This window comes from Homarus americanus, unplaced genomic scaffold (assembly GCF_018991925.1).
Source record: "Homarus americanus isolate GMGI-L3 unplaced genomic scaffold, GMGI_Hamer_2.0 scaffold54443, whole genome shotgun sequence".
Taxonomy (NCBI): domain Eukaryota; kingdom Metazoa; phylum Arthropoda; class Malacostraca; order Decapoda; family Nephropidae; genus Homarus; species Homarus americanus.
Window position 1 is genome coordinate 5884926 of NW_024750852.1, and position 144179 is coordinate 6029104.

The 144179-nt window shown below is 38.7% G+C and overlaps 6 protein-coding genes and 2 non-coding genes across 9 annotated transcripts in view; 5 read left to right on the forward strand and 3 right to left on the reverse strand.

Annotated features, from left to right (window-relative positions):
- The first annotated feature begins 12536 nt into the window (after nucleotides 1-12536).
- Nucleotides 12537-24582, forward strand: LOC121854433 (kynurenine/alpha-aminoadipate aminotransferase, mitochondrial-like). Its single transcript, XM_042349105.1, has 9 exons — nucleotides 12537-12655; nucleotides 12829-13018; nucleotides 16254-16361; nucleotides 17157-17300; nucleotides 18472-18744; nucleotides 18895-19021; nucleotides 19781-19830; nucleotides 21002-21160; nucleotides 24322-24582. The coding sequence occupies exons 1-9, from the start codon at nucleotides 12537-12539 to the stop codon at nucleotides 24394-24396; spliced, it is 1245 nt and encodes a 414-aa protein (XP_042205039.1). The 3' UTR covers nucleotides 24397-24582.
- A 3425-nt stretch (nucleotides 24583-28007) lies between these two features.
- LOC121854319 (33 kDa inner dynein arm light chain, axonemal-like) lies at nucleotides 28008-34104 on the reverse strand. Its single transcript, XM_042348916.1, has 7 exons — nucleotides 33997-34104; nucleotides 33814-33859; nucleotides 32405-32575; nucleotides 31677-31829; nucleotides 30510-30655; nucleotides 29478-29675; nucleotides 28008-29050 (listed from the first exon to the last, which is right to left on the reverse strand). Exons 1-7 carry the CDS (start codon nucleotides 34081-34083, stop codon nucleotides 29003-29005), a joined length of 849 nt encoding a protein of 282 aa, XP_042204850.1. The 5' UTR covers nucleotides 34084-34104; the 3' UTR covers nucleotides 28008-29002.
- Nucleotides 34105-34314: 210 nt separating this feature from the next.
- LOC121854247 (ER membrane protein complex subunit 2-like) lies at nucleotides 34315-51837 on the forward strand. Its single transcript, XM_042348779.1, has 8 exons — nucleotides 34315-34373; nucleotides 37806-37919; nucleotides 38324-38474; nucleotides 40559-40702; nucleotides 41224-41380; nucleotides 45336-45431; nucleotides 45612-45709; nucleotides 49125-51837. The coding sequence occupies exons 1-8, from the start codon at nucleotides 34346-34348 to the stop codon at nucleotides 49207-49209; spliced, it is 873 nt and encodes a 290-aa protein (XP_042204713.1). The 5' UTR covers nucleotides 34315-34345; the 3' UTR covers nucleotides 49210-51837.
- A 2911-nt stretch (nucleotides 51838-54748) lies between these two features.
- LOC121854343 (protein SGT1 homolog) lies at nucleotides 54749-65717 on the reverse strand. The gene is made up of 4 exons (XM_042348950.1): nucleotides 65661-65717; nucleotides 56295-56342; nucleotides 55899-56119; nucleotides 54749-55390 (listed from the first exon to the last, which is right to left on the reverse strand). The coding sequence occupies exons 1-4, from the start codon at nucleotides 65670-65672 to the stop codon at nucleotides 54895-54897; spliced, it is 777 nt and encodes a 258-aa protein (XP_042204884.1). The 5' UTR covers nucleotides 65673-65717; the 3' UTR covers nucleotides 54749-54894.
- Nucleotides 65718-81262: 15545 nt separating this feature from the next.
- On the forward strand, nucleotides 81263-81335 carry Trnam-cau. The gene has a single exon. It is a non-coding gene; the product is annotated as a tRNA-Met (tRNA).
- Nucleotides 81336-115568: 34233 nt separating this feature from the next.
- On the reverse strand, nucleotides 115569-115641 carry Trnam-cau. Its single transcript has one exon. It is a non-coding gene; the product is annotated as a tRNA-Met (tRNA).
- Nucleotides 115642-119135: 3494 nt separating this feature from the next.
- On the forward strand, nucleotides 119136-131595 carry LOC121854274 (stomatin-like protein 2, mitochondrial). The gene is made up of 8 exons (XM_042348824.1): nucleotides 119136-119339; nucleotides 121151-121240; nucleotides 122249-122396; nucleotides 123711-123831; nucleotides 124616-124743; nucleotides 127750-127859; nucleotides 129828-129960; nucleotides 131132-131595. Exons 1-8 carry the CDS (start codon nucleotides 119289-119291, stop codon nucleotides 131377-131379), a joined length of 1029 nt encoding a protein of 342 aa, XP_042204758.1. The 5' UTR covers nucleotides 119136-119288; the 3' UTR covers nucleotides 131380-131595.
- A 3629-nt stretch (nucleotides 131596-135224) lies between these two features.
- Nucleotides 135225-144179, forward strand: part of LOC121854356 (mannose-1-phosphate guanyltransferase alpha-A-like) — a 19514-nt gene continuing 10559 nt past the window's right edge. For both annotated transcript variants that reach the window (XM_042348975.1, XM_042348974.1), the window contains exons 1-4: nucleotides 135225-135334; nucleotides 139451-139649; nucleotides 140193-140422; nucleotides 144054-144179. The exon at nucleotides 144054-144179 is cut by the window's right edge and continues 25 nt beyond it. In XM_042348975.1, coding sequence (XP_042204909.1) covers nucleotides 135292-135334; nucleotides 139451-139649; nucleotides 140193-140422; nucleotides 144054-144179 — 598 coding nt within the window. In that variant the 5' untranslated portion in view covers nucleotides 135225-135291. The remainder of the gene's footprint in view (nucleotides 135335-139450; nucleotides 139650-140192; nucleotides 140423-144053) is intronic.

The window sequence follows — 144179 nt, forward strand, 5'->3', positions numbered from 1 at the left end:
TTTATACAAAAGTATACTTTATTAATCAGAACAAAGTGCCAATGAATCATAAAGGAATTTTCTTTCTAACTGTGGCCTGCAGACTCAATAACTTTTTTATTCCATAAATTAAGGTCACGTGCAGGACTTGGATACAACAGCTTAATATAACATTAAATTCATATTGAATTTTTGCTGGAAATTTATATATTTATCTGTGGTGATGTTACTGTATATGGCATAATTGTTCTCTGTAACTGAAAGAGGAATACTTCAAGTTTCATTTATTAATGTGTATTTGAATAGTGGGAACAAGTGTTACAGAAACCCACAAAACCAGGTAGATTTTTTTTAACTGTTACCCAGACACTTAAAATTGAGTACGGTCGTGAGATCTGTGTTTTTTAACACTTAATAAGTTGTTACCAATGTCTTAAAAATGCAAAAGATTTCCTTCATTGTAGCGTGATCTGATTAGTTAGAGCAATAATACATTAACGTTCATCAACCAATGCATATCCTAGATTTACTCTCTTAACCTGATGTAATGTCCATTGAAATACTTATATTTGATATTGTATTTCATCTCTTAGGATTTTTAGAGCAGAACATCAAGTTTGATTACAGTGTACCAACTTCTTGTATATCTATATCATATCCATAATTTCTTTGGTCATTATATCAAATGAGAATTGTAAGTAGGACCTTCACTGTTGAAATGCACACCAGTAGTGTATTGTAATGTTGTAGGATAAACTTTGAATTCACTGCCAAACTCACAACAACACAAAGTAATTAGGAAAAAATCTGAATGATCAGCATGCTAGGCGAATGCATTCCCAAGAGTTGCTCTGTCGAGGTTGTTGGTTCTTATGGCTCTGCTCATGCGCAATTTATTCATATTTATGAAATAAGGATTATTCTAACATGGGACATTCATATTAAGAACTTTTCCAAGGAGTCTATTATCCCAAATAGGGAACTTTCAATGTATTAGTATTTGATAGAAGTCCGTCGAGACACCATACGAAAATGTCATGATGCATTAACGTTGTGTCTTGAGCTGCTTCGTGCAAAGCCCAGTAGGTCAACTTACTGATCATACTATGCATTTTTGTGTTTCTAAAATGTTATACCCCTCATCCTTTTAATGTCAGTTCCCCATTTTTTAGTGTAGACTATTAGATAAGACTAGAGAATGTGTCGCCCTACGCAGTTTCTGATTGATGGAAGTGTGACGTGATCGGTGATTCTGAGCATCGAATAAAACTTCAGCGAGTCTCATTTTTATCTAGTTTATATAAGGAAAATGAGTCGTCTTTGAAAATAAGCCGAGGCTCACAATTACTGTATTCCTCACATTTATTTGCCCATACATTACTCTTGTGCTCTTAGTTCAAATCCCCGAGGATAGGAGGATATTTCTGCATCACTATAATGACTATATTCTGGAGGCATTGGAAACTAAGGGCTCGTAAGCTTCAAGTCTTGGGGGAGAAAATTAAGTATGTAAAATGTGTGGCAGGATAAAAGCAAATTTTCTGGGAAATTGAGTCAATTATAATTTTAGTGAAGGCTCAAAAACAAAAAATCATGTCACACATTTCCTTACGTTTTCTCAGAGTAATGTTAATATTGTGTGTTCAATAGTTGCCTGTTGAAAAAGCTTGAAGGTAATGATGAGCCTTTTTATCCTTTCCAGTGGGCACGTTTTTATATCCAGTTAGTAGGATGTTTGTACTTTACTTGTGTTAGAAAGCTATAGATACACTTTAAAAAGATATGTAAGACTTATTGATAATGACATTTTTTTTATTGAAAAGTAATTCTTACTTTGTTGTTGAATGATCATTATCATAATTCAGTATGAGGAATAGCAAGGATCTGGATTATGATTCTTTTCTTTGCCTGTGTGCTAGTCAAATGTTAACACTGTTATATACTTAACAAATAAGCTGCATGTAGGTAAACTGGGTAATGTAAAGTGCAGGCATATTCTCATTATAACTATATTGGAATGAATTTACAAAGTGGCAGTTGTTTACACTTAGGATCCTGAGCGGACAGATCACAAAAACTTCTTACCTAACAACCTTCAAGAACTGCTGTTTTTAATTAATTATTATGGTCCCATTATATTATTTTCATGAAATTTTTCTAATTCTACTCTTGCTATTCTCTCATCCAGTCCTGTGTTGTGATGATCAGCTATTGTACATGTGTGTGTGTGTGTCTGTCATTTCCCAGTTTTGCGACCGTTCCAGACCACTGCTCGGGGTCCTTGTATTTGTTATTGTGATAGAGATGCGTGTGTATCCATTGACTACAGAGGATCATGTTGTTACAATATGTGATTTAGATTGATAATGCTTGAGTTTTATCTGAAGATAGTCCTATGTTGTGTGAGTGAAGCCCTGTTATTTATTCTGTATAGGAGTTCAGAACTCTTTTCGTAGCAGGGGTGGATATCTGTAAATTACAAATATTGTCTTAACTGGCACATTAAGTGCTGATATTCTTCCGGCACTACATAAATACAGCAGGGTTAATAAATGCGAGTCTCATAGTTTGCAACAAGTGTCAGCAGTTTCTGAACTAATGTCATGACACATTGTATTTTACAATCCTAAAAGATTCTATTCACTGATGGTACCACTTTTAATTCATTCTTTTGTATCTGCAGGTAGCACAAACACTCCTCCTTTTGTTGGTTCATTATAGACACTGTACATGCCAGGAAAATTGTTTAGGTTTTTTAGTAACCATTCTTTTAGCAGCCAAAAGTATGTGTACAAAGCACATTTTAAGATATACACTGCTATTTGTAATATCTAGGAAAAGCTGCTCTGTAGTGCATCACAGTCCTAAGTTGCAGCTGTGAGAGAAACCATAAGTATTTTCTTGGAATGTATAGTATGAAGTCTCATTATTTGTTGTTTCATAAACTACCATAACCCCCAGCACTAGTTTGGGATGGCGACTCTACTCTGCGATTCAAGTCTTTACCATGTACATTCCAAGCTTACAAGTTACAAAGTGAATATAGTTGATAAGCAATATGATTTCTTTCCTTTCCCTTTGGTTCTTTTCCAATACAATATAAACCAGATTGTGGCTATGAATATTCAAGAAAGAAAATGGTTTACATGGTGAAAAAAAGAGGATTAAAGAATCAATGTACAGTACTTTACAGTGGAATCATAATTCATGCTAATAGTTGCGAATTCGTATTCGGGGACAAGTTGTTAGAGCTTCCAATAACTTGATGACATAAACCATTGACTCTTCAGGCTTCTATGCCCTTGACTCTTCAGGCTTCTATGCCCTTGACTCTTCAGGCTTCTATGCCCTTAACTCATGAGACATAAAGGCAAGCATGAACTTAGCATGCTTCCCTGTTGGGCACTGTAAACGCTTCTGCGCGTCACCTTACACAAGGATGTAGGGGAGTGCCCAATAAATAATAATAATAAAAAAATAATAAATTAATTCATGCTAATGGAGTGATGCATGTGGCTTGTAATTAGGGGGTCTTTAGCTTACATGGAAAAGTCAACCATTAACAAAATGAGTATAGCAGCAGTAACTATTGACATAGTTACCTTTCCAAACTCTACAAATCCCATTACATTTAAAAGAAAAGAATCTAACATGGATGTCGCTATTACAAGAAGGAAGGTAAGCTAGCCAAGGCAAGCATCTTGAAAGAAATTACTATTCACTCTGTGATATTCTTAATTATTGAAAATGGGCCCACCACCATTGCATCAGATCACTTGACACCATTCTTGTTAGATGTCTCTTGCAGAACTCCTTTTGTTGGTTAATGGGGACAAAACTAAACATACATATCAGTGAATGAAGTGACTTTTTGAGGGAATATTTTTAGCAGTTGCTATACAATCAATTTTATTAATGGGGTTTGGATGGAGCTTCTGCAACCTACACTGTAGCACCAGAAATAAAGACAGAGAAGATATTGGAAACATAAATGTGTTGTCTAATGGTAGACCCTGCTGCCATATGGCATCACAAAAATTTTGACCAAGTCCCAGGTTGCTGATCTGACTTTCTGCCTCATTTACACACAATTGCAGGGTTTCAATTGTTTCTTTTGCTATTGACAACACAACATACATACTGTACAGTAAAGCCTCGAATAATGACGGTAATGTGTCCTCCAATATTGCAGTGGACGGTGAATCATCGCACCGCGAATCATTAATTACCATTAAAGTAAAGCGATAATAATGAGATGCGTTCCCAAGTGTGACCTTTTCATATCTTTTGTGTGTGGCTTTTTACCCTCTTCCGCCCAAAACAATACACTTACCGTAATGAAAATTGCATACTATATTCTTCAAATAATGTTTCTGAATACACCTTATACAATATAAATGAATAATAATATGGTCACACAAGAGGATACGGGATTCCATTGTTTTCGATTGTTTTTACAGCCGGGAGTCCGGGACAATGGTTCTACACGAGAAAATGAAGAAAATAAGACCCTGGTTGTAGCTGTAATAAAATTAATGTAAAAAAATAATATATATGTTTTAAGTAATGTTATTTAATGTTAATAAATGTAACAATACAAGTAACTAACCACTAATGGTAAAGAAAAAAAGATGGATTGGGAACGCCAACATACGTGCGCATTTAAGGATACTGCGTCATTTATCTTTTTAAGAATACTGTATGTACAAAAGATTGATTATTGTTTAGTACTGAATATGTATTTGATTGGATTAATCTTTATATGTGCAAAATGAATACAATACAATTCATTAATAATACATAGAATATTAAAACACACACGGGGAGACAAGACGGCATTGTTTTCGTGAGTGACGATAGTTCTACATTAGAAACTGAAGAAAATAAGACCCTGGTTGTAGCTAAGGTGAACTTAATGTAAAATATTTAATACCTGTATGTATGTATGTTTAAGTAATGTTATTAATGTTAATAAATGGAACACTGGAAGTAGCTAACCACTAATGGTAAATAAATAAAGCAAGATGATTGGGAACGCCAACGTATGCACAATAAGTGCGTACATGTGAAAACATATCGTCATTTCTCTACATATGAATATGAAAGCAACACTTATTTACTGTTATGAATGTAAAACAAAAATTCTACCCACCAATGGTGGTAAAGTCTAAAACATAGGGACAGCCAATGAATATTGTACGAGTTTTCACTCAGATGACGAAATCATCAGGTTCAACTCTGGCTGAAGCTGTAGCTTTTCATAAAGTTGTTGCTGAAACTAAAGTTGTTGTTGAAGCTGCTTATGATGCTGAATTTGATGGTGTAGCTGAAGTTGATGGTTTAGACCTTCGAGTAATAAAGCTGTCGAAAGAACCGTGCACAGGTCATTTGTGTTTATTTAAAATTTAATGCTTTGTTCTGTTAATGGATCCACTTCAGAAAATATGTTCATTGCTTGCTCCATATAATATCCACAGACCTCTCACCTTTTTCATATCATTTTAACGCGTCTAGTTTCTCGGCTAAGCTTTTACACTTTCTGTTAGATTTTGAAACAACACTACCATCACTTGCTCTCTTGCTCTTGTTGAATAGGGATCCAAAAATGCTATAAGAAACCTGAGAAAGTTTTTCTCCTTTTCCTGTTTAGATGCTTGAAAACAAAGGGCCCGCCAGCTGCGATTGTTTGTACTAGTGATGCTGGCGTCACCACTAACAAGCCCGGCAGCCTCCGTGTGCAAGGCGTTATTTTTTTTTAATTTTGTCGTAAATACGAAGAAAATAATGGCGTAAATTGAATTGGGTCCTAAATTAACCAGGATCTTAGATATGAATCTTCGTTAGTTAAACCTTCATTATCGGAGGCTTTACTGTATACCGTTTCTCACTCTTGATTTAATTATTTTTTGTTTATGGTTCTTTATTAATATTAGTAGCAGTAGTAGAATTTTATTAAAAAAATGTAATATAATTTGTATTTTATAAATCATATTATTGTTATTATATTTTCACCCCCCAGGCCCTGATGTTGGTCAGTGACCTGTGATCGGGTGGGCTAGTCCCCATAAAAAAAAAGGCTAGGCAGTTGCAGGCGCTCTAATCTCTCTGAGTAGCTGAGGTACTGTAATGCAGGCACCAGTCTGGTGGCCCTCCTTTGAGGACATTTTCAGTCAATTGACAGTCTCTAGCATATCTCGGGTACCAGACGGGATAACAGAACTTCAGACGGGGAAACACCTCACTCTTGAAGATCATTACGAGGAATATCTGAGCGACATTAGTTACTTGATTCATCTTTGTCTCACAATGGCCCGAGAATTCCAGTTCATTGTCAACATACACATCCAGTTTCATCGCCTCGTTGGGACATATGATACACCCCCTTACTGTTGGTACAACCTAGGTGCATCCTCATACACTTTATGACATTGAATCTTTGCAGCCATTTCTTTACCATTCTATAAGCTCACAGAGATCTTTCTGTAGCTCTTCACAATCTATTTGGTTCTTAATTTCCCTAAATAACTTGAAATTGTCCACAAATATTTGTATGGAGGAGTGTATAGCTTCTGGCATGTCATTAATGAAACAAACAAACAACAACTGGCCCAATACACTGCCCTGTGGTATCCCGCTTGTCACGGCTACACATGATAATTTCATGCCATTAATCACCACACACTGCTTGCGATCATGAAGAGCGTCTCTTATCAACGTTAGGACATTTCCCTGAATCCTGTACCCTTCTGGTTTAATTCTCAACCTACCATAGGGTAAGCTGTTGAAAGCATTGGCAAAATCTAGGTATATGTTGTCAATATCATCGCCCTGTTCCAGAATTTGAGTCCAAATACAGTCTCTACTCGACTTACGACATATTCAACTTACAACAACCCTGACATACGACAGCCATGGTCGTATAAAATATTTTATCACATTACGTATTTTCGAGTCCCGACGTTAGTGATCGCCCTGTGTACTGACAATTTTTTTTTGTAATTCCCTTTAAAATGGCTGGAAAACGTAAAAGTGAGAGATCTCATGGTGCTGAGAAGAAAAAGAGACACCCATTTTAGAATTTCTATGTATTATTTTCACCTTTTCGACTTACAACCAATAAGACTTACGACCTGGTCGTCGGGAGAGACTGTATCCAGTACCTTGAGTAATTGAATTAAGCAGGCTCATCCTGGCATAAAGCTGTGTTGGCAGCCCTTTACAAGGTTGTTTCGTTGTACAGTAGATGTTTCATCATGGCATCTCTTGTAATGCTCTAGAACTTTACACTTTACTGTATACTGTTAAGGCTCACTGGTCTATAATTATTTGTGGAGTGATGATTGCCCTTCTTGCATATAGTACTCACATAAGCCAGTTCATGCCCAGTACTTGCCAAAAGTGCGTAACAAAGACGTGACCGACCGCGCAAGTGGCTAACGAGCCGATCAGTGGTAGAGGATAAAAGTAAAAGTAAAGTAACTAATTCCAGCTTGAAAATCATGCACACTAATACAGACACATTCCTTGATAAGAGAGCAGAGTTTGAAACTTTACTCAAAAGTACATTAAACCAATATAGTAGATGTTGTAGAACTGTTGTACAAAACCAGGAGAAGCGAATCAGAGGAATGTGAGTTCAATAAAGACGGATCTGACTCATTTGCGAACCCTTCTCAAGAAACTTTGCAAGATGGGTGTGGTTATCTAGGTTAAGTAAGACCTTAGAGCCAGCCAGGTGAGGATATTTTTGAAGAATCAAAGTGCCAAACCTTGCTAGTGCTTGGTGGTGGAGGTCACTGAGGGATAGTATAAACATCTCAAAAGGACACTCAGTCAAATGTACAAACCTGGAGCTGGCGCCCACCCACCTCACAAGGGGTCACAGCCGAATATCGAAGAAGCCACACGTTCAGAAAATAGTGAGGGCAAACTTTTTCAGAATGAGAGTTGTGAACTCTTGGAACAAACTGCCAGAGAGTGTTGTGGCGGCACCGAGTGTGAGCTAATTCAAGGCCAGACTTGACCAAAACTGGAGCAGGTTCTGATATATTCAGGAGCCAGTTCATGCCAATACTGTACTTGCCAACAGTGTGTAACAGAGATGTGACCAACCGCCCAAGCAACTAACGAGCCGATCAATGGCGAAGAGGATAAAAATAAAAGTAAAGTAAAAAATACCGAAGCAAGTACGGATACATTCTAGAGCCAGTATATGCCCAGCCAATCAATATTTTGTTTCATTTCACTTGAAATGTTTGCTATTTGCATTTATTTTATCGGATATATATATATATATATATATATATATATATATATATATATATATATATATATATATATATATATATATATATATATATATATATATATATATATATATATATATATATATATATATATATTAGCATTATGTTAAAAATTGCTTTATGTTGACAATCAAATTTGTTACCTAATGTCAACATTAAGTGATGATATTTTTAAATACAGTATGTTGTTCTAACCTAACCAATAAACTTTTAACTAATAATTGCTTGCTTTATGATTGATAAAGGTTATGTGATTAATTATTTTTATGCATAATGTGGAGAACTGCCAAATACTTCAACATTATGCAGCATTTCATCATTAGCCAAAAGACAGGCATTTAATGTCAACCTCATAAATGCTGTCTTAATATCACCATTATCACCATTGTTCCCAAGATTAGGCAAGTCAAATTTCTAATGTAGACATTAACCAATTCCTCGCCTAATGTCAACATTAGGCAATTTCCACATTATGTGTACCATTTATAAGTAATTATTAAATATTAATATAAATACATTATATAAATGCTCATGTCAAACTTTGTATTTATGTTATTAATGTAATCAGTACATACTATTTTTCTAGGTGTGTTTTATTATTTTGTTGCTCTTTCTCTCTTCACGCACATAATAATATACTGCAGTTAATATGGAAGTGTGTGTGTGTGTGTGAGGCAAATACATTAAATGCATGATGTATACACCTGGTGCAATAAGTTTTCACAGCGAGAATTAAAAAATCTCCCTGTCAGCACTGTCACTGTCAGTTGCGATCCTGGGCAGTGGCAATCAGGGTGTGAAAATTCTGCATTGCTGCTCAGTGCTCGCTCTATCAACCAGAACCTTGCCAGAGAAATGAATCTTACAGTAGAGTTTTCTTGTTATATTGATACGTGTAGCACTGAAGAAGCTTAACCTGGCACGTCACATGGTGTTCAGGTACAGTACATTACAGTGTTCATATATCACATACTGTTCAGGGACAGTGTCACACGGTGTTCATACATCACATACTGTTCTTGTATGTTACACGGTTTCATAAACGTCACACGATGTTCAATTAAATCAAAGCCAAACAAACCCATCTTACCTGGTAGAGCCCTGCTGCCATATGGCATCACAAAATTGTGACTGTCCCAAGTTACTGATCTGACTGCCTCATATACTGTACACACAATTACAGGGTCGCAAATTTCAATTGTTTCTTCTACTTTGACAACACAACATTCATAATTGTATCTTTTCTCACTACAGGTTGACAACCCTTTATCCGAAATTCCAAAAACCGAAGCTCTGAAAACCGAAAGTTTTTTTGTGGAGCATCTTTTTTTTTTTTTTTTTTTTTTTCTGTATTAGCCCACCCGGGCACAGGTTACTGACCCACATCGGGGCCTGGGGGGTGAAAATGTAATAGTAATAGTAATAATAATTATAATAATAACAATAATGATACTACAGTAATAATAATAATTATTCACAGTAAATAAAATTTTTAATAAAAAATACACAAAAATAAAATAAGAATGATAACAATAATAATAATAACAATAATACTGTAATAATAAAATAATAGTAATAACAATAATACTGTAATAATAAAATAATAATAATAATAATTATAAAGAAATACAAGAATGAAAAAAAAGATCAAAAGTGAGAAACACGACCTAGACCTATGAATTATTATTATTAGTATTATTTTTATTACAATTATAATTATTATTATATTTTAGCCCCCACTCCCCAATGTGGGTCAGTGACCTGTGCCCGGGTGGGCTGATCCTGTAAAAAAAAAAACCTAACCATTCTAAGGATTTCGGATAAGGGATTGTCAACCTGTATTGATCTTTCTTTTATTTTTTATTTTTTTTATGGTCCTATATTATTATTATTATTATTATTATTATTATTATTATTATTATTATTATTATTATTATTATTATTATTATTATTATTATTATTATTATATTTTCGCCTCCAGGCCCTGATGTGGGTCATTGACATGTGCCCTGGTGGGCTCATTCCGTGGAAAAAAAATCGTTACATTTTAACTGCTGTACCCGTTCTGTAACCCACAATGTACTGTGTACATTATTTATTTTCTGACCTTGATTTTTCAGATCCCGTGGACAAGTCCGGCAAACTGCAATGATGTTTCATTAAAGTCTTGTGTTGAAATAATTTGTCTCTTTAATAAGGAAGGAGACGTTTATTTTCTGAGTTTGGTCTGATTTATTCGTACAAACAATAAACAATTAATCACTACTCCTTCAAGTATGGGTTAGTTGATTAGAAACTTGACTGGCTTGTATTTTTTTTTAATAGGTGAATTTTCAAGCCAGTGTAAGGTCCCATATTATACTGTAGTGGATTTCTCCCCTACAAACGCTGTTTGTCGCTGCATAGCCGACCCCGCGAATTCCACAGTGTGTGCCTCGTGGTCTAGGTCAACCAGCGCCGCCATACATCACGGAGTGGGGGTCAACTATCTACCCACGCCTACCTCCGCTATAAAAGACCTGACCTCGTGGTGACCTGTCTCTTTCTACCTACACCAACCAGCCAGCAACATCCCCTCCTCCTCCTCGCTCCCGCCGGCGAGCGTGGCGACCCACAAGCTGTCCTCCTCTGAGCACCCTCACCAACCAGCTCTCTCTACATCACGCTTGTAACCATGCTGCCTTCCCAGCACCAAGCTGCATTGTACATCCAATACAACATGTATACATGAGAGCACAGCGTGATTTTTGAGTCCGAACACAAACCCATACCCCACAATACCTCCCCTTTAAACTGTATCCTTGGATGCGCAGACATAGAAAGACACAACAACAGAGTGACTAGGGATGTGTAAACCGAATACTTTGAAAGAACCGAGTATTTCGGTGCTGATTACTCTTCAGACCGAGTACTAATTGATTGCCTTTTGTATCCGGCTTGTTTGTGTCATAATTTGTTTGTTTCGCATGTTGTGTGCATCACAGACCTACATTTTGATGTAAAATTTGAATTTTTTATTAATACATTCTCATGTTATCAAAATAGTTTTAAAATAGATGAGAATTCCATTTGTTGGAGCTCTGAAGTAGGCTACTGAATATTTCATACTTTTTAAAATCATGAAGCAAATGGTACAGGTGAAGTTCACAGTAACAGCTGATTAATAGCTTTTAAAGGTTCGTAAATGAGTCATATACAGCAATACTGAACTCACGTTCCTCTGGGTCGACGGCACCGAGTGTGAGCTCTTTCAAGACAAGACTTGACCAACACTGGAGCAACACTGGAGCGGGTTCAGGTACATTCAGGAGCCGGTGCATGCCCAGTACTTACCAACAGTGCGTGACAGAGACGTGACCGATCGCCCGGGCGGCTAGCGAGCCGATCTTTTGGTGAAGATAAATGAAAAGGAAATGTAATCAGAGACGTGACCGATCGCCCAAGCGGCTAACAAGCCGATCAGTGACGAAGAGGATAAAAGTAAAAGTGGTCAAACTGTGTTGGAAATTCAATAGATGGCGCCACTGTTCAACTGCACATTTTATGCTGTATGTGTTAGGGCAGCCACTATCCTATTCTCCATATGTAGACTTTGTACTTGACCAGCTGTGTGTATCCCGATATTGTGATGTCATTGTCATTATTGTATGTTTTATTTTGTTTTTATCCTTGACACAGGTGATGTGTAAATTAAATTTATTCGGCAGGTATTAAGAACAAAACCCACGAGAAAATCTTCCTGGGTTTGCTTCTCTTTGTATGACAACGACGCACACTGTTGACGTGAGGTGAGCTACAATGGACTACTCAAAATTCATCTCTGAAAGTTCACTCCGGCGTCACCCCACTGTCCTTGGGTGTATTAGTAAGTGAGGCGAGGTGTTTGCGTGCGTGTGTGTATGTGCACTTGAATGCACGCGCGCGCGAGTGTGTGTGTGTGTGTGTTACAATATAGGCAGTATTTACTTTTGTTATATCATATTTGAAATAATATTTGACACCAACTTTGTTCTTTACTATTTTAGATAAACACACACATGTACACACACACATACACACACATATACTGACTATTAGGATATGCTGGGTTAATTTTCATACAAGAAAATCTCATCACGACGAAGCTCAAGTTAACAGATCAGGGAGAACAGACACCAATTTCACCACGCACAGCCAGAACAGTAACTGGAGACTGTTTCAGGGAAATGTATGGAAACCATATCCCCGGATACGCTGTTGCTGGCGTCCGGGATGCCCAACCCCTCCACCTTCCCCGTCCTAGAGGCCACCTTCACCCTCAAAGAATCGCATAGGATCAACATTACCCCTCAGCTTATGGCTCAGGCGCTGCAGTACTCACTGAGTAGTGGGTAAGTTTGAGAGAGTGAGGCATTGGTTACCTCAACTGATATACACTTTGTGGAATTGTCATTTTATCATAGTCTACAGTTAATCCGCCAGTAACACCGTTTGTCGTATATATAAAATTTTGACCAATATATTTCATGGTCCCCCTGTAATCTGGACCTATGTTTAATCTTAGGTTCCCTCCCTTCGTGGCTCAACTAGAGGAGTTGACGGAGAAGATCCACGCGCCGCCTGATGTGTGTGAGAGGCAGGTGGTGGTGACGGTGGGGTCGGAACACGGCCTCTCCATGGCATGTGGCATGCTCATCAACCCTGGCGACGCCGTCTTGTTTCAGGAACCTACATATCCTGGTCTGCTGGCCCTGGTGAATCTCTCTCTCTTTCTGTATATTTGTCTCTGCCTGTCATCCTACCTTCCTTTGATGGTCTCTCTCTCTCTCTCTCTCTCTCTCTCTCTCTCTCTCTCTCTCTCTCTCTCTCTCCCCTCCTTGTCATTACAATGAACTATGGCAAAATGGCTCCCAGTTGTATCACAAACTTGTCTAAAAATTTAATTGATCCATTAATTCAGGTGAATTTCTTGTGCATGATTATGTTCATTGTTCCAAAATTGGCATGGCAGTAATATATTTTGGTTCATTAATACACTAGAACAGTCTACTGTACACACACACACTACTTTGCTGTCACTCGGAATCGAGTATGACGATCATCCAGTTAAAATTAAATGATATGAGTTATTAAGGATGTCACCTTCGTTGGTGAGTTCTGAGGTGACTAGAGAGGCCGATTCGGGACTGGCAGGGTCGTTCACAGATGTTGCACATGTGGAGGGCTACATCTATTGCGGGAGGGGCGGCGGCAGCGTCTTTCCGGCGTTGGCGATTGTCTGCCTCGGTTTGCAGTCGGGCTAACTAAAAAGTACTGACACCTTCTCGTATGGTCGATTTGACACTTTTTCAGGTTTGTCTTAAGACTATCCTTAAACCTTTTCAGTTGCCCGCCAGCATTACGTTTACTATTCGTTAGGTGACTGTAAAGTAACTGCTTTGGCAGTCTACTGTCGTCCATGCTGGTAATATGGCCAGTCAATGTAGTTGTTCATGGGTAATGGTAGCCTCGATGCTACTACAGTTGGTGTCAGCGAGAATACTGGCATGTGTTCTCTTGTCTTCCCAGCGAACTCAGAGGATGTATGTAACGTAGACTATGTTGGTGAAAGTTTTCGAGTGCCTTGAAATACCTCCTATATGTGACCCATGTCTCGCTGTCATATAGCAGGGTGGGGAGGACAACTGCACAATATATGTGCAACTTTGTAAATAATTTAATCTCCCTACACCTGAAGACACAGTTACGGAGTCTGCCAAAGGCTTGAGATGCACATCTGATCTAATGTTGAATCCCTTCATCGATATGCACGGCGATGGACAGGCGGGAGCCGAGATACTGAAAGTGGGTAGCATTAGAGAGGGTAGTAACGTTGGTGGCCGGTAATTTGACTCCGGTAATTTGACTCCCGGTAATTTGACTCCTGGTAATTTAACTCCCAGTCACTTTCACTCCCGGTAATTTCACCAACATTTAAAATATTGTGTTTATCTATTAAGACAATTATTAATGACGCAGGTTACGAGCTATTGCTCGTAAAAAGTCAAAGTTGTTCTCTGAATTAAAAACATTTATATAAAAACATCTATAAAAACGTTAGGTTAGGTTAGGTGCCATCTTCTGGATTTTTTAAATTCTAAAATTTAAGTGCTTGCTTAAACTAGATTTCAAAACTACTTAAATTAAATCCTTAATTTTTAACTAATTAAATCAAACTATATTTATGTTAAATTTCTTACCATTACTATTATAATTATTTATTGAAACAGGAGTGGATTATCCAACCTCTGGCAGCTACTGCAACCAGCCGTTCAGCACTTATAGAACACTAAAACATTTTAATTCTTGATTTTTTTAAGAAGTGTTTTAAATATTTTTTTTATAAATGTTTTTAATAAATGATTTAAATAATTTTTTTTAATGTTGGTGAAATTACCGGGAGTGAAATTGATTGGGAGTTAAATTACCGGAAGTAAAATTACCGGGGGTCAAATAACCGGAGTGAAATTACCGGGAGTGAAATTACCTAGAACCAGTAACGTTAAGCTGGATGGATGGTGGAGGTGTGACTGAACCAGGGGCAGGCTGAAAGAGAATCTGAGTCTTATGTACATTCACCCCAAGGCCGAAGTGTGCATACGCATCTGCGTAGGTGTTCAGGATCTCCTGTAGGTCGCATTCAGTGTGAATGACAAGGGTGAGGTCGTCTGCATACTGATGTGCAGTAATGGAAGCTGCCGACACTTTTGTACCTGCCTGGAGTCGTCTTATGCTGAAAAGACCCTTCATCTGGTACTCGATGTCCACCCCGCCGGCTAAATTGGCACTGGCACGAGTAAGGAAGGCAGCCAAGAAAATGGAAAAGAGAGTTGGTGCCATCACACATCTTTGTTTTACCCTCGTTTGGATGGGGAAGAACTCAGACTGGGTGCCATTGTGCAGGACACTGCCGTTCATGCCATCGTGGAGTTGCCTCACAATGGTGATGAATTTTGGTGGGCAGCCAAAACGGCTGAGGGTCCGCCAGAGGGCTTTCCTGTTGACAGAGTTGAAGGCCTTGGTTAGGTCAATAAAGGCCATGTACAGGTCACGACGCTGTTCTCTGCACTTTTTCTGTATCTGGCGGGCAGCAAAGATCATGTTAGTGGTGCCATGTGGTTTGTCTAAAGCCACATTGAGCTTCTGCAATCAGACATCTCCAAGTTGACGCAAAGCAAGGGTGTTCTCTTACCAATTCAAATGCATGAACACCCTGTGCGGAATTTAGGAATGCCTGAGTTTCTCCAGTAATATGACATAGAAAACGGAGGACTCAGATCTCCTGGAGCGGTTAGAGAACGAATGTTTCAACTGGGAGACTCAAAAGGTTTACAGGTTTTGTGGGCGTGGAGCGTAATATGAATTATTAGGTTTTAACAGACCAGCCATGTCATTATGACCATGACACGGTTGCCCAGTCAGGTTGGTTCTTTAGGCAGGCTATGTTTAGGGCACCTTTTCTAGCCCTCTCCCCATGTAGGCTGAGCAGAGTGGCTCCTCGAATGGGATGCTCAGTCGCACAGTCAGGGCCGGATTGCACTGCTGCCTATATCCCAGTGCAAATACGACCATTTTATCTGTGCCGCCCATGTGCAGAGTTGTGACTAAAGACTCCTGGCAGTCATCTCTGCCTGTCCCCGTCGCCACTCGTCCGTCGTCATACGACTTTTTGGGATAAAGGGGTTTTGATGATGAGGAGTATGATGAGCTGGATGATGTCTGCGCGTGAGTTGATTTATGTGGTGAGGCAGGAGCGCAGGCTGCAACCACACATCTTAGCTCTCCCTTTCCCTAAACCAGTGGTGCAAGTGTTGCAACGAGTGGGGAGAGGGAGATTTGCAATGGACTGCCGATAGCACACACACACACACACACACAGACACACACAGTATAGTGCCAATTTCGAACCCTTAGATGACCCATTCTGACACAAACTTGCCCTGCCAACAGCTAGACAATGTACAAGCTCATCTCATCCCTATAAGGTCTGACAGCCAGGGCGTGATTCCCTCCCTCCTCCGAGTTGCCTTGGACCAGTGTACTGACCGACGGGCCAAGGTGAGGCTGTGTGTGTGTGTGTGTGTAATAATAATAATAATGATAATAATAATAATAATAATAATAATAATAATAATAATAATAATAATAATAATAATAATAATAATAATAATAATAATAATAATAATAATAATTAACGGTTTATTGAAAAAGTTCAGCAAATTGAAGGCAAACTTTTTCGGAGTGAGAGTTGTGAACTCTTGGAACAATCTACCAGAAAGTGTTGCGACGGCACCGAGTGTGAGCTCTTTCAAGACCAGACTTGACCAACACTGGAGCAGGTTCAGGTACATTCAGGAGACGGTACACGCTCAGTACTTGCCAACAGTGCGTAACAGAGACGTGACCGATCGCCCAAGCGGCTAACGAGCCGATCAGTGGTGAAGAGGATAAAAGTAAAAGTAAAAAAGAAAATATAGAGGGTGATAATAAATGATTACCCTAAAAACAGTATGCTAGCATGCTTTAATTAGGGTAATAATTTATAGACACCCTGTACATTAGACGAAAATGACTTATTTCATATAAGGACATGGGGTAGTCGGGTCGTTTAACAAAAGCTTTCATTACTAAAAGGCGAAGGAACATGAATTGAACATACACATTATAGTTTACTGTTGATGGCCGGGGCTGGTCTCTTGCCCTACTGTGTGAGGTCACGTAGGTCACGTGGTGCAGTAACTTGACCGTCGATGTTGACATGAAAGACCTCCGGGGTGTTGTGGTGGTGGTGTGTGCGTGTGTGTGTGTGTGACCACTACCTGTGGGTGACATGGTTAATGCATTGTGTTGCAGTTTATCTACGTGAACCCGAGTGGCAGTAATCCAACAGGGGTGTTGATGAGGGAGGCCAGGCGAAGGGAGATATACAGCATTGCCAGCGAGTACGACCTTCTGATCCTTGAGGATGACCCCTACCACTATATACAGTTTATGGAGGTTAGTTAATATCTTGAACGACCAGATTATCCACGAGAACGACCATTACTAGAATTTTCATTCAGTTTATGATGGCTATTTTGTCAGAAACAATCCTTTCTACTTCATATAAATAAGAGAATTCAGTTTATCAAGAACGATTTAATCATCCTAGAGACCGAGCTTACCTACATCATGAGAGAATCCATAGATCAATTCACGGGGAGTCACACTTCGTAAAATACTCCAACTATTGAATAAAGTTTCACCTAAGAATTATATAATTTACTGAGTGACGGAGGTTTGTGTTTCCATGTGTGGGTGCCTTTACATTCGGGGTGCCTCCATGTGTGGGTGCTTAGTATGTGGGTGACCGTGTGGGTACCTCTACGTGTGAGTGTCTCTACGCGTTGGTGCCTTGTGTGTGGGTGTCTCCGACACAGGATGCCAAATCCACTGAACATTGCCCGTTAAATTATCTGTAAAAGAGAGAATGTGAAGCAGCATTGTGGCGAAGTAAGAAGTCAACTATATATCCCTGCCCGCAACTTGTTAGTGCGAACTTAACCCTCCAAATTGTACTTTAAGTGAAATTGAAAAATAAAAATAACTGGAAAATTATAAATTTGCACGAAAACTCTGTAAAGTATTTTCTTTTTTGATTGTTCTATCTTTCTATATTACAATCAATATAGAGTTCCATGGTTGTACTCTACTGAATCTTAACCCAAACCTTACCAAATCTTACCAGACGAAACCTTTACCTAGATCTTAAGACCATAATTTTAACCTAAACCTAAACCTTAGCTTTAATCGTAACTTTAACCTTAATCTTAACTTTAACCACGTTCTTGCTGTTGGAAAAGTCCAACATGAAAAATTTCGCTCTCTGGTTGTATTGTTGTTTCCACAATGCATTGCTGTCATTTTTCTCGCTCGGTGAGTGAATTCGTTGTTTGAGCCTAACAGATACACACAAGCAGATAAACAAAAATACTTCCAGTCTTGTTAGGTTTGGTTATATAGGTCAGTTAGGCGAGTACAGGCATGATTGGCAACCAATTTGAACCAAGAGGTAAACCACCTGTTGGTAGACCGAAGACAAAATGGTAAGATGAAATCTAGAGGATTGTCAAGAACCTAGCCTAACCTGACCAAAGACTTGGTTTACAGCTGTATTAAACTCACACAGGAAAATTCAGTATCAGTCAGGTCAAGAGAGGCGGGTCTTAGGATGACAAACCGCAGATTAAAATATAGACATCATGAACCACAACTCCTGCAGGAGGTGCCGCCCAGTTTTCTCAGCTTGGACACGGAGGGTCGGGTGCTGCGCTTCGACTCCTTCTCTAAGACTGTGGCTCCCGGCCTGCGGGTTGGCTATGTTACCGTACCCAAACCAATCGGTGAAAAGCTCGTCCTTGACATTTTGGACAATATCCTGCATGCATCTGTCCTCCCTCAGGTATGTGTGTGCAGTGCTCCTTTCTTAAAGAGAAGTGATCGTCTTCCCTTATCCTTGTCAGGCGCTTCTGATTTAATTGATATTGTAAAATATATCTACTTAAAGGGAGAGAGAGAGACCTTGTTGACCTCTTCATTTCCTTTCCCTCAGGTGATATTGCGTGAGGTGCTGAAGACGTGGGGTCACGAAGGGTACCTGCAACACATGAGGGCGGTGTGCGAGTTGTACCGGAGACAACGAGACATTATGGTGGAAGCGGTTGACAGACACCTTAATAGTAGGTTTCACTCAGCTCACTCATGACTCACCTTTGCTGTACTGTAACTTACTCATCATGCACTTATGACAACCTATGACACTCACAACTAAGTGGTGAAATGTGGACAGTACTCACAACCACACTCACATTAATCGCAACACTCACAACCACACTTCTGTCACTCACACCAACAACACACTATACAACATGCAACACTACACAATACACACACTTCACAACACACACCAACAACACACACAACGGAACACACAGACACACACACACCACAATATACAACTAAAGTTTCAGAGGGCCTTATGAAGGAGGTCAACTAAGATCACTCTATGTCCCAGTTAATAGCTACAGGATCTACGGTATATGGACTTTATCACGGTTAGGCAAACTGGATCTCTACCACCTGCTTCATTAACTCATTCTTTTCACACCCTTTGTAGAAGAATAGCCACACAGAATGCAGCTGATGTGATTGCTCTTTAAGCTTGATGTCAATCAGAAAAAAATACTACAAATTTTCCAATAAAGAATCATATACTGTATGGTGCATTTATCGAACATCTAATCAATAGATATAAGTCAATTTTATAAACTTGTTTAATGAAAATTTAACAGAAAAGTTTATCATTCTTTGTGTTACCTATACTGTAGTAGAATTTTTTCTCATATACTGATTTAAATCCGTGATTATTTTAGAAACTCATTTTATTTAAGTTAACCAACCCTGACGTAAGCTAACCTAACCACCACCCTCATCTGCAGACCTGTGTGAGTGGACGGTGCCAGACGGAGGATTCTACATCTGGCTCAAGGTACAGTAGGCACCTACGAGTTCGTCATCATTCATTTTTTAAGTATATTAAATTAACTCACTGCAGCTTGTTAATCAGTATAAACATGAGAGTTATGATCGTTGGAATAAAAAAACTTAAATTAGGCCAATCAATACTCTAGTTAATTTTTTTATTAATTAACATAAAAGATTTATTTATGTTAATCTGATGAAAAACAGTCATACGAAAATTCGGTATCAATAAGATTGTGAGAAGAAGGTGAATCAAGCAATTAAACTATTAGGTCTTATAAGAAGGTGCTTCCTCGTCTGGAGTACCGTCTGGTCCCCGAGATATGCTAGAGACTGCCAGTTGATTAAAAATGTCCAAAGGAGGGCCACCAGACTGGTGCCTGCACTTCGGCATCTCAGTTATCCAGAGAGATTAGAGCCTGCAAATGCCTAGCTTATACTACAGACGGGCAAGGGGTGACCTAATTAAGGTGCATAAACATCTCAGTCGAGCGTGCATACCTGGAGCTGGCGGAGGCACGCCCCACAATGGGTCACAGCTCAAGGTTGAATAAGCCGCAAGTCCAGAAAACTGTGAGGGCAAAGTTTTTCGGAGTGAGAATTGTGAACTCTTGGGACAATCTGCCAGAGAGATTTGTGACGGCACTGAGTGTGAGCCCATTCAAGGCCAGACTTGACGAACATTGGAGCAGGTTCAGGTACATTCAGGAGCCAGTTCATGTCCAGTCCTTGCTAACAGTGCGTAACAGAGACGTGACCGACAGCCCAAGCGGCTAACAAGCCGATCAGTGGTGAAGAGGATAAAAGTGAAAAAATAAAATAAAATAAAGATAAAACTGAAAATATGCATATTTATAGTTATTATCAGGTAGTGTGAGTAGAAGCATGATTAAATAATAGTTTCGTGAGGACTTCAGCCAAGGTTAAGGTTTAACAGGTCTAGTTGCACTGAGTCATTCTTTTATAATATAAGTCCAATATTTTGTATACAGGCACACACACTTTTTACTTTTACTTTTATCCTCTTCGCCACTAATCAGCTCGTTAGCCACTTGGGCGATCGGTCACGTCTGTTAGGCAACATTTTTATACGCAATTAATGCGTTCAGGTGTAGCAGAAGCAGGTGAGTAGTTGGTTGATTAATGACACATCCAAGTGAGTCGCAACACTTCTACAGGTTCTGGGGGTGAAAGATACGAAGACATTGGCGATGAAACGAGGACTAGAGAAAGGGGTGCTGGTGGTGCCTGGGGCGGGCTTCCTGGCGGATGGGAACCAGCCGTCTCCATACATCAGACTCGCCTATTCTGTGATCAACCCTGATAACATGGATAAAGTAAGAGAGAGGGAGAAGGAGATTTAGATGTAAAGACAATGAAGAGAAATTTAAATCAAGCAACAAAGCTAGTACTGTAGGTCTTATAAGAAGGTCGTTCAGATATCTGGAGTGATTATTCACAAACACGGGGTTGCGACCCCAAAAGATACATCATAGGGGGTCGCATAGAGCTCATGGGGTCGCTGGGCTCCCTTATACCTCATGGGGTCGTTGGAGTCATCTGGGTCCTGCAGCGGTCACTAGATTTTTTTTTTTTTATTCTAGGTGTCATTGGGTGCTGTCTCGTTAAGTCGGGACCATAAATTATGGTCAAGGGATTAATGCAGTTACTCTCCTTTTATCAGGTCAGACCAGTCCAGGTAAGGTTTGTCTTGATGACAGTTTTTGCAACAGAAGTTCCACACTCCTACCTTTGAACTGTTCTCAGCTCATTTCACTCTACTTCCCACGGATGCAGACATAAAATGGTAGCAGTTCTCAAGGATAGATTCACTGAGTTGCTTACCGAGTCTTTTGTTTCTGTTCAAGACGGATGTAAACAACGTAGCTCTTTTGTGCTGGAAATGGTAGAATTACAGGCTGACAATGAGGCAAGGGTGAATTTTAACATCTACGATGACAGAAAGTTTGGATTACTTTATCAAAAAGACACTCAGCAGTTAAAAATCGAGCCATCAAAGTTTTGGTACAATTTGGAACCACCTATGTCTGTGGGGCAACCTTCTCGTCAATGGTGTTTCTAACAAAAATATTACCATAACCAAACCATATATATTTTCAGATCATTTGATCACGTCACTATGTTCCTAAATTATCTAAATTCGAAGCATGGCAACATCATATTTACTTGTGAATTAGAAAAGGACGATATTCTACCATTCCTTGATATTAATAGCCACCGTCTTCATAATAGTTTCAAGACAGACCTTATACAGAAAACCAACATTCAAAGGTTTGAGTACAAAATTTTCATCATTCATTCCTCTTAATTACAAACGAAATCTAGGGCGTACTCTTACCGACAGAGCCTTTAATATATGTTCGAGCTATTTCCACCTGGACATTAAACTGAAATATATAAGGAACTACTATTTAACAATGGTGTCCCTAAGAGATTTATAGATACTCATATAGGCAAAACCCTTAATAGGATTTTTGGTCACACACAGCCTCAAATCCACACCGCTCCTAAACATTCTATATGTTTCACCATCCTGTACACAGGCCCACTCAGTTTCACCATTAGAACCAAACTTAAGATGCTTCTCAATGAATTCTATCCACAAATTTCTCTTACACTAGTCTTTAAAACCCAGAGTTCAATTAAAAATTAATTTAAAACTAAAGACACCATACCCACACACCTGCAATCCTCAGTTGTTTATCAATTTACGTGTGCGAGCTGTAGGGCAGCATATATAGGTAAAACAAAAAGACTTGATAACTCGCATCCATGAACACTTGGGCAGTTACGTCCGAAAAGGCCAGTTAATCACACAACCACCACATTCAGCTATCGGTAACCACGCCCACCAACATGACCAGTTGACCACCCGTTTTCGCAGTCTGATTTCTCAGTTCTTGGCAGGAGCAACTGTGAGACGGACCTCCTCATTATGGAAGCCTTGCATCAGTATAAAGTAAAGCCATCCATTTGTGATATGGCTTCCTGTGAAGTGTTGTGTTTTTCCCACTAAGGCTTGACTCAAGGAATACCCCCTGTATGTTTTAGGTTTTTCTGATTTTAGTTTTGTACGTAGGTCTCCCATCATTTTATTGGTTTTAAATTATAATGCTCTTTAAAAAAAATGCGGAAGGTAAATTCTAGAAGCGTTTCGTTTTTATTGTATATTACCTGTAATTTTTAAAACTTTGTGTCTGTTTTCTAGGCCCTGTTGATAGAAAATTATTTTCCGAAACGTTAGTAATTAAAGAAACCCAACCTAGTCAAGATGTTTGTGTTTTGCCTGGTTCTCTTAAAGAGTGAGGTGCTTCCCCGTCTAGAGTGCTGTTACCCCGTCTGGTCCTCGAGATATGCTTGAGACAGTCAGTTGAATAAAAATGTTCAAAGGAGGGCCACCAGACTGGTGCCTGTACTACGGCACCTCAGTTACCCGGAGAGATTAGAGCGCCTGCAACTGCCTAGCTTATACTATAGGCGGGTAAGGGATGACTTAATTGAAGTTTATAAACTTCTCGGAAGATACTACTCAGTCGAGTGTCCATACATGGAGCTGGCGGAAGCCTGCTCCACTAGAGGTTCAAGGTTGAAGAAACCACAAGTCCAAAATTGTGAGACAATTTTTTGGGAGTGAGAGTTATACACTCTTCGATTATTCTGCCAGAGACTCTGTTGTGACAGCACCAAGTGTGAACGTTTATAAGACCAGAATTGACCAACACTGGCGCAAGTGCAGATACATCATGGAGTCAGTACATGTCCAGTGCTTGCTATCAGTGCGTAATAGAGAAATAACCAACCGCCCAAGTGGTTAACGACCCAACCACTGGCGAAGAGGGTAAAAGTAAAAGTAAAAAAAAGAGAGGGTGACAAAGAGCCAGGAAGGAGGGAAACAGAAAGGGTTAACAGATATAGTGGGAGATGAGGTGTGGGGTGAAAGATAACAAATAATGATATCAAGTTATGACAATATTAATATTAGTATTACTGTATTATTGTTATTATTATTATTATTTTTATTATTATTATTATTATTATTATTATTATTATTATTATTATTATTATTATTATTATTATACATAATTATTGTTAGTTACTATTAGTAGCAGTAGATTTGTTATTGTTATTATAACTGTTATTAATATTACTGTATTATTATTTTTATTATTATTATTCCTATTATTATTGTATTTATTTAATAATAATCTTACTACAGTATTAATATTATTAATAATCATTATTATTATTAATTAATAATATTTTCATTATAATTACTATTAATATCATCAAGAATCATTATTATCAGTTATATTATTATTATTAATTACTATTACTGTACTTTCATTATTTACACATTACTGTCAATAACATTATAATCATTGCGACTCTTATTGTTGTTACCAGTACTTCTATTACAGTACTATCATTTTCCATCAAATTTCAAAGGTGTGAACTCGTGTCAAATTTATTTCCGCAGGCTATCAAACTCTTGGCTGAGGCGATCAGGGAAGAACAAGAGGAGTACAGATCTTGTAAGACATCAAGCACTTAAATCAGAAGAAAACCTATTATGTAAGTGCAGTTGTTACTGTCCATATATTTCAAGAATTCTATCCACATTACCTGTTCTGTATAAGAAAATCAGTTATTCCATCTGCAGTCATGTTGTGTTGCCTCTCTGTAACAAAGCGTGTCGTCATTTGGGTTCAAATTTTACAAGGGTAATTACAACGAGATAAGGGAGTAGATGAAGGGTATTCACTGGCCTGACTCAGAGATACAAAAACGCAAACACTACACTGAATATCATAGCCAGTAAAGTGAACTATTTGATTGACAAATATATACCCAAGACCAAACCCACTGTCTCCAGGAATACAAGGAGACTGTTACACATGAACCATGTGGCGGTCGACAAAGTTAAGAAAAAATCTCAGAAATTCAAGAGGTGGGTTACGACAAATGATTATGTAACGAGAGAAACTTCGTGTAGAAATATAGGTAGAATTTATAGTAGGAGGATTGTAAAGAGAAGAAAGTTGGTAGCGTGGCCGATTAGTTATTTAACCGTTAATATATTCTTAGGGGAAATTTTCTAAACAACACTTCTAAGTACAGTTATTTATTAGTTAACTGAATGGAATGAACACCTTAATCTCATTTTCATTACTGTAGGGTGGGTCAACTTACGTGAGTGTACACCTGCGCATCCAGTTACTACTATTTCTGTTGTTCTTCTCTGGGTTGTATGCTTTGGTCTGATAAACAATCATTACAAATTGCAGGACAGGAAGATATATGCCAGATCCAGGAACCAAGCAAAGTGCAGAAGGGCTGAGAAAGAATTGCAGAGGCCTATTGGAAACGAGGTCAAGTCAAACCCAAAGTCTTTTTACCGTTACACAAAATATAAATTAAAAAACAAGTGAGTGTATCGGATCTGAGGCTTAAAGATGGTAGTTACGCATACTCAGAAGAGGATAAAATTAAAGTATTATGTAAATTAATCCTCTAAATCATTAGTGTGTATTCCATAATTTCTACATTTTAAACTGACATCATCACTAGACTAAAAGTGATGTATTTTTTATCACTCCTTTTATAAGTCTAAGTCCCAGCAAACAAGATGTAGAATATCAAATTGTATATGCAGATGATGATGGAGTGTACAGTACACTGATGTTCGGGATGTGTAAATTTTCCAAGAGAATCTGTAAACAAGAATGGTGAGCCAGACCTTGAAGCATCCCATCAGCTGGACACTATTATGTATACCAGTCTACCAAACAAGGCTTCGCATCTTTACTGGGGGGTCTCGAAGAAGGCACTTTAAATGACCAGGGAGAAGGGTGTTGAAACTAATTGTATATACGCCTGTGAGTGACTAGCATCACGAAAAAACGGGTGGAAAAGCAAGGGTAAATTGGTATCCCCAAAAATACTGTACATAAAATACTATAAATTTCCCTAGGCAAGGACATGCAATTTTGAGACAGGAGTGAACGGGCTATGTTCCGTAAGAATATGCAAGTTATTCCAAGCATTCACAAAGGCGTGTACACTCCCCGATAATTCAGAATAGGCTGCAATAAGGTTAGGGTTTATTGTTTAATTCTTAAGTTAGTAAAATGCATTATTCAAGAGGAGACAGGTTTTTTGCTGAATAAAACCATGTTTTATAAAATCCTCAACAACTTTACATATTTGGACGAGCTATTTTGCGACGAAGTGAGCGTGGCTTGAATTGCTTATAGAATACATGACTACTGTATAGTCTTTTGTCAGTTTCTTGTTAGGGTGAATATATCGATTTCAATGTTTGTTGAAACAGTACATGATTTATGATATATGCAGTGGTTATGATCACTTAGTGGCAGTTTTACAAGTTACTGATATCACCATTATGCAGTAGATGATAAAGGGCAAAGGTCGCCAATAATTAAGATAAGAATATGTTATGGTTAGGTTAGGCTATAGTCTCAATGTTGTATAACTGAGCGTGTGGTTCATTCTCCGTGAAACGGAATTGTGTTGATCACCCGGGTTTACTCGTGTTGGAGGTGGCGACGTAAACTTTGGCTTACCGGTGGAGACGAAGGCAGACGGAGGCCGACGGAGATCAGCACGGGCAGAGCAATCATTCTCTACGAGCAGCTGAACGACCAGGTGATTCCCTTACTACATGCTAACCATTCTCTACCCTCCTAGCCCCACTACAGGTGTACTGAAACACCTACGGACATACAAGTAGGCCAGAGTTTTCAGCTTAATTAACCGGGTGACATTATTCCGTAGTGTTTTATGGTTAGGTTAGGTTTACACTTGGAAACTGCCACAATGTTATACTGTACACATTACAACTTCTGGGATAAGCTACTGTATTTAGTGATGCATAATTAAATTATTTAACTATATGTACTACCATTATTAAGTAAGCAGCAAGCTTAATCTTCTTTAATGGCAAAATGTGTATTTTTCAAACATATAAATTAAATTCTATTAACATTACAAATGTATATTTTAATGAAATTGTTATAAAACCTTAAGTATTTATAACATAAACTTGAAGAACATTGTTCATGTATAATTTTTCAAATGGAAAAACTGAAGTTCAAAAAAATTATGCACAGAGTACTAAAAAGTAAACTTTAGCCATACGGTAACTCTTTGCATATGGCAAAATATTAAACCTCAAATCTGTGCAGAATATAAGACAAAGAAACACTTTCACTGTACTTTACACCGCACAATCAACAAAGACTCACTCAACCCCTTAGGAAGCAAGGAAGCCTACAAAGAAATATTTCTTGAACACTGTTGTTAATGTTATCAAGTCAAATCATAACAACATGTAACGATGGGTGTAGTTATTTTTTTTGTTTAACAAATTTATTGGCAGAGCATGTAGTACAGTTTGCCTATTCTGAGTAATTCAGTCAGGTCTTGACACTGAGGGTGGTATCACTTCTCACTGTCACGCAGGACAGAGGTTCACACACAAAGAAATACATAAATGTATATAGGTCAGATTCATATGGGTAATGTCACTGTTCACTGCCATGCAGGACAGAGGTTCGTACACAAAGAGTTGCATCATATTCATTGACATTACATATACATATATGTAAACACACACACACACATATACATACATATACGTATATACATACACATATACACGTACATGCACATATACATGCACACACGCACGCATACATACATATACGTCGGTCAGATTCATGTGGGTAATGTCACTTTCCACTGCCATACAGGACAGAGGTTCGTACACAAAGAATGCATCATATTCATTGACACTATATATAGGTCAAATTCATGTGGGTAATGCCACTGTTCACTGCCACGCAGGACAGAGGTTCGTACACAAAGAAGGAAATACATCACATTCACCAGCAGCATATATGGGTCAGTGGATCACATACATTGGAGTCATATTCTAATTGAAGACTAATCAGTGTGGGCTAGCAAATTTGGGATAAACAGCAAGAATGTCCTCAAGCACACCTGATTCAATGAAGTAATTACATAGTTCAAGATACAATAAGTCAGGTGGCCTGAAGTCTTTGACAGTGTCACATTCAATAATATAGTGTTCAAGTGTATGCTTTAAAGGTTTATCACAAAGTTTACATGCTGAGTGTTCCGGTATGGGTACAGCGTTACTAACTTGCCAGATGTGTCTGTATCCTCACCTAATTCTGGCCACGACTACATCACATTGTCTGGTTCTGTCCTTATGTTAGACATTGCCCACCTCTCGAGTAAATGTTTTCATAAAATCTCTGTGTTTTCCTCTATTTTTATTTATTTTTTATTTTGTGTATTTATTTATTTATTTATTTTTTGTGGAGGGGGGGGGGCAATGAATTTTAACCCGCTTAGGCGAGGATCGAAGAGAGCAGTGCCAACTCCATTCAAAGCAACCATGAGCTAGTCATCATGAACTGTCTCTGCCACGGAAGTCCAATACCTGGAGACGATCAGATTATGATGAGTGACATCCCGCCTTGTCATCCTAGCAAGGAACCAGTACTGTACATGCCCAATACTTGCCAACAGTGCGTAACAGAGACGTGACCAACAGTCCAAGCGGCTAACGAGCCGATCAGTGGCGAAGAGGATAACAGTAAAAAAAAAGTTCCATGGGCATTCATAAAACGGGAAGTTCATACAATAAAGCGTACAATATCTTTGGGGATATCTGGAAATATGAGCATGCACCTTACTACTTCTATTTGGAAAGTCCGGCACAAACATGGAAGCCAGCATGTCGTCAACATGAACGAACGGTGAACCATAATATGATTAACAGAATAAACTCTTTGGCTGTGAAATTTATTACTATCTGTAACTTATCTGTTTTAACTGTTATGAAAACTCCACTTGTGTGTCTCGAGTTCAATCCTCGGTCAGAGACACGTGTGAGAAAGGCGTTAGCTAGTGTGACCCAACTAAACATGGTAGATTTTTCCGGGAATTCCGCTTGCATGTACAGTAATAACGTTTCATGTACTAACACTGGACAATAAAGGTCATAACAAAGTGACAAAGAATAGACCAACCGCCCGAACGGCTAGTATGCTGATAAGTAATGAAATGATAAATAAATACCTGGAATAATATAACAAAATTATGACAGTTTACTTCTTGGGTTGAGTTGCCTGCTTAATGATGCCTTCTAGTTTCTTCTGTAAATACCAAAAAATAGACAATATTAGTTACCGTCGTTACATTGTGCGGACGTAAAACTGATCATTCATGCAAGATTTGCCACCATTGAGGATACAGTATTCAAGAGAATGCGACGCAGGCGCGAACGCAATTCCAAAAGATTTCCCTTAATGTTTTGAGCAATGGTAAGATCATTGGAATAAGTGTATTACCTCCCATGGTCAATATTTTGAAAGTGACAACATTCATTTGGATGTATGTACAAGTTCAGGCATGTTTGCTAAAAATCAGTCTCATTATTTTATAGTCACAACTTCATAGTCGGTTCAGGAAACCCACAAGCACCTAAACACACACACACACACACACACACATCACTTAAGTATTACTTCTCATGAGGACTGAGCACGAAATGATTCACCTTAACAAACCAAAGATCTTTACCTTAAGTATCTCTATCCGCGACTGATGCACCGTCTTGGTTTCCTCATGCTTATCTGCTTCCGCCTTCCTGGCCTCCTGAGCTTCTGTCTGCAGTTGATCTATCTCCTGACGGAGTGTTGCCGCCCGTGCCTCCATATCCCCGACCTGCGTGCGCAGCTCGTCACAGCGGGCACCCACCTTCACCTTGTGCTCCTCCGCCTGTGAGAAATTAAAATGTCATTAGTTGGCATCATTTTACATCAATTGGATTCGGTTTCAGATTCTCAAAACTTTGAATGATAATTTTCTTTCCTTAAGAAGAAATACACAAATGCAACCAGTTAGAGTAGTCGCAGGGTAATTTGGAAGCCATATTGGGTATCAGTTTTGTACTGTACATTAAGGTGCCAGCTAGATGAGTAGGCCTACTTACATCTCCAGCTATGGGGATATTTTAACGTACAATCCTTTGAATATCAAGGTTCTACAGTCTTTCTGGTCCGAACAAAGATTATTTTTTGCTAAACCTAAAAAGCAAAACGTCGTGTAAGGCGCTCCGCTCCCTTAAGCCACAGCACAAAGACGATGGTCAAAATAGGACTAAGGCTTGACTTGACCATAACTATAGATACAGTTTTTTTACGACGCTACACGAAATAAGAGTTTATCATTGTGAATATCTGAGGCCAAAAACCAACTATATCAGCGATGACGTTTGAGTAGAAATGTATGATATCCGATAAAACGTGTTTCAGTAAAAGAGCACACTTGATAAATGATGTTCTTGATGTCATGTTAAAACTAATTATAATCTACTGTATATACTGTAGAAGTTAACATGAATAATAATTTATTGTAAGTATGAATTAACAGGAAACATAATTTATAGCGTATACGAGTTAACATGAATTTTATTTTATTGTAAATACGAGTTAACAAAAATCCTAATTGACTATATTTTGTAGGAGTTAACACGAATCAGAATATACTGCAAATATTTTGAAGACGAGCCTCTCTTTCGAGGAATATGAACCTGAAGGAATTGGTACAGACCATGAGGGCCTTTCTGACGCCGTAGGCACAGGAGGAGGTGTACAGGCGCTGGTAGGCGTCAAGTGTCTCCCTGATCTCGTCCCTTACCCGGTAGAGCAGCAGCCCACGCTCAGCACAGTTGATAGTCACTTGTCGTATCAGCTCGTCTGTACACAACATGACCCATTGTCAATACAGCGTTTTTGAAAGACTCGTCCTAGAAGGAATATATTAACACGAATAAACACAATCGAGTTTATTTTTCATTCATTAAACAAATGAAAATATTCGATCTTGATACAGTATTGGCATAGAAAAGTATTAATGAGGTGTTTTAAGGTTCGAAGGTTAGGTTAGGTTAGCCTCAAAGTCGCCATGTAAATTACATAAAATTATTCCATCAACCAAGACTGACAGTGAGACGTAGTAAGATTCAATTCGTCCCACGCAGCACGGGGGCTAGTTTATTGGGCACCATCTTAGATCCTGTGTAAGGCTAAGCACAGAAGCATTACAGTCCCCGAAAGGAAATCAGCAGAGTTCATGCTTGCATTCTTAGATTTAGATGATGGGTTGGCGAGAGTACCTGAGTGGCCATTATTATTGCTGAAGTAGGACAAATGTGTAAAGAGAGGATTCCCTGAACAGTTCATAAGTTTGCGGCAAGGTGGCTTTCTTGAGCTCGGTGGGTCATAGGTTACAGCCGCCATGTGAATCAGAAGTGGATGTACACAGAAGTTAGTGCACGTGTGCGTGTGTGTGTGTTGTGACAACACCTAAACTCTACCTACATTACATGAGTGATTTTTCAATAATTACAAGATAAATCTACACTACGTATACAGTATCTACACTATGTAATCTGTACAATACAATTATTAAACCACCACATTCACTATCTACAATTTATAGTCAATACACTGTACATGTAATGTCTAATGAAATAATTTTTGGTGGGATTTTTTCCGGTAAAACTGTCTGTACAGGGATTTTGTTGAGTAGAATTTTGTCCACCAAAATTGTTTGGGTGGAATTTTGTCTTCCCACACAGTAAACACGTTTGTAAGATTAAAGGTTAGTGTTTTGAGCAGGCGAAGGTAGAAGATCCGAGGGTTGGTTAATATGAGAGAGAGAGAGAGAGAGAGAGAGAGAGAGAGAGAGAGAGAGAGAGAGAGAGAGAGCACTCACCAAAGCACTGGGTGTACAGCTGGCGGCGGACGGGACAGATACCGGTTTCGAAGGCTGCTTGCTCCTGAAGGCGAAGGTCCAGCTGTTCCTGAAGCTGCTGTACGTCCACTGAGGTTGCCGGGGTCGTCGACACAGACTGCACCCATAGCTGACCTGAAACATGTAAATCACAAATGAAAATAGTCCGAGGTTAATCGTACGGATAAAACTCGTCCCATTGTCTCTTGCAATGGCTTGAGAAATAGAATTCGTCACGTTAAGTTTCTCGAGAACTGTTCAATTCTTGGTCATTGCGAAAGACAGTGACAAGAGTTGTCCGTACCCCTCGGTCAATAAAAAATAATTCTCTCAAAGACTAATAAGTTATATTATCTACACCATAACAGGGAATGAATAAACGTATCTTGCTAAAGGGTTGAGTTAGTGTTATTACGATGCCGTCATTTTACCAGTATCTCTGTACTGTTGTTTACCGATGCTCAGAGTGAGCCAATTGGAAAATGTAACGCGAGGATCTTTGAGAACTTGCTTAACGATAACCTACAATACATGTTATCTCTGAAGATGTGTGAAAATACCCATTTCTTGTTTTCCTTCTACAATAAATGGCGCTATAAGTACTTAAATAGTCTAAGATAATAATATTACATCTCTTTTCACAATATAATCAATGTGTGTACAGTATACTCTTCAACAAAAGTACAATAATGGTTACTATCATGACTCACCTTCCTCCTCCCACTCCCTGGGAGGGAGGATCAAGTTGAGGATCTCCTCTGTCTCCTTCTTACGTAGCTCATGTAGGGGCGGGAGAACGAGTCTGGTGGCCGGGGTTGTGCCCAAGGGTCCTCCGGTGGGCAGGGGGCCGCTCAGACCTGGGGCGCTAGTGCTGCTCACCTCTATATTAGATGATACACAACTGTATTACAAAACTGTAAACTGTAATGAATGATACATAACAATAGTCTGTAATACATAACTATTGTGCAATTGTCATGGTCACAATTGTATGGTTAATATAATCAACGATTAATTATTCATATTATGCTCCACCGTCCACAAAACATGTGTGAAACTCGTCAGTTACCCCTAAGAGGAAACTTCTTTTTCTCTAGCTCGATAAGCTATCGTTTTCTATTAAAAGTCCTGACGTCATAGGTAATGCTCTGATAAAATGTCCGGTATTCAACTTAATTTTAAATAAACTATCTTTATTGTATGTTGGGGGGTATCATTCATCTGCAGTATTCACCTCTGTTTCTTCTCCATACCTTGATACCATTAAATATAAATATACCCACGTGCCCCAGCCCTCGCCACGTTGCTACCACCCTGTTGCTGTCACCTTAGTTGAATGATTAATGTTACAGTATGTTCTGATAGACAAACCTGGGTGTAACATAACAAGGGGTTCCCAGGTAAGCCCTAGGTCAGGAAATAACTAGGTCAGGATATAACTGGGTCAGAGAACAGTAACAGAACAGAAAATAATGAAAACAAGTATACAAAAAGAATAACTAAGAAATAGATAACAGAAGGAATTAACACAAAGAAAAATATATAAGAAAAAATAACAGAGGTAAACTCATCCTGTATAAAATGGTGTCCAGAGGTGTAAAATCATAAAAATATGCGCCCCCTACACAATGAGTAATAATACATAACTGTAGTTTGTAATACATCATTGTAGTGTGTATTACAGAACTGTAGACTGTAATGGATGACTCGTAACTATCCTAGAAGGCAGGATACATATGTAACTAGTGTGTAAAGGGATGCATATGTAACTATAAACTGTAAGAGAAGATACATAGGTAGTCGGTAAGTACTACTTACTAATATACTGTACTATATAGCTAACTTTAGCCACAACTTGCAGATTCCTTAGTAAATTCAATGTCATTTTTACTTGCTCTCCCACCGAATTTGCAATCGATGTATTAAAATAAATGTTTAAAAGAGAATCCCGAAAAAAACGTTTAATGCTAGCGTAAAAGGCACACTTACCAAAATTATCACTTGCAAACGACATAAGAATGAAAGTTGGTTCACCCTTTGAATAAAAGAATATCCGAGATTTTGGATAACTTATTACTGAAGTCTCAAAAAAATGTTCATCGAAGGAATCACAACCCACCTGATGCGTCAGTAGGGATGCCATCTTTCATTGTCAAGTGAGGTACCTGTAAATAATAAAATATTGCTATAATATAATGTTTGATTTCACGATCAGTCTTACTGTTATTCTCTTCCCTGCTGATCGGTTCATTAACCACTTGGGTGTTTTGTGTGTCAGATACAAAACAGTCAGGAAACTTACTTGATCTTTTTCATTTTTCTTTTTCGTTGTGACAAGAACAGGTGTGTCATACTTCACAAGGGAATTAACTTTATTATTATCTGTCATAGCTCACGAGGAGGAGACACTGTTAATAGGTTGTTTACAAGCGTTGCCATGGAGACACGCTCCAGTTGTATATCTTTAATATTTAATCTTTTGTCTTTTATATTACCAGAACTTTATATAAACACGATACAATATATTGTTTGTGATTATAAATTTAGTTTAATATAATATTTAAGTTAAATTTTAGAAGGTATTTTATCCTATTATGAGTAATATATTTAAAAGATGAGAGACCTTGAAGCAGAAGGCAAACTCAGCAAAGATGGCGGCCATTGACTTGGACTGGGAAGGTAGAGTATATTTTGTATGATACCGTTGAGTCTCATTCATTTAAGGGATTCTGTATGATGAAGTGTGATTTTAAAGATATAGGCACAGTATGTGTTTCATTATTACAATGTATAAACTTACGGTAATCGAGAAATGTTTGTGTGTTTTAGGCCGTCATCACACGGCATCGTCAGCTGTTTATGACAAGCAGACTAAATTTTGTGTCAATTTGTCTTAATATTGATAACTCCTGAAATATGTTAACTTAACAGTATTTCAGATGGTTGTAATCCAGGAAGTTATTCTATTATGGTAAATAGTAAAATTTTAAGAATCAACAATGACGAAGCAATATCATTAACTACATGTTATTAGTATTATGATGCCAAATTAACAGTATTTTGTGAATTATTGGGCGTATAGGATGACATGACTAAACAAAATATACTGCTTAGGAACAGTAAGGGTAATACTTGGGCAGATGGCTAACACCAGGAGTAGTTGTTCGATTTCGTTTATTTTTTCCACAGTTCTTTGGATGATTGAAAGTAACAGATAGTTAAAATTATTGTTTCGGTCATCTAGCCTAACCCAGCCTAACCTAACCCAACCTAACCTAACCTAACCCTAACCTAACCTAACCCTAACCTAACCTAACCCAACCTAACCTAACCTAACCCAACCTAACCTAACCTAACCCTAACCTAACTGGTAAAAATCAGTCACAGCACTGCTTCTCAACCAAACCTACTGCGTGGACTCAGGGATGACCGAAATGTTAATAATACCTGGAGGTAAAATAGCAGTTTCGGCTGATATTCCTAGTAGGTTAGAAATTGGTTTATCCTGTGTATCTTGGTGTGATTTAATCGAATTTGACCTTTATTTCTGGGGTAAAATACCCTTTTTAGAGTTATTCACCCCCCCATCCTCCAAGGAATGGAAAAACTTTAAAATTCATTTTGATGTTATTATTCTTTGCCCCCTGGTTGAAATGGGGTTAGAAATACTCTAAATGATGAGAGCTAAAGGTTTGGCGTGGTTAAAACAATCAGCTGTGTATTGGCCGAAACTGCAATAATACCTACTTGGAAATGATACTGTTTAATGTTTTATTTTAAATATAAGTATTTATGGTATTTTAGTTTTGGCCATGTGGTTGATGTTAGGTACAGTTCCTGGGTTCTGTGGCTAGGTTAGGTTAGGTTAGGGTATTTTTTTATTTTCAGTCATCTGGGAGAATCATAAGAATTTAACAATTGGAATTTGTAGTTTAGACAATTCTAAAACACTTTTCTTCTGTGTCGTTTCCCATGCAAACAACTTACATATGCCGGGGGGTGGAGGGAGCTCCCCAGTTAGTAGGTGATGTCAGGTCAGGTCATTTGCAAGGGAAATGTCATAGACGAAAAGTGTCTTAGAATTGCCTAAGCTATCAGAAAATCATATTTTGGATATCTAAATACTGTATAGGGATGACAAACAAAAATTTTACCGTATTTATATATTTTTTGTTTTTTTTTATCTGCAATCATAAATCACCAATTGTGGGCAGGTTAAGAAAGATGATGGATATTGCGGGGTAAAACACGGTGAAAACTGATCATATGACACTAAAATTATGCATCTATGCTGAAAAATCTGTCGTGCCGGCGCATGTTGTCGTGTGCTCTTTGTTTGTTTAAGCTCAAACTGAGCATACTCTTGCGTTCAGAAAAAAAGATGTAAAATTACACCATGCCACCATGCCGTGGTTTTAGCAAGTAATTTCCCTCATTGTTCATACCCTGCCCATTACAGGTGATTTATGATCGTAGATAGAGAAAAGGGAAAACCTGAAAAAACTAATTAAAATAGAAAGTTCTCATATCAATTTTATTAATTTATATCATCCACAGTATAACTGGAAAATATGAACAAAATTTATAAACGATTAATGGGTCTAGCTGTCTCTTCCACCTTACTAAACAAAAATATGATTTAAATGTAATTTCTCTACATTAAATAAATTCTCCATATAACAGACCTCTTTCTCCATATACATACTGTACTGTAATCTGTTAGATGGGGGTTTCACATCTAATGGACCCTTGATATTCTGGACTTTCCTCTCCAAGTATTCTGTTAAATAGAGATTTCACTGTATTCACAATTTTCTTGAGGTTAGAAGTTGTCTGGAAAAAAAAAACTTTGAAATAGCTCAGTGGTTTACCTGTGCAACTGTCCTAAAATATTACCATGATAAAACCATCCCAGTCGTCAACATGGTTGTGGAGCAATATTGTCCCTTTATGCAATGGTCATTTTTAACAGTGTTTAGTGTGATACAGTATGTATTTATCAAAAATTGTGATAGAGAATAATTTGTGATTCCTAGTACAGGGTATTGTACAATGTACTGTACAGTATTTTCTCATCATAAGTCATACACACAGAAAAAGCATAGTAATTACTGCTCCAGTGAATGGACAATGAAAATGTCAAAGCAAAATTATTTTGGGAAATATCTAGTACTGTACAGGTACAGTGAACTTTTCTTCATTTTTACAAGAAACTAATAATATGAAGTGTCCCTCATCACTGTACAGTATTCTAAACAAGGGGTATAATGTTGGGTGTGGAATCATGCACTTACATGTACAGTACTGTATTTAGAAAGGGGAAAATTAACCAAATAAGTACTACTGTAAACTCAACCCAACATGAACTTAAAACTACTGTATTTTTATTAATTTAGGTAAGGTTAGGATGGTTCAAATTGTATACCATTAATATATGACTGCTCTTGAGAGTTTCCAATATTCTTCATATTGAGGATGGAGTGAGTGAGTGAGCGAGCTGGTGATGACCAGTATGTGTCCATCAAACCAAACAAAATTCTCACTTAAGATCATTCTATCCTGCCCCCTAACTAATCCTAATATAATATGTAATAAGATTATTATTATCAATACATTACTGTATTGTATATTATTAAAGTAATGTGTAGGCATTCATCTTTATTAAGGTAAGGAAGGTTTTCAGATATATTGCACCTTCAGTAATATTACAATATTACTTTACCATTTAGTGAAACTTTATCGATTTATATTTCTTCTGCTAATATGTCTGTATACATTAATTGAATGTGTTCATAGAGTGTATTGTTTAGATAAATTAAAAAGAAAAGGATTACTTATACATACAGTATTTCAGTGTTGGGAACTTACAAGATGAGGTTTATAATGCAGTGAACTTTTCTATTAACTCCTTGAGCATCCTTGGATGATTTAATCTGCCAAATACTGCTTATGTTTGTACTGTACAGGTACGGTAGTACAATACAGCACTGTACAGTACCTGAAAAATAATAATAAACAAGAAAGGTTTATAGTACTGTTCTTATGCATCTATATTTCTGACAGGAATGTTTGAATTAACATTACCTGTATCTTGTTTTATCAATGTTGCAGAAGTTCGAGACCAGTTACGAACATGGCGAGAGGACAACACGCGACACAGTGAAGAGGTCGTAGACATGTGGGAGTACTGCCTGAGACATTATAAACACAAACTAGGAGATGAACGTATGTAACTATTTATAATTTTATGTGGATGATTGTCTTATCTATATACAGGTACTCATGTATAAACCGATCTCATTACATAATGTATATAGTTCGACCCCGGATAGTTTTATGCAAAAAAGCCAGAGTTTTTCAAATACAATCCCTTCTATTATTTAACTATTTTTTCATAATGACTATAAGGTCCTTTTGGAGTAAAGATTATTGAAACATAAGATATAATTATGAAAGAAAAACTAAAAACCAGTTTTACAGGGGTATCTTATGTTAGATTAGGAATGTTCATGTAAAATAATATATTATTGTTTGAAATACCATCAGTATTTTTACCAAACACAGTTACTATACAGTACTTTATTGTGTTGTAAGCATGCATTATCATCTCAGTAAAATACTGTTAACAGGTTGGATGGTGGAGGAACAGGTTGTTATAGCTGGCTTGGATTGTTACCGTCTAGATGTAGCAGAGCCCAGTTTAGTGTCTCTAAGCGAACAATTTACGGGATCTTTAAGAGTGCGCAAACTGAAAGCCATGAGGTTGGAAGCTCTTGAGAGGTAAGAGATCTTATATAATTTTTTTATTTATTAAAATATTAAGAATTACTGTAGTATGCTTGAAATGCATTTATATCTTTTCAGAACTTGTGAAAGTACAGTATTGATAATAAGCTATTAAGCTTATAGACTATAAAGCTTATAATCTATAAAATTTATAGTCTATAAAGTGTATGGGTTATGTAAATAAAGCAGCACACATGTACAGTTCCGTTCAGAAGTTCATTATACCCGCGGTGGAGGGCACATAGCTCGTTGCTCCCTACCTGGATGGTAGGTCACTATGCTGAATCTCCCACCAATACACAGTGGAACTGACAATGGAGCAGTTTGATTTGAATGAAGACTCATCACAATGATGGGAAGGATATTAATATGAATACTAGCTAACGTTACTGGATTATTAAGATGTGTTAATATATACTGGTTACGAGAAGAAAACCATAGTTATAGGAGTATCCATTCCAATATCAGAATACAATGGGAAAATTGGTTTTGAATGAGCACTATAAGAAGTAGTTGAACAGAGCTCATAGTATATCAAGTTTTCAATGTGTTCATTAATTGAAGTCTTTCTTATAATTCTCTCTCTCTCCTTTTCTCGATTTCTATTTATCTATTTCTCCATAGGAACCCCAATAGACAACTGCATGTACAGTAATAATTAACCTTTTGAAGCTGCACTTGTTATTTAAATACAGTCCATACAGTAGTCTAAAAGTGATATGCATTGTTTTTCTTTCCTTTAAACTGTCCTCTTGTACTGTATATATATTTATATATTCTGTATCAATCCATTGGTGTCTTTAGCTAAAGTTATAAGCAATATTTTTTCCATGTGAGATACTGAAATCAAGTACAGTATGTGGCACCATAAACGTTCTGCTTATGAGGGGTGAGGGAACGAGGAGTCAGCAAAGCTCCACCTACCTGCACGCAGGAAGACCTCCTTTTCTATAGACCTTGATAACAACTTATAGGCATGAGAAAAATGACCTACTCGACTTACGTCCACCCGCACTTACGACCTGCCTCAGTCGTACCAAAATTTGGTCAAATTACGTATTTTCGAGTCCCAAAGTCAGTACACAGACAAAATTTTCATCTGTAATTCACTTTAAAATGGCTGGCAAGCTTAAAAGTGAGTGTTTTGTGGTGCTGAGAAGAAAAAGAGACCCCCATTTTAGATTTTCTATGTATTATTTAAGCATTTCCGACTTAAGACCATTTCGACTTACGACCTGGATATCGGTCCCTAACCCCGTCGTAAGTCGGGGAGCAGCTGTATATATTGAATACAAATAATGGGAATACATATTAGTAATCAAACCTTTTAAATATATTGAATCATAATCCCTATCACCCGTTAATTATTCCTTACAGCAGGAAAGGCACAAACAAAAAGGTTAGTTTGGGTTGGTGTCCACCATGCAACACTCAATAGGTCATGAATGATACTACCCACAATAGCCTGAACAGATTATAAACATATATTTTCTTCCTCTACATATTGTGTACAGTAGTATATATAATTTGCAATCTGTGAATTAATGGTTACCAATATCTGTTTAGCAATAATAAAACACTAACATTTTAGATGGACAAATGAATTCTATTTTCCACATTATCATTTAATACCTCATCCAGTCTCCCCATTCTCAATAACTGCATGCAACCTATTTGGATTGAAGTCACACAGTCACGAATAAACTTATGCCTATGCCTGCAGAGTTCCCACTGGGTGTGGACATGGTTCAGGAGTTGACTGGCTGGTCCTCTTATCTTCTGGTTCCAGGAAGGGTGCGACAGGTTATGCACCCTCCACTGCCAGTGTATGATGAACTTCTGAACGAAACTGTACTTAACATTCTTTAAAAAAAATCTTATATTTTCTTCATTGTAAAAGTTGTGTTAATTGTGGTATGTTAACCACCCTGTCCTCAAAACTTATAACTATTCTCATGGCTTTAATACAGGCAGGATGTTTTTATTTAAAACGGCAAGGTTAGAAAATATTGATACCATATCGGCTAATATTGCACATTCTCAGGTTATTTTAACATTTCAATATATTTTGTGTGCAGATTTGATGAGGCTATCGATGTGTATGACAGCATTATTCGCCTGGACGAAACAAATTCAACAGCAAGGAAGCGGAAAGTTGCTGTATTACGGGGTCAAGGAAGGATTGCTGATGCTATCAAAGAGCTCACTGAATATCTTAAAATGTAAGGTTTTTATTCTTGCATCTGTATCTGATTTTAATTATAAAAAGAACAACTTTCACTTTAAAGATGATAGATTTAAACAGGTGTTTTAATTACTTTTTATTAATTATGCTAGTATTTTGTAGCCACTTTGTACAGTAATGGCAGTTATTATTTTTTTATGTAAATGCTTGTATAAAAATGATAAATTTTTAAGAGAAATTAATTTTTGTTTAAACATTGTAATCATTTGCTTGGTAGTTTATGGAGACTGTCCAGCCCTCAAGTTGTGAAGTGTGTATATATATATACACACATACAGTATATCGTTTCTCACTTTTGATCTTTTTTTCTCCCCCTGATGTGGGCTAATACCCGTTAAAAAAAATGAGTGCTGTATATCTACATTCAATTACTTTGGCTTTTCAGGATCTGAATAGAAACAAAATCATGTAGAAGAGATTGGGATATTTCATCAACGAATTACAAATGTGTTCCCCAGCTGGGTGAATACTTATTTATTTATTATTTTTCTTTGTCAGTTTCATGTCTGATGGTGAGGCATGGCAGGAGTTGTGTGATCTGTACTTAAAGGAAGGTGACTATGCTAAAGCTGCCTTCTGTATGGAAGAATTAATACTGACAAATCCTCACAATCACCTCTTCTATACCAGATATGCAGAAATCAAGTACACACAGGTAAGATAAAATATTGAAATCTGTTGATCTTTTGCTCTTAGTACAGTACAGGTGTACCCCAATAAATATAGGGACCTAGAAAAGTTGTTGGTTTGCGAACTGACGGTTATCAAAGCAATTAATCCCATAAAGGCATAACAAATTCAGGGGGTTGATGACTGACCACCACCCCAAACACTCCCATCTACTCTTGACATATATCTGTCATGCACACTGGCAAGCAAGAAAATATATCAGACATATGAATCGATCATAATAATCAATAATTACTGTACAGTAAATACTGTATGGAACCTGTGTTGAACCATTGAGTTGGCATTCCTCCTCGAGGCTGGAGGAACACGTTGATTGCTCCCCCCCCCACCCTCCCACCCCCCAAAAAAATCCAGAGTACTGTATATCTGTCCTTAGTAGCCTTAAAGCCAGACACTGTTTTCACCTCACTGGAAAAGTTCTGGGGCAACAACCCCAAAAAAAGTAAATATGTGTAGCCACACACAGACACAAAACACACAGTACTCTGGTTACAGTTCTCAAGGAGGGAGACACTTACCAGCAGCTCCATGTACTTAGCTTTGTCTTTAAGGATGGTAGAGATGGTTGAGAGTGGAAAGTTTATATCTCTACCAATCTTTGCTGGTCCATCACCACTCTTATTATGCCTTATCACATCAAGCTTGATGGTTAGGCTCACAGCCTTATGCACCCTCTTAGGGGCAGCACTAGAGGCATTATCACAGGCATTTAGGCATAATTGCCTAACACACGAAGTTGGAAATAATGAAAAAACACGAAGTCGGAGACAAAGGGGTATAAGGTAGTGTAGAACACAATTGCAGAGCCCTTCTTGGCAAGAATTCACACCATGCCACCAACCACCAAATTTAAAACACTTGTGCAGATCCTCCTCCCCCATTATCGGATCAGTGGGGTACTCAACAAAACTTGCGGGGTATTTCCCCTATATGTAATCATCGCTTATGCAAATTGGCTGTTATTGGGATGTCGGTTTTCAGGGTACACCTGTATTGGCTTAGTACAAAATTTTGAAAAAGTATGACTTCTAAAGTTATTATAGCTAGTGGTTGTGCAGTATAATATACCTCTCATTAACTAATGACTGGGATATTACCCCCTTGTTTACAGGGTCCCCTCTAAGCTGAATTAAATCACCCGGCTAATAACATGGAAGTAGAATTTCCATTATTATTAGTTTTAATATCATGTCAGTATAAGAAAATCAATAATATTGATTAGCTGTTCAGAGTTATATTGAAAAAGTTTATTTTAACTGGGATCATAAAAAATGCAAGGTTTTTACAATATATTTATGTATATTGTTTTGATCTAGAAAAACAGTAAGGGTTGAATGTCATACTAGACAGGAAGCACATAAGGAGGCTTAGATTTCAAGTTCCCCCATCAGATAATTAGAACAAAGATTATAACAGGTTATTTTTTCCTTTGAGAGTATTGTTCAAATGAAAAGTTGGGGACCAAGTGGCTTCCATAAGATGTATAATTATGTATACCTTAGCCAATGCTGTCTTGAACGTGTGTCCAAGGAAAGAATGTAATGAACCATGTTCCTTATGTCACTTTGGTCTTATTAGTTTCTGTAAATACCTGTATACCTGTACTAACTTTTTGATTTCTAACATTTGCAGTGTTATTAAGTCTACAAATATCCTTTCAGTGTGTCATCATTCTCCTGCAGTCACCTTATAATTTATTCCTCAAACTCATGTGATAAAATAATTCGTATCATTCATAAAATAGATTATTTCGTAAAGCAAATTTTCTCTTGAGAGATACTTAACTATACCAGTCTAGTACTTGCTAGAGTGAGCAAGCTTGGCAACATAGTGAAGCTGAGGATCAAATTCACTTACCCCAAGTTATAAATTATATGTAATGCCCAGCACCATAATTAAATTAGGTTGTTCTGATTCAGAAAAAAGTATTTCAACTAAAGAAGCTTAAAAATCAAATTAGAGCTACATACAAAATTAGCATATCCAATATTGATACATCATGCTATACCACACTTCCTAATGATCCTATTACTTACACAAAGGGGAATGGTGAGCCATGCTTATTACTGTGTTTATTACATGGCTTAGAAGTACATAATACTCGTCTCTTTTTTAGTGTGAATTATGCCCACTTCCCAACCACATGTAACTTTCACAACTTTGTATGAAAACAGAGGTACACACTGTGATCCTAGTTCCTGAGCCATATTTTTTTACATGCACAGTATATGTTCAGGGTTATATGAATGCATATTGAAATTGTAAACTCATTGCCATTTTTTTTTTTTTCATTTGTTCTCTCTCTGTCTGCTCCATAACTAATGATTCCTATCTACCTCTTCCTTTTCCCTGGCAAGTACACCAATTCCTAAAACATTTCCATCACTAGAAAGATATTTTTGTTATCAATTTGTGAATTTCAGTTGTTTATATTTCCATTATAAGCTCTTTTTTTTTATCTCTCCATCTTTCCACGAAAGGGAAGGGATCTAAGAGTAGGTGGAATAAGTACAGTACTTGTAGGAACCAGTATATCTTAAAAGTTTTCTTGATTTACATGGTTGTATGTAGACTTTCCTCTGTATGGTAATTCAGTTACATATTAAATCATATTGAAAAGTAGATAAGTAGGAACCTTATTTTTAGACTTAAAAATTTGGATTACTGTATTTTGGTACGCATTTGTAGATAATTTTTGTCAAAGTACAGCATGCCCTCCAAATTCGCAGGGGTTAGGTTCTCAAAATGGCCGCAAATCGCCAAATCCACGAATAACATTTGCTGACCAGGTGGGGGGGGTTACATTTTTACTTGTGTACAAATAAATGTACATTCCCTTTATGTGTTTAGCCATAGGACAATTATTTTTTTTACCTGTATTGTATATATGTGTGTGTGTGTATATAGACACACACATACAAACAAATAATCCTCTCACAAATAATTAGAAACATATGTATTAAAAATGTTGAGTCTACCCTCAAGTCCACAGGGGGCTTCTTATAGTACTGTTTTAGTCCGAACATTCAGTTTCTATTGTTTGAGTTAGTATGTATACCTGTACAGTAAACCCTTGTTATTCGCAGGAGTTAGGTTTGAAGGAATGGCGCAAATACATAAAACCGCAAATAGCAACTTATATTATCTTAGTGCACTACTGTATACCTATCCCAAATGACCGACCAGCTGCGGCACCACTCATCCCCTCTTTTGACTTATCTAATAATTCAACTTTCTTTGTCAGGGTAATCACTGACTTCTGCCTTTTACGTTTCAATCCACTAGCATCACTAGGCAGTCTTTTAGGGGCCATTTCACATACTTCACTAAAGTTTTGAGCGCAACACCAGAGATGCTGTGTCGCAGGCAATGGTCGAGCGCAAACTAGGGAGAGGAGACACTGCGGGAGAGTCTCGTAAGCAAGTACCATCTGTTTACTGCAAATACCCCTGTAGTGCTCATATCGTAGAGCACAAATATGTTGACATTAAAGACGAAAAAAAATTAATATACAGAATGTAATTTTTCTTGTTTCATTGTTAAGAATCATGATTGGTTATATCATGGATATCAGGGAGTGTCTTTACTATCCACCAGTTTATATTATTAGGGATGGAACTTTATCCATCCGGTTTTCCCTGTACTGTACTGTATACTCTTAACTAATATTGTTGTATTTCCTCATTTGCCTTTACTGTATTTTTGTGTATTCCATCCTGTTGCATTTTTTTTTAATTTTCTTCATTATAAGTAATTGTATCACTGTTCATCTGCTTTTCCTCTTAAGCGATTGAATTTAAAAGCAATGCTCAAATAATTTTGAATTTTTTGGTGGTCTAAGAAATTATATCACTTGTTTGCTCTTCATAAAATTAAGATAGAGGGTTTCACTTTCTATATAAATCTTTTATTCGTTTCAGGGAAACCTCGATAATATGGAAATTGCTCGAAGCTATTTCTGTCAGGCAGCCAAGCTGAACCCAGGCAATGTGCGAGCCCTTTATGGCCTCTTCCTAGTAAGTGCATTGTCATATTTGTAAAGCATACTTTAAGAGAAAATAATTGCAGGATTTACTGTATTTCTTTTTTCAACAATGAAAAAAAAATTCTTGATTTTATTGTAATGTATTAATATAGGATTCTAATGGTGTCAAGATGTTATGGTATTGCCTAACGGTTACTTTTTTTATGAACAGAGCTGTACCCAAGTCTCATCATCATCAAAATGCAGTGCACAGAAGAAGAAAGAGACTCAGCAGCTAGCTGCATGGGCTCTCAAGGAAATAGCTGATAGGTGAGTTTCTTCTGTTCCTATAAAGTACAGTACAGTATATGATTGACTTAAGCTGTGGTCACAGGAGCTCTTTTATGGGCAATTTCTTGCCGAGTTTTTAGGAAGAATTTTTCTGGACGATTGTGATCATCAATTTCTTGATGATTTTGAGCTAGATTCCCGGGTCAAAACACGGCTAATACTATATTAATGACAAAATATATTTATCAAGTATTTACATACAGTACCTGTATTTATAACATAGGTTGATAACGTTGTGTTTAAAATGCACAAACAGTTTTTTTTAAGTCACATTCAGTTTATAATTCGGGTGCAGATTTGACGTTTTTGTTTACAGAACACAAGCGCGGCTGCTGTTCACAGTCCACACTCATGTAGTCCTCCCTACTGTAGCTATGATAGTTCAACCAGTCTCTAATAAATACTTTCAACCCTCCGCCTTGCCAATTACTTACGAGTCCACAATTGTTTTTCTTCAATTTCTCTTGTTTCTTTTTAATAACAACAGGAATGCCATTGATATATGCTACGCCGTCTGCATTGTTGTTGTTATGTTCCATCTCCCATTTCCTCGCATGATGGAGTTCACTTGTTTTTTTCTTGCTGTAGAAACTGGAGCAAGAACTCCCCATGTGACCACGTTTGGAAGAAATTGCTCATAACTTCTTGCTTCAAATTAATTGCTCATAAAAGTACTCATTTGATCATGGCTTTACATTCATGGAAGTGGTAGAAGAAGGAAATTGAATGTATAATGGAAGGTATGAGTAACTGTGAGAGAGATTTTACAGTACATGTACAGTGAACCCTCGAAGATTCGGACCCGGTAAATCCGGGTTTCGGAAGATTCTGACAAAATTTGGGGGTTCCGAGGGCTAAGAAGCATTTCCAAAGCAGAGCAAAGATCATCTTTGACCCATGTAACTAAGATGTCAGCGCGCGGGACATATGTGCCCGAGATGAGAAACATAAACAGAGTTGTCAATTGTTGTTTGTGGGAATATTATTTTTTTCACTAGTATTGGTACAATATTTCTAATTATGTTATCGTAGGTAAATGCACAGTTTATATAACTTGTTTATCACTGTGCTCATCACCGTTTTCAAATTAGACCACAAGATATGTACAGTATTTCTCTCATACGTATTTCGATCGTACGCTTAGCAACAGGTGCGAGTAAGGGGAGTGAGTGACCGTTAGTTGTGCATTGCCTGCTCTTCACTCCCTGCTATATTTCACTGAATTTATTGTTATTATTAGTGTTTACTGATATAATAGTGCTTAATAGTGATTAATCATGGCATTGTAGTCAGGTTAGACTCGTCACTGTAACTGCCAAGCTGTGAGGTTAGTTTTTTTTTTAACATGCATTTTTGGATAGATATACGTATCTTGCTTCATTTATTTTTACTCAGTTACATGCACATACCACCCTACATACATATTGTGAAAAGGGTAAAAGAAATAATTGTCCTAAGGGCAAACACGTAAAGGGAATATACATTTCTTTGCACACAAGTTATTGGGCTCAGCGAGGGAGGGGAGGAAGGTGCAGAGTGTTAGGGGGTGGGGAATGTTGCTAGGGAATCGGCATCCCAGCTGGTGTCTGTTGCTATGAGGAAGCAGGGAGTGTATGCAAATGACGACTGTGTTAAGCTTTCATTTGGCTCTTATTTACTGATTTGGCAATGCAATATTTTTTTTTGTAACTTATTTATTGGTACTGTAATATTTTTATTTATTTATCACATTTCCTGATACTGTATATATTATTTTAAGAAAACTATGGCTACAGGAGGAATATACACTCAAAAGTGTATTTTTTGTGTTTTTTATATATCATTATTTACCGTTTTTATACATTTAGTACATTCGCTGGAAGATACGGACAATCGCCTTTTACAGACAGGTGGACCCCCCTTTAGTCTGGATCTTCGAGGATTCACTATATTTGGATGATTATATGGAAAGGTGCAGTTAATATGTGATATTGAGTTCTTGACTTTATGGTACCAAGACCCGAGGTAATTTAACTTGCATGTTGAAATTATCACATCATATTTGAGGAGCATACGACCAGTGTGGACAAAGTGCCAGAAAAAGAAGATGGAAACCTCTGATGCTTTCTTATCTGTGATCTGCCACCCGCCATCCTCACCACCAGTCCCACAATTAGGTCTGTATTCACAGTCATCATGCCCAAAGATGAGCCCCAACCATCGGGAACGTGCTTCGGACACTACAATGGTTGGGATCCCAATCCTACAGGCAGGGCTACGAACATTTCCAAATTGGCTGGGTGGCCCACTGTTGCTGCAACCCAGGTGTTGAGTACCTGAATAATATTTCCCTAAAAAAAAAAATCATAAAACCAAGCAAACATAAAAGTGTAAAGAGAATATCTATGGGATACAGAAATTATTATTCTCCGGTGTTTGTGAGGTTTGTTTTGAAGGTCATATTTCACCAGGAGTTGGCCACACTGGAATGGCCAGCGGTTGGTGTGCCATGAGTCAGCTGTCGCAAAACAGCATGGGAAATATGGATGGCCATGAATGTAGCATACCGCTGTTTTTTAAACAGCGCAGTGCTCTAGTTAGCTTCATTCAAGAGAAGGGAAAAATTATATAAGACAAAGCATCTGACTCCAGGAGCTGTGCACGGCTAAATGCTCATGGTCGGCTTGTATTATTTAACACTTTTAAATAACTGACAATCTTTGAATATATATGGAAACAAGATTTTCTGTCACCAGCAAACTCATTACTATCAGTTTTGAATATATTCTATCTCAATACACTGTATATGAAAATTTGGAGGGTGAAAACATTTTTATATTCATCGGGACTACCTTAGGGCTGGTACCTTCTCCCAATGAAGTGTTCCAACGATCCTTATGGGAAACCTGATCTACCAGGGCAGCTTTTGGGGCTGTAGGAGTCGCTGAATTACCACACATGATGGTGAATCTGATCGGTCGAGTGGTGTGACGACTGTGAATATGGCCCGTAATGAATATATAGCAAAATTAACCGTATTACCACTTCCATTTTGAGTAACGGAGTCTCTCGTGATATAGAAGTGCTTAGGCTATCCTTTTGTGAATAAATCCTGATTTTGACCACAGTGCCGCTTTGTCCAATCTGGCTGTACACGCCTCATTTCTAATTATGTATGCCTAACAAATACACATTTTAGTAGGTATAGACATAATTGGGTAATATCTGTTTGACCTTCATAATAGTGTAAGTCACATAGTAATGACTGATTAGTTTTTCACTGCTGAGGTTAGAACTTGAAATATTTGAGAAATTGTGCATATGATAACTTTTTTATTCTAATTTAACAAGACCTGCATCATTATACTACAATAAGATGAATGGCCTCAACCCATAACATATTTTTTTCTAATAGGTACTCAAAATGCAGAACTAAGGCAATGGATGGATCAAAAATACTGGAAACTTTTGGAGCTTTGAGCTTAACAGATAAAGCATGATAGTTGTCCTTAGTCAGAATCATATATATCTTGTTCTTTTGTATTGTAATAAATTTTGAAATGAAATATAATGTTGTGTATTACCTAGAACAATTTTTGTCCCATTTTATACTTCCTTATTCACAGAATGGAAAACTGCTATTTTCTGTGTTTGAGAGTTGTTGTGTTTTATGGCCACAACAAATGCATTCCTTTGTATAACAGAACTGTGCATTCTTATAGGTTTAGGGTCATAGAAAATTTATACAATTTATAAGGAAATACCACATTGACATAACTACCTGATTATTACCAAAAGAAAGTGCCATTTTTTTTTTAATTATTTTATTGAGCATTTATCTTTTTGGATGTCAGTTATGTCTGGAGTCATTTGTATGTGATCTGTTTGTGGTGTTTGATGTAGTAGCATAACAATGTTAACCAACAGCTGGTCTTTCTTTAACAATGATAAAATACCTGTACATTATAAGCTTATATTAATATATGCAGACAATTAGAAGAAAGATTAGACATTGAACTTAATTTTTCAAGACATTCCAAATTGCAGTTCCCAATCATGTGGATTGGTATTATTGTATTATTAAAATTTATAGGTGTAGAACCGTTTCTCCGAAGCGATCCAAAAACCGGCTGTGATCTGGAACATATTGCTGTATTTAAAATGAGCGCCAAAAGTAATTCCTGGGCCGAGAGGGAATATTTCTAACCATTCCCCATCTGTGAGCTATATTTTATGTTATGGTTATTTTTCAACTTCATATTTCGGGTAGACACTAAATTATTTTTTTTTACCCGGTTATATGCACACAATCCTACACACGGAAAGTGAAAAAAAAATATTATGAGGTATAAAGATTTATGTAGTTATGGATTTCCACTGTGAAGCCGTGTGGAGATCATAGGGTCTACTGGGAATCGCTTTTGCTGAGGCAAGTATTGGGTGATTGTGACGCAGTATACATTAACTTGTATAATTTTTGCTCTTTTTATGCTCATTATTACTGTACTATTTATATGCTTTCGTTATTGCTGTTTATATGCCTACAATTTTAAGTTATAATGTTTCAAGTATGCTGGATAAATGGTCCCATACCTGTATGTGAATACTAGGCCAAACTTAGATTAGGAAAACAATTCTTCATGAGTAAGTACAGCACATGCAATACAAAGTACAGTACTGTACCTGTATATACTGTACAGTGAGTCATATGTTATGTCCAATGGAGCTTTTATGCTGTTAATGTTATGTTTTACCTGAGATAATTAACTCCATGTGGCATAAACTGTTGGAAAAATGGAACCATGCAATGATTTAGCTGTGGCTTCTAATTCCAGCAGCGTATAGGAGCACAAGTTTCACTTTTTCTGGGGGATTATACCTCTTGGGATCAGCCACATCTAGTAATTATCTAAAAGTAAACATAAAAATTCCTACTGGATATGCATAAAAATTCCTACTGGATATGCTTATGACTTGCCATATATATATATAAACTTATTCATGAAAGGATTAGATATATTCTCATTATTATGTGGGTTTAACGATTTCTATACAGTATAATATGTTTTGACAAAGTTGGCTGTTCTTGGAATATTGCATTTATATCCTACTACATCTAAGAATCATGTGATAAAAGACACACTGTAGTACATTTGATTTGGCACTTACTGAAAAGATAAGAATCAGACACCAAGGCATTACATTTTTAGAAGCCCTAAGCCATTGTGTTTTAACCTCTCTATGAGCAAGTGTCTTATTGCTTTAATTCTTAACCTCTATGTTGTCATCTACTGCAAACAGAATCTCTCAATATCTTTTTGTTACCATAAACATGCTCATCTACCTAAGTTACTATTAATTACTCACTTCTCTCTCCTTTAGTCACTTCATATTACTGTAATTATTTAGTTTAACTTGTGACTAAAATATTCAAGGCGTTTAAATTCCTACTGAAGTATGTTTACTTCAAAAAACAGCAAAGATGCTGTACAGTAACTTGCAAGTTCTGATATCCACAACTTTATTTATTCCAAGGAAAAATTATCTACCTTATACACAGCTTCTCAGTTGACACCATACTCCATTGAACCTCTGTGACATCTTCCAAGCTTCCATTGTAATAAAAGTTAGCATTTATTGTACAGGTTGTGTTATAACTTGAGTTAATGATAGCTGTATCAATGTAGCTTTGTTGTATATCTATAACTTATCAGGAAAATCTGTACATAAATTTTACTGGGATTGCTTATTAATTCTGTTTAGAAAACTAGTCATTAATTTTTTTACAGGAAAAATTAACAGTTTTCAAATGGATTATGAATGATAGTGCAAACACTATTTTTATCATAGATGAAAAAGTATATTTGAATATAAATTTATGTGTATGGCAATAACTAAATAGCCTTTCAAAGGCATTTGTAATACCTTTTGGATTGAAGCCTTTTTTTATAATAATGATAATGAACACCTAATTGCTAATAATACACTGGACTATGTGGACCAGTCAGTTGTCAATGGATTAATTGAATAGATCAGTTGTTAGTAAGATAATATACAGTTCCCCAAATTTAGTCTCCTGTGAGGCCTATCTTCATGTTGGAGTTTTGTATTAAATATATACATCCATATTTTACTTGAATTTTTTCCCTAATTTGTGATATTGAGGGATTTTCTAAGTTTATTATGCTACTTTGAATCAAGTTAATCAAGAACAAAATAGGGGTCCATGGCAAGAGAAACTTGCTGGCATTATCAGGAAGAAGTACTAGTACTTCAAAACCTGACTTGAATATCTTATCTTGGAACATAAGAAAGTCAACATAAACTCTAAATCTACTAGAACTGACATCAGCATTCTGAGCGGTAATTTTTTGCACATTCTTCCAATTTATCTTTAAAAGAAAGGGCTCTACTGGAAATATCCTTCCAATTGGCTTTGTCAACTATCCTTGATCAAATTGCCGAAATATAAATTATTACAGTACAGTTTTCAATTGCGCAATTAAATTACAGACAGATAACATATACTGTAGTACATTATAAACAACCAAAACACACATCTTTATTGTGTAGCAACTTGCAGTCTTAAAAAGGGAAAATATTAAGTTCTTTTTGTAATTCTAGGATGATATACTAATCAAAATTACACGATTGACATTTGTCTAACGAAAAAAGGGACAATTTCTTGTCAAATTTTTATCGCAACTAGCAAAATTAACACAATCGGTACTACAGTGCCAGTCTTTTTGCTTATCTTCACATATTTTATGGAGTGGAGCTTTAATCTCTTCACTACGAGACATCACTTATATTTTATTTGGCTAATGCCAGACGATTTTATTCAGCACAGAGGTACCCCTAGTACCCAAGGGGTACTATCTCCACTAACTGCTTTACTACTGGACATCATTTACATTTTATTTGGCTAATGCCAGACAATTTTATTCAGCACAGAGGGAACCCTTAGTATCCAAGAGATTAAAAATGGAATGAAGTCTTTCAACTCTACCACTACCACTGAGATGATAGGGTGTGCTGAACAGTGGCTTAACTCTTAGGAGTTGTGAAGTTTTCTCATTCACTGAGACATGACCTGTGTGACTGTTAGAAAGAATCTCCTTTGAAATGCCAACCCTGAAAACAATAAGAATAAATACTTCATCAACAGATTCAATTATCTCTCCAAGGGCAAAGCATTTGGAAATCCTGTGGCAAAATCTATCAGCATTAAGATCTTAGTACTGTACCTGTGACCTTCAGATGATACAGGAAATAGGGGACCAACTAAATCCACAGCAACCCCTGAGAAAGGCTCAGTTTAGAAGCAATTATCATAGTAATAATAAAGATTAATATTTTTATTATTAAGTCAACAATTAGAATTACCTTATATCACAGTGTAAACTGGGCTTTAGGCTGAGCAGATTCGTACAGAGTCTGCACCCCCCACCCCCACCTCCCCAACAGCGACAGCCATGAGGCGTAGGAAATCAGTGGCTAAAGTGTCACCAGGAAGTCTGTTGGTGTGCAATTACTGCAGGGCGACGTCGGATGTATATTGTGCGGGTCTGGGCAATTCAGCGTTTAGGACGATACTTAATGTGGTAAAGCATGAAGGCTGTTGCTGGTATTGCCCTGACTGCATAATCAAAGTAAAATATATATATATATATATATATATATATATATATATATATATATATATATATATATATATATATATATATATATATATATATATATATATATATATATATATATATATATATATATATAAAATTGAGGACTGTGGTTGCCAACCATCAGATATGGGGACGTCACAGCCCATCACGAATGCTTAGACATGCATCTTTATATCAATGTTGTATTCTATTTAATGTATTGTTGTAGGTTTGATGGTAGCACGATACACTATACTGTATTTGTTCATCCATACATTGGTGCTGCTATTATTCATTCTATACCCCCTGTACTGTATATATTATTGTTTAAAACTAAAATATGTTATTCACCAACTCAATTCGATTAAGAATAGTCAGGTACTCCTCGACTTACAACCTACTCGACATACGACAACCCAAACATACGACTGCCGAGGTCGTATAAAATATTTTTCAAATTACGTATTTTCTAGTACCGACGTTAGTGATCGCGCTGTGTAGGTTGTACAGTACTGACAAAATTTTCGTTTGTAATTCCCTTTAAAATGGCTGGCAAGTGTAAAAGTGAGAGTTCTCGTAGTGCTGAGAAGAAAAAGAGACACCCATTTTAGAATTTTTATGTATTATTTTCGCCTTTTCGACTTACGACCTGGTCGTTGGGACGGAACCCTGTCGTAAGTCGAGGAGAGACTCTGCTGTACTTGGGCTGACAGTGATAAATTAGGATCTACGATTAGGAAAAATACCAATTTGTTATAATTTAAAATGTTTTATTTCTGTAAGTGTAACATGAAAGAGTCAGTCAGATTATCAAAATAGTAATACTGAATATTTTTATCTGCATATATTTATGTATATATCAGACTTTCAAGACATATGCCAGCATACATAATACATAACAGATCTATATATATATATATATATATATATATATATATATATATATATATATATATATATATATATATATATATATATATATATATATATATATATATATATATATATATATATATATATATATATATATATATATATATATATATATATATATATATATATATATATATATATATATATATATATATATATATATATATATATACGAATAATCATACACGTACAGTATTTCGAATCTTAGTTATAAGGATATAAGTTAATATCAGAAATCTTCACTCAGGACCCAGAACACCACCTGGACAGACCATGAACTTAGGAATCAAGTGTCACCCGTCACTACTCCACCCGCCTTAAAAAATCAAGACATTTCCGTAATATCGTTATTGTCAGAAAATTCAGATAAGCCAGATAAATTAATTTGATGATCTGGAACTCTACTGCAATCCTAATCATCATGGCTGATTCTTGTATTTCCTTATTGTACAAAAAAAAAAAGTGTAGTGCCGGAATCCCTTGACTGGATTCTTGTTAACCTAGTGGATGAAAGTGACAGGTTGAGGACTCTCTGGTTGTGTCCTTGTCGTCGAACAAATTCTTGACGCGTCCGAACTGCCTTGGAGTGTCTTAGTCGTCGTAACGGATGAAGTATGTGACAGGTTCGGCTCCGTGAGTGCTCATACTGAAGAAGTAGCCATTACCCCCAGGCCAATTGAGTCCTGAAGGTAGGGTCTTGAGGGATGAGGCTGAGGATGTCTTCCTGTTGCTGGAGATGCTGTTGAACTTGGGGGTGATGGTGGTCTTGGTGGTGAAGGGGTTGTTGGCGGTGATACTGTTGGACAGTGGTTGGACGAAAGCATTGTTGTTGGGGCCTCCGAAGCGGTTGTTGGTGGAGCTACCGAAGCGGTTGTTGGTGGAGCTACCGAAGCGGTTGGTGGTGGAGCTACCGAAGCGGTTGTTAGAAGTGGAGCTCCTAAAAGGGCTTGGGGTTGGGTTAGGTGTTGGAGTGAAAAAACTGTGAGGAGCGATGGTGGGTCTAGAGGTGCTGAAACGATTGGTGCTGGGGAACCTGTTGACGAAGCCATTGTTGGTGGAGCCTGTTGATCTGAATCTGTTGTTTCTCCTGGAAGCAAAAAGCTAAGGATGTTACACCACTCACAATGAATGACTCGCTAAGAATACCCGAAGGTAATCACTTTGGTATTATAAATATTTAATTGATTCAATAATGCATAATTTCGAAATTTATAATGAGAAATATAACACATAAAATGCTGAACTTTGAAATATATCGACTAAGAAGCTAATTGGCACATGTATCAAACTGCATTACAGGTGAGTTGTGATTTCTTATAGTTTGTTGTTTATTGATTTAACTTCAAGTCAGTGTTGGATATAAATAACATAAATAAACCTGTGTTAAACATTTTCTCACAAATTATAGAATAATGCAATGGGCGTACTGGGCGCTCATGAAACCTATGCCAGACGTATGCCAACAAACCTCTATGGCAGCATGCAGAAAAATTAAAGTTAAAAGCCTATGGATGATACGTCGGCAGAACGTTTGCTCGCCTTCTGCCAGCAGTGATGCTCCTCTATATGGTGGGAGTATTAGTGTTCTGTTATACCTGTTATTGATAAATCTGTTGTTCCTGAAGGTGTTGCCTGTGACTGCTCCAGAGGCTCTCAGGCGGGTCAGCGCTGCACGGGCCTCGGCGCGATCATCAGCATCGTCGTCGTAGAGGTCTTCGTACAGGTCCTCCAAAGAGTCATGGTCATCGTCGAGGTAGTCATCAAAGTCATCATCGAAGCGGAGAAAGGCGGCACGGCGGCTGGAGGGGAACCTTGCCTGGTGGAGGGTGCAGGGTAGGTGGTTAGGTTCTCTATCTCTTTATCTTACTTTCCTACTCCCTGACATTTATCCTTTTCCCCCTTTGTTCTTTTTCCCCTTTGTCATGACTTCCTCCCTTCCTTAGGATTCTTCTTCCACTCTCAGTAAGAGAACAGGTCGTGGCCACACTCACCTGATTGAACTGTGCCGCTGCCACCACTATCAGCGCTGAGAACACCAACTGCGGAAGATGAAAGAGAATGATGAATGTTGATATGGTGTTTATAAATTTTTATGTAAGAAATGATTGCGTGTGAAACTTATATTATCTCTTATTGTGTATAAACCACGACCCGATGAATGCCACCACCCCTCATCACCACCAGGACCTCCGTCACCATCTCCACAACTGACAAGATTTAATCAGTGGAAGTATCGAGATCCACCATTAATAGTGATGAAATTCGGCATTTTATCACTGCCCATAGACCTGATCCTCAAAGATTCGTACATTAAATTTTCTTCCTGACTTGTGGTTCAAGTAAACTAAAACAGAGAGGTAACGGGTAAAATGGTTTCAAAGTTGCTCCGAGACTCTATTATATCTATCAGTTTTTGTACAGCCAGCTGAGGGGGATAATTTATATTACAATGTACAAAACTTTGAGAATCCAAGGCTCTGGTCCCTTAACTTTCACTGTCCTTTGTTCTTCCTCCACTGTCTCTCGCTCTCTCTCTCACTTGACCAAACATTCTAGTCATATTGCCTTTCTTAACTATTTGCATCACGTTCTTTTGACACAAACGAGTGCCATAGTCATCACCACAATAAGTAGGTCATGGTAGCTGTCTTTACCCAGGATACTTTCCTTGGCTACATTCCTCCTGGTCTTCATAACAATGCTGGGAGTCTTTGGTTCTACGAGGGTGAGAATCTCCCTTGGTTCTCTAGCCACATATCTTTGGAGGCTCGGAGTTCCATCTCTTTCTGTATGTCTCCCTCTCTCTTTGATAGCTTAGTTGTTAATGATTTTGTTAATATATAAACACTGGAAGAATGTCCAAGCTACACAAGTTGTTTTAGCTGAATTCAAATATGAGTTTTAACAATGAATTTGCTTAAGAAACAAAATCTTCTAATATAGTTCTTCACTTTTCCTTCTGGCCCTCCCTTCAATTCCCCCCCTCCTCTGTTTTTTTCTTAATTTTTATCTTCGTTTACCTCTCCCCTTCCATCTGCCACTCCCCACTCCTCCTTATCATACCGTACCTCACTTCCCTCCTTTTCTATTATCTTCCTCCTTTCCTTTTCACTCAAAGGGTAAATCCAACCAGCCTGAGTATCTCACTCCCACTCTCCTTACCTCCCTACTTCCCTCCCACTTGGTCAAATCAGCTTACTGTTTACTTTTGTTTGTATGCCTGTAGTGTTTGAGTACATAGTATACTTCTACTGTGTATGTACACTCTCACCAAAAACTTCTCGGACGTTATAAGCACTATGCAATCTGAAAAATTAAACGAAGAATTTGAAACCATTCCGAGGTGACGCCCCATTCTGCTCATTCTCACATCCATCATGTCCAGGTGTTCGAGATGTTTTTGTTGAGTGTATATTGTCTTTAGTAATGCTTACTAATCACCGTCTGTCCGTCTCTTCCTCCTTCTCTTCCGTTCCCGCCCCCCTCCTTTTCATCTTTACCCGTTTATCACCTTCTGTCCGTGTGTCCGTCTCTTCTTTCCGTCCCCTCCTTCTCCTTTCCATTTTTACCCTTTTATCATGATGCTCTCTAATTACCTTCTGTCCGCCCCTTTTCCTCCTCCTGCAGTCGTAATTCCTAGTCAGGTGAACCAGACCGAAGAACCTTGGGAGGGTTTGGAGGATCCGTTGAGGAAGGTCATATCCTCACCATTCATGAAGAAAGATAGAGAAGATACAAACAAGGAAGGAAGGTACAAGGTAAATAAAAGAAAGGAAGATAAGAAGAAGGAAGACAGATACGTAGAAGAAAGATACGAAGAAGGAAGATGCGAAGAAGAAAATACAAAGAAAGGAAGTTATACGGAAGGAAGATACAAACAAGGAAGCTATAAGGAAGGAAGATTGTACAAGGAAGGCAGAGCACCACCTCTCCACCACCCACATACCATAATACTCTAATAGAGAAGACAAGTTCTGGTAAGAGCGGCTCTATCAAGTGGAACTTGTGGATCTGAAAGCTGGAAAGAGAACCAGACACCAGCTGAGGCACAGATCTGAGGCCTGGGTGAATATCAAAACCAGTTACATAAAGTTCCAGGCATATGAATCAAGAACAAACCGCTGCTGGATAACAATGTATCTGTGTTAAAAATTTACATATTTGGATGAGCTCAGACCAGCTGGATCCATAAATAAATCCAGGTAGCTTGATATTTTAGGAGTCTGGATCAAGTTCTGGCTCCCTGGATCTAAAATTTACAGTACTGGGAGAATATGTAGCGTGAGTGTATAGATCAAGGCACGTAGATCAAATTCTGGCTCCTCTTGGATCCAAATATTCATCTCTAGATAAATATAATGCATCATGTCCTGGCAAACTGGATCACAGTGACTGATACTGGACAGAACATTCAATCATCTACTTAGAGGACCAGGTAGGTGGATCAGGACCTGGCCAAGGATAGCGAGTGTCATCACCTCTGGATGTACCGGCAGGGAAAGCCAGTCTGACCAGGTATACGTCTGTGAACTTTACTGATTGGAGGACAGAGCCGAGGTGGAAGGTGGAACTGAGAATCACTGTGGAAGGATTAGAGGAGACATAGGACACAAAAAGATCCCAAATATTCAGAAAAACAAGTCAGGTAATAAATGTGGAAGAATAGTAAGCGAGAATCGGTGTGAAAAGAGAGAGGAAAAGAAGGGGAAGAAGGAGAGGATGGGACATAACCAGACTGGCGGGTCATAACACTATAAATTGCTCAACACCTGCTCCTTCAGGCGACCCACAACACCAGCGGGAGAATTAATTAACTAACTACTTGTATGTCTGGCAGAATGGTCCCCTGTTTATTTCACCTTATGATTAACCAGCCCAATTTTAACCTAACTAACAGGTAACTTAACCTAGCTTAACCTTGCATAAAATAATTCCATCTAACCTAAATCTCCAGGTAGCGCCATCACAACTTATGACTATTTCTTTGATTTTACTTTTTTGTGTGGCATGAGAGTTGATCATTGCTAACGCCAAATATTGTGTGTGTGTGTGTGTGTGTGTGTGTGTGTGTGTGTGTGTGTGTTGGAAATGCAAGGGTTATGTTGAAGTAATTTGGCTTAATCGAGCGAGACGATGGGGAGTGGAAAGACAAACAGAAAGACAAAGAGAACGGAAAAGAGGAGACAAAGATAGAAAGAAAAACGCGCCCAGACACACACTATGTGGGAGTGGAAATGGGGAAGAGGAACACACAAGAAGACACTTAGAGAAAAACAGACACACACAGAACCAAATACAGATACGGACACATACACCAATAATCATGGGAACTAAACGGTACTGAGAGAGACACAAAAAACAGAGAATAATAATCGCGGGAACAAAACAGGTTTAGTAAGTCAGTGGTAGCGTCTCTTCGCCTCCTTCTTATACATAATGGTAGTAATCAGCGTAAATTGTTGTGTTGCGTGAGTGGAGTTTCAGGGGATCTGGGAGACAAAGAAAGAAAATGGTCATTAAACCTCCCGAATAACATAAATAACTCGATCTGATAAACCCACTCAAGGCTCTGCAGGTTAACACTCTTAAAGTATTTCAGAATGATATTAAACTCTTCCTGTTTTTCCTCTTCTTCCTTGTTTCTTTCATCCACTAATCTTCTTTCTCCGATAGGTATACGAAGGTACACTGACTCAGATTGCATCACCTGAAGAATCTCCACCCCAACTTATTTCCACCTAAGCATTAACCACCCTAACGCTAGCCTAACCTAACGTTAACCTAACCTATCCTTAAGCTTGAAAGAAAATGGACTAACAGAGGATCATAACCCACTTAGATACGATCACAACTTCCTATCAGACCTTCAGCGGCTCGCCAACCCACTGAGAGGGGGGGAGAGATTGAGTCATGGAAACTATACAGAAGACAAGGAGGAAGAATGGCTGGTGTGTCCTTGAGAACGACCCACCGAGGGGATGACGGATGAGGAGGTGGTGGTGGATGAAAAGGAGGAGGTAGATGAAGAGAAGGAGTAGGTAGTGGATGGGGAGGAGGAGGAGGTGATGGTGGATGATAAGGAGAAATAAAAGAGAAAAAGGATATAGGTGTGGAGGTGGAAAAGGAAGACGAAAAAAGATGAATATGATCAAGTTCTAAAAGAGGTAGAGAAGGAGGAGAAGGAAGTGGTGTAGAATAAGAGGAAGTCGCCACCATCCCTCTAATTTTGGAGTTACCTCGAGGTGGAATCGTTCTCATGGGTACAGTGGGCGGGTAATTTTGAACCCAATTTAGATTTTGACGATGTAGACGGATTTAGATGGATTTAGGCGGATATAAATTAATTCAAGCAGATTTAGGCGGATTCAAGCTGATCTAAGCGGATTCGAATGGGTTTAGACGGATCTAAAGTATTTAAAAAGTGCCTCTGGGAAGAACAGCTACACGTACTAACACCTTCACACACTCACACAAGTCCATGTCCCAACACAATTATATATACCAGAGTAATTTGATATAAAGCGTGCACACACACACACACGTCCAAGTGTTTCCATGGATCTTATGAAGATTAGGACCCCGCTTATTTCATCTAGTGACTTAACACCCTAACGCTAAATCAGGGTTTGGTCAGGTTATCATTTGGGTGTTTAATCTTTAGGTGAAATAAGCTGCTGTTCTTAATCCTCATGAGAGCCGTTTTGGTATTACCTCGCTTGTTTTAACTACAAATATTGCTAGATAAATAGATATTTATTATGTAAATCGTCATAATATAAGTTTACAAATAGTTCTTCATGGACATAGACTGTGCAGGTATACAACCAATGTAAATGTACTGTGCGTAGATAGAAAAAACTTATAAATGATAGACAAACAACTTAATATCTTGAAGTGGTTAGGAAGATGTAGGGCGTTCATTGTTGGTGTAGAAGCTGGATGGAGGATGAACAGCAGCGGCAGCGGCAGCAGCATGTTGAAGAAAAACTAGTGAAGATGGCAGAGCTTAAATGTCAGGGATGAGTCAAGGTGTGTGTAGGGGGGATGGAAGGTGAGGAGAGGGTCAAGGATGTGGGGAGATTAGTGGTTATTCTCCTAATCCCCCTTCTCCAGTTACTGTAACGATGGAGGAGGAGAAGGGGTGGAGAGAAGCTTGTTAGTGGGGTTCTCTCCTCTCCTCTCCCTGCAACCGTGGAGAAGTGAGAGGGAAAGGAGGAGAGAGGGGGAGAGTTTAGCTCATCAGGCGGAGGAGGAGGGTATGATGCAACAGTCATGTGGAAGAGGGAGGTGTGGTGATGATGAAGAATCTGACAGAAACATTATATACTGCACAACTTCTGATATAAAGTGAAATTGTGTTGTAAATTCGCTGATTATAGTTTGTGTGTGTGTGTGCGTGAATTGTTGTACACACCTGTACACACGAACATCGTGACGGGTATACAGTTAGTCGTGCATACATACATATGCAAACAAAATACTAAAATATATACACACATGCATTCACAGGGGCACGTAGATATCCGACTGCGGGCTGTGTGCACAAATACCCACTAACACCCATATGAGCAAATACAGAGATACTCAAACACACATAACAAATGAAGACAAGAGCACGTCCTGCGTAAGTATCCTAACGGTGCAAGACCCTCCCCGCCCCCAGCATTGTCTCTCACAAGATTTTTTTCTCTGTTTTCGATACAAGACGTCACGACCTAGATTCTCCCTACGTTAAATTTATCCCCTATATAGCCTCAGTGTACTGTCGACGCCATTTTAAGGAACGTTTCGTTGCTGAAGTGAGTCGGAGAAGTGCACTCTTGCACCTCCAGTTGTATAGGGGAACGTCACCTTACTAACCAATATGGATCTGGTCTCAGGGTCATTTAGAAACAGGAGGCGACGTGAAAGACGGAAGTCCATACACACGCGAGAACTCTGCAGCGTCTGGCGTTAACTGCCACCAGGCAAAAAAAAAAATCGTAATGAGCCAACGCCTGGCGAACATTCACCCGTCGTGCGGTCATGGTAGACTGGGAACCTGAACGACTTTGAGTTACGGAGTTGGACACACGCAAACGTACACACAGACTCAAACGTATTCACCACATGCACAAACGTACACACATACACAAGGACGCTGCCTACCGTATAAGCAAGGCCAGATTTCAACATGTGTGGAGTTCTCGGATAATAATACATTTTATGGGAGTTATGAGTCAATTACAACGAAATAACACATTATGAAGCAGTCTTGAGGTTAGCAGTTAAGGTGAAATTATATTAATTTAACGTTGCGATTAGTGCCAAGGTTGAAGAGCAAGTGAAGTGATTAGAATTGATGTTTGTATCGAATGATTTTACCGATTGGTGCTAAAAATGAAACGAAATTTGAATGATTGGATATGATTTTCTTACGATTATTACCAAGGTTAATTCATAGTTGTAAAGATTGGAATGTGAAGATACGAGTTTTCTTGCAGTGCGATTGGTGCTCACAAAAAATGATTCGTAACCAACTTCTGCGATTGGAACAGAGTCCAGTTTTATGTCGTAAGATTTTTTCGACCTTGGGGATTATTAGTGAATATTAATTTTGTTTTGGATTATTTTCTCTGTCTCTCTTACTTTCCTACCTTTATTTCATTTTGAATTATTCTCTCTCCCTTATTTTACACAACTTTGAGAAGTCTTTGTTTTCCTTGAGTAATATAACGATGAATTGACTGATGGTGTTCGAGTTTCCTCATAAAGTAACATTCTTATATATATTGTTTATTATACTAAGGACAGTGTGGATACAGCACACTGTATACTAAGCCTCCGGGTACACAAGGAGGCAGCATGGCCGGTGTTGCACTCGACTGCATTCAGTTCCCCAAGTTATAAACTTAAGGAACCGAACCACTGACCCCTGGAACAGGAGGCGAGCGCTGTATCCACTCGACCGCCGCTTCTACTGGCATTACTTATTGTAAAAAAAGACTGACAAATGAAACCGTATGTTTTACCATAAATACTTTAATTTCCAGGGAGTTCTAGCAGTACAAATAAAAAAACTTATCCCTGTGTTACAGAACAATCTGTTGCGACCATCCCTACAATGTTACTTAAAAAAACAAAAACAAACAAACAGAATTTGACCTTACAACTGATATATTTATTTCCACGTATTGTTCAGTTAATGTATAGTTCTGACACAGCAGAACGCGACACCGCACATAATTACTGGTTGATAATGTTGCTGGGAGTCTGTATTATATGTGAAGGTGTATAATTATCACGCTCCTTTGTCTCACAATTACACTGGATGTACAAAGAAAGACTGAACTTTATGGTAGGACTTATTTAAAAAGCGGAGATTAACATTAGTCATGGCAACGGCATGATTAGAGGTGATTACACTCCCTTTCTCCTCTCCCTTCCCCCCTCTCCACCCGCTCACGGTGTTTATTTCATAGTGGTCAAGTAAGGCAAGCCCAAAGAGGTGAAAAGTTGACCCTGTAATGGAGGTCAGTTTAGTAACAATAGATTATATCCACAATGAACTGAGAGAGAGGGAGAAGAGTGTTGAAATGTTCGTTCAAAATATCGAAGAGTTGTGGAGGTTGCTTTAAAATGTGTGTGCGTGTGTGTGGGAGGGGGAGGAGAATATCTTTTGTAATAAAGATACAAAAATAATGATACATTCAGAATACATGGAGGTTAATGTACCAGTAAACAGTGGTGAATGGAGAACACGTGGTGGATGAGTGAGAGCAGTGTGTGAAAGAAGAGGAAATAAAAGTTGGGAAAATGAAGTAAAGGATGATTATAGATGTAGAATAAAAAAGGAGAAGGTAGTGTTACAATAATTAGTGAAGTATGGAGAGAATATTAAAGAAAGATGAGGATAAATTGGAGGAAATAAGTAACAAACTAGAATAGTGATGTTTAAGAGAGTTAATGTTAACGAAGAAAACTGAGAGATGTGTTAAATGTTCAAGTAAATAATGAAGACTGGAACTTAACCTAATCTAAGCTTATCGAACTTCACCTCACCAAGGCTTTAATAAATACAAAATAAAAGAAGGGATATTAGTTACAATATTAATAAAGGGAAATTATTTGAGGAATGTTAATGAAAATCATAAGGACTGTAGGATTCCAGAAGAGAGAGAGAGAGAGATGGGATAAAACTTATAAGGTGAAAGAAGTAGATGAAGGACTTGATAAAGAAAAGGTATAAATGTATAGAAAAAACGACATAGGAAGAGCCCTTTAACACGACAAATCAGTCCCAGTGGATCACTAGCGTGATGGATTAGTCCCAAGGGACCATTAGCGTGATGGATTAGTCCCAAGGGACCATTAGCGTGATGGATTAGTCCCAAGGGACCATTAGCGTGATGGATTAGTCCCAAGGGATCATTAGCGTGATGGATCAGTCCCAAGGGACCATTAGCGTGATGGATTAGTCCCAAGGGATCATTAGCGTGATGGATCAGTCCCAAGGGACCATTAGCGTGATGGATTAGTCCCAAGGGATCATTAGCGTGATGGATCAGTCCCAAGGAACCATTAGCGTGATGGATCAATGGGATCTTAGTGGGATGGACCACCCGTCAACTTTACAAGTATAGAATTAAACCAACCTGACAGCCCCAAGAAATGTCCACCACTAGGGTAATAGTGGTTGTTATGTCCATAGATGCCATTTCGCTTAAAGGAATACTTGAATGTTTGATGTAAAATATAGAAAAAAATCCGGAATTTAATTGTTATACCACAAGCTTTTGACTTAAAGGCTCTTACGTTAATATTAGTTTCCCAAAACCTGGAGATGAGAACACATAACTGACTCACTTCGGGTGCACTAAAATGATCGTCAAAATGAGGTTAAATTGGCAAAAATATCACCATAACAAGATGTTGTCTTTCATCTCCAGGTAGAGGACATCTTTGTGACTGGATCTCGTTTTCTTTGCGAAGGTATTACTGTGAGTCAAGGCGATGACATACAAGTAAAAGAGCTGCTGCGAATCATTCAGCTATAATGATCTCTTCGTAAGGTGCTGGTAATTAGTATGCAGTATGTGCATATATGCATAATCTAAGGAGTTATCTTGGCACCAGCAGAGTGCCGGGGTAGAAAGGTGAACACTGTCACGGCAACTAAGATGTCAAAATGTCCAGTTCCGTAGATAAGGAAGCCTTGTGGGTTAATGGAACATATTTTTCACATAACTATTATGAAAATTTCTAGCCTTATCACCGACTTTACAAGAAATACTGTACATACACTATAAGTTTCCACCACGCGACACTACTAACACACGAACACAGGGTGGCAGAGAGCACCACACAGCGACACCCACCAGGAGCTTCATGATGTTGCTGTCTTGGAGAAGTATTGTCACACAGGTCTCGAGGAAACCCACCGCCACTTTATACCCTCTTCCTTCCCGAGGCTGCTGGCGCCTCATTGGTCCTCTGCCCGTCCCGCTAGCTTCTCCCTGCACGCCATTGGCTGCTTCAAAGTTAACTGGTTTTTGTAGCGCCCAGCAGGATCTTCCCTCGCTTCTGCCCAGTACCGTCTTGGTCACGGGGATACGTCATCAACTGGAAGCCCTTTTTATTATATATTTACCTCACTGTGACAATTATGATGACCCAATAGATAAAAACTGCAATAATAAATTAAAGATAAGAGATGGGGAGTACACGAACCCACACCTAACTTGTCGCAGGTCGGGGTAGAGCAAGAGGAAGATTACTTACTATCCTATACCCACCAACACCTGAGGCAGATGAGCAGTGACGGTCACTCGCTAGACTCCTCTCACGCCCCCTCGTCCCTGGTTTACCCCTACCCCATCCCTATTTTATTACTCCCTTAACCCTTACCCATTCATCTAGGCCCACCACTCCCCCCCACCCCCTCTCCCCTCCATCTACCTGTTAGCCACAAGCGGGCACGGAGGTCAGGTGGTCGTGGTTATGCAATATACAGTGTGGTTACCATAGTGTGGTGGTTGTGGTTATGGTTGTTGTAGTGGTGGTTACGAAAGTGATGGTGATTGGAGTTGTTGCGGGGATGGTGGGGGGTTGTAGGAATTTGGGTGGCTATAGTGGTTATACACAGATACTAAACACACACAGACAAAGAAACACACACACACACACACATGGCAGACGGAAGCATAACTTGTACGTAATTGCCTGTACTGGGTTTAAACGAAGGCCTCATTCTTCACGTGAACATTCTCGCTGGCAGACAAACATAAAACTAACCTACTCCTTTAACGGCGTGAGGTGAACGTAAGGACGAGGATAAGTATTTCATTAACTCTAGAATTGCATTAACCACCGCTGAGTATATTGTGGGAGCGATACGAAGCCTAATGTGATATGACCTTGATAAATCTCTAACCTAACCTATCCTAACCTAATCTGGCATGACAGTAGGAGTATCTTAATAGACAGAAGGAGTATCTTAATAGACAGTAGGAGTATCTTAATAGACAGTAGGAGTATCTTAATAGACAGTAGGAGTATCTTAGAGGAAATCACTTTGAGTTAAGAGGGCGTTTCCCTAGTTCTTTTTGCCTGGTGTAATTAAGGTTTCAGAGAAGGGGCGGGAAAAGGGGGGTGGGGGAGGGGAGAAGAGGATGATGATTGGGAGACAATAGTGGAGATGGGTGGGGCGACTGTGTGGTGGGGAGGACAAGGTGGGGAGGAAGTATAGTTGGAGGTTGGGGAGAGGAGAGTGAGAAAGAAAGATGCTGAGAGAAGGAGAAAGAAATGGAATGAGACGAATGTGATAGTGAAGAGGAAGGGGAGATAAAAAAAGTGGAAGGTAGATGGGAGGAACAAAACAACGGGTGAGTGTCAGTGGAAGAGAAGGAATGGGAAATGGGAGGTGAGGAGAAGTGTTAGGAGGGGGAAGTATTAAGAGAAGGAGTGAGAGGACGGGAGAGTATGAGTGGAAGGGGTGGGAAGGGAAGGAGTGGAGGTGGAAGAGAGGAGAGAATGTTGGAAGGAGACCAAAAGTTTGTGATCTGTCTGACTTATGGTTGAACTTTCTTAATGGTCAGTTAGCGTGATTACAAACAGGAAAAATAAGGACAAGTCGTGGTTACAGGCAGGAAAATAAGGATACGTCGTGGTTACAGGCAGGAAAATAAGGAGAACAAGTCGTAGTTACAGGCAGAAAAATAAAGAGACCAAGCCGTGGTTACAGGCAGAAAATTTATACAATTGCCAGCCGTCATGATGACTTGGTGTTACAGGTACGATTTAGTGCATTATAAACCACGAAAAGGTGGAGAGAGGGAAAAAGAAAAGCCAGAATGAAAAAAAAAAGAGACGGGAAACAGGTGTATCAGCACTATTTTCCACTGTCACCTGAACCATTGAACGTACAATTATCATCCCAAATCACCTAGAAACTTTCACGAGTCAATTTTAAAGTAAAGATATTCATGCTAGAGGAAACTAAAATCCCCTCTGAGAAATATATTGACATCACGGTAACAACAATGGTAGTGAAAGTTGGACCTTTGTATGAATGACTTTCCCCAGCATGTGGGTGGAACTAGGTCCATGCAGCTGGTCCGTAGACTGTGAAAGTAAGCGTATTTGTGCTTACTTATATAAAAAGCTTCTCCGATATTCCTGTCATTTTTCCTCTTAATATAAACTGAAAAGATACACCTGGATACGGTAGAACTTCAATATTGTTTTGGTATTACTAGTGGATCGATATCCTAATGGCGTGCATGTGTTATGGTGAGCCAGTTTGATAAATTTGTTCTCACCACTCCAGTTACGAGGCAAATTAAACTCAGGGATTTTTAGATTTCTGGATTTGATCCTCTCCGAAGATGCGTCAAATCACAAGAAAATTTATGTAACAGTTTATATTCGTTTTCAAAAAATATACACAGTGGTTTATATATTTTCGTAGAGATCGCGTGAATGTTTGTATACAGCAGCAACATTATCCTCACTCGGTGGTGTGCGAGGTCAACAAGTGAGGACAATGTTGCTATTGTAATACAACCATTCACGTTATATTTTTCTGAGACATCCTGTAGTGACGAACACATTGCTCAGCGCCACGGTTGAACACCACCTTATCACTATGGTATGAACCAGAGCAATTCTGTAAGACTCCATTGTTAAGCTGCACACCTGTTTTGCTCACTTACACTGGTCGAAATTCCGAATAACAAGTTCCTAATGAAACGTCACTTCCTTTTTTGCTGTTAAGTCATGGAGTGTTATGTTCTAAGCGTGACATTGTTGGTTGTGAAAGGTGTTGGAAGATGACGGACCAACAATCACTAGGAAACATTGAAGTTGTTCGATCTTACCAATATTAATTTTCAGTTGTAAAGACGCTACTGTATATCTAATGCTCGGTCCAAGTTTATATAGTAGGTTAAATGTTAAGTTAAGATCACGCCAGGTAAGGTTATGTTAATGTTATGTTAGGTCAAGGTTATGTTGGGTTAATTTTCTTAGGTTAATATTATGTTAGGTCAATGCTTCTTCAGGTTAATATTACGTTTGGTTCATGTTAGGTTGTGTTAAGGATGATCGGCTAAGATTATAATTGGTTAATATTTTTGTAGTTTTATCATTAATAACCTCTTAAACGACCCAACACAGAACACTTCCATACATCTGCCGTTCTCCCACAAACTTCCCACAAGTAACATATCAAAGGCAATTTCAGGTAAGGTTAGGTTAGGTTAATGTTATGATTGGTTAAGGTTGTGTTAGGTTAATATTGTGTTAGGCTATCGTTACTTAACTTACTTTAGGTTAATATTAGGCATGGCCGTCCGTTGGGGGGGGGGGGGCAATTGCCGGTCATTTTCTAAAGTCAGAAAAGCAGGTGCAGTATGTGAGGCCTTATAAATATTACAAATAGTTTTTATCGGTATATAAATAATTTACTGATACAAACATTTAAATGGGAAGACAGGAATGTGGAAGTAAAAGTATAGGCTACATTACAAAACATCTTGCTCTCAATACGAAGAAACTGAATATTACCTAACATGAAAAGACAAAATTCTATCCAATAAAAGGAATCGACAACTGTAATTGAGGAAGAGCAGCAGTGTATAATTTAAAAGGGAAGTGAGTGAAAATCTTGAGCTCATAGTATAGAAAAATGATAAGTATAAAATATATAAAAGATAACACATATAAAAGATACAAAGAAGTCATAGATAAAATTAACAATGCAGCCAAAATAAAAGAGTAATGCAAAGCAGCGAATAAAAATACAAGATAAAAAAGACATAAAAAATATAACAGCGAAAAGTATAAGAGAAAATAATCACAAAATGAAAGGGAATAATTAAAATCATAAAAAATAAGATAGAAATGCGAAGCGAAAAAAAAACCCCACTGAATACACGAAATTATGCAAGTATACAATATTTAGAAATGTCACAAGGAAACAGAAATAAAAAAACGTGTGTGTGTGTGTGTGTGTAAAACGGCAAATGACGTCATCAAGGACACTTAAAAAAAGGGAACCAGGAAATGTGGAGCCGATGACGTATTCCCGCGTCTCTTGTCAAGTATACAGTAAAATGAATCATGATTATAAGTATTCAGTGATGACTTGTCAACAACAGTACTGCTTGGCTGGTGTAGCATAGTGTAGGGTAGTATGTAGTTAGTATAATGTAGTATAGTGCGGACTGTGTAGTTAGTGTTTTGTGTAGTGTAGTGTGTAGTTAATATAGAGGAGCATGTGTAGTAGGTGTGGTGTTTAGATAGTGTAGTGTTTAGTTAGTGTAGTGTGTAGTGTAGAGTATAGTTGAATCGGCTGCTTGTGCAATTAATCAGGCCGTTCACATATATTTATTATTTGGGTTTAAGTAACGAAACCCAAACGGTAGTTCCTTGTTTTATTATGAAAGGGTTGTATATATATATATATATATATATATTTCCTGAGTGTAGATCGACCGTAAGTCTCACTGTATAGGAGTGAATGAGAAAGGGACGGCGTTTATGTATTATAAACGTTAGGTCACGTCCTTACGATATAAGTTGTTGTGAGCGACTCGTGAGTAGTGACCCATCGAGGGAGAACGGTATGGGTACGTCGTTCCCCCTCGAGGGAAGACGGAGCCATCCACTGCGGCTCTCAAATAACGTCTTCCTCTAGTCAAGGACATCAAACTACTGCTCGCTTCAGGTGGCCAGAGAGACGGCTACTTATTCCTTTACTCAGCATAGTATGACGCAGCTTCCCGTGGGCACACCTTATCACGTGCATTGAACATGTCACCTCATAGCCAGTGGAAAGTTACAGGGTGGTGAATCTGAATATAATATCAGATGTATTGATCCATTTATATAATATGTTCTGTTGATGAGACAGGGGCCCATTACATAGTTAGTGTAGTGTTCTTTTCCCAGGGTTGGCTAACGGCGCTCAAACATTTATGGCAACAAACACCAATCAACATACTCTAACCTAATATAGCTTAACCTACAGTCTTTTCTCTGTAAATAAATCATAACAACATTACTTCCTGGTGTTACGTCATTTTAAGCACAACTCCAAATTTTAAAGTTGTATTTATAAAATCCATATATAGTACCCCTCGGAAAATTCAATGAAAGAATGTATTAAGTTCTATTGCTCCAAACTAGATTTTTTTACGTAATACTCCTGAAAAACTTGGGTGGAACGGACGTACGGACGGATAAGTGCGAAGAAAGGTATTAACTAAATAAGTCTATTTTTAATTGTTGTTCATGGAGTTAGAGCATGTCGTGTTTAATGAAGCACAATAGTATATTATAACAAAAATGAATGATAGTGCTTATACAGTGAAGCCTCGCGACTGTAAACATTACAACCTCGTAATCTGAGAAACCGTGAACATCCTCCTAAAAATGAAAGGGAAAAAAATCTACTGTAAAGTACTGAGAAATTCCCTGAGCGATCACTGAGGTGCACCACTGGTCACTGGTGCGGGTGTTTTGTTTACATTTTGTAGTGTCAAGGAGGCTTTTTACGGCCTTATGAGTCTTTCTAGTGCTGAGGATAAATAATGAAGAACACTGTACTAGCTAATAATACCCGAGGATATATTTGTCAACATGCCTGTGTAGCTGAAATTTGAGAAAACGAATATGTTTGCCTACCAAATTTGATACAGGTTTATTGGAAACATATGAACCACATAGAGCTGTTGTTTGGGGGTAGTTCTTCCGTTATAAACTTTTAAAAGAAGAAGTCCTTGAATATACTGGTAAGTAGGATATCCTTTTACTATCTCAGCTGTGTTTTTTTTTTCAGAACAAATTAAGATGTATTTAGGGTAAGGTTCGTGTTAACATCCCCGTCAGTTTCTGTAGAAGGAGTTAATGTTTTGCTATTTAGACTTTATATATAGGTTACGTTACCTTTCAACATTCTTGGATAGTCATTGTTTTGAGGGTAATGTCGAAAGTTGAATTATTTACCGTAAATACTCCTCCGAAAATCTACCAATTCCCTCGTGTCGTGTTTGTTTACAACCGACCCACTCAGTCCAAGCATAACTCACGTCCACTAAAAACGTAAAATTACACCATGACGCTTCAACAAAGTTGCTTTCATTGGTACTAAATATTAAAATCAGTACTTTCTATTTAAAATGGCAAGGGGTCCGGGGAGCGAAGCCCCGTCTAGGAAGTTGGGTAAGGTTAGGTAGATTTCTTTGTTTGGTTAGTTCAATGTCTGACATTTTCTCGTAGTGGGGATTTTCCAAAGAAAATGAAGGTCAAATTTAAACAAAGCACACCAAAATACAATAGAAAAATATATTTCTCTGTTAAAAACGAGAGGGATGTTACAACGAATCTTTACCTGTCGAGTGAATATAACACTCGTTTCCTGCCCTAAGGGTCGCTGGTTCCCCCTCAGAACACCCGTAGTTCAACCAGCTGTTAATGACTACCCTTTTCATCGTGTTACTTGTATTTCCTCTTCTTTTCTCTCTCTACTCCATTTGGATAGTTGACCTACGAAAACGACGTGTTATCAATTTAATTCTCTCGGTGTTGGAGCGTAGAATTAAACCTGGCCATTCACACAGGGAGACTCACGACACACGAAAAATGACCTAAATTTATAACAGTTGAGAAATAACTGAAATAAAATAGAAGATGAACTCCTTTAAGTTCACCTATGAAATATATACACGATTTCTCTCATGCACACGTAAGGCTTAATGATAGCAAGATAGTACATATCTTTAATTTGATTTTACTCCACTTACAACCCGCCAAAATCATTGCAATGTCAACCACAAAGTACTCAACCAAACTCTCTTTGAATACTGACTATATACTGTATATGTAAGCTTAGGAAAGACACATTAAGACGTTTGAGAAAATTATATGTCATTTACGTTCATAAATTGACTTTTATGTGTAATAAAGTAATGAATGTAAAGTTTACATTAACTGACCTTTAGGCGCAGGGAAGGGGGAGGGTTAGGAGTAAAGGCTTAATAACATGTATTAAGAAGAGAAATATTGACAGCTTTAGATATTAACTTTATGTGTGTGAACCGCCCAATAAGGTCAGTATGTTACAGTATGTGTTAGGTAAAGTGTCACGTGAAAGTTGTCATGTTTGTTGAAAAGTACTGTAATAAATAACGAGGATGGAGAGTGTGTGTGTTTGTGTGTGCAAGTGTTTGTGTGATTTTGTATGTGTGTGTGTGCGCGCGCGTAGTGTATTTCTGTGTGTTTGTGTGTGTGTGTGTGTGTGTACACAGGTGAGGATGGAATGTGCACCTCGTCGCCGCCTCAACCCTGACATTTCCCAACGCAAACGTGAACCTCCTCCAGCCTAATATGGGCGAGGGTGTACGGTAGGGGGGTTAAAGAGGTGTACCACGAGGGGGTGGTGTGAAGGTGGTGGTGTACCACGAGGGGCGGTGTGAAGGTGTACCACGGGGGGGGGTGTGAAGGTGTACCACGAGGGGGTGGTGTGAAGGTGTACCACGAGGGGGTGGTGTGAAGGTGTACCACGAGGGGGGGTTAAAGAGATGTACCACGAGTGTTGTAAAGGTTGTGATATTGGAAAGGATTTGGCGAAAAGGATTCTCGTGGGAGTAGGAGGAGAGGAAGGAGGCAGAAAGGTGGTGTAGGATTCTTCATTTAAATGTCCTTGGCTAAGTTTTCGATAAGTAATACATGGACCGGGACGTGGTGGGTATCCTTGAGGAACTGGATCACCGAGAAGATTGATAAAGAGTGAAAGAAGACCACCTTGTAGGACCTCTCAAAGATGTTAAAAGGACAAGTGATCCTCTCATAGAACTTACTTGATGTTCAATGAGGATTTGGGATGTTATTTTGTCTTTCAGGTATCCTATATGAGAACACCTGAGCTTTGAAGGGAGCACTTTAGGATAGTAAGGGGTCATAGCAGGACTGGTTAATTAGTACAGTATATGGTACTGGATGGTGTTCTGGGGAAGGGATGATAGGGGAAGCCTCGTAGGATTCACCAGTAAAAAAAGGATCTCATGCCGGCACTGGGAGTAATAATGTGTCCTTACCTGACTGCGTATCATCTGTACCCATCTTGGCTACAGTTATGACTGGTGATAGATGTAGTGAAAAAAAATCTGCACCTTTATGGTGTTATACAATATGACACAAGGGACCAGAATGCTGAACAACACTCATGAGTTATGTATTCCTGTTCATTTGTCTGTGTTAATACGTGATATACACTGCATCATATTGGTTACCAAACGAACATGACCTCAGTCAGTGATCGTTGCGAAGGCCATCAGATCCTGGGGTGCAGAGTATTTTTGGTTGACTGTACAAACTCTTACTTCATGATGACGTGATGACCAAGATGTTAAATTATAATTATTATTTATTATTATTTTTATTGTTGTTGTTTTATACAGTAAGATTAGTTTAATTATTATTATAAGTAGTAGTTTTATTGTTGTTAATATTATTATGATTGTTGTACCTCGTATTAGTGAATGTTACTGAATATCGGTTGTAGATTTATGTACAGTACATCATGATGCTCACCTGGTCCCGGATTTAACCTCAGATTGACCCTGGCTGACCTTTAATGACCCTGGAGTGTGATCCTCATGCTCTCCCTGACTCCTAACCATTCCAGTGTAGGAATCATGACGGGTTTCTAATTATGTTTTATAAACCTGTGTTGTCTGTGTAGTATCTGCCATAAACCTGTGTTGTCTGGGAAGTATTAGCTGGTAGTTCGTCATATTAAGAGATTTTATCTTAACTCCTAGTGCAGTAATGTACAAAATTTCCCTTAGTGTATTTATTTGTTGTATTATATTATGCAAATTCCCACAAGGTCATATTTCAGCCTCAATACACTGTTATGTTAAATAAGGGCATTTGTCTTGCACCTTTGAGCTAGTGTGTGTTGACAGGTTCCCCTATACAACTCACCGTGAACGCCTGAGTAATAAGCTAATAATGTGGTTTCTCTTAAGACACGAACAGAGTTACGGCTCCTTCTTGAAGAAATTGAGGAAATTATAGAGGTAATCTACTGTGAGGAGATGAATATTAGAAAAATGAGTAGTAGATAAATAAACAAGTAAAACAATGAATTGAAAGTCAATAAATAAATTAGTACCGGGTAAAAAAATAGTCATGATAGATTAATCCCAAGAAAAATATTAAAACGAAGTTCACTTGTTCAAAAACTTATATTTAGAGATTTAAGGAAAAGTTTTTATAAAAGATGACACTCGAGGACCAGCCTTCGTGCTGGGTGATGCTCTCAGCTTCAACATTAATGTCCGTTCAGGATTTTATGGTCAACCAGTTTTCCTTACTCCGGGTCGCTGCCACCATTACTGTTGTAGTTTTGGAATAACTGCTCGGGTTGCCAACCGTATGGTAATTATCTATTCCTTTAATAGATGTCATTTTTCATCATTGGAACAGCTGTTTGAGGGAGTGTGGATGCAACACACTATATACAAAGCCTTCGGTGCACGAGGAGGCAGTGTGGGCCGATACTGTACTCGACTACCTTCACTCCTCCAACTGTAATATTAGGTGCCCATTTATTGCTGGGTGGGCTGGATATGCCCTATAGGCACAAACAAGCAACTCTTAGGGCAGGAGGTGGGTACTGTATCCACTCGATCACCGCATCCGTATGATGATTATTTTTTGCCCCTGTGTTACGGTTATTACTTGCTTAAGATGATATACGTAATACATATCTTATGGTTGTAGTGATCGGGCTGATGAAAAAGAACTTAATTTACACAATGTACAGCAGCATAATTATATCGTCAGCACACGCGCCATGAACAGCATTACGCCAACACGTACAGTACACAGCCTCTCCCACTCGTCTCTGCTAAGCCGTGATACATCGCCCAGTTTTGAGATTTTTAATATTTTTATTGTGCTGCTGATAATGAAAATGTTTACATTGGTGAACAAGGATTTATTTAAGAGGGAGAAGTCATTTGGATGGTTCTCTTGGGGGTGTTGTGCTGTGAGGAGGGGGGAAGGGGTAGGAGGGTGGTGGGGGAGGAGTGGTAGCAGTGGCAGAATAAATAAAGATAAACAAACCAGTACAGCTATACACGTTACATTGGCACCAGATTCTCAAAGGTTCATACGACAAATAGTTCCTGTAAGTTGATTTTAAGAACCTAAGCACAAATACCTGGAAAATGGCAAAGGAGTGACACCAGGCTCTACCTTAATATTTACCTTCACTCGGCTCCAATTTGGAAATAGAATTAACTTACAATATCTTTTGTATAAGATTATTTTTCTCTCTCACGATAAGCGCTTGTGTACTGTATAGTTAAGGTAGCCTCAGTGTAATTTTCACATTATTAACCTGTACCTTTACATATGTGTTTTATGTTAATCATATTGTTACATCTTCATTTGTGAGGAATATTATGAATAGTTTATTCCACAAGATGTACATTAGTTGCAGCAGTTAGTCAATCAAGGTCCAGTTATCAGTATGACTATGTATAGTCCTGTATACACATTACACCGTAAGTACACCATAGTGGGGTCAACAGTAGGTATAAGTTACTTCGGTGTGTCGTCTTATTAGTGGTTCCTTAACTGAATAATATTTCAAACTTAATATTATCGTTTTCCTCTGTCTTGAATCTCGTAACTCGAGGAGACAAGTTTAATAAATAGGTAAAATGACCTGGTTCTTGGATTGGTATTTCTTCCGCGTTACAGTCGCTCACCCTTTCTTTCTCCCTTACTCTCACTAGTTCTTTTTTCTCTTTCACTTTATCTATTAGTTATACACTATTCACGGCTTCATAGTTTGGAGTAAACACAAATTTTACACTTTATATCGTAACCATTATTATCTGAAAATTAAAAATGCAATGTATCTATTTATCACAGTTATGGAGTTTCTGAACAGCTGAACACTAAGTTACAATGTTCCCAGTTTGTCTCGCCTCTTGTGTAATGTTAATAGTGAAAGTGAAAGTGGTTCTCGTAAACCTGACAGCCCGTTAGGGGCAGTGCAGATACAGCACACGGTAGACTTAACCATTTTTCGGTACACAAGGCGAGAGCGTGGACGGCACTGCACTTGATCACCTTCACTTTTCGTAAGTGCCAAGTGTAGGACCCTATTTATAATTGGGTGAACTGGGTGCCCGAAGGGCAGGAGGCGAATCACTGGACCACCGGACCCCAAATTATATTAATGACCCTGTACAAGTATCACTTAACTGAATCATAAGGTATAGATGCTGTCAAGATTACCCCGACACTAGGCAAAGATCTGTCATTTACTTGAGTCACGTATGTGTACAGCTGGTGGAGCCTCAAGGTGTCAGATATACCAAAGGTGTCGAGGAAATTTTTTCCTCATCTGTACATATTAAGTTATGAACAATTACAGGAGTGAGCTTCTTGGTCTAACGAGGCGTAAACCTCTCATAAGGGTCGACCTTGGGTCAGTGTGTTATTCCAGGTCAAGATTCTTAAAGAATCGCTCGTTAAACTTACCCTCCTTGAAAAAGGTGAAAGTGTATGCCATAGGCATGAAGGTCCGTTAGGGACAATGTAAATACCGTGCACTGTATACAAAGCCTTCGGTACTTCATGAAGCAGGTGGCTGGCACTACACACGACGCCTTCCGTTCCCCAACTTGTAAAGTTAGACACCTATTTAAAATTGAGTGGGCTGGGAGTACCCCGGGATAGAACCAGCGACCCTTTGACCAGGAAATAAACTCTGTATCTGCTTATTCTCTTTGATCGAAGATTAAGAGAAGACACCTAGTAACGATAATGTCATTGTAGTTTTGACGCCATATAGACAACCAGTATTTGGCCATTACTTGACTGAATCACTCACATACGATACGCTCTCAGTTTAAGGGTTACCATGAAAATTAGCGTACGGGCCTTTGATAATCCTAACCTACCCACACAAGCCCCGCCACCACTGTACAAGGTCTACCAATTTACCTCCCAGTTTTTACCTTTGGTAATACTGTTCCCACAACGCCTCGTTCTGGTCAGTTTTTCCTCGAGTTTCACAATGTAATTTTTCGCCCCCAAGTGGCTATGAGTTGTGGGGCATTTATTGTACCTGTTATTAATATATTTTCTCGCGGTTGGTTAAGGAACTAGAAGCCAGTTTTTTGTGTAACTTCATAATATTGATGTTGGTGACTTGGTCTAGAAGGTAAGACGACCATTAACGCTGTAATGAGGGTTTTTTCCCTTGCCTACTGGAGTCTTGTATCTGAGGTTTATAATACTAGTGAAACCGTACAGTAACTTGAAGCTATAATGGATGCATGTGTCTTTTTCATACTCGGCCACCGTGTTATGTGAGGTTTATAATATTAGTAAGTGGGCTTGTTGAATTAGTTAGTTTTAATTAATATGCGCTTTAGGAGACCTCGCACATCAACGAGTGAGGGCAATGTTATTGTTGCAGCCTAATATAAACATTCACGCGATTTCCTCGAGAATCTGAAAGACAGCGTGGATACATTTTTTTGAGACACCATGTAGATTCACGGTTTAAAGTGTGCGTGTGTGTGTGTGTGTGTGTGTGTGTGTGTGTGTGTGTGTGTTTAGATTATATTTAGCGTTTGCTGATAATGAGAGTCGGCTCAATAAAACTTGGATGTGAAGTAAAAGTAAGGTTTCATCTACCTGGCAGTGATGATTGTGTGGTTTTTGTTACCGGTCGAGAACATCCGACAAGTAACTTACCTTGGTGCGTCCGTCACGATGTTTGTCTGCCTGTCAGTTCGTCTTTGTTTGTTTGTTATGTCGGGTGATAATGTGTTTGTTTGTTTGTAATATCAGGTGGTAATTCATAAATGCTTCGAGACAGATAACTGAAACAGGTTAGGTTAGGTTAGGTTACGAAGACTCGGCAGCAGCATCCTCAGATACTACGTGTAGTTTTTAAGCTGTCAGGTCAAAGTTCACGATGATGCAAATTTTCTGATCCCTCGAGCGATTACACACGATTGATTCAAGATAAGCAAGTGAAAAATGGTCTAAGGTTTCAGGAGAGTAATTCTTGAACTGCGTTAAGTGTTTAGGTCAAAAGTGTCACGGGTCAAGGTCACACAGAGGTCAAAAAACAAGCATTTCCACCATAACTCATAAACTGTAAGAACTGAATATTTACGGCGTGAGACAAAAACTGTTCTTTGATGAATTTTCTCCACGAAAGTCTCGACTGAATCTCTCATTACAGTGTCAGTGAGAAAATTATTTGCACGTCAACACGAATTTAATTTACATATCAGTGGGAAAATGATTTGCATGTTAGATAATATATGAGGAAGAAAATGACGTGTGTGTGTGTGTGTGTGTGTCATTACCGTTAGTCAGTCAATAATAAGCTATCCGTAAGACTGACTTCGTGACTTTATTAATGGTGCAAATAACCCTGGCAGTTGTAGCAGCTAAAACATCAACAACCTGAGTGGAATATAATTATAACCTTGTTGACCGTTAGGTATTGTCAGGTTGGTCCACACTGGATAATAATGAGTGATTGCCATACTCTGTCACTACCTCATTCATGGCTGCCATACTCCGTCACTCTCATCAGGTCATTCATGGTTGACCAGTTTCACCACTGAGTTATAGTTGTCATATTCGGTCAACTTCATTCTCTGGTTGATGGCACCTAACGTCAACCGGTTTTCATCACCTGGTAGATATCTATTTGTCTACATTCCTCGACCAGTTACAAGACCTGGGTTGATGCTTCTTATCTGGAAAATTGTAGATTGTTCCTGTGATATTTCCATTATATATCAATTCTAGTGTTCAACGATACAATTTAAATTCTTTCGTAATATTTTCTTCTTTGTAGTCATACTTTCTTCGTATTATCGTAGTGTTTTTGGTGACATTGTGTTTTTTTTCCCGCACAGGCTCAGCCAAGAGTGCGTAACAGACATGACTGACCGCTCCAGCAACCAACAGACGGCTCAGTGACCAAGTTAAGGAAGAAAAATCACGAGACGTTCGGCGTAGCTCCTCGTGCTGTCACCTGAGAGGTAAACCCGCACCACAATACTACACACATTCACTAACTCAGGTTTACACTCTGGTAAACCACACTCGTCATTATCCTTGACACCGATGTTTTTGGTTTTGTGGTTAGGCTGTTTTTTTTTTTTGGTTTATACCGCAAAGGAACATGACGTTTTTTTTTTCTTTTTCTTTTTTTAATATCTAATACCGTGTTCATTTGTTTATATACAGGGTCACTAAAAATAATGTTGATATTTCTGTTCATAAGTATTTAAAATCTAGGGATTGTTTTTTGATGACACTTTATTTTTCTATCATTATTTGTTGTTTTTTGTGTATTTATCTAATATTGTTAACCCTCGACCCACAATGCTTTGTTCGTACAGTAAATTATGGTTTTCTTGTTGGCATGACAACCAACTTTAGTATAGTACACTAATTTGGATCAAAGCTTATGAAGTAGGCATTTACAGCTTATTCTACCCGATGTTACACTCCCTAGCGCTAACCTTTAAGGTACCTCCACCGTCCCTAAAAACATTACTAACGTCTTTACTCTTAGGTCAGTGTCTCATAAACCAGTACTGGCGCCTAAAAAACACAACAACCAAAAACACATTAACGTCCCATAAGACATTACCATTACCATTACCTGTAAAACAATACCAGCTCCTCTAAAACCATTGCCTATGTATTTAGTCCATTGTTACCCTCACTACATCTTGATGAACACCGATCGATGGCTTTCCCTGTCCGTCTCTCCTCTTAGTATGACTCGTGTTTAAAGTCGTGGCCGAGAGGTAATGAGTTTTCAGGTGATATAGTGAGGAAGTGGCAAGAGGGAGTCCTGAAGCGCTCGTAAAACATTGTGTGCCGTTTGATAGCTGTTAATGGTGGAGAGAGAGAGAGGGGGCAATTTACTCATATACATTAGCATCATCAACATCTTTAAACTCATACACATCTTTAAGCCGTCACCAGCACCTTTAAATTAGTACCAACGACGAAAGAATGGCACACGCACACACACATACACACACACACACACACACACACACACACACACACACACACGGAAATTTGTGAATGAGTGACATCAGTAAGTGACGTCATGCGCAACATTGTTATTAACCATACACATAAAGATACTATGGATAGTTAATGCACTCGTCATAGTCATTCACCATACACACACAAGGAAGTATGAATGGATGGTTCGACGTCGTGCACATATAAAGAAAACACATAAATAATTGAAGGTATGGTTTATTGACGTCACGATCAAGATACAGAGTTTAGCCATGTTCTAAACGTTTAGCGGAGGTCACCATCTCCGTCCTCTCTCCTGCTGATGATGGCGTGAAGGACACACAACTGGTACTCCATTGTGAAGAGTGCATGTGCCTCGATGGCGCAGTAGGCAGCGCGTGAGTCTCATAATCTCAAGGTCGTGAGTTCGATCCTCACTCGGGGCAGAGTTTTGTGGCATCTTGCGGTGTAGCTCTCAGTGTGCTCGCCTCTCAATTAAATAGACACGTGTTTGATCCCCGGGCAGGATGAAACTATGGGCAAGTTTTTTTTTTACGCCATTTGCCTCTGTCTACCCAGCAGTAATTGGGAACCTGGATGTTAATCGATTTGCGGATCGTGTTCCGAGGTAATGATTAGCCAGTGCAGTTGGCGAGTTGTCCGGTCTTCTCGGACTATACCTTGACACTGGGTCATGCAGCTCGTTAACTTTGGGTGTGGTTGTTGTGTTGGCGACAGCTTCTAACCTAGGGCCGGCTATCCTTGAACACGAGGGGCACTCATTATTTTTATTATTATTGTGTGTGTGTGTGTGTGTGTGTGTGTGTGTGTGTGTGTGTGTGAGACAGTATAAGGATCATTACAACATCTTACACATTCCTTTCAACATTTACCAGGCGGCGAGAAATCAACATTTACGAACTCCTATTATTTTTCACCTGTTTGTTGACACTGAAACTCATCAATCTCTTGTTCATCGGTGCTTGGGATGGTCGTGACGAGCGAGACACAAGTAAACAAGAGTTGCATTGCACACGCGCGCGCGCGTAAAAGGTGCACGTACAGCATCCTTGCAGGTCGAACAGCGTTACCATTTACCATTGTACACCTACACTGTCTAGGTAGGGTACATTTGAATTTGTACTACATACAGTATACCTGCACGGTCTATGTACAGTGCTACACTGTTTACTTATATTGTTTTCATGTATACTGAACCAAATGTGAACTGTCGACAACACCCGCTTATGAACTTGGAAATTGGTGGATTATCTACGATATTTATTTTCTTTTTTAAATAATTAGTTGTTGTATGTTAGGGAAAGAAATATCACCATTATATTAGAATTAAGTGTTTATTAATGAATACAGGTATTTAGGGACAATTTTCAAGAGGAAGTCCATTAATTTATCTCCGTATTGCTCGACGATGCTATTAAAAAAAATCCTTAAACAACAATTAAAAAAAATGTTTATGCATCTCCCCGGTACAAAGCACAAGGCAGGTGAAAGGAGGTGGGTTAGTGATAAGTGCTTGAGGCAATATTTACGCGGCCATTAAACAGCGTAAGTATTGAGCATATATAAAGGATGCGTTGTTCTCCCTTCTCTCTAATAAGACACAGCCACCTGATAACTGCAGGAAGTCGCTCGTATTCGTTGATATTTACACATACACAACGTTCACGACCTGTTGGCGAGGATCACGCAGCTCACATTAGCGCGGTTCTCAGAGGTTCTTACGTTCAATTAGCTGCCAGGCTGCTGGCTGTGAGAACTTATCTGATTACTTCCGTCAAGTTACGACGCGGAAATGATGGATGAAATGGAAGACGAGATTTCCTGTAATTGGGAATGTTTTTAAACGTGCAAGTCATTGAGAATTTGATTCGGACTTCAAGTTGCCCGGTCCAGTGGTTCATCTGGTCCTGGTTTCAAGATGCGCGATGGAGCAGCTTGTCTAGTGGTTCAAGGGTTCATTTAATGTATTCTTCAAGTTTCTTGTCAGTGGGTCAGAGGTTCATCAGCTGACGACGTTATCCTTCTGGCCCCGACTCGTCGACGTTTCAAAAAGAGTTACGTGAAACTCGACATTGAAGGCACAATACATCTATTAGTCTGTGAACCATTTTTTTTTGAGGGGGATTTACAAAAAGTTTTAGGTTAAGGTCATTAAGTGTTTTGTTTTTAAGTTCAAAGGTCTTAGGGGTCTAGATGTCACACCGAAACAAAAACTCACATTTTGTACCATAACTCGAGAACGATGAGGTGTAGAAAATGGGAACAACTTACTGTCTGTTGTGATTTATTGGTTTGAAGGTCACCTGAGCCGAAGGTCCCATGATCCGAAGGTTGAGTCCTGTTAGGTTAAGTGATCTGTCAGAAAACTGAGGAGTAACTGTACATAACCTTGTCACTGTTTTGTTTACCTTTAACCTCACGCCAAGATCAAATGACTGTTAAATAAAAATATTGAGAAAATTATAATCGTTGATCCGTCATTGATGATTGGTGATATACTGTATGATGTGTGTAGCAGTGTGGTATATGGTGTGTGGTGACAATATGATGAGGGTAGAGGTTATAGTGTTTTATGTAGTAGAAACGACCGTTGTGTTACAGTGAGGGTAAGTGGGGAAGAGGTTACCATGGAGACGTCAAGGGTTAGGGTGATGGTAGTGGGGAAGAGGTTACCATGGAGACGTCAAGGGTTAGGGTGATGGTAGTGGTGAAGAGGTTACCATGGAGACGTCAAGGGTTATGGTGATGGTAGTGGGGAAGAGGTTACCATGGAGACGTCAAGGGTTTGGGTGATGGTAGTGGGGAAGAGGTTACCATGGAGACGTCAAGGGTTATGGTGATGGTAATGGTGAAGATGTTACCATGGAAACATCAAGGCCTAACACAACACGCTATAACGGAGTTTCTGAGCCTCGTGAGGTGCCGCCCTGGTCAGGTGTGGTAAGAGGAATACCTGAGATAATAATAATAATAATAATAATAATAATAATAATAATAATAATAATAATAATAATAATAATAATAATAATAATAATAATAATGAGGACGAAAATAATTTGGCACACACAGATAGGACAGTTTCATCTCAAACACGAAAACATTCTTTAAATCATGTATTAACTTCTTCCAACTATGTCAACGTCATCCTAAACTAGACAAACAAATAAACATATAACCACACTTAAATTAACCAAAACAAATCGATATATACCATTGCAAAATAAAGATGCGAAGGTTAATAATAATTGATTGTGTGTTTATTTTCAAGGCGAGGTTACGTGTTCAGGGAAAACAACTGACTCAGGCACAAGCAACGGTCTCGGTATAAACTCACTGTCACTCCACACTATATTATCCTTTACGTGTGTTTGTTGTATATATAGTGTGTATGGTGTGTGGTATGTATGGTGTATGCTGTGTGGTATGTGTGATGTATGTTGTGTGGTATGTGTGGTGAATGTTTATCTACTTTTGTACATATCTTCATCTACCCCTACGAGATAGTATGGCATTGACCTAAGCAGGTCAGCTATAATTTATTTTTCGTTCGTATGAAATGAGAATGAAACTTTCTATGACTGTCAAAATGAGTTTGTTGTGACACTTAAAGTAATTCAGAATGATTACATACTATCACCACCTCATTACTTCTGCTTCGTTGTAATAGCGTAACGATAGGGATGAGTCAGCGAATATATTGATTTTTTTTTCAGATATTACAAAAAGGAAAATAAGGGAAGAATGCCGTTTTTTAAGTATAAATTCGAAAATTTTAAGTGAAGAAAGATCACATTAATTTTAGAATGTGAAAGTGAGGATTTAGTGATTTTTTTTCTTTCTATTTTCATTTCTCTTGCATTTAGTTAAGTCAGCATAGGACGCTCGGCTGATGGTAAGTTTTCGTGTTTAGTTTCGTCTCCCTCGTTAGAATACAAATAGAAAACGGGTAGTAACCAGGTTGGCGGAACATTGCTAGTAATTGTGCACAGCATTAATATTTTGCCTGGGTCGTTTATTACACTTTTACAAACCTGTTCCCTCTGTGGTCAGTGGCGGCCGCGTGTACAGTACAACCCACCACAGCTGTTGAACGATGCTTGTTAATAATGGGACTTAGGGATTACAGTATACAGATTTCCTTTTTGTCTCCATATAACTGAATATCTAATTACTTTGATATAATAAGTATAATTTATCATCCATTAACATAATGCAGTATATAATTTAACCTCTATTTAATGAGTCTTAACGAACTTGATTTATCATATATCCACGAAAATAAAATCAAGAAAAAATTGTAACATTAATCTCTCGGAAGCAACGATTTTAATTTTATTTACCAATCAAAAACTATCACAGCATAACCCACATAAGGTTAAAAATGATCACACAGAAGTTACCATCAAGAGACACGAAGAATATAACTAAAGGAGAAGGAATAAGAACAATAAGAGGTGGGAAAGAAGAGAACAGCAGAGGCGTGAAGGTGTGGCGTGACTCGTAATGTAAATCTTGACGACACAACTGGTCACTTGGTTCTTATCTTACCCGACACTTTTATTGTACCACACTCTGTATTATACCACCTCTCTCTCTCTCTCTCTCTCTCTCTCTCTCTCTCTCTCTCTCTCTCTCTCTTTATCCATTTCTCATTTCTATCTTACTACCGTAGTTCTAATTCTCTTAAAATCTGTCTATTTCTGATTCTCTTTATCTTTTTCTCTGACACTCTCTCTCCCATCAATCTCTTCCTATCTTTCTTTTTCATCTCTTTGCTTTATTTCCTCACTCACTCTCTTTCTCCTTTATCATTCACCTCTCTCTTACAACTGGTTTCCTCGTTGAAGTATCTCCTTTGTTGTCTCTCTGTTCGCTATCCCCGAGAGAGAGAGAGAGAGAGAGAGAGAGAGAGAAGAGTAGCTTTATCATTACAGGTACACATAATCATTGGTGGAGCCTTAACGATAATGTCTCCCAATTATGGTGGTCTATGATCGTGTGTGTGTGTGTTTTGCTGTGTGTACTTGTATTAATGTAAATTTTTATTTTATGTTTATATATTATTTACCTGTCTTTGTATTATCACACACACACACACACACACACACACACACACACACACACACACACACACACACACTTACCTTCCCATCCTGAGCCGGTCACTACTTACTAGATGAACTTTGGTATATGGTGACCTCCCTTCTCTCTCTCTCTCTCTCTCTCTCTCTCTCTCTCTCTCTCTCTCTCTCCTACAGGTATTCATGACATGTTTCCCTTACGTGTCTGAGTAATATCCCCCCTCCCCCACCCCACCCCTCCCTCCCCCACCCCCGGTTCTTCCTGTTGTCTGGTCCTTCAAGAAAATAGTCCGGCTAACCTGAATTACTATCTCTATGTCGTGTTCATTTTTAAGTTTGTCCTTTTTGTCCTCTATTTTTTTTTGGCGTTTCTTTCTCTTCTTTTTATATTTTTCTCTTCATTTTGTGGTTTATTTATTTTATTTATTTATTTTTTTTTACTTTTTCCTTGTTTTATTGTTTTTTTTTATTTTTTTATTTGCCTTATCGATTTTATTAGTTTTTCTCTTTCCTTTTCTTTCTCTTCTTTTAGTTTCTTTCTTCTTCTAGTTTTCTTTCTTCTTCTTCTTCTTCTTCTTCTTCTTCTTCTTCTTCTTCTTCTTCTTCTTCTTCTTCTTCTTCTTCCTCTTTTCTCACGTTTTTAGAAGTTAACTAAAATATTCGCACTTTGAAACACAACCCAAGTATTTTATTAATAATTTTTTCGCCGCATCACCTTGGAAACGAAGAGCAATTTATTTATTTATTTTATTTTTTACGTTGATTTTTGTGCATTATACAGGTATCAGGTGCTTGAGGGGGGGGGGGGTGGGGAGCAGTGTTGGCCAGGCACGATTATGGTCATGACCTGCTATCATCATCTATCATCCAAGGTTATAGGTTAAGTATATAATTCTCACTATAATCTGTGGTTTACTTGGGTTTATGTTTGTAATGGTACTAATACTTGTGTTTATACTAATACTTATACATATTTATATTCTTACTTATACTTATATTTTACTTATACTTATATTTTACTCATACTTATATTTTACTCATACTTATATTCATACTCATTCACATTCATACTCTCCAAATCTTAAAGAAAAAGCTTCTCTGTTTTCATTATAATGTTTTAATGTGTGAGAAATGTAAGTCGGATTGTCTACGCTTGACCTGTCACCAAACGACGTCTCCTCCTGACAGTGAAGAAATGTGACGGCTGATAGCGAGGTTCTGTACTGGAGAGAGAGAGAGAGAGAGAGAGAGAGAGAGAGAGAGAGAGATCAGGTGATGATGGTCATAATGCTCAGTAGGATGGAGAGCCACTGAGCAGGTGTTTCAGGTATGGCAGAGACAGTGTTAGAGAGAGTGTATTGAGCAGGTGTTTCAGGTATGGCAGAGACAGTGTTAGAGAGTGTGTATTGAGCAGGTGTTTCAGGTGTGGCAGAGACAGTGTTAGAGAGTGTGTATTGAGCAGGTGTTTCAGGTGTGGCAGAGACAGTGTTAGAGAGTGTACCCTTATTAACACCAAAGGCATTGTCTCGCCTTGATGCATCTGTATTTATTTATTCGTGTTATTGTATCACCTGAAGTTTAGCCCATAGCTTATTATATCGTAAGAATAACCGCCCTAACTACCCTAATCTAACTTATGAGTGTATGAGGGTGATGGTGAGTGTATGAGGGTGATGGTGAGTGTATGAGGGTGATGGTGAGTGTATGAGGGTGATGGTGAGTGTATGGGGGTGATGGTGAGTGTATGAGGGTGATGGTGGGTGTATGAGGGTGATGGTGAGTGTGGTGGTTTGTCATATGTCCAGGAGTGAGTCATCCTTGACCCATCTTCTCGTGTTCCTCAGCAGCCAGCATATCCAGCTCTCTCTCTCTCTCTCTCTCTCCCCTTCTGCTTCTCTTTCTTCCGTTTACTTTCCCACTCCTTCTTGCCTCTCTCTCTCTCTCTCTCTCTCTCTCTCTCTCTCTCTCTCTCTCTCTCTCTCTCTCTCTCTCTCTCTCTCCATCTGCTTCTCCTTCTTCAGTTTACTTTCCCACTCCTTCTTGCCTCTCTCTCTCTCTCTCTCCTCCGTTTACTCTCTCACTTTCTCTCACCTCTCACTTTCCTTAGCGTGTCTCTCCCTCACATATAGGTTATACCCTCACCAAGGAACATTGCATCACAGGGCGTTGACCACTTTTATGTCAGACACATTTCAACACCACACCTCTCCTGCCCACCTCCACCTGTACTGATGGTCGCTTAAGTGGCTAGTAGGTTAGTTGTCTTAGGTAGATGGGTGGGAGCCGTCCGTTAAACATATTCGTCAAAATGCTCGTTAAACCTGTCCGTCGAAGCGTCCATTAAACTTGTTCGTCAGAATGTCCGTTAAACATGTCCGTCGAAACGTCTGTTATTAAACCTGTCCGTCAAGCCGTCCGTTAAAGCCCTCACGATTCTTGCGTCTTCCGTCCGTCTTCACGCTTAACGATCACCTCGCATGACCGTAACTCGTGATGCGCTTTACAGGTGCTACACGAAGACTGGTGCTGCTGGCTGAGAGAGAGAGAGAGAGAGAGAGAGAGGATGTACTGTGTGTGTGATGAGAGACAACTTAAGAGTCTGTTGGTCTGGGTCGAGTCATGATTGGTCGATTTAGATCTTGTAGACTGCGTTGAGTCGTATGATTGGTCGATTTAGATCTTGTAGACTGCGTTGAGTCGTATGATTGGTCGATTTAGATCTTGTAGGCTGCGTTGAGTCGTATGATTGGTCGATTTAGATCTTGCAGGCTGCGTTGAGTCGTATGATTGGTCGATTTAGAGCTTGTAGGCTGCGTTGAGTCGTATGATTGGTCGATTTAGATCTTGTAGGCTGCGTTGAGTCGTATGATTGGTCGATTTAGATCTTGTAGGCTGCGTTGAGTCGTATGATTGGTCGATTTAGAGCTTGTAGGCTTCGTTGAGTCGTATGATTGGCCGACTCAGTGTCCAACCTTTACCTCCCCAACTGATGGATGTTTTAGAACGTGAGGGAATGATTCTAGTTCAGTCTCAACCTAACAAAAGTAAGATGTGAGAAGCTTTTGGATGCAGCTTCATCATCGATCTTTGGACGTGGGAAACACATCTAACGGACCTCGATTTAGCGGACTACTCTTTCCTATACATAATCCGTTAGGTGGAGGTCTCACATTTAACGGATCTCGATCTAACGGATTACTGTCTTTTGTATAGTCCGTTAAAAGGAAATTTTACTGTATTTTCACTACAGGGTTTTAGGTTTGTACAGTACACCCTGTAACGAGGTATAACTAGTATAACGAAATACACATTATGACGGAAGATGATGAAACATTATCTCAGAAATAGATTATAAAAGCTCCTTTCAAGTGACTGATTGACCTTAAAGGTAGATTAAAGGTGAAAAATTATAACCTTATCGATTTTATATTTTCGTTCTGGAAGATTAATGGTCATTTTCGTTGGTCTTTGGCTACTGACGAAGGTGAGGAAAGCTGCCTGAGTCACTGATGAGTTGTAACGTATATAGTGTATGTTAAAATCTGGCCACTTTATCTTAAGATTTGTTTCTCCAATGAGGACAAGGGAAGAGAGGGGGCAGGGGAGGTCACAATCACATGTTGCAAGTGTTTATGTAAGACTTGTCCGAAGGAGGGGCAGAGGGAGAAGTGCGGTACACTGCTAAACACACACCTCGACCTCCACCTCCACCTCCATCACCACATACCGACACCCTCACCACTGACTGTAAGCTGAGAATACATCATAGAATATATTAATGGTGTGAACGGAAGGATGGAGCGAGAGATAAAGGGAAGGTGAGTGGCAATGGCAAATGTACCTCAGCAACTCGAGTTATGGTATGAATAAAGTTGTCTTGATTTAGGGCGGGGGAAAGGGGAGGGGGTAACGTGTGATGGATTGCTAAATACACCCATGACAAACACCTCCCCTCTCTCCCACCACCTCCCTCCCTCTCCCTTCCACAACCTCCCTCTCTTTCCCTCCCTACTACTTCCTTCCCTCTCCCTTCCACCACCTCCTCCTCCCTCCCTTCCTCCCACCACCTCCTTACCTCTCCCTCCCACCACCTCCCTCCCCTTCCCTCCCTACTACTTCCTTCCCTCTCCCTCCCACCCCCTCATGTCTCACACCAGAAGGTTCAGGATACATTAGAGAAACTGCTGACCCCGGACATCATCCATCAAGGTCCGTGGCACTGCAGGTAGCCAGAGAGATCCAGTGTCTCTCTCTCTCTCTCTCTCTCTCTCTCTCTCTCTCTCTCTCTCTCTCTCTCTCTCTTCTTCTTCTTCTTCTTCTTCTTCATCCGCTTCAAACTGCTTCACTGTTCTATCTATTACTTTACCGTTATTCATCTTCTCACCAACTACTCTCTATCATCCGTGGGAATCTTTAATTAACCTTACAGTCATGATAGACAATCGTACTATTCCTTGAGACTATTCTTATTACTACTATCACGATTCCGTCTCTCCTCTAAGTCTCCTTCACTAACTCGTTCTTTAGTCATGCGCAAAAAAACAGGAAGTCGAATAGCGAGCCCAAGAACGTGTTTAGCTGTGATAGTTTCCAAGTACCCAGTTGTAAAGAAATACAATACGTCTCAAAAAAAAAAACCCTATACGCACTGCCTTACATATTTTCGTGGAGATCCTGTGAATACTTGTAATACTAAAGCAACATTTCCCTTACTTGTGGGAGACCTCGCAAACCAGCAACTGAGGACAATGATGCTGTGGTTATACAAACATTCACACCATCCCCAAGAAAATCTGTAAGGTAGTGTGTGTATATTTTTTGAGACACCCTACAGGAGGTATTATAAGGAAGTATTGACAGGTAAGAGACGGGTGATGTTGTGTAGTGCAAGGGAGGATGACGTCAGGACCCGTGGGAACCTACCTCTCGGGTGACGTGGGTTGCTTCTTGTCCTGTTGTTGTTGGAAGAGGGAGAGAAGAAGGAGAGGAAGGCAAGAGGTAGAGGTATGAGAGGAAAAGGGGACAAGAAGAAGAAGTGACAGAAAAGGACGAAGAAGTGGTAGAAGAGTGAAGGAAGAGGAAAAAGAACAGGTAAAAAAAACAGGAAGTGGAAGATGAAAGGCAGAAGAAATGGAACAAGACGAGAAAGAAGGAGAAAAGATAGATGAAAAAGATATTCCTCTTAGTCTCTGTTATTATAATGAGTCTTGTGGGGTACACTGAGGTATTGGGCCAACAGTATGGACTCTTGATCATCCTGGGTCCGGACTCACAAGGGTCCTGGTAACTGAAGATGATGACTAAGTACAGTACACCAAACTTTCTCGAAGACACAAATTACACCAAAGAATAAAATAACAATTACACTAAAACTCTGCCTTAGCTACAGATGTGTTTAGTTAGCATCAGTTAGGAGGCAAAATTATGGTAAAGATTTTTTTCAACTGATCTTTTATACTGAACTTGTCTCCTAACTGATGCTAACTGAACTTGTCTCCTAACTGATGCTAACTGAACTTGTCTCCTAACTGATGCTAACTGAACTTGTCTCCTAACTGATGCTAACTGAACTTGTCTCCTAACTGATGCTAACTGAACTTGTCTCCTAACTGATGCTAACTGAACTTGTCTCCTAACTGATGCTAACTGAACTTGTCTCCTAACTGATGCTAACTGAACTTGTCTCCTAACTGATGCTAACTGAACTTGTCTCCTAACTGATGCTAACTGAACTTGTCTCCTAACTGATGCTAACTGAACTTGTCTCCTAACTGATGCTAACTGAACTTGTCTCCTAACTGATGCTAACTGAACTTGTCTCCTAACTGATGCTAACTGAACTTGTCTCCTAACTGATGCTAACTGAACTTGTCTCCTAACTGATGCTAACTGAACTTGTCTCCTAACTGATGCTAACTGAACTTGTCTCCTAACTGATGCTAACTGAACTTGTCTCCTAACTGATGCTAACTGAAGGTATCTAGCTAAGGTAAAGTCTTTGGTGTATCACTGATGCTATTGTGAGGTGTTATACTTTATCTTCTGTTACCAGGAAAATGTATCGCACAAATCTCTGTGAATGAATCCAGACTCCGTACCACCTAGACCAGTTCATCTAAGGTGTCGTCATCAGCAGGACCTTGATCTCCTTTGTCCACACCTTGTTAACTTTGGCCTTCACAACACCAGCTATTGTTGACTTTACTTCTGTTCACATCTTCAGTGTGTGTGTGTGTGTGTGTGTGTGTGTTGGAACTGTTAGATATGTACGTAAGTGTGAGTACACCGTCCTTGCCATGGCCTTGCCGTGTGAACTATAATAACACGGCATTAAGTACATGACCTTGACAGAAGAGGCGTCTTCCCCCTGGGCTCCAGGAACTAGTAGACTGAAGGTTGTTTTTTTTTCCCGAGTTCATCTCGAGGACGCACAAGTGGTGGCGTCTTCTTCCAGTAGTCATCGTAGGTTTGGGCTGGACAAGTTAGCTATATAATCCTACACGTTTGATGGTTCCTCCTGAAAGTCAGGTCCATCTTAAGTCCCGGGACAATCATCTGCTAGTGAATAGGTGACCACTTCCTCCTGCCCAGCTTAAAAATTGTCCTTCACGTGCAGGTGTATCGAGGCGGGCGTTTCTGAGTCCCGTATCACCTTGAAACACCATCACCATCAGCTAACCATCCTGAAAGATGAGCAGGCGGGAGGGAGCAAAAACTGGACCCTGGGATGCGCCTTGCCTCTTACCGCCCACTCTTACAACTTTCCCACAAGGCCTTGCTAAGCTGCGCAGGTATTTTGCAATATCTTGATATCACAGTACTACTGGCCGGCAGCGATTGCAACACTTATGGCATTATCTCAATCATTATAGTCTGCAAACTCTAATAATGCTTTATGGATGATATTCCACAAAGGCCTCGGAGAAAATCACCACGATCAGAGCATTACAGATGGGCATCCCTGGTTAGACGGGTCACCGGGCAGATGGCAGGGAGTCCCTGACCTGACGATGGCTCAACTAATTACATTCGACAGGTGAGCTGACCGTCGGAGGACCTGGAGCTTCGGAGAATGTGGCGGCCGCGGTGTTGTCCTCTAACCACCACAAGTTCCCGCCCTGGGTAGCAGTGTCTGGGTTCTGGACGGCGGGAGATGACCAGCCCACTTGTCGTCGTGTTCTCGCTTGAGAGCAGTAGCTACACATTCACGTTATGACGCATTTTATTGAAGAAATGACAGGTGAGAGACTAGTGCTATAGTAAATATAATGAGAGTGTCCAAGAGTTAAATCATTGGCTGTGTTAAGTTGTTCTTGAATATAAGAACAGTCTTGATGCAGTAAAACCATTTATCAGACAAGAAAGGCGGATAGTTTGGCAGACTAAATAGAGCCAAATAGTGAGTGACTCGGTGACAAGTTATACCCAGTTATTCTCTCGGTCATAAACTGTCTTGACACCTGTCATCTGGGCTTCTAGTAAATAGTCTTGACTAGAGGTGCGGCCGGCAGACATCATCTGATCTCGTTATTCTCAATTTACATTGATTGGTTAAAGGTCTAGTTGATGAATACTCAAAGGAAAGTCTTCCTGCTCACCCATAAACAAACTCATGTAGATAACAACTTTGTTATGGAGACATCGATGACCTACTTCATCATTTCTTCATGTAAGTCATCGTGTTGTTGTAGATTTTAGTCACTTTACTTGTGGTGGTAAAGTTGGTGGCATTTGGCTGTGTTAGTGTGTAGAAACTGATCCTTCAAATGAGAAGCCTGGAGGAAAATTGCTTAAATTGATGACGTTAAAAAGTTTCGCGTCTTACATTAATAGCCCCCAGCCACCGAAAAAAAAATAATGCAACCACTTTCTCAAAATTTGGTTGAAAAATATTAACTTCAGTAAGATTAAAGTAAAAACGCCTACCAGTTGTAAATTTTCTTAAAATGTATGTTTTATTTTGTGACTGCAACCTCCAATCTCTATCCATTAAAGATAAACGTAATGCTGTTGATAATGTTAATAAATCATAGTATCTAATTCATTATCTTTACCCCGTATAGTAAGAGTGAAAGACTGCTTCGTGAGGATTTCATTAGGAATATGTTTTGAGTCTGCCCAGTCTCTCCAGACTGACCTAGGTATCCGTCCTATTTTTATTTTTATTTTCATTTTTTATAAAGATAAATATCGTAATTAGCTACTCAGGTAAATACATTTAATTTTTTCCCTCACATGTTTCAGTAAAAAGTCTGAATAGCATCACGTTAGGGCGACACAATACTTCTCAGGTGTGGCGGTATTGGCCGACCCACATACCGTCTTCCTGCACAATAAGGTTGTTGGCTAAGACGTTGCAGTATACTCTCCCTTACCTTTGACATTTACCTTTCAAGAACCCTCAAGGTGATGTGAATACTGAAACGACAGCCACTGAATCAACACCATTATACAGTACCACCTTGTTATGTACAGTGTCTGCTGGTGAGTAAATACTGTTAATATTTTGTTCTTACTGTTTATATTATTATTATTATTATGATTATTATTATTATTATTATTATTATTATTATTATTATTATTATTATTATTATTATTATTATTATTATTTCCACTATTACTACTACTACACACTCACAACAGGGAACACCTACAACAAGGTCTAGCCAGTCGAGAAGTTCACACGAGGATATTTTACTCACAAGTAAGTACTGAGGAGAGGCGGGTGATGACTGACCTCCACCACCATGACTCACCATCGTCTGCCCTTCTCTACCTTCTCCCACACGTCTTCCCCATACATCGTGAGAGGTCGCCCCTTGTATCTGGAGGTCTCCAGAACCTCATAGGTGCACTTTGAGATCACCAGTATCTCATGGTTGGACTGAGAGGTCACCAGTACTTCATTGTTGGACTGAGAGGTCATCTTTACTTCACACCCAGTCATCTTCACTTACGAGGAATGTTCATCATACGAGGCACAGTGAATCAGGCCTCGGCGTCATATTTTTCCCGCCACCGTCACGACCTCAGTGAGTTCCGCCTGGTAACTATACAGGACGTGACTCAGGGTAGCCATCAGCCATTAGTTCCTGTGTTTTTAACTGGATGCCATCTTGAGCTTCACCCCTCTCTGCTGGACCACTCTTCTAGCTGAACTCTTCCTATAGCTAGAGCTCAGTTTAGTAACTCCACCTCTCACCACTACAACTCTTCCTGTACCGCTACGTCCCCTTTACTTCTCACCACCTCTTCACTAACTTCCCTACTTCTCCTCCTGGACCACCACTTCTGGACCACCACTTCTGGACCACCTCTATCCTCCTCAGCTGCCACTTTTCCTCCTGGATCACCACTTCTCCTCCTGGACCATCACTTCTGGACCATCACTTCTCCTTCTGGACCACCACTTCTCATCTTGGACCGCCACTTTTGCTTTCAGTTACAACAGCCTGCAGGAGGGAGTCAAGCCCCGGCGACACTGACCTGATGACCTGCACGAAGAAGACCCAGGCAGGGGAACGTCTTTACCACCGGGTGTACTGGAGGTGTTGGCCCAGATCCTGCAGGTTATGTGATTCGTGTTGCAAGAACTTATGATGAACGCTGTACTGTCTGCGAGGTGAAGGCGTGTGTTTGTGTCTTAATGGTGCACACTATCCGCGAGGTGAAGGCGTGTGTTTGTGTCTTAATGGTGTACACTATCCGCGAGGTGAAGGCGTGTGTTTGTGTCTTAATGGTGCACACTATCCGCGAGGTGAAGGCGTGTGTTTGTGTCTTAATGGTGTACACTATCCGCGAGGTGAAGGCGTGTGTTTGTGTCTTAATGGTGTACACTATCCGCGAGGTACCCAAATATCTTATTGGTGCAGACTTAAACAGGAATCTTATTTAATGAGTTTTTTTTTTACTTTTAACACATTCAGCTGAGTGTCCTACCTTGGAGGAGGAAGGCGTGACGATACATTTCAGAGGTGCACACTTAAGCGAGACGTAATCAATGAAATATATATATGTGTGTGTGTAACTTTTAACAAATGCAAATAAGCGACTCACTGTTGGTAAGATAGAAGATATCGATGTATTTTACGGTTTCCAGTTTATATTGTTAGATGAAATATATAAATTAATGATGTATACAGTGTAATTGAATTATGTATACAGTGTAAATTAGTGTAAGTTTACCGTCCACGAGGGGCTGTTTTGACCACCAGTGTTACTTACCTTACCCTACTTTACCTTACTTTACCTTACCTTATCTTACCTTATTTTACCTTACCTTACCTAGGCCACCAGTGTTACCAACCTTACCTTCCCCGGGCCACCAGTGTTACCAATCTAACCTTCCCAATCTCATCCGCTCCTAACCAGCAGTATTACCAACCTCATACCTACATAAATAACCTCACCTGGGAACTATTTAGGGAGTGGTCGAGGGCCATTCATATTCTCTGCCCTGGTATCAGAGGAACGTTATTGACGTTTATTATCCCCGCAGTCACGGTGGGCTGTTATAGTGAGCAGTTTGTGTCCGTCTGTCTGTCTGTCTGTAGTCGTAAGTTTGTAATAATCTGTCCGTCCATCAGATTGCTAATGTTTTCTTCTCACTTGTGTATGAATTAGATAGTGTGTGTGTGTGTGTGTGTGTGTAGTTATAACTTTTATTATCAAGTGAAGTCATCCACTAGTGTTGAAGGGAACTTGACGCTGCAGTGTACAAACGGCGTGGACAGATATAGGTAATAACACCTCTGTCAAGATGGTTCCGGCTGGTTGGTTTTGGGCAGAGTTATGGCCCAGTGTTTGTTGTGGCTCAGCCGGGGGTTAAGTTATTATCTGGTGACTCACTTGTATCTCCCTAATGTTTATAAGTGACTTTCCTCTTTCTGCCTCTTCCTCTTCCCATTTTCCTTTATTTTCCTTCTCCTTTCTCTTCCACTCTCTTCATCTTTCCTCTTCTTCTTTCCTTCTTCTCCTTCTTCCTCCTCCTCTTTTCCTCTCGCTCCTCCCCCCCCCCACTGTTGAATTATTATCATAACCAAGGCACTTAAAACACGGGTGCACATAAAACACGGGTGCCCCTAAGGGCACCCGTGTTTTAAGGAACCCAAACCTTACAAAGCCCAGTCCTGATGGTCAAGTAAGGTTGGGGTCCTGTAAGTATCGGGTCCATTTAACCTTGAGCCTCCCTCAGATACACACAGTGTTTGACGTAATACTCCGCCACACAGTAAGTCACCCTTATCCTGACACACAACAACCGGTGATGACAGTGGTTAGAGTAAAACACCGGCCTTGACACTTGCCGCCGCCACAGATCCCGGGTCGGTCTATCAATACGGCTCTTACGTTATATTTTTACCGGGTGACTGAGGAGATAAGACGTGATTGTGGTGTCTCAGTGTAATTTCGTTGTTATTTCGACCCACCAACATTGTGTCGTGGTTTATGTGAATCAGGTAAATGTTTCTTCACGTCAACAGTTTGGTGGAGAGGGTGAGATATGGCGGACCTTTGATAACAGGGACCAAGTATAGTCCAGCTTTCTCGTGGTCATTTTCTTTCTTTAAGGGACATAATACAATTAACTTAGAGATTCTGTCCACACCCTTCCTCATTTGGCCTTAATTTATTGTGTTTCAGCGGGTAGGAGAACACACACTTACAGTAATACAGCAGGTAGTCAGCACTGCTCTTGACTGGTGCGCCATTTTCTCAACCTGTAAAGTTAAGTCCTTATTTACAGTTGGGTGCTCGAAGGGGGGGGGGTGTAGCTGTCTCGTTGCGTTATTATACCAGCAGTTTTTGTGTCTGTTTAATTGTCTCAGTTATAATATTTATTGTTACGCCTCGAATCAGGGTAAGAATATGTCCTATGATCCTGGCAATCTATGGACCAGGTCAACACCACCCACTAATTGACCTCCACTCGCCCTCAAGCACCATGCACCCTCCACTATCACGTGTAATTAAGTAGTCCTCAAAAGGTAATCTCAGGTTCTAAGTATTTGGTGTTTCTCCTTATATAATATTTTACGATACATTTGAGAAATTTTGATATATTTTCTGTGATCTCTGTATAAAGTGGACGTGGGTTGGTGACTCATTGTCGATATGATTTATGACCCTTCCTCCGTCCTTCCTTCCCTCTTTCCCTCCTTCCCTCCATCCCTCTCTCCTTCCCTCCTTTCCTCCTTCCCTTCCTCGCCGCTGATGGAGTGATGGGGGTTATCTTGCAGAGGTCCGTCTGTCCGTCTGTCACCCCCTCGATAACAATTTTGGGATATACTTTATACACTACCTAAATCACACGATACTTATTTTCCACGGTACTTATTTTACACAGTACCTTTATTCCCACGGTACTTTACCTACATCCGGTACTACATCTTCGTAGTATTTCGTCACGACGCCCTTCCTCCTTAACCCCTGACCCTGACACTGGCGCTTACGCTGGCCACAACCTCGTCCTGGCAAGTGATTTATTTTTTATTATTATTTTTTTTTAGCGGGGTCTTCTTGCAAGGTTTCTGGGGATGAAAATATCTCTCTCTCTCTCTCTCTCTCTCTCTCTCTCTCTCTCTCTCTCTCTCTCCTTCTTGGTATTGTCTCAAGGTATCAGTCTGACACAGAAGGCAGGGGGTGTGTTGTTATACTCTCTAGCCTTCGTCAGTGGTGAGTGTTTGTGGTCGTGATGTTGATCCACCACCTCGAGGGCGTGTATGACGATGGTGCTGGTAGATCCCCGTTGATGTGACCACGCCAGTAACTTCACTTACTTGGTTATTGATATTAGTTGGTGTAATGACAATGTTTTCAGCAGCTGTCGTCATGGGCCAGAAGGAAGACCATTGAGAGGGTAAATAATTGTTTGTAGTATCATCTCGATTAATTACATCGCTTAGGTAACCAGTACAGTATGGAACGAAAGTATTGTAATATAAAGGCAAGGCAGCAGATGATTGATAACAGAGATACGTTGTTGTTCCTCATCTTGTACACCATCTAAGGCACAAAAGCAAGTTGACAGAAGGTACAATATATGTGCTACGGTTTTTGTTACACATCTTATAACCAGAACACCGAAGCTCAATAAACAAAAATCACAAATTAATAAATAAAGACCAGGTTTGTGTGTACGATACCTTGGAGGAGCGGTGAAAGGTGTCTGCAGGAGGCGGTGAAAGGTGTCTGCAGGAGGCGGTGAAAGGGGACGATGTTTATGCTGGGTCCTTATTCATGGAGCCTCACAAGACAGGTGTTATTGATGGGTTAGCAACTCCACGGGGCGCTGACTGAGAAGAAAAAAAAATAGTTACAGTACGTTATGATTGCATGAAGACTGTTGTACCTGCCTCATGTATCATTTGCTGTACCTGCTGTAACTTTTGTATTTGCTGAGACTACTAGATGATGGTGCATCATAGTATCAGAAAATATCAAAATATCAAGATATATCCGGGTCGTTTGTCAGTGTACACGAAGGTTGTGTCTAGGGTCAGTAATTATCAAATACATCAAGAAAATATTGGGGTCCTGGGGCGTCACCCTAACAAGAAGGTCACCCACCGCCATGTTTAGTATTGTCTCTCCCTCAACCCAGGATGTAAGCACGCTCGTAAAATACACCCTGAGGTAGATAATTAAAGTCTATATCAGGATATTAGGAACTGAATTTACAAGAGAACGCGTATATATATTAGTAAATAAACACATAGGTAAATAACTATTAATACTAAGATGAATACGTAAGCATAATGCAATAAAAAAAATTATAAGTGAAAGGAAGAACTGCAAAAGATAAACAGTAAGTGTAAAAAATAGAAATAGTGAAACATTGAATTATTTCGGGCCAGAAAAGGATTATATTCTTATGTTAATCGCGTGTTGGATACCTTAACCAGGTAAGACTTGTAAAAGGAAATGGTTTAAACTATGATGGCTGGTGTTGCAGTGAAGGCTTCGGGTTTTGTATATGTAGCCAAAATAGTTAAATTATTTTTTGCTAATTTGTTCATTATTGTCATTAATGGTCAAAATAGCTTTTATTATCTTTATTATTAATTTCATTACTATTATTATTATTAGTAGTAGTAGTATTGTTGTTTTTTGTTGTGATTGTTGTTGCTAATATTAGTATTATTTCTTGTTTTGTTCATTATTATTATTTTACTTACAGTTTTAATATTGATGTCCGTTAAAAATAAAAATAAATCGTTTACCCTTATGGTAAAAAATACTGACTGAGAATATTTATAAATTGTTTAGAAATTTGTATTTAAAATTTTAAATAGATAAGAATAAAATTATTAGTATGTGTGACGAGTCTTGAAGATTATGTTTCAACTTGTGGCTGTGTAAAGTACCATGAAGGTAGGCTGTGGGGGTGAGGTACAGGTGTGTTCCAGAGGGGGTAATAGGTACTATGTGTTGATTGACTATTTAGAAGCTGAATTTGTTTCCCATAGGTTGTAAGAGGATCCCATAGACATGTTAGTCCTTTAGGAACTATGTGGATACTATAGTGAGCCTTCAGTGTGTAAGGAGGCAGCCTGGCCAACACTGTACTCGACTGCCTTCACTTCCCCATCTCTAAAGTCAAGTACAGTACCCATTTACAGCTGGGTGGAATAGGAGTACCTTGGGATCTAACCAGCGAGTACTGTATCCACTTAGCCGCTGCACCCCCTTGTACAATATCTTAAGTTTGCCTTCATTAAACACCCCAAACTTAATTGTGGATGGCATGAAGTTAACACCAGCTCGATCTATTATGATGTGTGAGTGGGGGTTACAGGCGCCATAGGGAACCCCCCCCCCCCTTCACCTGGACCCATCCATAATAAACGTAATTATCACTACTGTTATACCTCTTGACCTCTGGTGTAGCGGACTGTAACCTGTCGTCGTCTCGCTTGAGTTCCTCCTAGTTATTAAGTCGGATATATTACGACGGATTTAGATGGATGTAACCCAATAATATCTCAGAGTACCTACCGACTTCCTGAGTGGGTGTGTGAGAGCCTATCTACCTGGCTCATACCTACAGCTGCAACAAAGATGTCATATGAACTACTCTGTGACTGTACTGGCGTTCAGATATATGTATATGACCATTCATACATACAGCTGATCCACGTGACCCTTGTTCCCTCACAGCTGGTGGTTGAGGCCTTGACCTGACCAGCTGGTGACCACATCAGTCACGCACTGACACCTGATATGTGGGGGTGGGTGGGGGGGGGGGGTTGTTACACCTCGGTCACACACTGGGTCACCATCACCACCTTCTCTTAGCTGCACCATACAGCTATATCATCACCATTTTACTTGTTTTTATTCGTGATTTTTGTCTAGATTTTCCTCGGGGGATTTTTTGTTTGTGATAAGTAAAATATAATATGGATATTCACCCCAATACTGGTTTTCTGTACAAGATTATTATTATTTTTATTATTTTTATTATCATTATTATTATTTCATTGTTATTATTATTATTTCATGTATTATATTTGTTATTATTATTATTATAATCATCAATATTGTTGTTATTATCAATATTTTTACCATTATCATCATTATCAATTTCCTTCCACTTTACACAGGAGAGAACTATTGTTGTCGCAACAAGTGATTCTTCTCTCAGTCTTTTCAACAATTACAGTCTCAGACAGTTCCTTTGTTTCGATGCTGTTCTCCTTGACCTTTAGTGCACCTGTCCCTAGATGTAATAGGCTGAGGTGTTCCTTCCATTTACTGTATTTTGGGGATGTGGGCGGCCGGCCATTCCACCTCTACGTCCCGGTCACACACCACAAGAGCACACATTTTGTTTACATTCCCTTACACTCTCTAATATACAGCACCTCACCACAACCGCTTCACACTTAGAGAAAATTATTTAAAATTTTCATTTGTGTAAACTGGGCAGGAGTCAGGGGTGAGGCAGGCACTCTGATATATAATTAGTTAATGTTTCCCGCTTGACAAACTTTTAACTTTTGACACTTACTTAACACGAAGTCCCCTCCAACACACACACACACACACACACACACACACACACACACACACACACACACACCGGATTTGATTTCGTTTTATTTTTTTCATCTTCTTGAGGTGATACTTCTTAAATATTTCCTGGTCGTAAATATTGGTTTATTATTATTATTATTATTATTATTATTATTATTATTATCATTATCATTAAAGTGTTCCACAATCAGTGCCGGATTTAGACCTGTGGAGGCCCATGGGCAGCCTCTTTGTGGAGGCCCCCCCTCATTATAACTACCCAAGAGGGTGGGGTGGCGAATGAAGCGAGCCTAAACATCTGGGAGTTCCGGAATTCTAAATATATTATTAGCAACACAAACAATAGCATTCATTAAAAATATACGGTTCATAGGAAAACCAGGTATTCATGAATTTCAAGGAGTAGCTAGCCTAATTACTATTACGCTTCTTGTTGAACATAGTTTTACGTGATGGAATAGATAAACATGAATTTTAAAGAATGAAAATAAAAATAATCCAAATGCATAAACAATTAAATAAAATATTGTAATATGTGGAGGCCCCCAGATTGTGGAGGCCCCTGGGCAGCTGCCCACTTTGCCCACTCCTGAATCCGGTCCTGTCCACAGTACAATAAGATAAATACAATATCTAATAAAAATAAGACACCAGACCATACATCAATACAACATCTCTACACATGCAGGCGAGCTCTGTATACAGTATACATATACGAAGGATTTAGAAAGGTAAAAGTATTATTGACTTGACCTAAAGTGTTGGGCATCAAACTTGACTTGAGAAATGACTGTAATTGAATTGAACTGAGATCTGATGCACTGTGTGTGGTAATAACTCTACAGGTATTATTAACGTCAGGTGATGTCGGGCTGCAGTGGTCACGCGATTCTCTTCTCTTCCTCTCTGTGTTTCTTCACTATCTGTAAGGAATTGTATTATTAATGTGTTTCTTGTTGTATATGGTATTTTATGTTGCTTGTATTTTATATATATTGTTATTATTTTATAGATTTTCTTCATCTTTGATATTATTATTATTATTATTATTATTATTATTATTGTTATTATTATTATTATTATTATTATTGTTATTATTATTATTATTATTGTTATTATTATTATTATTATTATTATTACTATTATTATTATTATTATTTAAAAAAAACAAGTCATGTATCGCTATCAGTGTGCATGCGTATGTCGTCTGCGCAGGTCAAGAAGAAAATACTCACGAGAAATGGCTTCAGGTCGTGTTTTGGAAGAGTGTAAGCCGGGGTTTATGCTCGCGTGTGTGTATGTGTGTGTTGGAGGTCAATCGCCCATCAACCAGAGCGAGTTTGAGGTTGAGGGAGAGTTGCCGAGTCCCCGATTGTTACCAGGAGTTGTCTTATCTGTCATCCATTCTTTATCTATCATTTACTGTTTATTATACCTATCATCCATCTCCCATCCATCAATTATATACCGTTACTTGTACTAGACTCAATATCTATGTCATCCATCCCTCACTCTTCACCCCCCCCCCTCCTACGGTGACTCTGGATGACCCCATCTCTTCAGATCAGGTCAGGAAAGGTCATACATCTAGTCATGACGCCTTGATTCCTGCTTGACAGTCGCCTTCGTTCTTTCTTCTTTCCTTCCTTCCTTCCTTCCTTTCTCTTACTGTCCTTCTTTTCTCTCTCTCTCTCTCTCTCTCTCTCTCTCTCTGTTCCCCCGATCTTCATTATTCTTCCTCCCTCTTTCCCCATTTTTATTTAATTTCACTTTCTTTCCATCCTTTTCCCACCTATCTCCGTCTCTCCCTCTCACCTTCCCTTCCTCCCTTTCACCTTCTTCCCTCAGTCTCACACTCTTTCCTTCCTCTTTTATCTCCATCCCGTCTCCCTCCCCCTCCCTGGGCTAGGTCATGGAGGTCACCTGTGTGTCGTAGGTCAAGGTGGGCAGCATTCTGGCCCGGGGTAGCGAGCGGCCGTCTCCTACCTGCCGTGAGAAACATGGTACCCTGGCCTGGAGACATGGCACCCTGGCCTGGGAGATATAGAGGGATACGGTGGCCGAGTGGATACGACGATCGCCTCCCATCCAAATGATCGTTGGTTCGCATCCATGACACCCGTAGTTTATCCAGCTGGAACTATGTAGCCACACTGACCCTAACAGACCGGATCGGCAAACTCCATTCTTCTTCTTATACAGAAAATGAATTTTCAGGACTTACTAATGTATTATATTTTTTTAAAGGAAGATTGATTTTAATTTAAAATTTAATTTTATGGAGAGGATTTTTTTTATTAATATCCTGGTGATAAAAGTTTAACATAGATTTTATGAGAGATATTGATTTTTATTAATATCATAAATGGAAGAATTTGTAATGAATTTATGAATATGAAACCAATTACAGTACTATTTATTAATAAGAAACCAATTTTCTGAATATTTTTGAATAGGAAACTACTATACCAGTATCTAATGAATATGTAAATAGGGAGAAAAAAAAAATATATATATATATATAGTTTTTAGATGAAGATTATTATTTTTTATTCAAATGAGAGTCGAAATTTTATTAATTCTGTACTTGGAAATTTATTGTTACTTTTTAATGACCGAAGACTATTGTTGGATCACCTGAAAAATATCCACCCCAGGGTATTTCACCTAAACATTAACCAACCTAACACTTTGGGGAATGATGTTACGTTAGGTTACGTTAGGTTACGTTATCGTTAGGTTAGGTTAGCATTGCGTTGGGTTAGGTTAGCATTGCGTTGGGTTAGGTTAGCGTTAGGTTATGTTAGGTTAGCGTTAGGTTAGGTTAGATTAGCTTTAGGGTAGTTAATCCTTAGGTTAAATAAGCTGGGATGGAGATTCTTGAGGTCATGTCTATTTATGTTATCATACTTTTGTAAAATTTGAAGAAAGACGAGAGATTATCAAATGTGTGAATGAGAGATATTGTGTAAGGAGAGAGAGGAGAACCTTGAGTCGTCCAAGTGGCTCCTGACGTTAGTGTTGGGGCATGTTGAGGCTGCCTGGGAGGGGGGGTGGTGACCCTCACTCTCCTAATGGGGGGGGGGAGGGGGTCCGGGGGTCACTGTGATAAATGCCTTCAGTTTGAGATTTTTTAGTGTCACTGTCGCTCACACCAAGTGCATGCTGGTGTCGTTTATTGTTAGTTTTGTTATTGTTATTATTATTATTATTATTATTATTGCAGACGGGAGTAAGTTTGGTCAATAGACACGTCAAATGTAAATGGGAGGCGAGTCAGCTGTTGTTTACATACTACACTACAGGTATACTGCCTTGGTGGGGAGCTGTGTGAGGGAGGGCCCAGAGAGCTGCCCAATTCACCCCAAACTCTCTTACATAATTGAGCCGAAGTTGTGATTAAGAATAATAGTGGTTGTATGTCAGCGAGGTTAAAGGTTATTAACGCCAATAATAATAATAATAATAATAATAATAATAATAATAATAATAATAATAATACAGTACTACATAAATAATCAAAATATTTTCCATCAGTTCTGGACCCAACTTATCCAGACAAGCATTGTGTTGCTTTCATCAGTTGTGTTGTGTGTGTTGTGTTGTGTTTGTGTTGTGTTGTGTTGTGGTGCTTTTTTATGATGTGTTGTGTTTTATGATGGGAGGAAATTTTCGGTGGCGGGGACACCGGTTAGACATGTCAAGGATAAGCTCCCTCTCTCTCGGGTCGTGAGGGCATCTCCCTGCCAAATTTCATCCACTAACTTAAAAGTTTAACCGACCTACGAGTGCTTCAACGTTAACTGACACCCGTTGACATCCTATACAGTACAATACAACGCTTAAACATGTACCGGATTCACTCCTCATCTGGGTGTGAAACAGTGACGAGTATGTGTGGGAATTCCCCGTAGGTCCGGGTGGAGTACGCGGCGGTGTTTGGTTATACGTAGGAGGTTCATTCATCATCTGGGAGAGGAAGTGTGGTGTTTGGGTGTGAGAGGCTGTCTGGTTCTAATGATCAGGCCATTTCTTTCACCAACCGTGAAAGGTCAAGAATTTGTCTGGTGTGAAGTTATCTGAGTTTTGTGTACTGTACATGACGCGGAGTGTATAGAGATGTTCAGGACGTTCATTCATCAACCTTAACTGGGAAGACATGGTTATTGGGTGTGAGATTTGCCTCGGCAGGTGATTACGAAGTTTGCCAGCTGCTGTGTTTAACTGTGTCCAGCGTTCATTCATCATCTCCCTCAAGAAGTGTGTGTAGGAATTCCCCAGGTCAGAAAATACTTGGGACCTGTTTATATTCGGGTGTTGGTGTGAATGCCTAGGACCTTCATCCATCATGTTTAAGAGAAGGTAAAGTGAATGGATGTTTGAACCCGTCGGGTCCAATAATATACTTTAAGTTTCTTTATGTACTGTAGGTGCAGTGAGGGAGTGTTTTGATGCTCACATTACTCATCCATCGTGTCAGACAGCAGCAGGTGGGGTGAATGTGCGATAAACTATGTGGTCAAACTTATGTTAAATTCTTGGTAGATACGACGGTATAACAACGGTGTGAAGGAGAGCCTTTACACATAGTTTAGATAAGGAGACGAGGTGGGTAGGCGGGAGGGTAATGGCCTGGTAAGAAAGGACCCATCTGGAAATAACCATCTGATGACTTTGTTGACTATCCTTGGTCGAAGAGCCTTACTGTTTACCATTGTTTGTATACCTGCTGCACTGTCTAGATACACTGAGGTACACTGTTTGTATACCTGCTGCACTGTCTAGGTACACTGAGGTACACTGTTTGTATACCTGCAGTGTCTAGATACATTGTTTACGCACCTACACTGTTTAGGTACACAGTAACCCTACACTGCCTTGGTAAATTAGTTGTATACCTGCACGGGCTATATACATTATATACCTGCATTGTTTATATACATGGCGGTTTTACTGAATATCTCTCTCTCTAAAGTACATGATGTTTTGTTGTGCTGGGCAAGTTGTGTCCGAAGGTCATTTCTCTCTCAGGTAACTTTAGTATAGAGACACATGAGAGGAATTTCACGTCAGAACAATACCACTCCCAATATGACGACAAGGTTTATATATATTTTTTTAATTTGAGACAAACTGCTGATGGAGGCGGAAACGTTTGTAGTTACTTCCCGATGCTACCAGACCCAACACTAGTAACTTTCGGGTGAGGGTTAAAGTAATTAGTTGTTGAACCATTATTATATGAACTGTGAATGCCCCCCTCCCCCCCCAAAGGTTCTATTATATTACATCATAAGGAAAAGATCGGTTTAATATTATTTTCTCTGTTTCTTTTCTGAGATAATGAGTTGTAAGAATAGAAACAGGTTCTTAATGTTGACTTAATGCGTTGAAAACCACAGTTGCCGTGAGTAAGGTGTCTCAACTTGTCATAAACACACAGGAATAACTACCCCAAAGCACACGACTAACCACACACACACACACAGAGGAAGTTCTTTATTTATATTGTGTTCCGGGAAGTGGCTGGTGACAGAATTAAATTACAAGTTAAAAAGGCAGGTGAAACCAACCCCAGCAAAGGTGAAATGTGGAGAGCATATATTGGTAAAACAAAAAGACATTTAAAGACTTAGGTTGTTCGTCTCATACAGCCACAGGCCAATACACCCAACCACCTCACTCAGCTATCCGTAACCACGCCCACCAACATGACCATCCGTTCGCATGCACTGACTTTTCACTTCTCGATAAGACCAGCAACGAAGCAGACAGACCTACCCATCATGGAAACTCTCCTTCAATATAAAGTAAAGCTTGCCATCAGTGATATATGGCCTCGTGTGAACTACAGTGTCCCAACCTTTAGTCCTCTTTTGTAGTGTACAATGCAGTTGTTTGCTTACCTTAGTAATTGAACTTTTTTCACTTTTGTACATCAGTGTTTTTGACTTGCATTGCCAGTTAATTAAATCGCCCATTGTTTTTATATCGCCTTTGTATACGTATATTGATATTAGTGTTTGTATGTTTTTTAACAATGCCGAGTTCTTTATTTAATTCTTCTGAATACTCGCATGTAGCTGGAGAACTCTGGCCCATCGGGCTTTGCTCTGAGGGTTGATTAAGAAAGTGGTGTTCCGAAACATTGGCAGCTGATTGTATTAGACAAGTTACCACTCAAGAAGTTTGTCATATCCCTGTCGTTCCTGTTCAATATCAAACTACGTTTTCCAAGTAACAATGCAGGTACAGTATACGTTTTACTTGCTTTATCAGATTAAAATGATCTTCACTATAACTCGTATCTCCGTGAGTGTCAGGATCTCAAAATACTGTACTGGACTCACTTCAGGTTCAAGGTCACACTCTCCGTCGCACTACACACTAATGTTATCTCAATGCTTCTTGTCCTCATAATGTGAGGGAGTCACTGAAGACTGTTCCTCTGTGTCTTTTGAGAATAAGGTGAAGAGGTTTTCATTATTAGTCCTAATGTGATTTTTTTTACTTTTCTGTTTTATTATATGAGCTGTTTTACCCATTTTTGTGGTCTGTAGAAAAGGAATGTCATATAATAATAATAATAATAATAATAATAATAATAATAATAATTGATAGTGAAAATAAAATATCCCCACCACCTGCGTTCATATGTCAAAACTTCCTTGCCATGGGGTGAGGAAATCCCTAACCTATAGCCCTAGGGGGTACACCGCCACGTTCAAGTGAAGTGTTGACCCTGAACCTTCCACACGGTAAATAATAACCCTGGAAGGTTATGAAATGCTGGAGAAAATAACAAGTTGTATTGTAAGTGGTCTTGGCGACATTTTTACTCCTTCATGGCAAGTGTGTTTTCGTGAGGCTGTTATTGGTGTCATATTTGAAAGTTCCGTTACTTATATCATGTGTCCTGTCAACTCTTGGTAAGGCTGTGATTTTTGGGACAATGTTAGTATAAGGCTGTGATTTATGTGAGTATAAAGCTGTGATTTTTGGGTCAACGTTGGTATAAGGCTGTGTTTTTTTTTATTTCTCGTAAGCCATCTATGATTCGTCTAGTTCGATTTGTCCTCTGTGATTAGTCTATTGTGATTGTTGCTCTGTGATTCATTTATTATGATTCGTGCTCTGTGATTCACCCCGCCACTAACTACTACGACCGCTTACACCACCTTGAACGACCTCTCCTTGTTTTCCGGCAATAAAACCATTACAGTTAATTTCTCTACTTTGACGATGATGTAAATGTCTGTAATTCACTTTTAATGTCGAATGAAGCATGACTTTTGATTTTTTTAAGATACTATACTTATCTTCGAGACTTCCGGTTGAAGGTTCCAATAATAATGTTGAGAAGGTCAGCGGCGGCATTAGGCCGAGATGTCTGTGTTTGTTTGACTGCTTGTGGTTGTTTTTTGTGCATGTGTGTCTATCCATCAATTATTTTCCTCTTTGCTCCTTTGTATTGTATAATTGTTTGTGCATTCAGTTACGTTTATCTTTATGTAAGTTTGTTTATTCTTTTAGATAAGGATGATAAATAATTCGTCATGGGTTGCGTCAAATTGCTCCTGATGAAAAGGAAATCCTGGCTCGGAAAAAATATAACATCCATCCAACACAGGAGAGGCGTAGGTTGGGTTGACTAACACAGCTTAACACTAGTAACATCCAACACAGGAGAGGCTTTTAACCTTTACGACGAAATAGGTAGGGTTTTTTTTTATCTTGTTGAGTAACGTCAAATTCTTATATATAAGTGAAAGAAAATTACCGGCCTCAATATGAAGATGTTTTCTGAGCTTATCTTAAATACTATAATTATGATGGAAATCAAAATTATACTAATAAAGAACCTGTTAACATCAGTGAGAAGTATAGTTTCGTTATAGAATTATATACTGTAATGCTATATAATTCTTTTTTTATTCAAACAATTTTAAACATGTTGAAGATTTAATGGCACCTTGGAAATTATTATCTTGGTTCAGCAGATCTAAAACAGGTTTCAATTTTATAAACATGAATATGAAAAAATAATTTTTGGGTGCTGTGACCACGTTGATACAGCTCTCGCTTCTGTCCTAATAGGTACTCTCAGAAGATGAGTACTTAACTTTACGTTTGGGAGAGAGAGGCGGCCGAGTACAGTGCCGGTCACGCCGCCCCATTCCATACCGAAAGTTTAGTATACAGTACGCTATACAATATATATATATATATATATATATATATATATATATATATATATATATATATATATATATATATATATATATATATATATATATATATATATATATATATATATATATGACTTGGCAGAGTGACTTCACCACTCACTGAGGGTCGTTGGTTCAATCCTAGGACAATCCCAGTCCACCCAGCTGTAAATGAGCTCTTAACCTGGCACTGACAGAGAAGCGAAGGAGGTCGAGTGCAGTGCCGGCACATACATACAATACATACATACAAAACTCAAGATCTTCATTTCATTGCGAAAAAAATGGCCGTGAAGAGGTAACACGAAAGGCGGATTTCATCTGGCTGTGGCAAGACATTTATCACCAGTCATAAACAGCCCAGTGCGCGCCACCTATAATTACTTCATTTGAGAGAAAAAGCGAAGTTTCGGATATTTAACTCCGATAATTTCATAAAAAAGTCATTGGGTTTTATCGCTTTGAAATATTTTAGCTGTTTAGTTTTTTCCGTCCTGAGCACGGGGAAAGAAGTAGTCAAATGGCGCGAAATTAGAGCCAGACGGCCACTCTCTCCGCCTGAGTGCCTTCACTGCTACTGAGTCAGCTCCTCAGTACCGGCGCTGGTGGAAGCTAGGATGGGACCTCCACTTCACCTGCATATAATTATTAAGCTGATGAGCCCAGTGATCAGAAAGTTCTTGCGACAATTGTCTCGAAAATTATGGAAGAAAAAGGTGAGTCTCGCAGTGTGTCACAGGATATGAGTGTAGAAGTTCCTGTCTTGCCTGGCGGTGATTCTGGGTCACGTAATTCACCCCTGACCTATGATCCCTCTTTCTAGGGTATATTCTGGTTGTTACTCGGGGTCTTGAATTGATTTGACACTCATGGATATGTAGAGAATGGCAACTGAGTATTGATTGGTCAATTGTTTCGCCCAAAATGGTTCCATTTTCTTTAACCATATCTGATTACAGACGACATGGTGTAACCTGACCTGACGTATGACCATTCCTTCCTGGGTTATTCTGGTTGTGACCTGGGGACTTGACCTAATTTGACCTGTTAATGCTGCGTCTGGCTTCGCCCTGACCTGTTACTACACACCATGAATCACACACACACACACACACACACACACACACACACACACACACACACACACACACACACACACACACACACACACACACACACACACACACACGCACACACACACACACACACACACACACACACATGACACTAAATAAAGTCATGAGAAAGAACCGTCATGAGTATGCTTATGCTTAATGTACATACAAAGGAGCACATTTACAAAAGTAACACCATAATTATCTAATTGTACCAAAATTTACATGAACCTTATTGATGTTTTACTAACTTCCTGTTAAACCCTTGTTACAGTATCTTAAATCCACATTATAGTATTATTAATATGATTTATGTAAACTTTGTGAATTTTGTCATTTGAAACTTCTGTACTGTCCTTTGTTGTCTTACACATTTCTTAGCTGAAGTTTTCTACCTTAATACAACCCAGATATCAACTCCACTGTAAAATATATATATACTCTAATATAAATGTACAAAATACAAATAATAAAATAAATAACAAAGTGATAACCGTGGTGACATTCTGATATGTTCTTACTACCACCATGTTACGTGTACTATTCCAGATGATACTAAACGTTACATAATATTTCCTTGAGATAAATGTACAGTATACATCAGGTGCCTTCAAGAGAGCTCAGGCTCTCAACCGGCTCAGTCATGTTAATATTGTTATTATTATCCATTCTATATCTGTATTTATCTGGCTAAATAAACTGTTTCAATATCATTATCAATGGTTGTAGATAATATGAACATTTATTATTATTTGTTATTGTTGTTGTTGTGAATGTTGTAGTTGGTGGTGGTGGTGTTTTGTCATGATTTACGTACTGACATTATTAAGTGCCCCATTTGACTCTTCACTTCTGTTTGTATCTCAAGAGGCTCCTCCCTCCACAGGTGAAACTATAACAGGTTCTGTTTTATCTATGAACTAATGTTCTTGAGCCGTCTACCTCTCTTCTACTGGTGGTTCCTCCTCCCACAGGTAACAAACAAACAAGTGCTATTGATCCACTTAAGGACTTAACTCGCCTCCCCGCCTTACTTCTTTTAAAACATCTCTTACTCGTTCATTATCCTCGCCAGGACATTCCTCTCCCCACAAGAACTCGTAACCCAGACAGATAATTCCCCCAGACACCGTGGCATCTCCCTCGACTGGTTCTGAGCTGTCATTAACGCTCACGAAGATGAAGATCACTTAATTACAGGTGTCGGCCCAGGCGTGTCTTGGGATTTACAAATACCAGTTGTTTCACGTCCTTGTGGTCGTCCTGCCATGGAGGAAGAGTAAGGAGGTAAGACGGTAGGGGGAGACTGGGGGGTTTGGTACTGGGAGGTAGGGGTGTGGGAATGAGCGTAGCAGGGGGGAGCTAAATGGGTAGGGAAGCACTTATGGATGAAAGGAAAAAAAGGACGAGGAAGCGAATGATGAGCAGGAGCTTAGGACAAGAGGAGGAGAGAGAGAAAATAAAAGAAGGGGTATTAGAAAGACGAAAAGCGGGGAGGGGAAGAATGGTGTAAGGAAGTGCGAGTAACGGAGAGGAGGAAGGGACAGGAGGAGAAATACAACGATGCCAAGATGAAAAGCGATAAGGCTATAAAGGGTGGTAGAATGATCTACTGTATATGGAAGAAGAAGAATATGCGTGAGGAAATACTCCAGTTTTCTGGCTACAGTCTCAGGCGTAAGGATCCATTATGACCCCCATTTGGCGTCCGGGTAGCCAGGAGGTGCCCGAGTAACAGTACATCTACCTGGCGGGTCTTAGGTGCGTTGGATCTGTGAGGTGGGTCTTGTTTGTGTCCTACTCGGGATACGCAAACGCTAAGGGCTGATAATTTGATGACGTCGAGTAAATTTTGTGAATGACCAAAATGAAAATGTTACGTAAAAACGGAGAAAACTAATAGATGGTTTATTACGGTTGACGGACAGTGAACAGCTCGTGGGACAGCGACAACAAATGGCGACCGTCCGATAATATAATTGATGACCGATGACGAATATTGAGGAAAGTGAAGGTCGGTGACGATTGACTAATGACTGACGACCAGGGGTATTGTAGGTAATCATCAATGAAGGGGGGGGGGGATGGGAACCGTGAAAACCTGAGGCAGAGTGGATGAACCTGGGCAAAATCCCACCAAATTTTAGATAAGAAAATTCACATTGTGGAAAATCTCACCATTACAAATTTGTTTAAATTCTAATTCCCTTTTCAGGTGTGTTTAAGTTAGGTGACGTTATGTTAAATAAGTTAGTTATGTTATGTTAGGTTAAGTTAGGTGAGGCTAAGACTTAGCCTAACCTAACTTAACGTATCCAAACTTAACTTAGCTGCTAAGTTAAGATACTTTTTGTTAGGTTACATAGGAAATTATACAAGTAGTATTTCTCAGCAACTTGGAAAAACTTATTTGCATTATCTCTTAGCTTAGTTGGGAAATAATTATACTGTACTGACAACATTTCTCAGTCTAGTTGAGTCATTAGAAGTGAGTTAGGAAGCTGTAAGGCAGGAGAGGTGAAGGGGCGGGCGTGTTTTTCATGTCACTTGTCTCATACCCTGTCGGGGGTTACACTAATGTCAAGACAGAAAGGTGTCTCCTTGACTCGGCGCACCTGTGGATACTTCCTTGTGGTGCCTCCGATCGTCCTGTATACCGAAACCGCAGCGTTGATCGACTACAAAAAATCTATCTCGCTATCCTTTGCTCCAAGACGGCGACTGAAACATAAACTGTGAGGTCTTGTAATTTACGATAATCCCTTGTTCCGTATTTTCTTTATTACCTGTTATGCACACCCAAACTTAACCAAACCTAATCTGATCTTACCTAACATAACCTGACCTAATCTAACCTAACTTAATCTTACCTAACCAGACCTGCCTTGACCTAACCTAACCTTCTCTCCTGTGTTTACCCTCCAGTAGCCTCAGTTCACAACTCTCATCATCTAAAACAATCTCATCACTTATCTTATATTTTTTATGTACGTTGCTCTTTCGTTTTTACCTTTTACCGTCCGCCCTCTAACTCTTTATTTTTTGGCAGTCGTAACCTGTCACTGTGTACCTACTTGTGTGCTGCCACAGACTCTTAGATTTAATTATCACTTAATTCAGACCGGAGAAATAAAATACTTTACATAAGCTACGGCATAACCTTGGCGGCTAAAATAGTGTTTGTTTTATTTACATTTGAAATGTTAGATCAAGGAGTTCGTAATCTTGTTGGGCATCCTAATTAACACAACTAAGTGTCTCTTCTGACAGTTCATTACGTTAGGACACAATTTCAACACATCCTGGATTTACATAAACTATGCCTGAGCTCATCCAGGAACTGTATAGTGCTCAAGGTTAACCATCCGGAAATACTCCTGGCTGGCACCCGGGCGGTTGCTTCTTCCCCATACCAAGGATCACGGTTGAGCGAACCCATAGAGTTGGGAAGATAAAATTTTAGAAATCATCGGAACCAACTTAAATTACCGTCGTTTTACTGACATCTAAATATTGTAATAAAAACTGGCAGTTATAAACACTCATGCAAGAATTGAATAAGGTAAGAGAAAGTTGAACATTATATGTGAGGCAGTTGTTGACTGAGTGAATTGGTTGATTAATTTTATTTTTGGAATTCATCACAAGTACTGTACAATAAAATAAAATATAGGTATGGACAATAATTACAAGTAAACATTTATCAATTATGTAACGGTAGAACTCTGAGCACAACACAAAAAATTAGTAAACTTATTTCCATTGTAAAGTTAACTGAGATCATAAGGAAGTGTCAAAGACGCTGGAGTACCTTTAGGACAGATGCAAATCAATATACAGTACTCCACCTCCCCTGCACACTCAGAGTGGGTGTGCAGTAATTGGGAACCTGGATGTTAATCGATTTGCGGATCGTGTTCCGGGATAATGGTTAGCCAGTGCAGTTGGCGAATTGTCCGGTCTTCTCGGACTATTCCTTGACACTGGGTCATGCAACTCGTTAACTCAGGGTGTGGTTGTTGTGTTGGCGACAGCTTCTACACCTTAAATAAATTCACGCCTTGGTGGCCCTTAGGTCGTCCATCTTCGTTGTAGGAGGGACAACCATTATACAATGATTGTGCTTCAACTGTTATCAGTATCAGTTCCCAGGTTTTCTTTTTACGATCATCAATCATTATTCCTAGAAAACTTATTGCCCCGAGTGAGGATCGAACTCACGACCTTGAGATTATGAGACTCACGCGCTGCCTACTGCGCCATCGAGGCTTATATTTATTATAGTTATACTGTAGTTTGAGGCTTATATTTATTATAGTTATACTGTAGTTTGAATTGTTTACCAAGCAAATAGAATTAGAAATAAGTACAGTAATTTACTTCTTGATAATAGCTTTTATAATAAATATGGAACCTTTGAGCAGGTGTTGTGATGTTTTAGGTGCCTCACTTGTCAAAGTTATGAAGTGTTAGGTGCTTCAGTTGACATAATTATTTCCAGTTCCGGAATAATCAGAGATACAACTTAAAACACCCAGCTCTATTAGTCCCCCCCCCACCCCCACCATGCTTTCCTCAGTCCATGACCTCCATAAAATATCTGGTGTGAAGTTGTGGTATAACTTAACCCTCTCCACACCCACATCCGAGCAGGGACTACGCTCCCTTTCTTTAAATCATCTCTAAAAAAATATATATTGTCTAAGTATCAATATTTTTGTAATACCTACTTTATATTCCCATCCTTTTATACTACCAAAACCAGTATATCAGAAATTGTCATGTAGATAGATAAACATTAGTCACATTACCATTGCAATATTTGCCGACAAGACATGATACTGACAGCTTCTGCCCTCTTGTTCTACCTTAATACAACCCAGAGATATCAACTCCACTGTAAAATATGTATATACTCTTATATAAAACTAAAAAAAAAATCAATAATCGTGGTAACATACTGATATGTAGGTAGGTAGTAGGCAGCTACCAAACAAGGAGGTACTACCGCCCGGGAAGATATTGGAAGCATAATGTGTTGTCTATGGTAGACCCTGCTGCTATATGGCATAACGAAAATTGTGACCAAGTCCCAGGTTGCTGATCAGACTTTCTGCCTCATTTACACACAATTGCAGGGTCTCAATTGTTTCTCTTATTATTGACAACACAACATACAAATATTGTTTCTCACTATTGATTTTTTTCATTTTTGCATTTCTTTATGGTTCTTTTTATTACCATTATTATTATTAGTAGTGTTATTATTATTATTATTATTATTATTATTATTATTATTATTATTATTATTATTATTACCTCCCAGGCCGTGATGTGGGTCAGTGACCTGTGCCCGGGTGGGCTAATCCCCATAAAAAAAACTACCACCGTGTTACGTGTACTATTCCAGATGATACTGTGGGGTTCCAGATGTTTGGTTCACACTCAGGATGGGATGGAGAAAGGAAACTCACAATGTGCTCTCTATATACATGTTGTATTGGATGTACAATGCAGCTTGGTGCTGGGAAGGCAGCATGGTTACAAGCGTGATGTAGAGAGAGCTGGTTGGTGAGGACGCTCAGAGAAGGACAGCTTGTGGGTCGCCATGCTCGCCAGCGGGAGAGAGCACCGCCAGGCAGGCGGAGGAGCGAGGGCCGCCAGGCAGGCGGAGGTGTTGCTGGCTGGTTGGTGTAGGTAGAAAGAGCGACAGATCACCACGAGGTCAGGTCTTAAATAGCGGGGGTAGGCGTGGCTTAGCAGTTGACCCCCGCTCCGTGGTGTATGGCGGCGCTGGTTGACCTAGACCACGAGGCATACACTGGGGAATTGGTGGGGTCGGCTAGGCAGCGACAAACAGCGTTTGTAGGGGAGAATTCCACTACAATACTCCCCCTTCCCTCCAGGCTGTGTAGGAGACTTGTTGTCTGCAGGGTTGCATAGCACATGTGAGGCAGAACGGGCGGTGCGTGCCTCATGTGAGACAACGGCGATGGCGTGGATGAGCCGGTCGCTGGGGACAACTGTCTAGATACACAATATCTGTTGGAGTAGAGAGGGAGAATAAGGGTGTGTGGAGGCGATGAATGTTGTGCTTCCCTCACGGCAGGTACAGAGTCGTCAGATGCGCCTGCTGGGGTGTGTGGGCCTGGGTCAGGAGCAGGGGCTGCGTCAGCAGAAGCGGATGAGGGCTCGTGACAGCAGCTGGGTCCACGACAGCAGCAGGGTGCAGGACATTAGCAAGGAGTACCTGAGGGAGAAAAGAGGGGTGTGTGGGTCCGCACTCAGGAACAGAGGCCGCATCAGGGGCGGCAGGGGTTACTGCTGGGCCGGGGTCGGCGTCTGAGGCAGGACGGGTGTGCTGGGGTCGGTAGGACGTGGTGCTTGGGGCAGGAAGAGGAGCTGGTGTCTGCTTAGAGTAGCAGAGCTGCTCTAGGTTGTCTAACCTGCGGTGTAGAAACAGTAGTTGTAGAGCCGATGAGAGCTGCTTCTGGGTGGATAAGCCAGTCTTCCATGTTGCTTGAAGACTGGGAGCGTGATCAGTTTCTCCTCCATCCTGTGTGAGTGCGAATCTCCGGGGTCACCATTTGTGGGGTATGAGATGTTTGGTTCACACTCAGGATGGAATGGAGAAAGGAAACTCACAATGTGCTCTCTATATACATGTTGTATTGGATGTACAATGCAGCTTGGTGCTGGGAAGGCAGCATGGTTACAAGCGTGATGTAGAGAGAGCTGGTTGGTGAGGACGCTCAGAGAAGGACAGCTTGTGGGTCGCCATGCTCGCCAGCGGGAGAGAGCACCGCCAGGCAGGCGGAGGAGCGAGGGCCGCCAGGCAGGCGGAGGTGTTGCTGGCTGGTTGGTGTAGGTAGAAGAGAGCGACAGATCACCACGAGGTCAGGTCTTAAATAGCGGGGGTAGGCGTGGCTTAGCAGTTGACCCCCGCTCCGTGGTGTATGGCGGCGCTGGTTGACCTAGACCACGAGGCATACACTGGGGAATTGGTGGGGTCGGCTAGGCAGCGACAAACAGCGTTTGTAGGGGAGAATTCCACTACAATACTAATGTTACATAATACTTCTTTGAGATAAATGTACAGTATATATCAGGTGCCTTCAAGAGAGCTCAGGCTCTCAACTGGCTCAGTTATTATTATCCATTCTGTATCTGTATTTTTCTGGCTAAATAAATTTTAAATATCAATACCTTGGAGATGTTATGGGTTTTATTACTCAATAGATGTCTCTATGTACGGCTCTCCTGAAGCTAGAAAATAAACTAAACTAACGAAGACTCGACAATAATATTCGTGTATGCTGTATGTAATTATTAATTTTATTGTATAAATATAAATATTGAAAGCAAAATTCAACACAATTGGGAACTGAATTGTATGTTTGTTTTTTCACTATAGAAATATAAAACTTGATTGCAAAACTGCAAATTATATACACAGGAAAGAAATGTTGGATCACCTGAAGAATCATCGCCCCAACTTATTTGACCTGAAGATTAACTACGTTAATGCTAACTTAACCTAACCTAAACCTATTCTATCCTAACCTACATCTAACCTAACATATCCTAACCTAACTTCATCCTCCCAAAATAGTTTTAGGGTGGTTTAATCGTTAGGTGAAATAAGCTGGGGCGATGATTCTTTAGGTGATCCGAAATGTCTTCTATTATACATGAATAATGATCTAAAATTAAATTTTACCTTCAACGTTTTATGTTTTCGCATTTCAGGAGTAAACTAATCGGTAACTGGTAACGTGTGTTGTGTTGAGTGGCGCTGCTCGGGTACTGAACTGCACCTCAACAAAGTTTTCATAACACTCAGGGAAACATGATAGTGGCTGACAGTGCTTAATATTATATTATTAGGTGAAACAAAGCCACCACAACTGACAGAAATGTTCGCCGCCACGTTGAGAGGAGCAGCTCGACCCTGCAGACGTTTTCTGGTAAATAAAGTGTAATTATATCCTTAAGGGTGGAAATACATTGCAGGTGGACTGTGCACCTTCATTTGTAGTTGATATTGCATCATTTAATTATCTTAGTTCTCACAAAGTTTCATGGCAGATACACCAGCCTGCCATTATAATAGTCTTCTAGGTACGTAAACTGTATGTTTACTGAAGGTTGGGTATGTTCACTTAGGCTAACCTAAAATAATATACTCTCCGTAGTAGATATTTTACCGTGACTGGCAAAGTTCCCACTAACGCTATTTTACCGTGACTGGCAAATGCCTACTAACGCTATTTTACCATGAGTGCGTGCATTCTGATTGGCTAAGTACTTTCTGTTAAAAAATGATTAGGGGTGGGGGTCCGTCCCCGGCTAGGAAGTTAGGTAAAGTTAGGTGGGTTTCTTTGGTTGGTTAGGTCCTGTTCTATTAGTTTCTAGTAAACGTCACCTCCTTTTTAATGATAATATCCTTAGAAAAAAGTAACAAAATCGAACAACTCCTGGTTAGGTATGCTTATAGCTACACAACGATTGACTCTTGGCAAAATAAATGCCAAATGCCGTCAAAGTCATGGTCACATCGTTCTCACACTGTTTGCCAGTAATGGGTGATTAGCTAATTATAGTGCACTCACTGTAAAATAGCATTAATAGGAACTTCGCCGGTCATGGCAAAATATCCTGTCTATACTTTCATCCTAGGATAGGTAGGCTTGTTTGGTTCTTCTTACCTTCCATAATTCACAAATTGCAACATTTGCTGGAAGCGCTCTTCTAATCTGTAGATATACTGTACAGTATATGTAAAGGATGCTGGCACATTGCTGGAAAGCATTCAAGTGTATTGCCAAACTAATAGCCATTGGGTAAATTGCAGTAGAGGTGGAGGAGACTGGTGATTTACGAGGAAACTGCTACCACCAGAGGGAGTTGTTCGATTTCGTTCATGTTTCACAGATTATCTGATGATTGGGAATCAAAATGATCTAACTTCAGTAGCAATTCGAAACTCAGGGCATCCCTAAGATGGTATCAGCATTCTTCACTGGCTGGTAAACTCTACAGTGAACTTATTTGACAATTTTACTAAAATTAAATGAAGTTGAAGCTTTCAACATTACTCACAAAGGATCTTCAACGTTTCATCTGTAAGTAGACTTATCTAACTTAATGTGAAACATATGCATTCACATTCAATTTCAAATCTCCCAACATCATATGAGATATTAAGAGATATTAGTCTCTGAGGTTCACGAGAGAAAATGGACGTCTCAGATGGGGGACTCAATAATGAAGTTATAGCTACATGTCTTATGGGCTATTGAACGTAATATGAATCGTCTGATTTTACATTAACTATTATGTACGACCATGGTCAGTTCAACTGCAGTTTTACTACTACAGTAGTTTCTTTGAATGTTTATACTGTACCTGTATACTGTACTGTATTTGTGACACACAAAAGGTGGCTAATGAACACTTCTCATACAGAATTATTGGAACACCTGATTCACAAGTGTAATTTCCTTATGCAACTGGCAGGCAATTTTCAATTGCAAAAGCAGTAGTTATCAAGGATTAATAGAAGTTGAATTTACATTGGGAAGTTCAGAGTAAGCTGTGGCCTCCACACCTTTAGTGCTTCTTTAAATTGACAAAAACCATCGCTGCTTTGTGTTATCTTTTATATTTGAAATTCTTCCTGGTAGAGCAGTTTATAAAAAAAGCTTCCAGGAAAATATACTGAAATTAATGTTTTCTCAGGAAATTAGTTACTCACTGTGAAACTTTTTTATTACAGCAGTCTCGAGGTCAACCATTAATTGATGCTGCCAGATGGAGATCACATTTGCCCTTGAACACTGTGGTTTTGTTTGTACCACAACAAGAGGTATGTACTGTATATATTTTTTAGTTTAATCCATTTTATTATTCATAAATCTTCAGCTTAGTGTTGTGTATTAGTGTACAGTAGTAATACCTGTAATGTTTATGGTGGATTTAAAACGTATTGATGGTTTGGAGAAAATTCTTGTTTTCTCCCTTCATATTTTCCATCATCTTGAGGTATCATTTATCTTCCACCACCACTTTGGCTATCTACCAGAAATATTTACTTCTGTATAGTCCCCCCAAAAAGTATAGTTAGATTTTAAATTGCTACAATTTGAAACGTTAAGACGAAATGCATTGATATGATCCCGAGTGCATCATCATGGTACACCTGCTTGCCATATCAGCAACAGCTAGAAATGGGGGGAGGAAGTCATCTTTGTATGGCATACTAGAGTACATGCAGGGTATATGTTTCATTTGAAAATGTATACGGTATACAGTACTGTACTCATCTCATACAGAAAACTCATATCAAATAACAATGACTCCAAATGGATAAATAATAATTTAAAGAATATTATTGGACAAAGAAAGGCTATAGGTAGGGGGGGGGGAGGGATTTTTATTTGTGTTAAAAAAATGTATACTATTCCCTTTATGTGTTTGTCCTTACGACAATTATTTCTTTTACCTCCCTCCCGCCCACAACCAGTTTTAGTCTGATCCATGATATTATACACTGTACTGTACTGGAAGTAACCCTCTTACATTCAGTCACATACCAGTAAGTCTGTTTCATTATTCAACATCATCACAACAAATTTTGCTCTTATTTTCACAGACACAGCTGGTTTTCCTCCCTCTACTTCTCCCCAGCTCCTAATCCTTTAACCTTCAGCTTCATTTTGCCCAAAATTAGTACAATACTGTACTGAACATTATACAGTATGGGTATTATTTTAGGTATTCCCTACGGTTTAGAAGACAGTGCAGTCTGTGGAAGACATACCAACATCTGGGTCACTGTCATATAATAATGAATTAATTCTCTTCTTTATTACAGGCTTGGATTGTTGAGCGAATGGGCAAGTTCCACAGAGCGTTAGAACCAGGTATCAACCTATTGATCCCTGTGTTAGATAAAGTCAGATATGTACAAAGTTTGAAGGAAATAGCGATTGATGTACCAAAGCAAGCCGCTATTACCTCAGGTATGTGTGTTTATATGTGATAAAAATGTTACTTAATACAGTATACCCTGTATAAAAACTCTAGCATTTGTTGTGGTATCCTCTTACAGGTAGTATCATCATAGTTGTAGTGGATGATAGCTTATTGTAGTGAATGGTACAGTATTGTCCAGGTGAAAAGGTACAGAACTATGTATGACTTTGATCTAAACATAATTGATAGCTGTATAGATAACATATACTGTACAGTAGTAATGTAGTATATACCTGTACGTATTAACAAGCTTCTGAAGATCTCTCTAGTTCACAAACTTTTGGTATGGACTGTACAGTAGTACAGTACAGGTATATGTGAAGTTTGCAAACTTGTATACTGTACAGTGATATCTCCGTTAGCCAGAACAATTGGTGCAGAGCACTTCCGGGAATGAGAGATTTCCGGGTAACGAAACGACTCTCAAAGCTGGAAAAAAATCCCTCATCCCCAGAATTTTCCGGGTAATGGAAAAATGTTCTCGGAAGTTCCAGAAATTGCCCATTACATCATCAGTCGAAACCCAGAATAAAAATCCCTCATCCTCGGAATTTTCCACCCCTCGTGTAACGGAAAAATGTTCTCGGCATTTCCAGAAAATGAGCCTGATTTTAATCTCTCAAACCCGGGAAAAAAATCCTCCATCCCCGGATTTTTCTCAGAATTTTCCGGGTTCTGGGAAAAATTTCTTGGAAATTTCCGGGAAATGTGCCCCTCGGAAAATCGTTCCCAAAGCTGGAATTTTCCGGACGATTTTCCGAGAAATTTTCAATTCCGGTTATCAGAGAGTTTCGAGTTTGAGGGATTCCGGCTAATGGAGATATTACTATACTTGTGTTTGGATCCACAGGTCATAAAATAAATTATCCAGGTTAAACATAAGTACAAAGCTAGATTTAAAAATACAATACTGTAAATGTGGAAAATCTTTCATATGCAAACCATCCTCAGTATTGGTGAATTTTGGGTGTTAAAAAGTAAATCGTTCATTTGTAAATATGGTGTTACATTGGCTGACATTTGCAAATGACAACTTTACGGTATTCCTAATTCACTTGACAAGTGTGAGCAAAGATTGTTGTTAAATAATAAGATGTGATTTTATTTTCATTTCTGTAACTACACTGCCATGTGTATGAAAATAAAAAGCACTAAAGGTTAACAAATCTATGATGTTGGTTGCTATTTGAGAGTTAACTGCCATGTAAATTCTTATGTTAATTTAAGTAATAGGATAGTGTTCATTAGAATTATTATATGACCTTCACAGACTGTTAATAAACTTATTTAAATCTTTCTAGATAACGTAACACTGAGTATTGACGGTGTCCTGTACCTTCGAATCCTCGACCCTTACCGAGCAAGTTACGGAGTGGAAGACCCAGAGTTTGCTATCACACAACTTGCGCAAACAACTATGAGGTAAATTTTCATTATAAGTCGCAGTACATATCACAAGTATAAGATTTAAGAAGTAATAGCAGTACCTTACAGGAATTAGACTGTATTATGCAGTACCTGTACTTGTTTGCATTGGTTTGAGTTAAGCAGATACTTCGGGGGGGGTGGGATTTTTACTTTTGTACAGAGAAATGTATATGTGTGTGTGTGTGTGTGTAAACACACACACATACACACACATATATACAATACAGGTACAGTATAGGCAAAGGAAATTACTGTCTCTAGAACGAATGGCTCCCTGTCCTGGCCACGAAAATGCCGACAACTTTAAAACTACCCACAAACATTCTTGGGTACATCCAGGGTGTCATCCACGAATAATAGAGGACCACAAAATAAAAATCCGTGAATTATCCGGGCTTTCTGTAAAAGTAGTTGCTCCTTCTTAAATTCATTTAACTTTATGTAAAACATTACATTTTAAATTCAAAATCCTTTCACAAAATTATCTTTCTGTTGTATTGTGTAGCCTTGTATTAACAATTTTTTGGTATAATGTGAATATAATTGATCACGGTTTGTTCTTTTTCCAGAAATTACTTTTGAATCTTGACTTTGCATTCTCATTTATTTCATAATTAACATCTGTGGTTGCCCATTTACTGATGGAAATGTTTAGTTTTGTCAGATTTTACATTGTTTGCATTGTTTGTTGTCTTTAGCTCAACCTTATAATGCACTGTATTATCTAATCTTGTGTTGTTCATACATTTGCTTTCAAGCAATTATTTATGATATTCAGGTCTGAACTTGGTAAGATCTCCTTGGATTATGTGTTCCGAGAGAGAGAGAACCTCAATATGAACATTGTGGAAGTTATTAACAAGGCATCAGAGGCCTGGGGGATCACTTGCCTTCGTTATGAAATCCGTGAGTATAACTTAACCTGCCACGGCTAATGTTTGATATTGACTGAGTTGATATTTTAAATATTTTTAGGGCCATTGGCAAATATTTACATTGCTATTTTGTGTGTGTCAGTGATTATTTTTTCCATCATAAAATTTTGAAAAAGTGTAAGATTGTACACAACATATTGACCATTTCTGAAAATTAATATCAGTGAATTCTTTAACCTATGGTAAACCTCCATAAATAAAAGTGTGGTGAATACTGTACTAGACTTGAGGACAATTACTACAATAGTAGTGAAATTTTTATTAAGAAATAATATGTTTCTTTTAATGGCCATTGTTTATTTTTTTATGTATTTATTATTACTTTTGAACGAATTGAATTATGGAAGATGTACTGTATAGGGCAGGAGAGTCAAATTTTTATCTGAACATGCATCAGTATATAAAGTAACCCACAGTTCCAGAGTTCTTGACCACCTTGTTTTATTTAATTATGTTTCTATGATTAGATGCATTTTTCAAATGAAAATTACAGTATGATGGATTGACCTGTACACAATTAATTGATGACATAGGAATTTTCTTACAAATGTCACACATGATATTTGTCATTACAGGTAGGTGTCCCTCGTTTAGCATTAATTCACTTATCGCTAATTCTCTGTTGAGATAAAAAAATACACCCTTTCTCACTTAATGTTAGTTCAAAATTCGGTTTGGCAACAGTTTGTCTCATTGGGAAGATGGAAGATGGGGATAAGGTGGTATGTGAGATGACATGTTGCCAGTGTTACATGTAATGAAACTATAAAAGTTGTGGAAAAATCCTTACAATACTGTACTATTATGTGGCTTAGAAATAAAGAAAATATAATATAAAAGTATAAAATAAGAAAATGTAAGAGTATGGGTGTGTATGTGTGGGAAGTGAACGTATGTGTAGGGGCGGTGGCCTGTAACTGTGTCACCAGCCCGACCACACTCCCTCCCCTCATGCTGGAATTCTTGCAAGATAGCGATTAATTTGAGTGTAAATATCCCATACCGGTAGTTTGCACCAGAGATAAAATTATTAGTCTTTTAGCTTAGTACATTTGAGTACAAAGTGAGTACTGTACAGTAATGTGTTCAAAAGTATGGCTTTTTAGTAATAAACTTAATACATTTGAGTATAGGTTGTGATAATTGTAATGATTTTTCCACAACTTCTGTAAATTCAGTTGTCTCTGAAGATGTCTTGAATAAACACAAAAGCTAAGGTGCTCCAGTGTTTCCCTTTTCCTGTGTGGTTTTATCAAGTACAGTATGTTAGTAGTAACAGTTTCCTAAATACTCCCTACTAAAATGGGGCCTGTATCTTATATGGTGTTTTTTTTTTTAATATTATTATTTTTAATGTATTTAGTACATTCGCTGTTGGCTGAAGTAGGTTTTACTGTATCATGTGTGTGTTGTTTCCGTAGGTGTGGGCCTATTTACGGAACTATTTAGCGAACTAATTCACGAAATCGGGCGAAAATTATGGAAAAATGCTTTCTGCTAAATCGAGAGTTTGTTATATCGGATTCTGTTAAATCGAGAGTACCTGTATACTGTACAGTAGGGTCGTGATATATAGCGACTTTATATAACGATTTTTTTATATCGCGGCTACCGAATTATCGACATTTTCCTATATACAGGAATATAGCGATAATTTTTTTTTTTTTTCGCGAGGGAAATTGGCAGGAAATATTTTAAATTTATTACGACTACCAAAATTATTGACATTTTCCAATATATAGCGTTAAATTTATTTACAGTAGACACGACTTACATGGGGTTATGTTGCTGGAACCTCACATAAAGCCAAAAACCGTATAAAATCAGAAACAATCCTAAAAATCACCTAAATCGTCCCAAAAATACGATTTGAAAAATTGTACAGTATAGTAAGCCTGCGCTAAACGCCGTCACGCTTAACTTTGTTTCGGTATTACGTCGCTGAACTTTAGAGACCAAAAATTCATTTAATGTCCCGGTAATCCGATACTATGCTGTTTTACGTCGTCACAGACTACATTTTACGGTGCTTCACCCTCTCTTGTCTGGCCTCACTATGCTCTCTCGGCTTGGCGCAGAGTCAGTGACTCACCACCCTCCTCCTCTCCTGCCCTCCTCCGCTCCCACCCTCCTCCTCCCCTCCCGCCATCCGCCTCCTTTGCTTCACTACCCACCACACACTCGCCCTACCACCTCCGCCTGTCGGTGAGTACCAATACAAACTTATTAGTTGTATATTTATGCATTATTTTCTATAGAAATGACAATGATTTTTTGTATATGTAATGTATTTCATGGGGCAAAGGGAGGCTCAGGAACGTAACTCCCGTATTTTATCTATTTCTTATGGGGAAAATTGATCCGCTTTATGTTGTTTTGTATAACATCGCGTTTTTGGGAACGTAACCTCGACATTAAGCGAGGACTTGCTATACTTAAATGTACTCTAAAAGACTAAAAATTTTATCTCGTGCAAAATATATTATGTCTATACAGGGTGTTCAAATTATTTGCTGTCTTGCAAGGATTCCAGCACTGCAATTTATATTCTGCTAACTTTAGACTGTGCCATTTTATGTCAAGTTTAGTCACTTTTATTGGCCTCCAGAACATAACCCTATTTTCCCCATTGATTGCATGTAATTATATGTCGCAATTTAGTATATAGCGAACATCCTTGGACCCTGTCTCGCGATATATCCCGACCCTTCTGTATTATTGTATCTTTATAATTGCTCATGCTGTAGTTAATAAATAAACATTCTTTAGTAATTTTGTACAATTTAGATCACAAATTAGGTTATTAAAGAGTAGAAACTTATGATTTAATTGTAAAGAATCATTATTGCAATTGGTTGCTTCTCAGCGCTTGCAGGAATGTAAACTCAGGGTCTCTCAAGCTTCCACATTATTTTGTTATGTTCAATGTTTGTTTACATTGATAATATCATAACTGATTTATGTTATTGCCATTCAGGTGACATCAAATTGCCACAGCGTATACAAGATGCTATGCAGATGCAAGTAGAAGCTGAGAGGAAGAAACGTGCAGTTATTCTGGAATCTGAGGGAGTGAGGGAAGCAGAGGTACTGTATACTTATAAGACCTGACCAGACATTATACATACTGTAACTGTACAATACAGTATATTCAAGAAACTTCATGCCATCATAGTGACCTTTAAACTACTGTTTTTGACTTCCAAATTAATGAGAAAATTTTAAAACCCATATTGAAGGAAAATGATAGAATGAAATATAGAAGGACAGTTAATTAGGATGAACACTAAACATAGGTCAATTTCAAAACATTTCTGTACCAGGAAAGTGTGATAAAAACTTGCCTGTTGTCAAATTTGATTGATGTTTTTTCTAGTGGTGATAATTCAGGTTTTATTTTGGGAGGTTTTCTTCTTTACCATTTCTTTGTATACCAGAGATGGAGTATTTGTATTCAAAGACATCAATATTCAGATATCAAGTATTTGCATTCCTATTTGTATCCTCGGGCAAAGTATTCATATTCGTAGGTTAACCTAACAGATAATTATTGTTTTATTGATAGAAACAACCTTATATATGGCTGTTGAATGAATTTATTTTGGACAAACGGAAAGAGTTTTTTTGGGTGTACAATCGTCTTAATAAATCTGTGACACGAGTCACCCGAGAACCTATATGTTATGCAATAAAATTAAATATTTAAACAGACTGTTAGTAAATAACATGCAACTCTCAACAGTCATTACTGTGGTGAGTAGGCTACTGTTGACGTGTTCGTATCATGTGAGATGTATGTCTGTATAATGCCAAATTATAGCTCAAAATTATTGTTTGAACAGTAATTTCAGACTCCTATTTGAAATTAAATTTCAATTTTATGTATAGCATAGTTGTTGTTATAGGCAATTGGAAAGAAAAAAATTAGTTTGTGCCAAACATGTACTATCTACTGTATGTACACTTAATAACTTTTCAATTGCTAAATGGTGGCAACACTGCCTGCCTGCAGCCTAGAAGTTAAAAGTGTAGAGTACATTTAGTATAATAACCAATGGTGGTAAGTTGTTTCTATTATAATTACTAGGAAAGTATTAATATACGGTATACTGTAAATATGTTTACAGTGGACAGATTTGATACTGTATATGTATTGAATGCCAATCATAAAATCAACCACTACAGTATATACCATATTTATAGCAATAAAAAGTTGTGTTTTTAACCAATAGTATTCATTAATACATTCATGAATACTTTCATAAAGTATTCTTATTTGCAGTGACACTTTTTTGTGTGTGTGTGTTCTTAGAAATTAGAAGTACAGGGATACTGTATTTGTATTTGCATTCGAATACTGAACTCTTGTATTCATGCAATCCCTGTTGTGTACCCAATATCACATCTCAGATTCTGTAATATTATAGCTGTATCATGCTTGCCTCTTACCATTGCAAGCCAGATTCAACTCCCAACTTGGTTTAGGTATGAGAAAAGTGTTGTCCAGTGTGATCCCCATCAAATAATGCAGCTTCCAGTGTATCATAAGAAATCACATTTTATGATGACTTAAAAATTTGCAGAAAATGAAAGTCAAAGCTTGATCTTCGTCATGCTGTATAAACAGAGACAGTTTGAAACATGTGAATTTAGTCATCTTAGGTTACAGGTATATTGGATTGGATTAAACTACTTTTTATTTAAAAAAAAAGTTTTTCCACAAGGATAAAGTCTCCTGTCTGTAAACTTGTCAAGGATCTTTGGGAAAGTTGGGCTCTGGAAGGAAATGTTATACAGTAATGGTATTGATCTTGCAAGTAACTCATTTCTTCCACTCTCAGACAATGGGGTTTAATATTTAAATTCTTCTCTCTTTAAGAGCAACTGTCCCCACTATAAGGGATTATATCTGCACAGTATTCTTATTTATTATGTTGATTTAGATATACCGTAATATGATCTACAGTTTTTGTTATCAGAATCATACAAGGTTATCATAATTTTGTCCAATTCTCCTATATTAGTTTGTGATAGTATCTGTTTCTTTATTTTCAGATTAATGTAGCAGAGGGTAAGAGACAATCCCGTATCCTGGCATCTGAAGCTGACAGGATTGAACAGGTGAACAGTGCTGAAGGTCAGGCTGAAGGGCTGTCAATTCTCTGTAATGCTCTCATCCATAAACAAGGTAAGTAGCAGAAGTAGATTAAAATAATTTAACTGGTTAACTGGCATCCAGAATAACTTGTACAGCATCCAGTATATAATACTAGTTTTATTCAGTATTATCGTCAAACAAGTTTACATTGATTCAGCATATACGAGAAAATAGACAATGCAGTTACACAGTGCAGGTAAACAAAATGTTTGTTTAGATAGTGCAGATATTCAAACAGTGGTAAACAGTAAGGCAATTCGACCAAGAATAGCCTACAAAATCATCTGATACTTGTTTCCAGTAGGGTTCAGTAGTGTATACAAGACTAGATGTTAATACGTATGTACTGTACTTTTTCAGAGTATTTACCTTAATATCTACTGGACACATTATGGTAATCTTTTGATGCCTAGCAAGTTGCTGTATTATATGAGAGACTAATTTGTGTGTTCATAAGATGGGTATTTGAAAATCACAAGGCAAATGGATTGTTGTGAAGACTTGAGATAGTGTGAAAATATTATTTTCTTGTATTGTAGTCAAAATATGCTAAATATAGAAAGATATGTAAGTTTTTATGGTTTTTGTTGCATCTGTTTCATATTATTGAGTTGGGAATGGAGAGTGCATCTTAGATAAATAAATAGGATGGATTGTGTACTACAGTTTCTACAAACAGAAACTTAGGAATAAAAAATTTACTAGTTCTAAAATTATTTATTCAGAAAAAATAGTTTTTGAATATGAATGACTGATTTATTGATGTAATATGTAAAGAAAAGGGTGGAATGAAAGAGTGAAATGACTGTAAGGGTCAAATAACAAAGTAGTGATAGAGGGATGTAAGTCAAATAAGAACACTTATAAAGGGGTTTCGTGAAATATCGATCACTGTACAGTATTTTAAAATGTTTTGAAGAAATTACACTACAGGAATCTATTTTGTAATCAACAGAGACAGTATGAAAGACAAGTGTAAAGATTGTCCCAAGTTAAAATACCTTTTAGGGTATTATTTATGTTACACATACAGTATAGCACATACATTTCAGTAGTTTTGTTATTTCTTTTCGTAATGATTAAAGGTATGAATCTTTACAGAATTGACCTCTTTACTGTACACATATTCTAATTTTGTGTCTTATAATGTATTATGTATATTTTCATTGAAAGTCTAATTTGGTCATTATATATTTTTCAGGACTGAATGCAGCATCTTTATCCTTAGCACACTCATACATTGAGGCATTCCAGAATTTGGCTCAAAAGAATAACACTCTTATATTACCATCCAATGTGGCAGATGTCTCAGGAATTGTTGGATCTGCAGTTAGTGTTTATAAATCTTTGGCAAAGACTTTACATGTTAATGATGAACGCAAAGGAGAACCAGAGGTTCCAATACCAGAAAAGGAGGATGAAAAGGAGTCGCAAAAAATATATGATTAAAAATTTTTGGGAAGTGTTTGATGAACAAGTGTTGCAGCTTAAGTACATGTACTGTACTTATAAATTTTTCTTCTTTTCTGAAACGTTATCTTTGTGCCTGTACTGTACTTGAAGTATAATATAGTGGTGTATACAGACATTAATTGTAGAATGATGTTTTAAACAGTTATAATTCTCTGATCAGCAACAGTCCAACAATAAAATCTACAAATCTTTGCTACAACTTTGTGAATTATACCATACTGTTTTAATAATTTTCCAGTGAATTTTTACTTTGTGCTATGAATAAAACACATGGTTTACTCTGTAATTGAATTGAATAAATATAAGGAAACCCTAAAGTAGGTGGATTCAAACCTACTCTAACCTTAACCCTTGGGCTTTGAGCTATGGTCACTATACCCCCCTCCTCCCCCCCCTTCACATGGGTATATTTGGGAACATTTAAAAAATAAATAAAATTCTAATCTTACAAACTAGCCACTCTTTATAAAACAGGAAATAAATACATATCCTTACCACAGGATGGCAACACTGGCTATGAAGAGTAGAGAATGTTCATGAAGTAGCGCGTGTAGGTATGTGACGCACTAGTAACAAGGTAAACAACTCGAATTTGTAGGCAGTACTGTATGAGGTATGAGGTACATGACACTTGTTTTACTATATTATTACTGTTAACAATCATTATTTCTGCTCCAGTAATTGATCATGATACTAGATTTGTACGTGGATAAAAGAAAAACATGAAGTGATTCAAGTCCAAGGACGAGATTTCTACATCACAAAAGCTGAGAAGTTACTGAGAGGCTCTCGTGTATGAGTGAGTGAAAAATAAATACTGTACTTGACTGGCAACATAATCTAGCCAGGCTTGCCTTTTTTATTCAGTTGGCCTGCGTAAGATCAAACCGTCATGTGACATAACATAAAGCCCTACAGATGCACGTCATATGATGTGACCCGCAGCCTAAGGGTTAATGGTGGGGGATGTTACGTAGACATTTAATATGATTGCAGTTATTATATCTCTCTCCACTTACTCAAGTACACATATAGTAATACCTCTGCAGGATAAGTAATTTACTTTTCTTTCACACCATTTAACTTCTGCTCAACATGCATCTGTTTCAAAGCAAAGTCTTGCGTTGGGTATGCCTGATGGTTAATTCTTTGTATGATTAAAACACAGTTCTTTTATACCAGAATTCTCTATTTCTATGTCTACACAAGCCAATAAGTTTTATCCAGAGGACTGAGTTATATATTTTTATTTTTGTCTTAAAGCAGCCATTTTGCTTCCATCAACTGCACTTTGTTATAACTGAAATTTGAATATATCTGTTCTCTGGAGATTGAAGGTGATATATTAGAAATTTTAAAGTAGTGTGTATAGTATTTGAAAATGCAGTTAGAGCAGCTTAGCTTCCACTTTGTCTAGAAGTTTATGTTGTTGCTGTAGTGTAATCTATGTATCCCATCTCCTGAATGATTATTCTCTCATACTATGTGCAGAGAACTGCACAACAACAGACTTCTTGACTTAAGTGGGGGGTTTTGTCTTGTGATATTGTTCACTGGATTAATTTATTAACCATCTCTATTATACTATTGAGGCATCTTGCACCAGTTATGCCCCAGTTGGTTAGGATTATACAGAATATCCATTAATTATCTGACCCATTTTAAAACTTAATTACCTCAATAAAACTACAGATAGAGCACAGTGCACATATGGAAGTTACTAGGACAAAAACAAAAACATGAGTTGTTTGTCAAGTACAGCACAGCACTGTATAATAAAACTGGCATATTCTATCTAATTTTTTTTTTAATTTTAAAATGGATCAGATAATGATTTAGAGCACCCTGTATTATTTGGGTTCAGAAATATTGGGTTCAGGTTTCCTTACTTGAGATCTACATATCTTTTTGGAAATCTTCACAGTCATCTTGGAAGCGTATCTCTGTTTTTCATTTATACTTCGGGGCGGATTCTACACTACAAATTCATGAAGATTTTTGTAGTTTCAGTGCAGTACACTGGTTAAAACAATCGACCATTTTTTCTTGGTGTTTAATAGTTTTACCAGGATCTTTATAATTTTCCATCAGGCAAATCATAAATATAACTATAGACCCTTTGTTTTGTAGCCTAATCGATTCCTACATACAATATTTACGTAGTAAATTAAGGAATAATAAAAAATTAACTCATATGTTGACTTCAAATACAGTATGTACAGTACTGTACTAGTTAAGTTGAAAAAAAAATACATATAATATATTGATCAACTTTATTAATGAAACTATAGGCACAGTGAGAATGAAGTGTCTTCCCAGGGTTTTGATGAATACATCGCAGAATGGTTAAGCCATTCGACATTTGCATGTATGGCGCTCATAAATTATTGGCAGGCCTGTGGAACCTTGGAAGGGGGACGCCATTCACTGTGTTGGGTTGTCAGATTTCATTACGCCTCGGCCAAAGCTGGGAAGCTACTTCATTCTCTCGCTGTACTTGAATACACTAAATTAACTCATACTTGGCTCATATTCTGTGATTTGCTGTTAAGCAGGACTTTCATATTACTGGCTACCAGAACACAGTTACAACAAAAGTGATTTATGGAAATTTTGCCCAAAAAAGCCAGTATGACCAATAAAGAATAGAATACATCCTCAAATGTTATCTTTAACAAATTCTTAGAACTTTCTAGTGTATTAGAACATGGCACTTAGAGAGGAAATTGTTTTCAGTGACTATTAACTTTTGGTTCCCTAGTGCAGGCTAGCAGTAATTACAATATTAGCTATCTGAGCTGAACTTAAACAAAGTCTGCCATTACTAAGGAATAATGAAGTCCGGGATGCATTCAAAGATTGAGAGAAAACCGAGGACTCAGGCCTCCTGAAGCGATGAGAAAACGGACTCCTCGACGGAGAACTCAAATAAAGAAAGTATAGCTACGTGTTTTGTGGGCTATTGAGCGTAATATGAATTGTCTAATTTTACGTTAACTGGTGTGGTCATTACAACCGCAAGGAGTGTGTGGTGATTAATGGCACGAAATCATCATCTGTACCTGTCACTCCAGATGGGGAAGCACTTCACTCTACTTTTTTACTTTTACTTTTATCCTCTTCACCACTGATCGGCTCGCTAGCCGCCCGGGCGATCGGTCACGTCTCTGTCACTCACTGTTGGCAAGTACTGGGCATGCACCGGCTCCTGAATGTACCTGAACCCGCTCCAGTGTTGGTCAAGTCTGGTCTTGAAAGAGCTCACACTCGGTGCCGTCACAACACTCACTCCGAAAAAATTACCCCTCGGTTTTCTGGACTTGCGGCTTCTTCAACCTTGAGCTGTGTCCTCTTGTGGGGCGAGCGTTTGCCAGCTCCAGGTAAGGACACTCGACTGAGTAGTGCCCCTTGAGAGGCTTATAAACCTCAACTAGCCCCCCCCCCCCTTGCTCGTCTGTAGTATAAGCTAGGCAAGGATTCTCTTGATGCAGAAATTCGAAAGTAAACAAACATTTTAAATGAAAACGTCTTAATTAATATAATCTGGTTGCTTTAAGAATATATTTTTAGCAGTATTTGTGATTTGAAGTTTCATATTAAAATCTATGTTTATTGTGAAATTATAAATAAACATAATATTCACTACATTTGAACTCGTGTATTGCTTTTGTCCTTATAATTGTTCAATGAAAATACCAAATTCTGATATGGAACTTCAAATAACATACACGAGTAAGAAATATATCCTCTTAACATTAATATACTGTACACTATGTTCATGAAGGCTATTTCAATTCAGTTGTTTTGTTTTCGCGTTTCAGGCAGACTGAGGTGAAGACAGCAGGTGTAGTTGACGTGTCAGGTAAACTTTTGGATCTTCACTTCAACATGATGCTTAAGGCTGTTATTCTCATTGGTGGACCACAAAAAGGTGAGTTTTGAATACATTTTAAGTGAGTGAATTAAACAATGATGAGTGTCATAAATGATTTAGGTGCAAATGGAAGAACAACTTAAACAACGATTCTGAAGGCGTCAGCAAGTTGTGATGAGAAGTAATAAGTATACTTTTATTTTTTACATTTATCCTCTTCACCACTGATCGGCTTCTTAGCTGTTTGGGCGATCAGTAACGTCTCTGTTACGTACTGTTGGCAAGTAATGAGCACGCACCGGCTCCTGAATGTACTTGAACCTGCTCCAGTGTTGGTCAAGTCTGGTCTTGAATGAGCTCACACCTCACAACACTATCCGGCAGATTGTTCCAAGAGTTCACAATTCTCACTCCGAAAAAATTACCCCTCGGTTTTCTGGACTTGCGGCTTCTTCAACCTTGAGCTGTGTCCTCTTGTGGGGCGAGCGTTTGCCAGCTCCAGGTAAGGGCTCTCGATTGAGTAGTGCCCTTTGAGATGTTTTTACACCTCAGTTAGGCCCCCCTTGCCCGTCTGTAGTATAAGCTAGGCAATTTCAGGCGCTCTAATCCCTCAGGGTAGCTGAGGTGCCAAAGTGCTGGCACTACTCTGGTGGCCCTCCTTTGAACATTTTCAACCAACTGACAGTCCCTAGTATATCTCGGGGACCAGACGGGGTGACAGTACCCCAGATGGGGATGCACCTCACTCTTAAGTTCGTTACGAGGAACGGACCGTCTAGATATCTGAATGCCCTTCTTATAGGATCTAATTACTATTTAGAATAATTATACCTTCGAAAATATTGGGTAAACATGTCGTTTTGAGTGTCATATGTAAACACCTGTTCTTACATTTTGCATAGTTAATAATGATATGACTAAGGTTTGCTGAGTTATAAGTACAGTACTGTAGTAGGAAATAGTGTAGTGGATATTTGATGTTAATGGAACCATTCAGAACTTGTACACTCGATAAAACACTATGCAATTCATGTGCAAACTAAAATGGGTAAATATTCGTTGGTTATTATTGACAACTGACCCACCGGCGATTTTGCATAATAAATGATTATGAAAACACCGCAATTTCACTGTTTATAGAGGACACTGTCGTAGTTTGTGCAATTTTTTTTATAATCTAACCTAACCTAAAATGTCGTAATTTCACTTTGTGTTTTATAGAGGACACTCGAAGTTTGTGGATTTTTTTTATGTTTTTTTTTACTTAGCCTTAACCTAACCTAGCCTTAACATAAATCTAGCATAACTTAACACCTGCCGCATTACCGCCAGGAATACAAAGTTGTATGCACCTTAGGTGCCTAAATATCTACCAAATGAAGCATTTGCACAAGAAATGCTTATCATATCAGTACTCTGATGAAAATATAATAAGAAAATAAATACCAAAACAAATAGCTTGTCAGCGGGTCAGTCGTCAATATTAACCTAATTGTTTAATGGCTGTGGCTCCTTTTGTTTTAAGAATAGGAAATGCCAACAATAAAATGTTGTAGTCATGCTTCCTGGTCCTTGTTTACCAGTCACAACTCGGGCCATTATTATTATATAATGATTGATGATGTTAAGCAGAATAATACGCACTAAAGTACTTATTTTTTTTACTGTACTTCCATAAAGCTGTCTCATTAATATTACATGTTTCTTTATCTTTTTCAGACATAAAATAATCCCTTTGTCTTTAGAGCATTTAATTTTTTAATAACATTTGTAAAGCAGTTTTTTTATTACTGTATTGTTGTCTCATTATAATAGAAGTGAAATTTATATTTATCAAAGATATAATATTTTTTAGAAACCTTATGTGAAATATAATAAAAAAAGCTTTGTTACTTCCCTCAGATATCATTCCATGGTTCTATACTGGTGAGTTCTTTATGAATTAGTGATGTTGAATCCTAATAGGAATTCCTTGCTTGTAGGGTATTTTGAATGTTGTTTGTGGCAGTATCACTGAATACATGTAGTTGTTGAGCCAAGTGTTGATTATCCAGGTTTCTCCACTCCTTGAAATGCCATAGATGTTATGTTATATTTATGACCTGTGAGCCTTGGAGCGATCTACAAGGTCATCACTCCAGGTGCCCCTTGGTAGAACCCACCAGTGCCAGGGTTCTCTCATGCTTTTCCACCAGGATACATTATCTATGTGGACAATGTTTATCCAGTATGCAGTCGTCTTATCGTCTTACCCAATCACCTCATGGTGAGAGGTACAGTAATGTTAAACTAGTTAAATTGAGATGCAATATCAATATGGAGAGTGGGTGTATATGGATCCCGTCTTGCTGTGAGTGATGGTATTGGTAAAATTGTCAAAGGAATTTAATTATGGCATTACAGTAGAGTACTGTACTGTACTGGATTTAAATCAAAATGCTACAATTCAGAGATGCCTTAAGGATTTTGAATCATCTTTTTAGTTTAGAGAGGGTAGCAATAAGTGGTTTAAGGGGATATCGTCTTAGCAGCAAATGGTTTAGAGGGCACTTTTCCTCCCAACATGTTGGGCAAACATGGTCCGGACCTCTAAACAGAGACATTTGCATCACACTGGGATGTTTTGTTGGCGCGTCTGCCAAAACACAACGAAAACACCAACAAAGAGTCGAGACGGGGTTCGCCATGGGTCCTGTTACTATAGTTGAAGCCTTGAAGGATTGTGCTATAGTTCTTCAATTGCTGAAGCAAGTGAAGCGTCTGCAAAATTTAAAGAAAAGACATTGGGTGTGTCGTGAAGTTGTTTGCAAGTAGTGGGAACTAGCTGGTCAAAAAAGACCCTGAATAATTGTTTAATAATACTAAAGCAGTTTTAAAGTGATGTATAATAGAAACATGTCACCATTTTATGTTTTATATTTTAAATTATTATTGTTTCGGGATTTATTTAAATTTTTACTTGAATATTCAACATTTAATATGAAGCTCATTTGAGCACTAACCCAGCCAGCAAAGCTCTCCACCAAACCGTCATCCATTTCTTGCAACAGGCGAAGTCCTGCTGCTTCCTTGGCCGTCAGGCCAGCGGGCAACATGTAGGGAGGAAAGTGCCCACCTTTAGCAGCAAGTGGTTTAAGGGGATGTCATCTTAGCAGCAAGTGGTTTAAGGGGATGTCATCTTAGCAGCTAGTGGTTTAAGGGGATGTCATCTTAGCAGCTAGTGGTTAAGGGGATGTCATCTTAGCAGCAAGTGGTTAAGGGGATGTCATCTGAGCAGCAAGTGGTTTAAGAGGATGTCATCTTAGCAGCAAGTGGTTTAAGGGGATGTCATCTTAGCAGCTAGTGGTTAAGGGGATGTCATCTTAGCAGCAAGTGGTTAAGGGGATGTCATCTTAGCAGCAAGTGGGTTAAAGGGATGTCATCTTAGCAGCTAGTGGTTTAAGGGGATGTCATCTTAGCAGCAAGTGGGTTAAAGGGATGTCATCTTAGCAGCTAGTGGTTAAGGGGATGTCATCTTAGCAGCAAGTGGGTTAAAGGGATGATGCAGCTAGAAAAACTGTGAAAAAAATTATTTCCATCTACAGTATAGCATTTTTCTTAGAAGAATTTTTAATTTAGATAAGCAAAGGTAGATTAATGTGTCACACATTGAACTATATGAAAGGTGTGAAAGCCTCTGGCATGATTTGATGTATGTAGTATTGTATGATATTCATTAATGTGGATAATTCTTGTCTTATTCTAAATTGACAGATGTTAAAGATGAGCCAAGAACCTATTTTTTTCTTCTGGTAACTGTATTTTAGGTAGGGCGTATGGTAATTTTTATACCTGCGCTGTGGGTATGTGGTCAGTACTATACTGTTAAGTCAGTTATGCACTGTGCCGGTCTTGGCATACATCTACCAAACTGAGCAGCCATGCTTCTCCCTTGTACAGTATTTCTAATTGTGTCCTTATCTTGGGTTTGATCTCTTAGGGTCAGTGGTACCCTTTATGTACAGGGTATGTGATAATTTATGTTTATGGTTTTTAGGTACGTATGCAGATATAAGTACAGAACAGGTCAGGTACAGTATTTCATGGAACTCATATTTTGGTTTATTGGCCTCAGGTTCATTCTTCTTATTGATATTTTTAAGTACAACTTGAATGTACATATGTATTTTACAGGCACTCGATTCCGACCTTTATCACTGGATGTTCCCAAGCCTCTGTTTCCGGTGGCTGGCCTGCCCATGGTCCAGCACCACATAGAAGCATGCGCTGCTGTGCCTGATATACGGGAAGTTTTACTTCTTGGTTACTTTCCTGCACAGCAACTGCAGCAGTTTGTGGCAGACATGATTGCTGCCTACAAAATTAGAATCAGGTATCCTTTAATTGTATGTAAAGTACTAATTGTTTAAGTCTGGTTTATTAAATTTAAGAAAGCATGGAGGTACAGTTTGCCCAAATGTATGAGAACTGTACATTATTTCTATCTGTTTAGTGTACAATACAGTACTTCTGCCCAGCTTATGATAGTTCTTTGTGGCAATATATGATTCATTGACTTGTCATTAAATTTTACGGACAAGTAAAATTCTAGTACAGACTGTACAATATACACGCTTTTCAATGGGAAAGCATGTTTTGTTGCTTAACATGTTGTTCTACGTAGAGCGGGGTATGCCAGTGCTTGCCTGGTTGTGTTCCAGGAAGAAAGGGCATATGTAACATGAATTTAAGAGACCTCTGATCATGAACATGCTTGGAGCTTGAGTGCTTGATTTGGTTTAGTTAAATTTTCATCATGAATCAACTGTGTCTCTGAATATTGTCTTTAAAATATTTGCTTTAGTGAGGGATGATTGTTCAGCATACTGTTCTGATGTATTTAGTTTATTGATAATACAGTAGTTAAATTTTCCAGGTATCTTCAAGAGTACCAAGCCTTAGGTACAGCAGGGGGCATCTATCACTTCAGAGATCAGATTAGTTCAGGAAATCCTGATGCTTTCTTTGTACTTAATGGGGATGTGTGTGGAGATTTTCCTCTTCAGGAAATGCTAGATTTCCATACAAGTCTCTCAACACCTTCACTCATCACCATTATGGGCACAGAAGCTACACGACAGCAGTCCACTATGTATGGCTGTATTGGTATGTGTTGTCATTTGCAGTTCATTGTCTTTACTGCCCTAAAGTGTAAGTTTTAGTATAATGCAAGGTAGATATGTTACTAGTAGAATCAAGTGCTGTACAAGTACAGTATATATGGTGGCTAGCAGTGTTGATATGAATGCAAGCAGTATTTAATAATTCAGTGCTCCTCATGTGGCTCAATGCCTCTGTGCTTCCATTGTAAAAGATAAATTTGGATTATTTTTATAGATACATATAATTGGTTAGCCTTTCTAAATCTCTATTTTTACCTCAAAAGACTTTGTAATACATACTGTACTGTACTATATTGAAATGACAACTCTCTTAAGCAAGTAAATTCATATGCCATTAAATTATTAGTGAAAATGAATCTGTTGATGGTTAATGTGCATCTAATCTTGATTTGTTTGAGTAATTTTTATCTTACCTTATGTAATTCTTATTCCTAATGATAGATATACTGGTATCATGGTTGTAGTTCTTTTAATTTTCTTTGTGTTTTCTCACTGTTCACATTCTTTAGTGAGAGTAGCAATCTAGCTTCATAATTGTGGTTGTCATTGGTTTCATTGTCATTTTAACATTCTTGGGGTTTTCATACACAAATTTGCATATGATCTAAATTATCGCTTTAGGGTTTTCATACGCAAATTTGCATATGAACTCGTAAATTACAATAAGTTTATGTTTGCGTATGAACGCTAGATAGGTAAGATGCACATTTGGCAACGTCGGTGTGATCTGGCACCTATGTAGACTACCTCTAAGGTTATGCGAGTGACCACACCAGTCGCCCTATGTGATTCAACAGCACAGGACGTAACCTTGACCTACATTTTCCACCAATTGCTCGTGGCTTGTGCTGATTTCTTGTTCATCACAGTGATTTCATTTATTGAGAATAGTGTTGTGATAGTTTTGAACCATGCCTCGTGTTGCTGGCGAAGGTGGAGGGGTGGAAAAACGAAAAAAATACAAGGAGATTACACCTCATGATGGTAGTGTGGTGCCTCCTGAGGCCTCTCCATGTGTCCCTGGCCCTTCTAGTGCAAGTGATAGTTTGTCTAGCCTGTCAACAAGCAGTCCTAGTGCGAAAGGAACTGCCCGGAATGTCATTATGGCTAAAAGTAAAAATAAAAAGTGTTGCACATTTGGTAAGCGTGGCTTACCTCGTGACTGTTCATCTCCCTCACAAGTGACACTACCCGTACTCCCACTAAACCTAGATTTAATTGCCTCGTTCAGGATAAGTACGGCACTGTGGGCACAGAGGAGGAGGGGAAAAGGGTGGTGGGGAGGGGGGAGGAACATTGCCAAGTGCTCCAGCATCTAACAACGTGTAAGTACAGAAAGTACAGTAATTTATTTTCATGAAAAATTTTATGTAATATTTTTATTCATTATTTTTAACCAGTAATCTACAATTATCTCGTGTTAATTTCGTAGCTTGACTGGCTGCCATGCACTACAATTTGTGTTATACTCGTGCTTACATACAGCTTTAATTATTTTACTGTATTGTGATTGCCTATTTAAAACTATTTGTAGATAATGTATTTACAATGCTAATGCAACAAACCCGACCTTTACAAAAGTAAGCTTGCTACGACTCAATATGTACAATTAATTTTTGCACTCGGAGGAAAAAGGCCATTTTTTTTTCTAAAAAACTGGTTTTTGTCATATAGTCCAGAATGCAATGCCTAGCTTATACCTAGGTATGTTAATGCCTAGCAATAACTCGCCAGGCCAACATACAGGCAATTAAAAAATTCTAATAATTACTTGTATATAAGCCCACATTTATATCAACCTTTTATAATAAATATTTACAATTTTCAAACATCCTCTTTGAAGTGATAATGCCTTGAAATCATTTGCATTTTGACAGTCCAGATATTTAACATTATTTTAGATAATAACAGGTCTGCTTACCAATTGTAAACACATTTGTGTTTGAATTTTCTATGAACCAATCAGCTATTAGTATAGAAGAGGGGCGTGGCTTACGGGCCAGGTTAGCATGGAAATGGTATAGCTAAATAATGTTTCCATAAATTTTGTTTTCTTAATATTTTGGCTAAATATGTACACTTTATAATGGAATAAAGTTCATATTGCAATCACATGAAATAACGAAGGTATAAAGTAATGTACAGTCGTGTCGCATCTTAAACGCATTCAACTTTACGTGCTTGGCTAAAAAAAAAGAAGATGCATGGAGGGTAGGAGCATATGGTTGGGAGAGATACTTTCATCCACGCCTCGCTCGGCCTCAGTTGCCACATGTACTGAGCAGGGGAGGGGGTTTGTGTCGTATGCCTCTGCCGACTGACCTTTAGCAACAGTTGCTAAGGATCGGTCGGTAGAGGCAGCACCTCCCAGCTGAGCTGCGATGCAGTGTGTGGAAGAGAAGAGGGTAGGAAAGTGTGGGGAGGGAAGGGAGAGGTGAGGGTAGGAATGTGGGAGAGGAGAGAGTGTATGAGTTTGTAAGAGGGGAGTGTGGGAGAGGGAAGTCAAGGATATGGGATAGAGTGAGAGTGGGAGGGTTAAAACGTGGGAAAGAGCATGAAAAAACAAGAGAGTGGATTGGAAAGCAAGAGAGAAAGTGGGAAAGCATAGGAGGAAGTGAGAGAGGGAGCCCCGAGGGAGATACACCAAACACACACACACACACCCATGCCATGTTTGAATGCCCGAGCCAGGCAATTTCTGCTTGCTTGCTTGCAATCACCCTGAGCGATTGTGTATGGGTGTGTGTGTGTGCGTAACAATGGCAACATATGTTACCATCTCTCTTAGACCACAGCTGACTGCCATGTGTGTTGTTTTGAGTTACTACCATACATGTACGGTATATGCAGATGGCGTTTTCATTGAGCATAAAAAAAAAATTTCTGTTCTACTCGTGCATACGTATAGAAATAATAATTTTATCATGATTACTCATGTAAACCTGTTGGGAGATAATTTATTTACAATGCTATTGCAACAAACCCCACCTTTTATCTCAAATAGCAAGCTTGCTGTGACTCATCACATACAATTATCTCTTGTGTGGTGTAATCTGGTGAGGTGAGTATCCAGCCAGACTCCTAGCGTCTTGCTGGAGTGTACCTCCCTAAACCCAAGAGTATCAATAGTGTGGACTCCAGACACTTTGCTTCTACTAAATATATACTGTATAGATGATCAAATGGTTTGAACAATAAGTATTGATATTGTTGTAGAGATGTAAATATCTTATATTTCAACACCATCACTTGGTGTTCTGAAGTAGGTTAATACATTGTCTTAGTATTTGGGTTTAGTAATTTAAATATAAGGTATACAGGGATGTTGTCTTAATGCTGATAATTGAGATGAATATCTTAAGCGTAATAATAAATCATTATCAGTTATTACAAGGGGTTACATGTATTATTATTATTTTTTGAACCATTTTCCAATGCTATATGGTTTTGAGGAAGCTTCGTGCAAGAATAAAAATTTGATATACAGTATAAAGATGTTTAAAGAATGTTTTTGTGAAGGTCAGTAAGAATTGGTTCATTTTTGTAATTTTGGTCTTAGAGTGCATTTGTTCTTATCATTGTACCCAGTAAATGTTTATTTTCTCGAATTTCAGTTGAAGACAAAGAAACCCATCAAATTCTCCATTATGTTGAGAAGCCTTCCACCTTTGTATCCAACCTGATCAACTGTGGTGTTTATATTTGTTCTCCTGATATCTTCAAGCGAGTTGGAGAAATTT

What these genes read in the sequence shown, in the direction of transcription:
- LOC121854433 (XM_042349105.1), top strand. Translation starts at nt 12,537, where the DNA reads ATGCCCAACCCCTCCACCTTCCCCGTCCTAGAGGCCACCTTCACCCTC. An exon ending in ATCCTGGTCTGCTGGCCCTG is followed by an intron (nt 13,019 to 16,253) that starts GTGAATCTCTCT and finishes CCCTGCCAACAG; the next exon opens with CTAGACAATGTACAAGCTCA. An exon ending in ACTATATACAGTTTATGGAG is followed by an intron (nt 17,301 to 18,471) that starts GTTAGTTAATAT and finishes AAACTCACACAG; the next exon opens with GAAAATTCAGTATCAGTCAG.
- LOC121854319 (XM_042348916.1), bottom strand. Translation starts at nt 34,083, where the DNA reads ATGACAGATAATAATAAAGTTAATTCCCTTGTGAAGTATGACACACCT. An exon ending in CATCCCTACTGACGCATCAG is followed by an intron (nt 32,576 to 33,813) that starts GTGGGTTGTGAT and finishes CATCTAATATAG; the next exon opens with AGGTGAGCAGCACTAGCGCC. An exon ending in CAGGGAGTGGGAGGAGGAAG is followed by an intron (nt 31,830 to 32,404) that starts GTGAGTCATGAT and finishes TACATGTTTCAG; the next exon opens with GTCAGCTATGGGTGCAGTCT.
- LOC121854247 (XM_042348779.1), top strand. Translation starts at nt 34,346, where the DNA reads ATGGCGGCCATTGACTTGGACTGGGAAG. An exon ending in CTCACTGAATATCTTAAAAT is followed by an intron (nt 40,703 to 41,223) that starts GTAAGGTTTTTA and finishes TTTCTTTGTCAG; the next exon opens with TTTCATGTCTGATGGTGAGG. An exon ending in CAGAAATCAAGTACACACAG is followed by an intron (nt 41,381 to 45,335) that starts GTAAGATAAAAT and finishes TATTCGTTTCAG; the next exon opens with GGAAACCTCGATAATATGGA.
- LOC121854343 (XM_042348950.1), bottom strand. An exon ending in CAGCGGCACAGTTCAATCAG is followed by an intron (nt 56,120 to 56,294) that starts GTGAGTGTGGCC and finishes ACCCTCCACCAG; the next exon opens with GCAAGGTTCCCCTCCAGCCG. An exon ending in AACAGATTTATCAATAACAG is followed by an intron (nt 55,391 to 55,898) that starts GTATAACAGAAC and finishes TTTTGCTTCCAG; the next exon opens with GAGAAACAACAGATTCAGAT.
- LOC121854274 (XM_042348824.1), top strand. Translation starts at nt 119,289, where the DNA reads ATGTTCGCCGCCACGTTGAGAGGAGCAGCTCGACCCTGCAGACGTTTT. An exon ending in TGTTTGTACCACAACAAGAG is followed by an intron (nt 121,241 to 122,248) that starts GTATGTACTGTA and finishes TCTTTATTACAG; the next exon opens with GCTTGGATTGTTGAGCGAAT. An exon ending in TGCTCTCATCCATAAACAAG is followed by an intron (nt 129,961 to 131,131) that starts GTAAGTAGCAGA and finishes TATATTTTTCAG; the next exon opens with GACTGAATGCAGCATCTTTA.